General features: G+C 40.4%; 2 protein-coding genes across 3 annotated transcripts; one reads left to right on the forward strand and one right to left on the reverse strand.

Moving 5' to 3' along the window:
* Positions 1–3,458: 3,458 nt before the first annotated feature.
* TSPAN19 (tetraspanin 19) lies at positions 3,459–18,502 on the reverse strand. Its single transcript, XM_035128503.2, has 9 exons — positions 18,394–18,502; positions 16,703–16,791; positions 16,536–16,608; positions 12,866–12,996; positions 10,538–10,612; positions 7,194–7,304; positions 6,556–6,699; positions 5,604–5,687; positions 3,459–4,827 (listed from the first exon to the last, which is right to left on the reverse strand). Exons 2-9 carry the CDS (start codon positions 16,778–16,780, stop codon positions 4,756–4,758), a joined length of 768 nt encoding a protein of 255 aa, XP_034984394.1. The 5' UTR covers positions 16,781–16,791; positions 18,394–18,502; the 3' UTR covers positions 3,459–4,755.
* Positions 18,503–20,854: 2,352 nt separating this feature from the next.
* On the forward strand, positions 20,855–117,692 carry LRRIQ1 (leucine rich repeats and IQ motif containing 1). Of its 2 annotated transcripts, XM_035127677.2 has the most exons (28): positions 20,855–20,909; positions 22,043–22,185; positions 22,579–22,690; positions 23,290–23,384; positions 25,488–25,608; positions 25,953–26,182; positions 26,831–26,905; positions 27,537–28,880; positions 29,477–29,629; positions 30,755–30,905; positions 36,187–36,380; positions 37,613–37,740; positions 43,430–43,503; positions 45,464–45,557; positions 49,624–49,806; positions 53,786–54,253; positions 57,474–57,675; positions 60,320–60,439; positions 68,211–68,300; positions 70,922–71,043; positions 71,491–71,583; positions 72,305–72,384; positions 77,233–77,334; positions 97,327–97,450; positions 101,574–101,634; positions 105,287–105,407; positions 106,268–106,333; positions 116,885–117,692. In XM_035127677.2, the coding sequence occupies exons 2-28, from the start codon at positions 22,045–22,047 to the stop codon at positions 117,016–117,018; spliced, it is 4,878 nt and encodes a 1,625-aa protein (XP_034983568.2). In that variant the 5' UTR covers positions 20,855–20,909; positions 22,043–22,044; the 3' UTR covers positions 117,019–117,692. The 2 variants fall into 2 exon arrangements, with proteins under 2 accessions (XP_034983568.2, XP_034983570.2); XM_035127679.2 differs by lacking the exons at positions 20,855–20,909; positions 22,043–22,185; positions 22,579–22,690; positions 23,290–23,384; positions 25,488–25,608 and having other exon boundaries at positions 26,034–26,163.
* The last annotated feature ends 20,617 nt before the right edge of the window (positions 117,693–138,309 follow it).

The following is a 138,309-nucleotide window of genomic DNA, read 5'->3' on the forward strand; positions in this document are numbered from 1 at the left end:
CCGCTCCTCCACATGCAGCTGCTGGGTGACCTTGGGCTAGTCACACTTCTCTGAAGTCTCTCAGCCCCACCCACCTCACAGGGTGTCTGTTGTGGGGGGGGAGGGGAAAGGAGATTGTTAGCCGCTTTGAGACTCCTTCGGGTAGTGATAAAGCGGGATATCAAATCCAAACTCTTCTTCTTCTCAGGGAAGGCTTATATGTGTATATATGTTTCCAGTGAACACCAGTTAGCCCAAAACACTTACATATGCTCTTCTTTCACCTCCATTTTGAGACAAAGGTTTTATTCATTAGCCTGTTCTACTAGATAAAAATGGTTGATGGGTTATAACCATTTGGAGAAATCATCTATTTATACAAATTATCCTTTGTGAGATATGCATATGAGAACCCTCCTGGTTCAGAAGGTAGCTGAGGTTAGAAATGAATGAATCTTGGTTTCAGTGTCTGTATCTTTCTCATTCTTTCCAGACTTAAGTTCAGCTTGCAACAATTTCACATCAGTTTGCTTTTTAAAATAAAAGATAAAAGGGTCCTCATGAAATTCATCAGCATTTCTCCTAATATACAAATTTTTGTATGCAATTTTGCCTAATGTACACATGTCGGCATACACCCCCCCCTTTTCTGTTATTTTCCTACATTACCGGTATTTTCCCTAATTTATGAATCTTTAGGGGCACTTCCCCCTAATACATTCATTTTTGTATACATTTGTTGCCTGGAGAATTACATTGCAAAATTTGGAGAAGTGCAAATTTCAAAGGGTAGTTGCATTTTGGTTCACATGTGGTTTGGGAAAATGTGAACTCCCATGAGGTTCACATAGAAATGTGAATGGAACCCCCCCCCCAATTCTTAGCCTAGTGCTATCCTATATAATAAAGTGCAAGTGTCTCTGCGTCCAGTCCCTGTGTCCATGGGATTGCGCTACTGCGCATGTGCCCCACGGACAGCCATTGGGACTTGGAGCGCAGAGACTTTGGACGGGATAAACCAGGACCGTGAGAGAGATTACATGCTTGCATATACACAACCATACACAACCATACAAAAAAAAAGTGTGTGGCTTCCCCTTGCCTCTGCTGCGCTACGGAAGGATCTCTCTCTTTCCTCCTGGTTTCTTCTCCGTTAGAGGGGAAGGAGAAGAGGCAGGCGTGTGCCGGCGAAAGGGAAAGGGGGGTAGGTGGGTGTGGATAGAGAGAGAGCATGGGGGCAGGGAAGGGACTGAGTGAGGGGCTGAGGTGGTGGCGGTGGGTGAGTCACCGGGGGGGGAAACCCCGCTAATTAATTCTAGCACCCGTTAATTTAACGGGCTTCATGATACTAGTAAAGTTATAATAGCCTATCTGGTTAGTCTTTTTTTTTAAAAAAAAATCAGTGTTACAGTTCACATATCATGATCACAGTAATACGCCTATCAGATGTGATTAAAATACAACTGCTTAAAACCCAACCATCAGCATGCGGTGTCCACTCCAATTAGCAATAGCTGATGCTTCTGTCTTCCAGTGGAGAGAAATGAGTTTGTGTGTGGGTCTTTTGTTGAAACATCCAGACAAAAAGCAGACAGCTTCAGACAGCAGATCTATACAAAGATTAGACCCTCAGTAGTAAATCCAGTTTAGAAAGACCCAAGTTTGGATAGCATCTCTGTGTACATTACCAAGGTATTTTCCCGCAGTCCCTCTTTAGGTTTGTATTGTTAAGAGAAAAGCGGGGCTTTGATGACTGATCAAATGGAACCAGCAGCTCTTGATGTTACTGGTGCCTCATATCAATTTAGCTCTGTAATATTAAAATCAGCTCCAAAATGCACTAAAAGGGGCACTGACAATTTCCTGTAAAAATTGTTATTTTCCTTTTAAAAAATGTTTATCATTATTCCTAAAACCCAGTCCCTTTGAATAATGTTATTTTATCCTGAGTAGGTGATGATCAAGACTGGCCTAAAATAGGTTTCTTTTCGAATCTGGTCTCCTAGTAAATATCATTTTTATGCTTTGCACCAGGCAACTAGAAAACAGTGTGGAATGAATAATAATAATAATAATAATAATAATAATAATAATAATATATTTATACTGTCTGGATAATAATATATTTATACCCAGCCATTCTGGGCGGTTTCCAACAGAATATTAAAATAATCTATTAAACATTAAAAGCTTCCCTAAATGAATGAAACAACAACAACAACAACAGACTCTCTTCACCCTTTTAGCAAACTCTACAGCAGGCTTGTCCAACTTCCAAGAGACTGCGATCTATTCCCACTAAACAACAACAACAACTGGCATAGCTGCCAAGTTATCCCTTTTTTAAAGGGATTTTCCCTTATGCTGAATAGGCTTCCTCGCAAGAAAAGGGAAAACTTGGCAGCTATGACAACTGTTGGTGACCTACCCACTGGATTGACCAAAGTTGTTCAGGGTTTTTTTTAGGGGGTGGGAGGGGTCACATGATCTACCATGATCTACCACAGGCACCCCGCGATCTACCAGTAGATCATGATCTACCTGTTGGCCATTCCTGCTCTACAGCATGGGGAAGATGAAAGTTGTATTGCAGCACCATTGGGAGGGCACCACGTTGCCTATGGCTGAGTTACAGGCCCCATACTATTCTCCAACAAATCAAAAAGAATGAATATGCAGTTAAGAGACCACTGTTTTTAACATTGGGAATTGCAATTATGTCTTTAAAACTGTAAAAGCATAACAGGTGAAATTTGGAAAGGGGAAAAAATCCAATTTCCTTCCATGTATATCAGCCTTGACAACCATTGTGAAGCATGGAGAATTGTGTCTATATGTCTTCAGGATCTCATCTGCATAGACTATAATATTATAAAGAAGGGCTGGAGCTCAGTGGCAGAGCATCTTCTTTACATGCAGAACGGTTCAATCCCTGGCATCTTCAGGTAGGGCTGGGAGATACCCCTGTCTGAAACCCTGGAAAGCCATTGCCAGTCAGTGTATAAGACAGTTTCCTCTGTTCTTATGGTCTTTTCCATTTAGCGGCAAGAAAGGGAAAGGGGCTAATCTCTTTGAGACTGCCTGCTTCATCAGCAAAGTCTCTCTTCCTTATCAACACAATTACTTTGGACACTTTGAGGCCAAGCTGGAGATGGATCACCCCATTGTGTTTCCAACTTTTGCAGAGGCAGAGGGCAGCAACTGGGACGAAAACATAAAGCTATTACTCTGAGCCATAACCTTAAAAGTGAAGTTGTGGATAATAATGGAAGATAAATACATGCTCTGTATGAAAATTGAAAGGCAAAATTCACATTGGGCGAACATTGTGTCAGTAGACCAAAAATGATGGGGGTGGGTCGGCTTCCTTAAGTAACCGATTCCTTAAAACAATTGGGTTGCTTTTGTGTTATTTTGAAGCAATTAGAATTGTTTCTCACGGTCAACTTTTTGAATTATGGTTTTTGATGGATAGCATCCCTCATTTTTAAGTGGCAATACTAGGATCCATCACAGGAGGGTGAGAACGAGGCATTGGCATGTAAACCTAGTGGTAAGGAATGTGGTAACATAGGTCAACAGAAATTTTCAAAAAAATATACCTTTCAGCTAGGCAGGGCTGCTGCAAAGCCTTGCTCTTATAGCTACCCAGAATGCTGTGGAGGAAATGGGGGAAAATTGTGAATTATCACTTAATTGGGCGAGTTTTCATCTACTGATGTGTGATGTTGTCTGATCACCTACACAGCTATGGAATGGATACTGCAAAGCTGATTAATTCGCTGGGAATTGCAATGCTACTTTCTGGCTTCTTGAATAGGCTTCTGCTTGCTAAGCTTCTCTACTCCAATGCTGCTATATCAACTGAGAAACTGACTTTGTCTGCTCTGCCTAGCAGTGTGTGCACCTTAGTGGAACTCTCTGGTCCAAGATCATTCTTGATGGGTTGGGAGTTAATGCTGATAGGCACTATAGGCAAGCAGTCTCCTGCAAATCCCATCACTACATTATTCCCAAGAGATGGGGAAAGACCCCAAAACACTTGAATGTATTATGGGGATGGGTTTTAACTTGGCGATGAGCATTTGAAGGCGCACTTGTGTCTGTTCAGAAAGCAGACACAGTGTTCTCAGTGTGGCTTAATTCCAGGTAAGGATGCCTAGGATTGTAGACTCAGCCTGAGAGCAGCCATTGCTGTACTTAATCTACTTATTGCCATGCAGTTCATTTTCCCGAAAACTGCAGTGCTTACAACACAGGCATGCTTTCAGATGAATGCATACCATGTCTGGCCACATGAGGAAGTTGGCATTCTGACTGGAGATGAACTAGGAGAGACCTACTTCATGTTCACAGGGATATACAAATATTTATTTACTTACTTACTTGCTTACTTACTTATTTTCTATACCGCCCTTCATCTGAGAATCACAAGGCAATTTACAATATAAAAACACAAAAATATGTAACATAGTAACAACAACAACAACAACACATAGTTTAAAAGGCTGTAGATTGTTTAATTAGTCAATAATTGCTACCTACTGCAGTTAGATGAATTAATTTTGTAAAACTAGAGAGAAAGAAATATTTGTTTTAAATGTGAGATGTGATGCAAACACAGATCCACCACAACATTACTTCACTTAACATGAAAGATCAATCATTTTACAATATTGTAATTAATGTGTGGACGCATGAAGCTGAAAACTGTATAGTAGAGTACAAGGCGCTTAGGGCTATATGCCAATGTGCAATGATGATGCAGGCCTTTTGCTAATTCCTGGGCAAAACCATATTCTTCCTCATTGTTCTGAAGAGCCAGGCTGCTGCTATGAACTGAAGAACCTAAAAAGGTAGCAAAAATTGGAGAAAATGCCCATGGTGTTATTAATAGTTGTTATCCACTCTGTAACAGCAGGTCCCAGGGCAGGTTACAACAATTGAAAAGTCAGAATTAAGAACACATGAAAGAGATTACATTCACAGGAATAGGGTGGGTCCTGAAAACATACATCTCAGGTGTCAAAGGCCAGGTTAAAGAGGTTTGTATTCAGCATTTGCCAAAAGCTATATAGTGAAGAAGCCAAATGTACCTCTGTGGAGAGTGAATTCCACAACTCCGGGGCTGCCACAGAGAATGCCCAAGGCTGAGGGTGGTGGAACTACCAAGAGAGGCCCCTCTCTAGGGAAGGAGGTATGTAGGGAAGGAGGCCATCTCTCAGATATTTGGGGCCTAAGTCATTTAAGACTTTAAATATTAGCATGAGCACTTTGATTTGGACCCAGAAACAAACTGGCAGTTAATGCAGCTGTTGCGTTTTGGACCAGCTGAAGTTTCTGGGTCATCTTTAAGCCCTATGTTGAGAACAAACCAATGAAGGTTTCTTCACCCTCAGCTTGTTTTAGACTCAGTAAGGAGTCCCAACTCTCTGTAATATGTACCTGTTTCATATACATGACTGGAATTTTTGTCCACATGTGGTGTAATATAATTTTGCACCCACATGTGAAAAATGAAATAAAATAGCCACCATCTATTGTGAAGGTAATGTGTGACACACACCTTACTTAAGTGTCCTGTAAAAAACAAGTCACCGTCATTTAACAAAAAACACCCTTACTTCTACTGTTAACAGTCCAGTATTGATTGAAAGTAATAGCCATGTATTTTCTTCATACCACGTCTTAATATCTTCTTCGCAACCCTGAGGGGAGAAGTGATATTTAAATGAAATTATAGCCGTAGCTCCGAAGTCAAACACCTTGTGAGTCGAACATTTTGGTTCCTGAACACCGCAAACCTGGAAGTGAGTGTTCCGTTTTGCAAATGTTCTTTGAAATCCGAACGTAGGATGCAGCTTCCAATTGGCTACAGGAGCTTCCTGCAACCAATTGGAAGCCGCGCCTTGGTTTCCGAACATTTTGGAAGTTGAAAGGACTTCCGGAATGGATTCCATTTGACTCCTGAGGTATGACTGTAACTCTTTATTTCTCAAGTTACACTCAATTATTATCTTTTACCTAGGGCTCAACAAATTTTTTTTTTGGGGGGGGGAGGCCAAAGAGCAAATGTTTTCTGTCACTTACTAGAGGAATGGAGAATGCTCATGTATAGGGAGAGAATGTGCGTGTCCTGCTTGTGGACTTCTCATAGTCATCTTTTAGGCTGTCATAGGAAACAGGATGCTGGCTAGAATTAGGTAATCTGCTTTTTATTCTTGCTTAACAGTTTTCAAATATGAGCCTTCCCAGATACAGAGCATGGGTGGGAAATCTCCAGCCTGTGGGCCTAATTAGGTTCACCAGGGGTCCCAATGTAGCCAGGGGTCCCAATTTGACCTGCCCTACACTTGACATCATAAGACATCAGCTGTGGGCATGTACAGCTGCAGCTGTAAAGGAACAATCAATATCCTTTCAGGAGATTCCAAGTACAGCCAGCCCCTGCTGCAGGCACTGTTTGCTTTCATCAGAATCAGCAGCTAGCATTCCAAGCACACTGAGATACATAAGAAATATTTCAAATTCTACTGGGAGTACAGAAACATGCCTTGCAATACATTGTACGCTTACCCTAGTATATGTTGCATTTTTCAGTGCATCACAAAACCACTTCTTCATGTTAGATGTTGTGCAAGAACATGGTACCTGATTTGCATGTTCTTTATTCTTATTCCATTTCCAGTCTGTGGAATTGTATCGCCCACAACAGTGGAGCTGCAGAAGGAGAAAAGTCCTCAGTGTTATGAGTAATATAAAGGTAAGTCATGCCAAGCTGCATGATAAAGTAATAAAGTAAAAGCAACAATGAAGCCCTGTTGTTAAAACAGGAGTTTCTCCTTACTTCTCCAAGTGATGAGAAAATCAAAGCACTGCTATAGGGTTTAATAGGAGAGGAGAGGAAGAAACAGAAAAAGGTCGTGCATGCACCCGAAACTTTGCAGGTCCTGTGTAATCTACCGGTATGTCTTTTAAATTTTTACAAACAGCTTATTGGAAGAAAGCAGGTTCCTATAAGGAGGCAGCATAATGGCTAATCTAACTTTAGATTCCCAAAGAATTTCACTGCAGTAATGCTTCAGATTTCAGCTAAAAATTCCATTTGGTAACATATGCTAAATGACCTTTGAAAGGAAGCACTGCAGGATTTAGGCATTTCATCTGATACAGAAAACAATGTGCTTGTTTGGTCTTCTACCACTACGACTTACCATACGCTGAATATCATTCAAAATATTCCACTGATGTTCCTTTGCAGATAGATCTTTATTGCCATAGTTAGAAATAAGCTCATCCATCTGAACTCTCCACAAGTCATTGGCCTGTTTACAAATAGTGTTAATAATTCCATTAGTGTGTCATCATTTTTCTTCACTTTTAAGAAAACTGAAGTCCATCTGCTATGGTCAATCAGTGGCATTCGAAAACATTTAAAGTGGGGTCCATTGTTCATTACATACAGTTAAAAAGAACCTGGGATGGAGCTAGGCTGCCATTGATTTCAATGTTTCTAGCTCCTTAGAAGTATACATGCATACTAAGGCTGAGCAAGCAGCACTTTCAATGCAGTCCTCTTGATATCCTTTGCTCTCGACAAAAGGTGCTCACACACTGAATACTGAGGAGTGGAAGGGATTTAAAAAAACATCCTTCTTCCATAAGGAGTTCACCTGCTGTTTAGAGAATGAGTGCAAAAATGTGCATCTGAACAGGACTCCATTTTCCCCTCACTTACAGAGGAACAGTGTTGCATGGGAATATAGATCCATAATACCTATACCCCAAAGTGGGAGTGCCACTGTGATCCATCTGCTTGGTTTCTTTGGCATGAGCTTCAGGCTGCAACACTTTCTGACTCACCTAAGCTAGGTTGGAAGTCAGTTTGCAGCCTCTCCAAGGAAAGTTCACCACGTGGAAGTTCCTCAAGCGACAACACTGAGCTTACAAGATGCATGGGCTCCTGCTGATGGAAAGCCAACTGTGCACAGCTCTCAGCACACAGAAGGAATATGTTTGTCACATGCCTGAACCACAAAAAAAAATTCAGGTGGTTTTCCGTTGTGGTCAAAGAGCTGAAGCCTGCGCAGTGATGCCAGTGCTCATGACTGGCTCATCAGAGACAGGAAGCAAATATACACAGAGCTCAAGCAGCCACCACTTGCCCTCATGATGGTATGAATCAATGAATATCTAGACAAAGAAGTTTTTGTATGCAGACAGACTTTCAGTTCTACTCATGCTCACTGTATTCAAGGAAAATGAAAATAGACACATATCGAAGAGCGCAGCCATGCATGCAGCTGTTCTAGAATGAGAGTTCCAGAGCTTTCACTTTTTGGAAAACTCCCCCTCTGCTTTCATCTTGTTGTCTAATGTCTGTATATTTTTCACATCCCCTTTTTCTCCTCTAGTCTGCTTCCCCCAAAGGAAGGCTGTGTCTAGGCTGCTGACACCCTTCCTGCCAGCAAGGAGACTACCGAAAAGAAGAAAGCAAAAAAGGGTGGGGGTTAAAATAAAGCGACCCAGTCTCAAAGTAGCCACCAGGCAGGGGAAACAGAATCAACAAAGTGCATGTGACTTGCACGTTGAAAGGCCAAAATTTGAGGGCTGTTAAAATACCTATTTTAAAATAGAAACAGATGACACAGTTTTCTGTAAGCCAGAGTTTGTGTATATACCCTGTGTGCATATACCATAAGAGAAGGGCTAAGCTATTGCACATGTCAGTCTTTATATCTTAACAACAAGCATTCACAAGTGATAGGTACAATCCAGCTAGAGCAGGCATCCCCAAACTGCGGCCCTCCAGATGTTTTGGCCTACAACTCCCATGATCCCTAGCTAACAGGACCAGTGGTCAGGCATGATGGGAATTGTAGTCCAAAACATCTGGAGGGATGAAGTTTGGGGATGCCTGAGCTAGAGCCAAGCCCCTTTTGGGTTACTGTCCCATTAAAGAGGTTTGCTCATGTCGTCAGCCTTCTCTGTGTGTACCTTTGACATCAAATGCTTCTGCTTGCTTAAGATTATTGTGCAAGGAGTTCCACCCCTAAAGGCCCACTGTCAGGTAGAAGCCAGGCAAATATCATGTGGTATCCTTAATTAGTATCTCTCCAGCTGAATGTAAAGCTTAGGCTGGCATATATGAGACAAAGTGATCCCTCAAGGAAGCTGGTCCTAAGCTATTCAGGGTATTATTTTCTTACAGCAAGACCTTGATTTTGACTCGGTAGTATATACTAGGAAGCCAGAGAAGAGGTGCAATACATTGCTGATGAGAAGCCCCATCAGCAGCTGGTCTCTTGCATTCTGTATGAGTTGTTATTCTGGGTCACTGTATAATTTGTTGTCAAACATCTGTCTTGAGATACAATGGAGTGTGCCTCCAGGGGTGAAGTCAAACTGTTGTTGTGTTAGCAGTACTGAAGTGGCCTTCCCAGGGCACAAGCCTGGGCAGTGTTATGGAGGTCCTGGGCTGCCCAGATGAGAAGACCTTCTTCTCCATCTCTCTGATGTGGCCCAAAGGAAAGCAGAGCAATATGTTTGGCACCAACTTGGCTGCAGGAGTTGCCAGAAGGAGGCGTGCAAGGAGCCATGCAACCGGCTTAGGGACTCCACTTCGGATTTGTGTAGGGTTTACTCCTTAGCCTTTTCTTCTCCTGAAGATATCCCACAAGGCCGTGGAGATTTAGGATTGGAATTTTCCTTCTCTTAGATGGGCTACCTTCCTAGGTTGGTGAGCCCCATCTGCATACCCTCCAACATTTCTCTAATGAAAATAGGGACGTTCCATTCCATAATGATAATTTTTACTTTTTATGCCCCACACATCTTGCCCCAGTCTCTCTGCGCAGCTTCCAATGTATATAAAAACAGAATAAAACATTAAACATTAAAAAAATTCCCGGTACAGGATTGCCTTCACATGGCTCGGGGGTCGGTTAGCTCCACACCCTGCAATATTTCTCCAATGAGAACAGGGACGTCCTAAGGAATAGCGGGGCATTCCAGGATCAAATTGGAAACTCAGACAGTTTCTCTAAATCAGGGACGTCCCTGGAAAATGGGACAGTTGGAAGGTCTGCATCTGCCCCTCACTTCCCTCTACAGCACACGCAGAAACCACCTTCTTGACCATTGCACCCACTCTTAGTTGCATCCATTCAATCTTCTAGAGCCTGTCTTTGAGTGCAGGTAAAGGTAAAGGGACCCCTGACCATTAGGTCCAGTTGTGACTGATTCTGGGGTTGCGGTGCTCATCTCGCATTATTGGCCGAGGGAGCCAGTGTACAGCTTTGCCAAAATACAGTGGTATCTTGACATCCGAATGACTCGACTTCCGAAGGTTTCGACTTATGAAGTCGGCAAACTCGGAAGTCTTTTCGCTGCGCGCGCGGTCAACACATGCGCAGAATCGCAAAATCGCGCTTTGCGCATGCGCAAAACGGACACTTCAACAACCAAAGGATTCGACTTATGAAGAGCGCCGTGGAACGGATCACCTTCGTAAGTCGTGGTACCACTGTATACCTTTGGTTAAATAATGGATACATACCATTTCCTTTCCTGTATACAGGACCCCAAGTATTGCCATTTGGATAACAAGGACAAGGACAAGAAGACCCATGTACTGAAAATAAAAATAAACATATTACTAGGAAAGCTGCACAAAATGGCATTAATAAGGTCTGTGTGATTAATATGGAGAGGAATTTCAGTTACTAGAAATGTTGGTACCTGCAAGAATAATTTATGTGTATTATAGGAATGAGTCATCGTTGTAAAACATACCAGCTTTGTAGCTGAGCACCAGCTGCTGGGTGATGAATTGCACTATCATGTTAGGAATGTAGAAAGAACATAGGAAGCTGCCTTATAGTGAGTCAACTCCTTGGTCCATCTAGCTCAGAATTATCTACATCGGCTGGTAGTGCAACATGGAGATGCTGGGAAATGAACCTGAAACTTTCCACATGCTCTACCACTTAGCTATAGCATTTCAATTGGAAATTCAAATTTCAAGATACCATATCCTGTGTACATGCTGAGGGATGCATTTTGCCTTTCCCCAAGCATGTATATATTTATAATGCAATGCAATGCAATGCGTTCATTTGTCAATGAGTGTGTTCTGAACCAAAATCTTAGAAAGAGAATCTTATTCTTGACTGAGTAAATGTTGTGCAGTGAAAAGCAAAGCAGTATTATGAGCATCTCCCTAAGATGCCCTGGCACCTTGGTACATACATTCGTTTCTTTACAGAGATTTTGTAAAGTGTTAAAAATATTTCTACAAAGAAACAATCTTCCCTTCCAGCTAGAAATCTGGGCAGAGCCTTTGTTTTCTAACCAAGCTGTTTAAAGGTCTTCCACTGAACACCCTATTGGACACACATAGTTCCTTGTGTTTTTGTTAGACATGTTGTTGTTTTGTAGGGTCCAAGGCATGACCAGATAGATTGGAACAATAAGTTGCTCTTTTGCTAAATGATCATAATGCAACAATCGTACAGTCATTACTCATTTATTGCACAGGTTCCAGGTGGGTTTTTTCTCACATCTGCTTCAGAGAAATCACATTTCTCTAATGCTCAAATGACAATATTGTGTAGAAAATGTAATCGAGTGAGGAAGTCATTGTGGTTTAGAATGCTGTCACCTAGTTGCATGAATATAATGGACACCCACTGAATAGATCCCATTAAATCACAGGTGACAAGCAATATAACTTTATCGTTACCTTTAAGGGCTACACAGCAGAGACAGATTTAGGGGAGTGTTTTAGCAGTTCAGCTGCATTGGTTGCTGAGCCTCAGGTGTGCCAGGGGATGTCTCAGCTATTATTTAGAATGTAGAGTACGAGAAGCAGGGCAATAATTTTGGCATTGCACAGGGTGCCACTGAAATTTGAGACCCCAAGGTTTGCCACTGTACATAGCCTGGGACCTTATCCCTTACCAACACGTCAACACATTTGCTGCAATACTCTTCAAACACCCTCCTCTGGGTGACCCCGCCCACTTAGTTAAGGAAAGAACCAAGCGTAAGGGCCTTCTCTGTGGTGGCACCCCATTTTGGAAACGCTCTTCCTTAGAAGGCTCATCGGGCTTCTATGTTTCTCTCTTTTTTAATGCCAAATACACTTTTATCATTCCTAGGTTTAAAATATTTATTTAATTATTTGATTAGGATTCTGAATCACTTCTGATTACACACACACACACATCATCCTAATAAACAGGGGGGGAATCATATATACAAAAGATTAACAACAGTTTCATAATGTAAAAATGATTTTAAATCCAAGATAGACTGGAATCAAAAGCTCCACTTAACAGACTTGATGAGATATTTGAAGAGATTTTAGTACTGATCTTAGCATCTCACTTCCCTCCTAACATGTTCAGAATTTACCTAGTGAAGAAGGGACTTGCATTGTTGATGAATATCTGACCAGTTCCAAGACAAAGTGGAAAAAGACTGAACAATTTTACTGCCCCCTGTAGTGAGACTTCTGACTTTGCCTTGAGACTTCAGTGGGAGCTATTGCCAAAATGAAATTGGCAAGCAGTATCTCTAGACTTTGCTCTGAGTCTAATCAGTTTTTCTCCTTTTCTGTACAGTACTCCTCTGCAGGCTAAGCACTCAACCTCTCTGTGCTGGAACACTTGAAATACAGTATTCTATTAAGGATATATCCCTGTGTACCTGTAGTACAAGCAGTAAGATCCCATCAATTATTGTGCATTTTGCACCACTCATTCTGCTTTGGGATGCAGAACTATCTCAAAGGTTAAACCACTTCGAGGATTGTTGTGGGGAAAGCGAAGTGTGTATTGTAAGCAACAACTTTGTGCTAAGGATTTTCACAAGTTATACTTACCACAGCTACTAAACACCTGTTTCCTCGAATGCTTCCTAAGTATCCCAAGAGTCCAATAAAAACAATGATGGATCCAATGGCAAGTAGCATATGAGAAACAGAATCTGCCACTGAATGTCCTCCTGTGGATACTAAAAATAATTTTAAAATGTATTTTATACTTTTAATTTCTTAATATGTGACACTTAACATAAGATGTCTGGAGCCATACATGAATATGTGAAATTGCTTACATGAGACTCTGAAACAAGGCAAATTGCTTACATAGACTGACCCGTGCAAGAACATCCTTTCCTGATATTAGGTTATCCATTCTGGAAATATCTATCCTAGTTTGCTGTCTTGGAGAAAATAAATCTTACCTTCATGAATTCCTGGATTATTATTTTTTTACAGGCCTACATGTTTACTAATAGTAGTCACACTACTGAAACCCTAAACCTACCTGGAGGCAATTCTTGTCTAGGTAAAGGTAAAGGTAAAGGGACCCCTGACCATTAGGTCCAGTCATGACCAACTCTGGGGTTGCAGTGCTCATCTCGCGTTATTGGCCGAGGGAGCCGGCGTATAGCTTCCAGGTCATGTGGCCAGCATGACAAAGCCGCTTCTGGCAAACCAGAGCAGCACACAGAAATGCTGTTTACCTTCCCGCTGTAGTGGTACCTATTTATCTACTTGCACTTTCACGTGCTTTCAAACTGCTAGGTTGGCGGGAGCTGGGACCGAGCACCGGGAGCTCACCCCATCGTGGGGATTCGAACCGCCAACCTTCTGATCGGCAAGCCCTAGGCTCAGTGGTTTAACCCACAGCGCCACCTGCATCTTGTATAGATGAGGGCAAACAAGCTGAAGTTAACTCCAGGCAAGATAATGCTGTGAGTTGGGAGATTCCAGCTCAAGAAGGATTACCGCTATTTCTAGATAGTGCCCCCCCCCCCAATAAAATTCAATATCTGCAGCTTGGAAATGCTCTTGCATTGGTGCTGGTTGGGGAAGCCCAGGTAGCATTAATACTAGGTTTGTGTTTTTCCAGCTTTGGTTGGTATACCAACTGCAGCCACAGTGTTTCATTCTCTAGTTGCATTGAGAGTAGCACTTTATGTAGGACTGCCTTTAAAGGTGGTCCAAACTCCAACTAGTTCAAAATTCAGCTGCCTAAACCCTGAGAGGTAACTATTTCTCTGTGGAGCTGTCAAACTCCACCCTGCTATTAGTTACATGATCACTTATCCTAAGATGAAAGAGAAGTAAATCAAGACTATGTCATCTTGCCAGGCTTCGGAACTGAACTCTCAGTGACCCAATTCATTCTTTGAAGCTGGGAAAAGCAAAACAAAAAAAGCACCAAGGTTGGACAATTCAATGGTAGTTATCCTATGATGATAGCATAAATGTACCCTATACTGTGCAGCAGAGCAGTGTGTCAGCAGCCAGTTCATATGATAAAAGTGTATTTGAAGTCGTGACTCATTGCTACATCAAAACCATCATTTTAAAAGGGTTTGAAAACATCAATAAAGTAAGCAAAACTGTGGTGTCTAAAACAAGCCTAAACTGAATCTATTAAGAACAGAGTTAATAGAGACAGATAGCAAGAATTTGTCCAGAATGTATAATTTATTGTTAGAATGGCATCTGAAAGATGAGCAAACAAAATCGGTTATGATTGATTGGGCCAAGAATTTGGGTCACAATGTAATGATGTCGGACTGGGAAAAATTGCGGAAGAAGGGTATGAAATTTACGGCATGCACGGCGCTGAAAGAGAATTTAATGAAAATGATGTATAGATGGTATTTGACTCCGGTAAAATTAGCGAAAATGTATCACAAAGGTGATAATAAATGCTGGAAATGTAAAGAAGAAGCTGGTTCATTCTATCATATGTGATGGACATGCCCCAAGATAAAAGGCTTCTGGGAAATGATTTATAATGAAATGAAAAAGATATATAAAAATACGTTTTTGAAAAAACCAGAGGCCTTTTTACTTGGAATAGTAGGGGAAGAAATCCCAAAAAAAGATGTCAATCTGTTTATGTATGCCACCACAGCTGCGAGGATTTTAATTGCAAAATATTGGAAAAAAGAGGAATTGCCCTCTTTACAGGAATGGCAAATGAAAATGCTGGACTTTATGGAACTGGCAGAGCTGACAGGAAGACTCCGAGATCAAGCAGGGGAAAGAGTGGAGGAAGACTGGAGAAAGTTTAAAATATATATAGGGAACTACTTTTGAAAGTTGAAAATCTGAATATCTAGGGAAATACAGAAGTTAAGGCAATAGGGAGATAAGAGGAGTTTATAAGGTTGAAAAATTGATATGCAAATATAAAGACGAGATTAAGAGGAACTAAGGTGATTATAGTATGAAGGAAGTAAAAGAGATGAAATAGAAACTGCTACAGTGATATTCAAAATGAAAATCAGATAGTGGGGAGTTGGGGAAGCCAAAAAGACAATGATTTAAAAAGTTGATTAAAGATGATATGTTTATGTTTCTGTTTGTATTGATGTTTTTTTTGTTGTAATGATGTTCTTTGTATTTTTGGTATTTTTTGTATTTTTTGTTTGTTATAAAATGTTTAATAAAAAATATTTTTTTTAAAAAAATAAACTGAATCTATGAAGATTGAGCCACGATAGGGAATCCGTTAGAGGGCAACCATGATACTTACTGGAAAAAGCTGATTGCAAATTGTGTAATCGCAATTATATAATTTTGTAAAAAACAATGTTATATTCCATCTTGCTATAAGGCAAAGTGCAATAAACCACCAGTAGTTGCAATTAACTTACAATATCACACCATCACTCTAAATTAAAAGCCAGGTGTAAAAGAGTGAAGTGCATTTTAGAAGTTATGAATTGTGGTGGAATACACACACACACACACACACACACAAATGAATGTGCCATCTGGGCATCTATTGCGTGGGGAATGTGCCATTCCAGTCCACTTGAGTTTGATATCTCTGCCCTACCCCGTGTATATTAGCTATAATATAACTAGCTATCAAAGAGCCAAAATTTGTCTTTGGCAGAACTCTCTACCATCAGCCCATTACTACTATTTATTATAGCCCGTATAACTGTGTTCTAGATAATACTGGCCCTGCAGTAAGGGTCAGTGTACACGCTATTGCTGCTTTGTGTGGGGCACCATAAATAACACTCTTCTCAATGGCCGCAGTAACACTGAGAAAATTATCTGGTACTTGTGATGAGTTGAGCCAAATAGCTTGCAATATGAAGTGATATAAAACAGCCTCCACACAGTGGCTGTAACATGTGTACCAGTTTGAATGATGGTTTATTTTCCTTTTCAGAATGACTGAATTGATTTCTACCTAAACGCTGGAAAAGCAAGCCATTCACAATGTTGGATGGTTGGTATATTGAAGCCAATAGGGCTAAGTTAGTTCTAAATCCAAGTATTACAGCTTTACAATTCTCTAGTTCAAGCTATCTGCTTTCTTTCAAGTTTGTATAATGAAAGGCATCATAACATGACAACAAGACTGATATTTTGATTCCTGGCTTTGTACAGTAAATGTTCTAAGGCGATGCTGCCATCTTGTGGGAAGTGAACATTTTAATGGTTAAATGGTTAAACACTTTCATTTAAAGGTTAGACTTAGAGAAAGTTATGGGCAGGCGCTTATACTCACACAAAAGTCTGAAAAACCTGTTTCTGTCTAGCGACATCCAAAGGCCAAAAGTCACAAGCAGAAGACCTAACACCTGAAAGCAATACATAATGGCTGTTTGTATCTGAATTATGCTACAGAACTTATAATGTTTAATTCCTGTCTAACGGTACACGAAAACTTCTTACCAAGAAAATTCCATTGAGGATGTTTAAGAAGTATTTTAGTATGAAGAGTTTTTCACTTCTTCTCATTTTGCTCTTCATTTAAATGGCACCTGGAAACAATGGTTGCACATGGTGATATTTATATAAATAGCTACAAACTGAAATGCATATTTCACATTAGTTTTAAATGGATATTGCCAGTAAAATGTATCCATGTTTTCTAAAACAGAAAATATTTAAGGACATTCCGTCTTCTGCTGTCCACTTTTCTGTCTTTCTTACTGACAGGTCAAGCAGAATTAACAGCTGCACATTTCCCCGGTCTCTCTCCCGACACAGGCCATCATACAGGGTGATCAAAGCAGTTTCTGTGCCAAAACAGGACCTAAACCTCAACTGAAATGAATCTAGGCACAGACAGAGGTGTAGGAAGGCTGGGTGGTACCCGGTGTGGAAAATTTCTTGTCACCCCCCTCCCCACATTGATATTTTTTTTGCCTGCAAAAATGGTTTTACGTTATTTCATATTTTCTTTCAAAGGAATGTGGATTCTGGGCCTCTGATAACAAGTAGATACAGATACTTAAATCTACAGGATGGATTGTGTTTTGGCTTCTGTTATATTATTTTTATTTATTGTTTATTTATTTAATGAAATTTATTTTTAAAACCTGCAAAGTGGTTTACCAAAACAAGAAACAAAAAAACAAAAAACAAAAAAACACCACAGCAGCAAGAAATTAACAATCCTACTTTAAAACATACAAAAGCTAAAATATTAAGATTAAAGTTACTTCAACTTCCTAAGTATCTAGGTATGCTTGCCTAAAGAAGAATACTTTTAGCAGGTGCCCGAAAAGAGTCTAGGAAAGGCACATGCTTTGTTGCAATAGGCAGGGAGTTCCAAAGTGCAGGTGTTGTCACAGTAAACAATGCAGTGCAGATATTATGTGGAACCTCTAGTAGTGCTTGAAACTACTGAAGGGGAGGTTTTATTTATTGTGATTTCACCATGCTCTGTATTATCTGAAAAGGAAAACATTTATTTAGAAAACAGGACTGCACAGCAACCATCTAGTCTCATCATGATCAATGGGGCTTATTCCTGGGCCGATGGTACGTAAGATGGGCTGCAAAACTTTGCACCCCTTTCATCCAACAAGAAAGCATGTTCTAGGAGCAAATCAGTTCCAGGATTAAGTCTTTGTGTAAGCTCTTGCAACATTATATAGAGTGGGAAGAGAGGAGCAACTGGGTGTAACAATATATTTGGAATAGCAGATTCTTCCAGTGAGGATCTTAATGACTTTATTTATTTAATGTTACATGCTGTTGGATTGCAAGTGGTTTGCAAAATATAAAATAAACATCAAAATATATTTTAAAAATCCCAACAACAGTTAAAGACAGGTATTGAAAATATTGAAAAGATTAAAATTCAACAGTAAAATTCAAATGGATAAAGCACACGCAACTTCTGCATGTCTGGATAGGATTGGCTTAACAAAAATGTTTTAAGCATGTGCCCCAAAATCAAACTGGGTAGATGCATGAATAATTGTGGATTTTGAGAATTGTATCCTTTTGTATGACACCCAGAGAGTTTGTTCTATAAGACATTTGACAGATATTATTAATAAATAAAACAAATAAGAAACTTCTGGCGCCACTTATCTCATAATACACACAGCACAATATTATTTTCCTCTCACCTCTAAGGAAGCAAACCCACAATATAGTTCTTCGCAGATACTCCAATTTTAATGTTAATTCCAAATCCCACTGTTTAGATTTGCCGCACAGTATGGTGTGTTGATAAGGATTTACTTCCTTGTTACTGAGGTTACTATTTACATGTCTTTGTAAATGACATTGAGGTTGTTTGACACTCACATTACACTTAATTTGCTTTCAAGAATCATTCTCTCTCTTTCTCTCCCTTCTACAATTAAAAAAACAACAACCTTAGAGATGAGTTAAGGTACTTACAAATCCAATGATGTGCCCAAACCATGGAAATGGTAAATTCAGTCACTTGGGCTTAATTTCTACCTCTCGTAAATATATAGAATCCAGATTCTCCCATAGCGCACTCACTTACAACTTACCTTGCATATGAATCCCAACCTCAAAAAACAAACAAAAAAACCCACACTTGTGAGACTCCTATATAGGGGGAAAGTTAAGAAAACAATGTTTATTGGATTCAGTTCAGAAAATCCAATAGTTCTCATATACATAACTTCACACATAATCTCCAAGGCCTCTTAAGAGAGCTTTTTAAAATAATAATAATAATAATAATAATAATAATAATGTTTTATTATTGTACTCTCTGTAAATGTTATCCTTGTCTCTGGAATGTTTTGAAATGGTTACTTTGCTGAAATATAATTTAGGGGAAAAACTTATTAACCCATGGGTGATATTACCTAAGAAATACAGTCATACCTCGGTTTAAGTACACTTCAGGTTGAGTACTTTCGATTTAAGTACTCCACGGACCCGTCTGGAACGGATTAATCCCCTTTCCATTACTTTCAATGGGAAAGTTCGCTTCAGGTTAAATATAGACTTCCAGAACCAATTAAGTACTTAACCTGAGGTACCACTGTATCATGAAACAAGAGCATTCAGTAATGACACACTAGAATAACCTAAGGAAGGGAACAAGAAGGCCTGCCACTTTTTGCCATTTGAACTCTTGGCCATGAAAATCACATAAAACCTCAAAATAAATTATTGCAATTATACCTCTGTGTGAGTGATATTGCTTTGTAAGTGACAAAGCCTTCAGTGCCATTTTAGTTTCTTAATGAGGGCAGATGATTTTGCTCTCACATAGCCTATAAGGAGAATTTCTGAAGTGAGGAGACTTGGATACGCCATGATTTAACACTCTTCCCCAGCATGCCCCCAGAGGTATCCCATGTCTAGAAACAGAGCTTTTAGCTAAAATTAGAGAAGTGCTTAGCATCATGATGTTTACAAGCCTACTGAAATGTAGAATCATAGAATTGTAGAGTTGGAAGGGACCCAAAGGGTCGTGCAGGAATCCAATTCAGGAATCACAGCTACATTCTTCTGTTTAGTTGGAATCTCCTTTATTGTTATTTGAAGCCATTGGTTCAGGTCCTACTCTCCAGAGCAGAAGAAAACAAGCTTGCTCAACCTTCCATGTTAGATATTTAAAGATATCTATTATAGCCCCTCTCCATCTCCTCATATCCAGGCTAAACATACCTAACACCCTCAACCGGCTTGGTTTCCAGACCCTTGAGCATGGGTAGGCAAACTAAGGCCCGGGGGCCGGATCAGGCCCAATCACCTTCTAAATCCGGCCCACAGATGGTCCGGGAATTAGCGTGTTTTTACATGAGTAGAATGTGTGCTTTTATTTCAAATGCATCTCTGGGTTATTTGTGGGGCATAGGAATTCATTCATCCCCCCCCCCAAAAAAAATATAGTCCGGCCCCCCACAAGGTCTGAGGGCCAGTGGACCAGCCCCCTGCTGAAAAAGTTTACTGACCCCTGCCCTTGAGCATCTTGGTCGCCATCCTCTGCCCACCTCCAACTTTTCTGATTCGGTTTGGGGCTTTCCCTGAGGTGTGTGTGACTGAGTCACTTGTAAAGTATTCATTGTATGCCCTTCGAAAGGGTTTTGTTTTCAGACTTTGTGGGAAAGTTTTTTTATTTTGTTTTGTTTTGCTGTTAGAATCTGTAGAAATTGATTGCTTTTTCAGGACTTGTGCTTCATTGTTACCTTTTTGTACCACTTCTATGGCTTCAGGCTGCAAATCTTTTACAGATTTGTTAAAACAAATAAATAGGTTTCATAGCCCTGTATTGCACCACTGTTGCATGTTTGGAGGGAGGAGGTTCCTAAAGGACCAACGAGGCTGCCTAGCACTTTTATTTTTCCCAGGAGCTGTGTCACTAAGAAAAACAAGGCAAAGCGATGAAGAAAGATATCCCTAGCTACAGGGCAGCGTCTCGCCTTTCCACGCATCCTAAGTGCAGCCGGCTCCTCTGCATCCCCGTGCCCTCCTCCGAGAGTGGACAAAAACCCCTTGTTTCCTCCTGGGGCTCCGATTCCAGGTGAATTAATTTCGAACTTTCTCGGCTTCCGTAGCGAGGACGTCCTCCTGCGCTCCGTTCGCGGTTGCCATGGCTACACTTCCTGTAACATTGAGGTTAGCCGCTCTAAGCTCTCGGGTTCTGAAGCAGGTCAGTGCTCAGCGTCGGCGGGATGCGGGAGGGCTGAAACGGTCTTCGGCGCCGAGAGCAGGGACGGATCCCCTCTCCTGACAAGACAGCCAGGGAGGAACCCGTTTCGATCGCTCAGATTGAGCGGGGCGGCCGCTGAGCAAGGGCGATGCCTATAACTACAACTCCCAGCGTGCAACGGGGCGCTGCTCGCTCAATGCTTAATGCTTTGCTTACCCCAATGCACTCTGGGACGTGTAGTCGAAGTGCTCTGAGGGCTTAGCGGGCACGTGTCGCTTGTTAGCTTGAGGCTCTGGCTGCTGTCTATTTCTGTCTTTTTAACGACTTAAATTGCTTCTTTTTGGAGCCAAGACCTGCCAAGTGTCACTCCGTTGCATTAATGCACAGCCAGTGTGCCTCAAACTTGGATATATCCTGAGATTTGTGTGTATTGGGTAGATTTATTATTTGACGGTGTTCTGTGGTTTTATTTTAATTTAATTTTTTTAAAAAAATTCTCTGCAAAATGCCACGTACTTCATTAGGGCTATGTAGAGAAACAACTAATAATCGCCATTAACTGTAAATTGGCCCTGGTAAAAGATTAAGGGCAGTTTTAGAGGTGACACTAAAGTGGGTTTTGTTTTTTGTTTTTTTAAAAACCTCCCTTTTAATATGTGTGTGTGTGTGTGTGTATGTATATGTATATGTATATGTAACAACAATCCCTCAGCGTATATAAATAAATAAAATCAGGCACATTGTATCCCCATTTCTATTGCTCTTGCAAAGTGTTGCTTTTGAAAAGTGGTTGGCCAACAGAAATACATTGGCTACAATTGTTATCAAGCCACAATGGTCTTTATGCATGGGACAAGGAGATGAATCGGTGAGGAGGCAGCACAGTTAATGACAGTGGCAACAACTAGACAAAGGTAGGCAGTGTCTCCACAACCTAAACCTCAGCAGCTGCCTACCTGGCCCTTTCCTCATACTGTCAAGATCACTAGTTATACCCCCACCTTTACTTGAGATGGATGGCATGCCATATTATTTTAGAATGGTCTTAAACAACAAAATGTTAACCGTAGAACTAACAGTTCAGCAGCACATGCATTTCTTTTCTTTTTGCCTTTTCTATGTAACAATAAAAGGAATGGAGGACGATGATGTTGATCGACAAATTGAAGAAGAAATAGAACTTGAATTAAGCAAAATCAGTTTTTCATCCTCTGAAGTAGATGATCCTGATCTTGATCCTGATTTATCAGCAGAGGCTTCAAGTGACAGCGAACCAGTAAGTACTCCACAGGACTTGGTGGCATATGGTGATCTTTCTGCATACTTGACAAACTTAGCGTATACAAAACAAAATTTTAAAAAATTCCTTCCAGTAGCACCTTAGAGACCAACTAAGTGTCATTGGTATGAGCTTTTGTGTGCATGCACAAAACTGTTTCAGATACACTGAAATAGAAGTCACCAGACCCTTATATATAGTGAGAGTTTGGGGAGGGGTATTACTCAGAAGGGTGGTGGGAATGGGTGATTGGCTGATAGGTGTGGTAAACCTGTTGACGACTTGTATTCCAATAGTTCTACCTTACGTAGTTCCATCTAGGGTTGTAACTTAGCTGCAAACAACCCTGATATGAAAATAATGTAGAATTTAATTTAAAATGTATATTAGCTTTCAGATGACCTACCAGAATCAGTTATCCATTATTTGAATTTTGTGAAGAGGAGCAGCCACGATGCAGAAAAGTTCATTTTGCAAGATTGGGAAAACGATGAAATATCAAGTAAGTAAGTGAGTTAGTCAGTTTGTTGTGCTACTGGTCAAGGAGGATGCTTATGTTTTACAAGAGAAATTAAAGCACTCAAACATTTTTAGAATTATTTGTAACTGAAAAGTAAGTTAGCAGTATTCAAAATATTTAAATAGACAAATATTAATACTCACTTTGGGTAGCAGTGGCTGTTAATCACTGTTATGGAGATTTGTTTTGTAAATTTTAACAGGAAAATACCTGGAAGTGCAAATTTAGGAGATTGATAGAAACCCTTGTTTAACATTGGCCCTGCCCTGCCACAAATTATGCTTTGATGATTAAGATATCCTAAGTATAGTTTGTATAAAACACTTACCTATTCCTTTCATTGGAATTTTAATGAGTCTTTTAAAGGTAGAATAAGCAAACCTAAACTTGTATGGAACTTATTTTTAGCATCGGATATATAATGATCCAACCTAAAAAATCCCCTGCTCATTTGGAAAGAAGTACTATCTTATCTATATATAATATATGTGCTAGTAGGATGTCTCACTGAAATGAGTTATTTGAAGCTTTGAACAGTAACTTCTTCTGCAGCATCTAAATTATAGTTTCTTTATTTGCAGGTAATATATACAAGGTAGTTCCTAATAATGCTTCAGAGTACTTGGCTGAGTTGGCTTCTGAATATAATGAAGATCCAGAAGAATTAAAGAAAAGGGTATTCTCTCTATATATATATTTACTAGGGCTACTGCCACTGCTCATTCCACTTGCCAAACATGCCTACAGTCTGTGATATGTTGTGGGATCAGTGGTGTGTTGTTGTCTTGACTTCCATTTATGCAACCAGATGATGTGGACAAGATGTCCCTTCACCGTGGGAGTCAGCAACTTCTGGACCATGTGAAAGAGCTCCACTGGCCAGCTGCTACGGTGTGCAATGCAGGCTGCAAAATGTGCCTTAGTCACCAGCACAGCCTCAGGGTAGGCACAGTTATGTGCACTAACTAATCTTCATCAGGCTTTCTGCATAGCCTCTAGCTCAGGGGTTGGCAAAGTTTTTGTGGCTTGGGCTGGTTCACAGTCCTGCAGACACCGTGGTGGGCCAGAGTACACATGCACACGCATTCACGCACGTGCAAACACTATTTCCAGTGCTCCTTCCAGTGCGGAGGAGGTGTGCACAGCTTCCCATTGGCTGCAAGAGCTTCCGGTTTAGCGCAGTACATGGGAGCCGACTGAGAGGGCAGCGGGTCCCCGAGTGGGTGACGGGGGTCCATGGGCCGGTTAAACAACCCCCATTGGCCGCTTGTGGCCCATGGGGCTTAGGTTGCCGACCCCTGCTCTAGCTCCTCAGAATATCAAGGATCTACTGCACAGTGCTGGAGAGGATGCTCAGAAGCAATTGTGTCAACCTCAAGCCACCAAACTGGCTTCTGTACTGGGTACAAAAAATGGATGCCAGCCCTCTCACTCACCTGCATGAATTTCCTGTTCAGCTATGGCTAACATGCTTATATACATGTTATTTAATAATAATCTGGTTATTATGTATGATAGGTATGGGGAACCTTTGACCCTCTAGGTCAGGCATCCCCAAACTCGGCCCTCCAGATGTTTTGGTACTACAACTCCCATCATCCCTAGCTAACAGGGCCAGTGGTCAGGTATGATGGGAACTGTAGTCCCAAAACATCTGTAGGGCTGAGTTTGGGGATGCCTGCTCTACGTGTTGCTGAACTACAGCTCCCACCAGTCCCAACAAGCATGGATGGCCAAGGGTCAGGAGACTTGTAGGCCAGCAACATCTGAGGGCCAAAGGTTCCCCACACCTGATTTGAGAAAACCTTAGTATTTACCATTCTCTTTTTTAAAAAAAAAATCCAGTTCAAATATGAGGAAATTTTTTAATAGGGTTTTTTTTAAAAATCCACCCTCTCTCTCTCTCTCTCTCTGTGTGTGTGTGTGTGTGTGTGTGTGTGTGTGTGTGTTCTTTTTCTCCCCCCCCCTTGCACTAATACGTAGTTCAAATATATGTTTCCAGAAAAAACTGTTCCTAGTGACATTCTTTTTAGAAACAGGCAGGTTATGACAAAAATAAAATTTCATATGTAGAAAAAAATTCAGGATCTGATTAGATTTTGACAGTAGAGAACAATAACAATAACAATATAGCAGAAAATGTGACATGTAGAGATAAGCTTACATTGATTGTCATAACAGAAATAATTTGATAAGTTTGGTGGTTGCTCTAAACTTCCTTTAAAATTATATTTTGAATATATCTCTGTTAAAATACAAACTGCAATACAAATACAAACCTATTGCTGGGTAGGAAGCTTGTCTCATATTTTGCTTGTGGCAATATGCATGTTGAAGTAGACTTCTATGCAGACATCCCTAATTCAATAAGAAGTCTTAAATGCAAGCTAGTGCTGTATTGCATTCACATTTTCTTTCACCAATCTAGCTGTGGTTGTAAACACAAACCCCCATTCGAAAATCGGTGATATTTCTGATTAGCAGCTTAGGAAGGAAAGTAAAGGAATTTAATTCAGTTCTCCTCCTCATTAAAAAACTGAATAGTAAGATTGCTACTCTTACAACAAGACTCTGCACACACCAAGTTGGATTCTGGCCAATACAAGTGCTCCTAAGCTTTTCATCCATAACAAATAACATCTGTTCATTACCTATATTTCTCCTACTATATCTCCTGCAATTTTAAACGATGGCTAGCATAGAACATAGCTGCTTCTATGTATAGTTTGATAGTTCCAAGCTCAACTACACTATCATGAAAATATTTGTTGCTATTTAGGTATTGTCTGAAATAGAAGATGAAGAACAACAGATGAATGTGACTTCTGATAATACAATAGAGGCCAATGATAATGGAGACATTGCTTCCAGTGAAATTGCTGATAGATGTTCTTTGGCAGGTAAACAATCTTGTAAGATAGTGACTCACAGAAAATCACTCATCTTCATGACTTAGCCCAGGTCTCTGAGATCAATATTGTTTAGCCAGAGACTTCAATTATTTTCCATACCTATGGTATTTTCTACACCTGGATGATATGAGCTATATTGTTGGTGATGTTGAAGATGAAGCAGCAACCTCTAGTGCAGAATGTTAAAATAGATTATCACAGGCAGAAAAAAAATTGTGCACCTTGTATTTATGGTATAGTGCAAATTCTTAAAACCACTAGGAGCTGGCAGCACAGTTCAGGGGGGGGGATAGTATCAGTGATTTCAAGTTCTCATGCCTGTGTTCTTCTAGATGACGGTGGCACAGACCTTAGCTTTACTTTCCAAGAAGTTGAAGAAAGATGCAAGCGAGAATATGAGCTCTGGGAAGAAAAGCAAAATGAACTAGAAAATGAAAGAATAAAACAGTTGACAATTATGAAGTGCATGGAAAAAACGCAAAATGAGGAGGAGGAGAAAAGGAGGCAACTACGGCAGGAGGAACTGGAAGCTGAAAGAATGAAGTTAGAAATGTTCCATGCGGTAATATCTTAATGTAGATAATGGGCATATTTAAGACCTGTGGGTCGTATCTTTTATTTATATCTTGTTTTTAGACTGAAACTAATTTGAATGCATTAAAAAATAAACATCAGAAAAAATAAAATATAAAACATACATTAATGAAATACATTAAATTTAATACATTAAATCATGCAAATATTGCACAATAATTTAAACATAAATGTGCCATGTGTAGCTAACCTAGATACAGCTTAAATAAAAGAACTGATACTTCATAATATGCTAGTCATTGATAAGTTCTGACAAGCTTTTCACTGACATGATATATCTTATAATTCAGATGTTACAGGAAAAGAATTATATTGTAGCAATCAGCTCCTTTAGGGTACAAAGAGGACCTAATTTCTTTTTGGTGCTACACATATTATCTAAGAGTGTGTTCAGAAACGTTGCTTTATTGTTTATTATACCAGCAATCAAAGGACCTGTATGATTTTCTAGACGAACAGAATTTAGTAAATGTTTCAGCTTTTGTCATTTGGTTTTTATAATTTTCCAGCCTTTTCTCTTACTTTTTTACATGCACCTTCTCTGTCAGACATTCTTATATCTAACATTAATAAATGACATTGAAGTGCTAACATTGATGATCTATATTATGTACAGCAACAACAGGCAGTGATGGAAAAGGAGCTGATGAAAGAGGAGAAGTCTTGGGAAGAACAAATGAGACGGCACGAGGTAATTTACATACAAGAATGTTGACATTCTTATATAGGATTGTTCTATTGTAGCTTATGTATAGGAAAATAATCCTCAGCCCACATGTCATGCCCAAACCATCATAGGGTAGACTTATTGTAATTAATGCATCTAAGATAATCATGTCTATTAACTTTAATAAGTCTACCTGTACTTTGATTTTTGGCCTCATGACCATGGGTGCCTGGGGCCGTCGGTGCCATGCAGCGTGAATGCCCTGGCATTGAAATTTAAAGGTGCCTGGCCCGTTCATGGGGAATTTTGTGGGTGCTTGGGCACCCAGGAACCCAGGGAGTTGGCACCTATGATACTAGCATTGAAAACCACCCCAAGTTTATTCTTTCAGGATAGCAACATTCTTTTCCTACACCTGCTAGGATAATTACAAATAGTTCATTTTATATTATTATGAATATAACAGAAATACACTGAACAATAAATGGAAAACAGTTCAATATATATGTTACAAATAGATTGGCATCACCTCCCTCTGACCTGCCTGTTTTAATATGCAACCTATTTAATATACAACCATTAATATCAGCTTCTATTTTATATGATTTGTACATCACAATTTTGGTAAAAAGCTTACTTTTTTGTTTGTGCTTAGGAGTTGATTCATAACTTACAGATACAAATAGAAGAAGAAAAGAAGGCATTTGAAGAACAACAAGCTATGGAAAGACAACACTTGGCAGAACTGCAGAATATGGCTGCTGTAAAAATCCAAGCTACCTTTAGAGCCTTCTTGGTGTACAAAAAATATTCCCCTGTCTTGAAAGAAAGGAAAAAAGAACTAGAAAAGCAAAGAGAATTGCAAGAAGCGATGGAAAGGGAAAGGAAAGAAAAGGAGGAAAGATGGATGAAAAGGGCCCTAGAGAAGAAGGAACAAGAGGAGAAAGAAAGAAAGAGAAGGGAAGAAAAAAAGAGGCAAGAACTTGAGGAAAAGATGAAGAGGCATGAAGAATATGAAAAGAAGAAAGAAATTTTGAGATTTCAGCGAGAACAACTAATATTGGAAGAACTGAAAAGGACAGAAAAAGACCAGCTAGAATTTGTGATAGAAAAGAAAATGGAGTCTGAAAATGTGGATAAAGAAAAACTGCTGGCTAAAAACAGAAAAATAGTTAAAGAAGTCAAAGGAGATGATGAAACTGAAAAATCAGAAAGGCAAATGAAGCTGGACAATATTGATAATGTTACAAAAATAACAAAGAAATTAAAAGCAAAAGAAGAGGTAGAAGAACGAAAGGAAGAAGAAACTCTCACAATAAAAAGGGGAATGGGGCCCCCAAATACAGAGAAGGCTTTAGAAATAGCAAATAAGGAGGAAGAAATCAAAAAGGTAAAAAAACAGGAGGAAGCTAAATATGGAAGAATGAAATTAATTGAGGAAAAGCAACAGAAAAATGAAACACAGGAAAAATGGTATGAGAAAGAGAAACAAGATGAAATACATGAAATGATGCATGTAGGGAATGATGACAGAGACCGTTTTTTGACAACTGTGGAATTTCAGGGAAATGGTAATACAAATGTTGTCAATAATGAAACTATTACAATAGTTAATCAGGAAAACAGCAGGCATAGCAGTTGTATCAGCATGGATGTTCAGCTAGATTCTGGAGGCACTGGACAGACAGATGGATCTTATGCATCTGAAAATATTAAAACAGAGCTTGCTTTAAAAGAAATTCATGAAGAAGTCACTAGTCGGGCCAGACATGAGAATCCAGTCAATTCTTTTGAGCAACCGCTCGTGCTTTCAGATTCTATTGAAAAGAAGAGGTTAGCGTGGATGAAAGGATGTAAATCCTGGTCTAGAATTTATAGGGAACATCAGGGGAAGAAAATAGTTGAAAGAAGCAGGCCACGGAAATGCTCCTCTGGTCTGTTGCCTCCTCTGAGTGCTGCCATGATAATGCAGGCTGGCCCTTGGAATTCTCTGCAACAGGTGAGTAAAAGTTGCAAGTTCAAAACTGTCATACAAGTATCTTGTGAATCCTTTTAGTGCTTATGTATTGCGAGCTATTCGAAGGTTCTTAGTGCTGACATAACATTCCCTTCAGAGGAAGTAAGAAGTGGAATCATAAAGTTTGCCAAAAATGCTTGAATAATTTACTGACTTTTATAGAAACTCTTTCCCACATTCCTTGTTCACTGTGTGCTCTAGTTCTGTTGATGCAAAGGGTTGGGTGGGGACTATGGCAGTATTGTGCAGTTAGGCAACCTGATCACAACCTTCCAAGAGACTTTACACCTCTTACACAGCCTGCAGAGTAGTGAATGCGCAAAACGAGAGTTACAGTAGCGTAGAACAATTGTTGAATTGTTGGCACAAAGAAGTATATCTTTCCATTGTGGTGTGTTGAATGTCATGAATTGTTTTCTACCCCCACCCCCTGATATGATTTTGGATTTTTCCAAACTTTTTTGCTGGCAGCTAGAAACAATATTTCGGATGGTATGAAATCACAGTTTATATAATGCATTGCAAATATATTTCAAATGTTGCAAGAGTATATACTTTTTCTTATTGCATGTGTCTAGGTGACCACAGTTACCTTTCAAGATTTGCCGGGCTGCAGCCTCTCCACGTTGTCACAGTGTTCAAAGCTACAATTTTTGAGTCTCAGACGTTGTGGATTGCTTTCTTTGGAAGGACTCAGCAACTGCAAAGATCTAAAATACATAGATGCAGAGGTACTATGTATTTTTTAGTCTATGCTGAAGTGGAAATTATTTCAAAATGTGCTGTTACACATCCACTCCATATACTATAAGAACGTAAGAGCCCTAGTGGATCAAACCAAAGGTCTAGCTAGTCCAGCATCATATTTTCAAATAGCAACCTTCATATGGATATTGAAGTCACCCAGGACTGTTGTCCTGCAGTCATCTAGCATCTTGCTAGTGACCAGCCTGGTCAGGGAGGCTACTTATCAGCAGGGTGGTGAATACACTGACAGCACCCCAAATCTCTCTATCTAGTCTAACACAGATGCAGCGCCTCTAAGCTCCTCCCCAAATCAATAGGTTTTCTGGTAAAAGATGATATTTCTATGGACAATGCCAACACACACACCTTTGACCATCTAGACTGGTCTGGTGCTGTACCAAGAACCCAGATGTGTGCAACTGAATTACCCCATGCCCACTCAGTTTATGCATGTGAGTCGCAGTAATACATGTAAGGTCATCCCCTTCAAGGTCAAATCAGGGATGAACATAATTTAATTACAGACTGGCCTGGCATTAAGTAATAGCACCAACAAACAGAGGGCTTAGTTGCTAGGCCCATCAACAACTGCTGGAGGAGCTGAAAAGGGCCAAACATCTAGACCTCCACCCCAGGTGGTAGTCAGTTCCTCCATTCAGATTAAATATTCTCTTGCCTACAATGAATGGAATTGAAGCAGTATCACTGTAACTGCCTGCCAAAGGCTCATCCAGACACATCTTAACACCTCCACCCAATAACCCTATGTACAGCACAAAGTTTAGGGCCACAGATGATAAACTAAAGCTCACAAGTAAGTGTTTCCCATGTGGTAGGCAGAAGATAGTAATCCCATAACTACACTCCTTTGCCTCTCACCCAGGGGAACCTACGAAAACCTCCCTCCCTCCCAATTCAGCCTGGCTCGAACTGAATTTTGTACCAGGATCGGAGGCAAGAGCTGCAATCCTAAATACTTACCTGGCAATAAATTGCATTCAATTTATTGAGCATTATGAGTAGACATGAATAGGATTGTACTGTTAATTCTTTTTAGTTCATCCAAAAAATGAAATAAAACTTGAAATATTGTTTTTTTTTGTTTACAGGGAAACAATATTAAGGGGATTAATTGTGAGAATCTAGAAAATCTCTGCATTCTAATTCTGAACAAAAATGACATTTCATCCCTTCATGGTTTATATGGCTGCACTAATCTCTGGAATCTTGAACTTTCCTACAATAAAATCACTCGAATTGGTAAGGGGCTGACTATTTCCATTGATAAATAGTACTGCAACCATTAGTAGGTAAATAAATTTTCTTAATAAGATATTTTTATATGATTAACAATAAACTCCTCTGTTAATTGGTTTGGGTTAGTAGCCTCTGTGGTCTCCTCTTTTTAAAAATATGGTGGTTGTCTCAGCACTGAGAGTCAGGTCAGAGGTGGGCAGTCTTGTAGTTCCTAATTACACTTCAGTACAAGTAAACAACTTTCATTTACCAGGGAAAGTAAATAGGTGCCTATTTGCATATTCCCTGGTGCACTCAGTGTCTGTGGTGGAGAGCAGATTTTATATAAATGGCCAGTCTTGCTGATTAACTTGTTTCAAGGTAAAGTAAACAAGAAAGCTCACAGGAATTTGCGGATACAGTTGAAGGAAGACCTGTCTTCCATTTGGCGCACTGTTGATCCTAATGTCTGCTCTCCTCCTTCACTCTCAGTGCATCTCATGCAGGGCTGTCTTAAGCACCTCTGGCGCCCTGGCGCGTGGTGCGATGGATCCCTCCAGCGCCCCCCCGCCCCGTTTCCCAGTGCGGCGGGTGTGCGCTGCTGCACAGCGGGCGGATGCAGCTGTGCGGCGGAGCGGCCGGCGGGCAGGTGCAGCGCCCCCCTAGCGGGCCGGCGCCGTGGCGCCCTGCGCCACCCAGCCTGGCCATAGGGCCGGCCCTGATCTCATGCTGCAATCTGCTTGGTTGTCTCATAGATTTCAATTCGAGCATTTGAGAATATTTTGCTCTTGTTTTCATAGTTTCACCCAGGGTTCCTTTTGTTGCTCAGGCTAGACAAAGAAACAGAATCCAGGCTGTAGTGTACATGAGTATGGTTAGTAAAATAAGGTATACATCTGATTTGTGGTTCATTTAATGAAGTAACATATTAGGAAACTGGTTTTCAAAACCTGAGGATTCAACTGATGAATCAACAGTGAAACATGCACTTGGCTGAATAAAAGCAAAAACTGTCTTGGCTATCTTACTGTGGTAAAAAATAAAAGTAGCCCCAAAAAGCCCCATGAGCAAATAAGATGTCTGCACATAATAAACAAAGGGGAGTATGAACCAAAGAATGACATTATAATTTATTTTATATTTCCAAAACTGTTGCTATTAGTCTCCTGTTATGCAAAATAGTGTCAAGGTAGCTGAATGAATGCTTCTTTCCAGTAAAGCCTCTTTAAATGATGTCATACCAAAGTTTCTGCACACACACCCCAAAAAAGTTACAACATTGAAAGTGAAAGGTTAAGAAACTATTTTACTTCTAGTATATAAATCTTGTATATAAATATTAATTTCAATGTGAACATTTATAATGTCAATGCACCCAATCCAGTTGGTTATGTTTTAGATTGCTAAATTTTCTATATTAAAGTGACAGATTTCTTAGGCACAAGCTTCTGCTTGGAATAGTGACTGTTGGTGTTCATTAAATCTCAAAGATCAGTAATCCAAGGTAAACCAACAAGGTGGACTGATTGGTAGCAGAAATGCTGGAATCTGTGTTCAATCTGTCTTCGGTGCCAGTAGTACTGTAAAGGATTACTTGTTTCAGATGGATTTCCTGAGGTAGAATATCAGAAAGATTAATGTGAGAGTGACATAATATGAATTGATGAGTCTTGGATATGAAGACTACAGGGCCAATGGGGCAAAAGCCTCCTGTCCTGTCTGTATATACAATGAAAGCACTGTGCTTACCCATAAATGAGATGAGTTTGAATGAGAAAGTAGATGTTCAAGAAAACCACTTGGAGCCTGCTTTTCTGTCCTCATCAACTGCTTGGGGGAGGTCTGGTTTGTAAGCTGCATTTCATGTTACACAATCACATATTGATAGGTTTTTTTTAATCACCTTATGGAATTACACAAAGATAGGCTTGTGTTTTTAAAGAGTTTCCCCTCCTTTTCCATCTTTGAGTCCTGTAGAGTTTCCCTGGGTAGATTTGGAAGTTGCAGTGCAACAACCCCACCCCAGTCCTTATTACATTCCGTTCAAATGATTCTGTGGCTGTTTCTTTAAAATGAGGCTTAAATTGCTGTCACTTACCTGGTAGTAAGTTCCTTGAATATAGTAGGACTTCCTTTTGCGTAAATATGCAGTGAATTGCACTGTCTGTACTGTATATAACATTTTCGTCCTTAGTGCCCCTTTTGTTTTCCACATTATGTAAAACTAAATGCAGATAGAGTACATAGTTTAAACTCAGTTGATAAAATAAGGTTGTTGTGTTTTTTTAAAGTATTGCATTATATGAATACTGACTGTTGATTTATCAGAATAATTTAAACTAGTTTCGGATTTACAAATATGCCTTTATTTGGATATATTCTGATTTTTTGTTACTCTTCCTCCGTCTTCATGATTGTATAATAATTTGAAAACTAACAAAAATAAACTAAAAAGAAAGAAAGTCTAGGTTATTGGTAATTTTGACATCAGAAACATATTCCGTTTGGAACCAGCTTTAGTTAGTAAATATGAAGCTTTGTTACCTTCCGAGTTATGCAGAACCCTTAAAACAAAGCATCACATATTATTGTACCAATGGAGACAACCTATTAAAGAAGTTGTGGGCTTTACTAGATTTAATAACATCTTAACAAATCAAAGGTAGCTCAAAGATAATCTCAGGGTCAATCCCCACATTGGCCAAAGGATTCCTGCATGGCGTGGGGTAGATGATCCACATGGTCCTTTCCAACCCTACAGGGGATCAGAAACAGAAAGGTATGCTATTTTATTTTTTTGAAGTGTTAGTAATTCCACACCTTCTTCAGTACCTGCCAACCATGCCCCTAACCATGCCTCCCAAAAAGACCAGGCCAAACTACACATGACACAAAATGTATACTGTACCGTAATTGGGAAACTTGTCAGATGCTCTTTTTTAAATTAATAGCAGCCAAGGAGCCCGTGGGAAGGAAATGTTTAACTCTCCCCTCCCCACTGTTACTTTTGACACACATACACCAATTATTAGCCCTATCACATCACTGTGATGTGATTACTAATAGCACATGGGAGTGGGTGGGGAAGCATTGCTACCACTTACCAGGACAGTGGTGTAGCAGGAGAACCAAATCCAATATTTCCTTTGGTGTGCCCACACAGTCCTAATGCTTTCCACCCCCCTGTATCACCTGACACCATTCCAATAAACAGCAGCAACCCCAATATTAGGATGGTAGTAGAGCACCACCACAACAGCCACTCCTGATGAAATATTTACCGGTAGTTTAACCCTTACAATGCGATTTGGGTGATCCCAAAATTTATTTTTAAAATTAACAGATAATGCACCAAGCAAGAGTTCAACCTGTTATTAGATATACTGTTATTATCAGTCCGCTGCTTTATGCCAGCAGGAGGGGATGATAACTGGACTTTCCTAAGGAAAAAAATTAATCCAAAGTGACAAGTCTAAATAACTCTCTTATATTCCATAAATCCACTAGGTGGTGCAGGTTAGCTTTCCAAATTATTTAACAACAGATTCCAAACCGCTGACTTGCAATGTTGCATTTAAATTTAGAAGTATATTTGAAATTATTTTTTAGTAATTGAGGAATGGTACCCAAATCCATCCTAGTGGAAATATATTTTAACTAGTAGTCTGATTCTTAGTTTTAAAAAATCTGAGAAAACTTAGTTAATGTAATGCAGAACTTGTGACATTTTAGCAATACAGTCTTATGGGTATCTGTTGAATTCAATGCAATTTACTTTCAAGTAAGTAAGTAAAGGATTGGTACTCAGTGCAGAGGCATTTGGTTATAGATAGTAGGATATTTTCTGCTGATTGCTATATTAATATTAGAAGTATTTTTTCATGTCAGCAGAAATATTTGTCGGTATTTTAAACTGAGATTCAAGGCATAGTTCCTGGTTTGAAACTTGGACCTCAGTCCAAATAAGCTTTCAGTAAACTTTTCATCCTTGCAATTCCCAGAGCTGATGAGCCTATTTGTAGTTCAAGTTTAAGAACATCTTGTGACTTGGCAGTAGAAACAGCTATAGTAAAAGCAAGAAGTCTCCGCTGCACGCAGAGTTCTCTGCTACACATGCAAATTTCTTCATTAGATCATGTCCCTAATTCTAACAAAAAAATAATTTTGAAGAATGGACAATCAAAGTGTTATATGGGACCATATGTTGCAACATTTGTATTAGAGCATATTGCAAGCATGCACTGTGCATTTTCCAGTTCATAAAACAGTTGGAATTCAAATAAGAGAAAGTTTAGCATACTGACTTTTAGTTTCTTTCTCTATCTCCATCAGTGTTTTGCAGACAAAAAAGCAAGCAGCGAGCACATATGCCATGTCACAAAACGTTGTTTTCCTTTCAAAACAAGAAAATCGGGAAAGCATCACTCAACATCACACACCACTTCGTACGTTGTAGCTAGGGTTGCCATACACCCGGAATTTCCCAGACATAGCCAGGATTCGGTCGTTGGAAACAGTGCCCAGGTGGAAATTGCTGAAACGTCCAGGAAAATCTGGATGTATGGCAAGCAATGTTTGCCATAAATAAAAATTTAAATTTTTAAAAATATAAACACACAACAAATATCAATTCAGAATCCAAATACTGAGATTACTCTGAATCTCCTGACTTCCCCCCATCCCTTCCATGTGTCCCAATAAAAATAATTACAACTGCATATCAATATTTGGCTTAGCACTTTTCTTAATGTCACTCCAGCACTAGGCAAAGACCATTCTATTTTATCAGTCCTGATTTTATTTTCATTTTTTGTCATTTGATTGTCATGCGATTGTATGCTGCTCTTGTATAGTTTATTGTTAATATGTCTTTTTATGTAGTCTAGATGTATTTTTGACCATGCAAGCTTCCTTGAGAATTTGTTGAATGGAAATACAACATAAATATTCAGTAAAGAAATAAATCCACTTCCCTTCGAACAGAGAATCTGGGGTGTTTATGAATGGTTTATGAATGCTACATGGTTTTAACAAATGGAGAATAAAATACAAAATGTGCTGATAGGAAGCTATTATTACTTATTACTGATTTCAGAAAGAAGTAAGAGTTTGATAAACAATCATATTATGGACTAGGTATGTCCTTCTCATGCTTAGTAACTATTTAGTATGATGATGGAAACAGAGGCAACATACTCGTTTTTTATGTATATAATATATGCCTGTTGTACTTCTGATTCCGTAAGTCAAAACCAATGTATTTTTCTATTTCAATGCTTTGAAAGATTGTAACTTTACTTTTTAGGTGGATTGGAGTCATTGAAAAATCTTCAACGACTTGTTGTTGATCACAATCAATTGATCAGCACCAAAGGACTATCTCATACTCCTACTCTAGTGTATATAGATTGTTCCTTTAATCATCTTACTCATATTGATGGCATTGAAAATTGTGGCCTTCTTCAAATTCTGAAGTTACAAGGGAATAACCTCAATGAGGTAAAAAACAACAACAACACCCTGGCTGTTATCCAATTAAAGCAGCAATTCTAGGCGTGGGGGAAAGTCTGTGGTAGAGAAATTGTTGTTTTCTAGGCTCATGCCAGGCACCCCGATTTTCTCCTTTCCGCTTTTTCATTTTTCTCTTTCCATTGCTTTAAATGAGAAGAAGAATAGCTGTGCCAATTTTAAGTTTGGTGTAGTTTTTTAAAAAAACTTAAGAAGACCCATTCAGGGATCAGGCCAAAGACACAGTCGTATTCTTACAGTACCCAACCAGATAACTACTGTACATGTTCTTCTGAGGAGAATCTGCTGGATTGTTACTTGGTAGCAATGCAACAGTGAGCTTTCTCCGTGATAGCAGTCACCCCTAAATATACTGTGCACTGTTCCCGAGACATCTCTGGCAGCAGATCTCCTCCACCCATGGATTGCTCTATCCACTTGGTGGAAGGTCTGAAGCACCCAACCACACTTTGCAGGGAGCTTAAGATTGCTTCTTCATATGAGTTTTAGTCTATCTGTTGATTATATTTGCAGATGAGAAAAACCAGTGGTTCTGAATAAAAAGCACACTTTGGGGTTTCTAAAGATGTATTTATGTGCCACAGCATACATTGTTTTACATAATACATTCCTTCATGTTCAATAGAGAAGGTGCAGTGCCTCTTCTAAGATGACACTTGGAGTGTCCCATTCTTATCAATGCATAAGGTTTTGTTTGATCATCCTGAGAGGGAATCACATAGCGTCACCACTTACCTGTTTTATAAGACTTCAAATTTAATCTTATTTCTGAAATAATGTGTTGGGAAAGGAGTGTTGGGCAGATCCACACACACACACATGTGTATGCACATGCATGACACACAGAATCATATCCCCCATTGCTGCTGTTGAATGGTCACTATATACATTATTGAGTATACATTTCAGTTTTTCAAAGGAACGTCACAGACTGAACCTCCTGTCTTTTATTTTGGTCCCATTTATATATATATTTTTCTCTACCTGTGTGTGTAACTTCATCAATTGTTGATTTGCATGCCATTTCCCCACAAAATTATGCTCAAAGTGGTTCACAGCATATTAAATGAACAATAATATTTCAAAAACCTATTAAGAACCTATGTTGCAGTAACTGCAAATAGGGTTGCAGCCTTAGTCGTTTTAGTATGATATGCAGTGTGCTATAATAATATGTTAATATGCTATTGATTTATGCTTAGTTCCCCAGCCTGGAAAATCATGTTTTGCTAAGAGAATTATACTTGGAAGACAACAGCATTTCAACTTTGGGAAAGCTTTCTACATATTGGCTGCCTTTGCTACAGATACTTTTTATCTCACAAAACAGGTAAAACTAATAACATTATATATTTTTGAGGGGGTGGATTATAAAGTTCAGACCCTTTTAAAACTGGAAATACAAGGAATCAAGTCTGGGTCCTTCTACAAACAAAGCATACAGCCCATAGCTGCCAAGTTTTCCCTTTTCTCGCGAGGAAGCCTATTCAGCATAAGGGAAAATCTCTTTAAAAAAGGGATAACTTGGCAGCTATGATACAGCCATGGGCCTTTCATACATATTGAACCCTGTTGTGTGACTTCTCTCTTTCCCCTCCCTTTGCTGCAGTATATTGCAGTCGACAGCTGGTGAAGTGCTTCCTGTTGTGTGGAAGGAAGCACTCTGTCATAATAGCTGAGCGGATATTTGGCTGACATTTCTAGCAGGAAAAGCTTCCCGTACCTCTGCTGTATGTGTCAACATCTTTAACATAAATCGTTTGGGCAAAAGTGAGAATGAAGATGAAGTGGATAGGCATGACAATAAATATAGCTGGAATGGATGACAATATCAGCAGAATGGATGATTAAAGCAGTAAAAAATGTAGTAGTTCAGTAGTTGATATTTGTAGTTTCTTTACCAATGTGGCCATGTTCTAAGCAGCTCCATATGCTTTTGCTATGGCATAAGTGATTGGATGTTCTGTACAGAAGGATTGAATGTAATGAAGTAAGCTGTTGAAAGAAAAGCTGTTCCTTTGCTTTTATCCTGCAGCTGATGCAGTTGTATGATTTCTTCTTAAGAGTGTGCAGTGAGTGTCATTTCCTTTTTGTTGACTGCTGGAAGCCCCTATGAATGTTAGGATTGTGAATCCATATATTCCTTAAGAATAAAGCTCCAGTAGGAAAGTCTAATTTGCAACTAATAGATGATAACAGTCTTCATCTTTAGCTTATAATAGGAATAATTAATTTTTGAAGGTATACATGGATGCCTAATAAAGTTTTAGCAGATGAAATACTGGTAGGTGACTCATAATATTTTTTAAAGCATTGCACACATTAAAAATTTGAACAGTATGTTTATCTGGATAACCGCCCCTGTTAAAAGAATGAAGTACATTATATCTGCATGATGTGAGAAGAACACATTTTCATATTTTAAAGCTGTCCTCATTTATCTGTGCCTTAAGTCCATATCAGGGGAAAAGATGGGATAAAAATATATAATAACAATACTAATATTTCCGTATGTACCATATATTTATTCAGCAGAATACCTTCCCCCTTTTCAAAGTAATTGTCCATTAAGTTTTATAAGTTGTATCATGTAGGAATTTCCGTGCTTAAGAGAGCAATAGCACCCCTCTCCTGTTCTTTCGTTCTTGGGCTTTCAAAACTTTCCCCTACCCTTCTATTTCAGCACCAACCATGGTTAGCTCAGGAGAGGCAGCTTTAAAATAAGCATTTGAAACCTGATTCTAACTATGATTTCAAACTCTGTTTCATCTAATGCTGAAAAGAGGAATAATTAGAAGAGGGACCAAGGAGCATATGAGGTTGAGAAGGGAAGGAAGTGTGCAAGTCTGAGGGGTCCTCCAGATCTCTGAACCATTGTTAAGAGATTGGGGAGCATTCTTCTTCTTTTGTGATCATTCATAGCCGAGAAAGATTGCCTTTCATGACCACAGTTTTAACAGTGAGTCCATAAGTGACCGTGGAGGCCAATTCTGGATCCACACGTCCTTCCACAGCGGGGACATAGGTTTCTGGGGAGGAGTTGATCACGGTGAGGTTTTCCAAATTTGCCTTCCTCTTAGCATGTATCTCCCTTTCGTCCTGAGTTTGAGCATCTTCAAAGCCCATGACACCTTTGGTAAAGGCTGTTCTCCAATTGGAGCACTTGCAGGCCAGTGTTTCCCAGTTGTTGGTGTTTATACTACTTTTTTTTCAGATTTGCCTTGAGAGAGTCTTTAAACCTCTTTTGTTGACCACCAGCATTACGCTTTCCATTTTTAAGTTCGGAATAGAATAGGCCTAGTTGCTCTGGAAGACGATAATCAGGCATCCACAAAACATGGGCATTGCAACAAAGTTGATGTTGAAGAATCATTGCTTTGGCATTGGTAATCTTTGCTTCTTCCAGTACACTGGCATTAGTTCACCTGCCTTCCCAAGTGATGTGTAAAAATTTTCAGAGACACCGTTGATGGAATCTTTCGAGGAGTTGGAGATGGTGTTTATAAGTGGTCCATCTCTGAACCATCTACCATACTTTTCCAGCCCCCGTATATAATACACTCCCTATATTGGGGGACTCAAATTTCAGGAAATTGCCAAAAGTTGTTGAGCTTTTTGGGGGTAGGATTGGAGTTGTTGAGCTTTTGGGGGAGGTGCCGTAAATCCCTAACCCGACGGTTACAATCGCTCTCACTGCTCACTGAAAATAGTTCGTGTATGCCTGATAGCCAACAGCGAAAGTAAATAGCAATCACTATTGCCACAGTGGTAGCCAATCCTCAGCAGCCCTTGATGCAGCAACGAATCACATACCCATTTACTGCAGACAATCTGCAGCTCGCGGCTGCAACCAGTCACTCATCACTCCTACCCACTACCCATGTATAAGATGCCCCCAGTTTTCAAAACTTATTTTAGAGTAAAAAAACAAACCTTGTATTCTACACAGAAAAGTACAGTACATATACAAACATATATACAGATACATATACAAACAAAATAAGCCATATCATAGAATTGTAAAGTTGCAAGAGAGCCCAAGGGTCATCTAGTCAAACCCCCTGCAATGCATGAACAACAGCTAAAGAATCCCTGACAGATGTTCATCCAATCTCTGCTTTAAAATATCCAATGGAGAGTCTACCACCTTCCAAGGTAGTCCGTTCCACTGTCGAACAGCTCTAGCACTATTGAGTGTTCCAGCTTGTCAACACTCTTCTTAAACTGTGGTGCCCAGAACTGGGCACTGTATTCCAGATGTGGTCTGACCAATGTAGAATAGAGTTGTACCATTACTTCCCTTGATCTGGACACTATTGTTGTTGTTGTTGTTGTTACTGATTTATTTTTCAGCTTCTAAACAACTGTCTCGATGTGATTTATGCATCAGATAATTAAAAACAGTTTAAAAACACAAGCTATAGCAAATGATTAAAACAAGACTAAACCCTAACAAAGTAGACATACATGTGAAAGACCCATTTATCCAGCTGGGAAAGTCTGACAGTACAAAAATGTCTCCAGTTGTTTCCAGAAAATGCAGATAGTGGGCACCTGTTGTATACAGTAAGGCTATTTCACAGAACAGGGGAAACCATAATAAAAGTCCTGCTCTGAGTTACTGTGGAGTTGGCTTCTGAAATCTTTGGAAGTTGCAGAAGAAAGTCCCCTGCAGACCACAGCAATCTATTGGTTGTATATGGGATAAGATGGTCTCTCAAGTAACCTGGCCTGAGCTTCATAGTGCCTTATATTTTAGTACCCACACCTTGAACTTGGCCTGACAACAGATTGGCAGCTAGTGCAAATCCCCCAAGCAGGGTGTTATAAACTGGTGGTAGTTTGCCCCCATAAGCAACCTAGCTGCTACATTCTGCACCAGCTGCAACCTCTGGATCACTCCTAAGACTTGCCTCTTTTAAGTACCATTGATTGTTTAAGAAATATACAGTGGAATCCTATATATGTTTACTCAAAAATAAGACCCATTGAGTTTAACGGGACATATTCCCAAGTAAGTGGGCATGGGATCACAGCCTCAAACATATGTTTAAACTTCTCCTAGAATTTTTACTTAATTGCCTTTGATTTGTCTGAATCATGACCCAAACAAATATTTTACAAGATGCACTTTGTAATGATCAAGTATCATTTTATTTTATTACCGGTACTTTTTATCAGTATGAAGTGTTGCCTTTTTCTTTTAACACTTGTGCATCTTTAATTCAGCAAAAGTTGCTATTTTATTTTGAAAAATAAACAAGATAATACAGAAGAAAAGTCTGTGAGCATCCATAAAAAACTATCTGCATTGCAGAGAAGAGCAATAAATGGATTTTGACAAAATGTGTATTTAGTGTACATATTTTGGAGTATACACTTCAGCACTTTGCTGCTTCTCCTCCCCAACCCCCACTACCACATGCATTTAACTTTCAAGTTTGTTTCAGTTTTGCTTTCTTCATATAAGTCTCCCAGACTGTCTTTGTCCTGCCTTTGCGACTATTTGTCTTTAAATGATACCAGAAAAAGGAAGCTATTGGACTTTTAAAAAAATATCTTTTACTTCTGTGTCGTCTTTGTAATTTATATCCTTTTAATGCCCAGGGCTAGTGGGACAAGGTCAAGTGGTATTAAGTTTTCTGTAATGTCCTTTGTCTTTCTGGTTTGAATTTTCTAAAAAGAAAAAGGAAAAAAAAGACAAAGACCGCCAGTGAAAAGGAAGCTATAGAATGACAGACTGGAAAAAAAGGATTTGCCTTGTATAGTACAGGACAAGAATTTTAGATCTGAATGGCAAGTAAGACATCCAGTTCTCAAAATTATGACACCCTAAATGCCATCATTAACAAGCAACATAAGATGTATTACATACAGAGTTCTTCTACATCTATGATTTTACTGTGTGCTCTGTTCTCAGTCTGTCAGAGCATTTCAAAAGTTAGCAGTATACTGGACAGAGATTTGGTGGGGTTTCCAATTCAGAGTAGATTCATTAAAGTTAAAGGACATGACTATATTTGTCAACTCTGCGTTCCGGAAAATGTTTAGCTGTTGCTTTGACCCATTACTGTGAAACTTCCACCTAAAATTGCAAAGCTGCCTACTTACAGCCTTCAATTCTAAATACCATGGTCAATAATGCTCCTTCTGTTAGTATAACAAGAAAGCCTTTCTCTCATGCAATAATGAGACAAATAGAAGAAAGGCAATATGTACCTTTTTTTTTAAATGGAATAACATCTTGGAAATTTAATGGCTGCAAGGTTATGTTGTCATGCATTTAAGAACCTTTTGCATGGGAAGCAGTTTCTGAGAACTTCAGGTGTCGCTTGAGTTAAATATACTATAAAACAAACAGATGGTGCAAGGCGCAATATGTCTACAATTACAAATCTCTTTGGGTAGAGTTCTTTCTTTTTAATACCAAGCTTTCTTTAAGGCAGTAAATAACTGTATGAGTAGGTTCAGAGTATCTCTAAGCTACAAAGGTGGTTGTTGTTGCTTTTATATTTAGCTGTGGGGTGGAGGAAGGAATCTTAAGAAAAAAGTATGAATAGGTGTGCCAAATAGATTGCATATAATCAATGTATGCATCATTTATTTCTCATTCTAATAATTAAGATAAGAGTGCAGTATCTCCACTGCACTGATTGGAAGAGATCACCTTTGTTCTGTCCCAAAAGTAGCATCCACTAAAGGGGATTATGTGGAAACTAAGCCTTCCACAGAATTGCTTGTTCTTCTCTAAGGAAGGTCATTTCATTAGTTTTGAAAACCATAGTTCTTATGGTATTTCCTGAAGCCTGATCAATGTTATCCGTTATTACATGGAAAACTGTTACAATTTCCTTCTAGCACCTTGGATAGCTAACAGGCAGTTTGCTACCAAATGATACAAAAAATATTTGGGTTTTGAAGGTATAGTTCTGCAATACCTGTTCCATCTTTTTCACTCCCATGGTTAAGATAGTTTTTGCATTGACTTTCTATTAAAATGTTGGTTGTTTTTCTTTCAGTTTGACTGAACTTGCACCTCTTTTTTCGTGTGTGTCTTTGGAAAAGCTAGATATCAGTAACAACTGCTTATTAGGTGAGTTTAAAAGATAAATGGGAGGGACATTTGTTGTCATGAGTTTCAGATGCTGCATTGTAAAATATAAGTGAGCCCGATTGCGTGGACAGGCGGAGTCCCCCCAAACCCCCGGCAACCCCTGAGCGGAATAATGACTCAAAAGAACTTGCTATGGGATTAAAATTGGCCACAACTTTATTAAGATTCAGATGTAGGGAGACCTTGGCTCAGGCATTGGGCATTCTCCATCCCAGTCCCCAGCCAGGGATCTGGGAGACTTCAGGGTTATCCAGAATGTGTGGGGATTGGGCTGGCTCTGGAGAACATATGCTCAAGCAGAGAGCCCACCCCCCATTCGCCGCCGCTGGAGGGGAGAGCAATGACAACCTCTTGGTGTATGGACAATGCCTCCCCTCAAGACCCCTTTAACAGGGAACCCCGTTATCGCCGCCGCAAAGGGGGGGCGTGGACATCGTTCCATGCCCCCCCCCATTTAGGAAGATAGACTAGGATTCCGCCCAAATCCTGAAACTGCTGAAGTTGTGACGTATTGCTATGGGAAAGGTGAAACCTGCCAATGCAGGGAAATTCCTTTCTGGCCCTTCAACAGCAACCCTGACGTAGCAGCGCCCGTGTACCTGTGGAAAAGAGGTTAACCTGTGAAAGAAGACTTAAATGAGGGTGTGGAGGGTGGGAGAAGCTCTGGAGCCAACTACAACTTCCTAGGTAAGATTCACTTTCTATTGTGTGGGCTGTGTGGTCCTTCCCCTTACCTGGCCAATCCCCCTGGCAGGATTGGCCGATTGGCTGAGGTAGGCGAAGAACCCAGGTATCCAGCCTGGGGAGGATGCCAGTCCGAACTACCAGGGGTCACTCTGGGATCCAGGGGGCTGCATGCGACCGCGCAAACATCGCCCCCCGTTTGATGTGGCGAGCGGTCATTGTTGACACATATACAGAGGGAACTATAAAATGCTTATATTGTTTGTTGCACTGTTCTTAAGCATGGAGTTTAGAGCTGGTATACAAATTTTCTGTACTCCCAGAATCACATTATCTCTTCACCAACACAAATCTTTGCTATGCTTAACCATGGCTGAGGCTGCGATGCTGAGCAGTGCTGAGAGTTTGCTCTTGTGCAGGATTGAAACCCAGATATAACCCTGGTTAAGAGTAAATCTTGCTTAGCTTGAATAATACTGACAGAAGCCTTTACATGGTTAATGACAATGGAAAAGTAGTGAGCAAGTGGACAATTCCAAGGTCTTCTCCTCAACCATCAATCATAGATAAAGGACAGTTTATCTAAGTAATACTTAAATACATATTACTACATAATAGACAACAGTTCAAATTAAAACACCATGAGTTATTGTTTTTTAATAGCATCTACAACTTATGTGTGTTTCTAATTCAAGTTATTCATTCTGATTTAGAGTCTTACTGTGATAAGGAAATCAAAATTACTTTGTATCCTTATATTGCTATATTGCTGTAATTATATATTTTTACTTTATATTAAGCCTTGGTTAGTTTAGTTTCTATGCCTTCATGTAGTAGCCAAGGGATTTTGAATTTGATGAGTAACAACTGTCCTTAGCCAAGAAAAAAGACTGGCCCAGGCATCTACCAATATAACAAAGATAAACAGCATACCAAATAGCATTCACGCAAATCCAGTGAATCAAAAGAAAAGAGAGCAAAAGTTTCATGGAGTGATTAAATGAACAAACGAAATTTGTCCAAATTAGCACCCTATAACAATCCAATATGGTGAACATAATCTGGCCATATATCTATGTTGCAATGATTAGGAGGGGCGAAATGGGTTGGCATTTCATAATCTCTGGAAGGATGAACTTGATTTAATTAGTTTTCTTCAAATTTGACAATTATTTGAAAATAATTTGTTGTGATCCCAACAGCAATAAAAGAATTATTCCATTTATTTTATTTGTACTTTTCTTAACAAATGCAGATCTTAACAGTGTCATTCAGTGGCTTTATGGTTGTGATAGCCTAAGAGAATTATCCTTGCAAGGAAATCCACTTCTTCAAGAGGAGAACTGGAGGTAACCAGATAAGAGTAAGAGATTGTGACAAGTGCTAAGTATCAATATGGTAGCTGAGATTTTGTTCTTTTTTCTTTCTCTAGGGTGGCCAGCTATGCCTTTAACCAAATAATAGTGAAATGTACTTTTGGGGAGCTGTTTCACTTCCTCTCTCCTTTTCTCCCTTCTTCCCAAGATTTTATAGAAGCAACATACATCACAGATGAAAGGGAATGTGAAAACAGAACCATGATTGTATCTTGTTCTGAAAAAAAGATTTGCCAATACTTTTGATTACAATAATTATTTGCACAGAAAAGAAGTCAAGTTAATTACCTTTAATTCCTAGTGCTTTCTGTGGTTCTTGATTAACTTGTTCCACTGACAGGGCCGTCTTAAGCACCTCTGGCGCCGTGGTGCAACGGATCCCTCCGGCGCCCCCCCCCCGCCCCGTTTCCCAGTGTGACGGGCGGACGGGCAGGCGCAGGGAGGCTGCCAAGGGCGCTGCTGCGCGACGGGCGGGCAGGCTCAGCGTGCAGCTACTGCCGAGGGCGCTGCTGTGCGGAAGAGCGGCCGGCGGGCGGGCGGGCGGGCGCAGCTGCGATGCGCCCCCCCGGCGGGCCGGCGCCGTGGCTCCCTGCCCACCCAGCCTGGCCGTAGGGCCGGCCCTGTCCACTGATTTCAACAGTGGAGTTCAACTCACTTAGGCTGCAAGCCTATGCAGACTTTACACAACTCAGCTAGTCAGGATCCTTTAGTGCCAAGAAGTATACTGCGTCTGAAACTGGAGGTATTACATAGTGAGGATGGCTATTAGTCTTATCCTCCATGAATTTGCCTAAGCCACCTTTGTAGTCATCCAATATGGTGGTCTCCTCTTTCTCCAGTCAGTGGTGGACTTTGGGCTCTAAATTTTCAGTGTTGCCCTATGCAACACTGCCTAAAATTCGGCACCCCCTGCCTCTCAAACTTGGTTCTACATTGTTGTTGCAGCACCCAATGCAGCTCGGCATCCGGTGCGGCCAAACTGCTCACACTACCCTAAAACTACCTCTGCTCCAGTTCACCAAGTGGCGAAACTAAAACAAACCCTGCACATAATAACAGCACTGACAGGGTAGATCAGCATCTCATTAGGAAGCATCTTCTGAGTATCCTATCTCCTCAAAATCAATGCTATTAAAACTATATCAACTTCAAACATCCATTTAATTTAATTTATTTGCTTCTCCCTGGTCTCCTCCCCCCAAAAAAAGTCATGTTCATTTTGGACTTCAAGTGGCTCAACAAATACATCCGTAAAAGGGTATTTCCTGTTTCTTGGAAGTACAACTGCTGTTGTATCATGATGGTAGCACTTTCTCCAATGCTGATACTTGTTTACGTAGACTAGCAATTGCTAGGTGATTCCCAGTCTAATTTAAAACGCCTATCAAATTGTGTTCATGTGGAAGCAAACAATGATAACTAGGCTATACTGTTGTCCATTTCCATTCTTTGTAATGATTTGTATTTCATTCTACCTTGTAGAAAAGTTTCTTTTGGTTTTCAAATAATTATAAGATATCTCTAAAGCTAGATTGGCCTCCTTCCCTTTTTCACATTCCTTTCTATGCTTGCTTTGGTTATGCTTTCAGATTCTTTTCTGTCATCTCTTTTTCCACATGGAACTTGGCTGACTCACTTTGGAAAACCCATTTTTCTAAATTTCAGCTCAGCCGAAAGTCATATTACAATATATGCAAGCGCGCACACACAGGAACTTCATTCCCTACAAAGTTGGAGACCCACAAAAATTTGGATCATGCTAGAAGTGTTTAGATCAGAGGATCAGGGAGATCCAACTTTCGAATAAACACAATATATCAGTTCAGCTATTAACTGTTGTATGTAATTAGGGAACAGGCAAGGAGGGTACCATGAACCCGAGAGCCATTCCTGATCTTACCATGAGTACTGGTTCCAAAGAGTCATACCAATTGAGCAGACCCTTGTTCTAAACATGTTTTATATGACAGGTGCAGATGAGGCAACATATATGCAGAAAAATGTAGAAATTGACTAGCACAGCATTACTTGTGAATATGTATCTATATTATTGCATGATGAAGATAACTGGTACTGTAATTGTAAAAGACAAAATAATTTTCCTAAAGCAGTGCATGTTATATGACGACATAACTGTCTTACCATTTGTAGTTATATTGTTTTTAATGGTTGATATTACATATAATTAAGTGTTGCTCCATGCAAGCCCAGTTTAAAAAATCCTTGAAATTCCTGAGCCATCAAGGTCCTCCTACATTATTTGACCAACTGAGCTTTCATAATTGGACAAGAGATTAATTTATCTAATGGGATACTATAAAGTATGGGTTTGTTGAATTCAGCATTCACTATAACTTCAGGCAATATGTTTCAGTGAACTTTACATAACCCCTTGATACCAACAAAGGAATTAGTTGTAAAATTTCCCAATAGGTTTCCTACTTTCATGTCCAGCCAGTGATAACACTGAGGAAGCTGAAGTACTAAGAAATCACTTTTTAGAAATTAAACCCTGGGATCAGTTTGAGCACTCCTAGGGGGAAAGTGTTTCATTGCAGTAATGATTAATAGAACCTCTTAAGTGACAGAATATTCACCAGGAAGTTTTCACTAAATGAAATATTGATTCAGCCGCCACTAGGAGAAACCCAGCTGGAAAAACTAGTGTTAAGATCCCATGGCTCTAACAAACTTTACTTTCCAACATTAATCAACTTGATATGGCATCTTTTCAATATATCATTATTCAACATTGTTTCTAATAGCCCTGCACATGTAGTGTGGACTTATCAGTTTAGTGCTATCACCTAATACTATTGCACACACACACAAAAACAAGAAACATTTTGTTGCTATTGTAGCTATGATGTTATTTATAGAAGTAAGGAATATGAGCCAGCCAAAATTAAGTTGTTTTAGTTCATTGTTTTTCCTTGGGCATCTGTCCATCAGATTGATGGTATATTTCAGTTCAGAAAGTGTCCAACATATACTTAACTTTTCCACTGAAATCCAGGGAACTTAAAAGTGCTTATCCTTGGCTAGATTGAGTCTAAATTTGGTGATATTGTAATTGTTTATAAAGAAAATGGCTTGAATAGCTATTATTTGTAGTTACTTTTATGCTGGCCTGGGGGATCCTATATAAGTTTGTCCCCACCATAAAATTACTGTGCTTCCAGAATTCCTGATCTGGAATCCCCAGTGCATATAAGGAGCTCCCAAACAAGCAAGGGCTTCTTTATTTGCCTTAGTTCATCATGGGCATACCATCCAACATGTCAAGGTGAAAAACCGGGACAGTTATTCCAGGGCCATGCTCCTGCACAAGTCAAGTGACCTGCACGAGATCACAGCCCCCCCCCCCAAAAAAAGTGCTTTTTTGGGATGAAATTGCAGTGCCAAAAATGACTGCCATGCTCTCCCATAAAACAAATATAAAATTCCAGCCCATGTGAAAGAAAAAAGGTAGCCATGTACCTGTTGTCCCTTCCTCTCAGTTGACCTTCTTGAAACTATACAGAGGGGCAATTTCAATTAGGGAAGTATCATAGCAGGGAAGCAGCCCACAAGAGAAAGAAAAAGATAGGGAATCGCATATATTTTTCTCCCCTCAGTTGGGTTTTTTGAAGCTTCAAGGGTGAAATTTCCATTGAGGACGCAGTAAGGGGGAAGTAGGAGAGTTTAATACCCCCTTTTCCCAGTATCACCACCCAATCCAACTTGGGCAACCCCATAGCTACTTTTCTAGTTGTTGTTGTTTTAAATGTCAGGAGACTCAAACTTATTTCTCCCACATCTATTCCCTTGTATTGAACTACTGCCTGGTTTGGATCAGAACTTTATATATATGGTTCAATAATCAAATGAAGTGCATTCTTTCATCTTTAAAGAATCACAAAATGTTTTATTGTCTTTCAAGTAAATAGTTATGTAGTTAAACAAGAAAATGCATCTTCCTAACCATCTTCCTTACAGCAGAGATGATAATAAACTGTGTTTATTCTAGCACTAACATAGCTTTTTCTCATTTTAAAAGGCGGTTTTTACTTAAAGTTCTTCCCAGTTTGAATGTGCTTAATGATGAAAACATAAAGTCTGATGCAGAAAATGCAGATGAAAGAATGATAAACAAACCACAGCCAGGAAGCTTTGCAGCATTTTGTCAAGCTCAGATTCAAAAAATTGATTTAGTCAGCAAAAAAGCCACAACTAGGTTAATGTAAGTATATTCAGCATTTTGATATGTCTTTCTGTGCTCCCAAATATGAGAATATGAATACATCAGAATCACATTAAGGTGAAAAGTTGCTAAAATATCTATTTCAGTTTTTCTTTTACTTAATTAATTCATTCCTTGTGATACCTTTTAAAAAACAACAGTCTCAAAATGTACCAGATGGATTTAGCTCTTCCTCAAGGTTTCATAAAACAAAGCCACTAGTAAGGTTTTTAAATTAACCACATGCTTTACTCTTCCATTAAACTAATGGGCCTTAATTGTGGCTGGATTGCACTCACTGTGTTTAAGACTCTATTAGTTGTTTCATGACATTGCTTTGCATTGCAAGGATGCTATCTACCATTGTAGACATATATGCATGAGGAAATTAGTACTGTATTATCAAAGACCGTGTCTTTACTTAAGTAGTCTTCTGTAGGTGTGAAGTGCCCATCTGCTCTTACCATGTGTGCGGTGTAACTCCTTTCCTTGCATGCCTCACCCCATGGATTAAGTGTCTGAACAGAGCCTAAAGTGTTCACCGCACTCAGGAGAAGCACACGAGTTCTTATTTGAAGTGCTGTAAAACAAATTGGGAAAGTGTTTGCTTAGAAGACTTGAGACACATTTGCTAAATCTCTGCTTTCCTGCACTAGACTTATTGTAAAGAAAAGGTAATGGCAGAATTTCAGTTGTGTGATGTTGTCGGCAAGGGTAATCTGGAGAACAGCATACAATTCTAAGGTGATGAGGTAAAATTCTGACTGAAACAAAATGGGTGTGATTTATAATGGAAAGGGGAAGCTGTCTGGTTAAGATAGACCAGTTGTGTCTTTTCTATCAGTTAGCTGTTCTTTTACATTATGAAAAATGTTAAAACACATTTTAATTTCTGAAATGGGCCAGCATTATTTATTTAGTTTTCATATGTGTGCCCAATGCTTCTGAAAAGAATCCACAGAGACTAACAAAACTGAATAGACATGCATGGGACTGCACTGTAAAACAATCAAAACAACAATAATGAGAACCATAATAAAAATAGTGCCATTCCACAAAGAAAATGGAATCCATAGAAAGCTGCCATTATAATGAGTTAGACTACTTGACCATCTAGCTCAGTATTGATGACCTGTCACTTTCTAGAGTTTCAGGCAGCATTCTTCCTCACCTCTACCTGCAGATTCCAAGAATTGAACTTGGAACACTTTACATGAAAAACATGTGCTTTGCTACTGAGTTCTCATATTTCTCTAATTTCCTGATGGTGTGGTATATATTTTTTAAAATATGGAAAACAAAATTCATATAATAAAATCACACATGACCCCCCCTTCTATGTGTGCCTGAAGCCATCTCCATTTCATGTAAATTAAGTGTCATGTAGCATGATCCTATGTTTAATTGAAATAAGCCCTCAGGTTGTGCAGCAGGGCTTGCTCCCAGATAAGAGTGCATAAGATTGCAGCCTTAATGCAACATGCCTAATGAACAGCATAAAAACTAAGCAAGCTTCTTGTCTGTTTGACATCTCACTAAGTTATGAGGCCCTGTAGGTATGACCTCAAGTATGTAAACTGCCAAAGGTAATCATAGCTAGGTTTCCTAATCCATGTTTCATACACCAGAGCTGCTCAATTAAATTGTGTTGTTCCTGCTTTCAAATTCACTAGGCCTTGCCTACCCATGTTTAAGAATTATGTGCTCTAAAAAAATTAATTACTCTGTCTGTCAGTTAATCTTTTCACACTTAGTTGTAAGTAGCTATGCTAAAATGCACTTCCGTTTCAGTGTTTTGACTTTCAACAGGCTCTTGTACAGATGCCTGGAAATAAAAGACACTAATGGAAGTTGAAACCCTTTTAAACAGTTATAGTTTAAACAGATGAAAATGGCATAAAAGCTTATAAAAGGAAATATAGCTGAAGAAATATAAACATTAAAATTCTTTATGGAGTTAAAGGCATTTTGCAAGCTAGATTGGAACAATAATGATATTAAAGTATATGTCAATTTATACAGCATTACTTGATGCTTCTTTGAATATGTACTTGTCACATCTTTTATTTTTCTTTATACAATGCATATTATCTTTTTTTAAAAAAAACAAATCCAAAATGCTTTTGTTTGTGAAGCATGATAATATCTCACCATCTTTCAAGTAAAAAAGCACAACATAGTAAACAATATCCAACTTTAAAGTTTGTCAGAATTTCCATAGGTATAATAAAAAAATATCAAGTTCACTTAAAGTAATATTGCTTCTTTACATAATGATATAATTAATGTTGAATAATATGTATATTAAGCTGAAATGTTAGAGTCCAGCATCACCTCTTGTCTTATTCTTGAATGGTGATGCGAATCATTCTCTAAAACTATTTCGTATGGCAAAATTACCTGAAAGCTATATCCGGTCCTCAAGAGGTTTGGTTCTTTGCAATCCTAGACATTATAAAAACTGAACTTGGGATACTTTACATTAGAAATAACTAAAACTAGGCTTGTAATTCTAGAGATTCACTTGAGTGAAACCAGCTTTACAGTCTCTACATTACTGTATCACTCAGTAATGTATTCTGCAATACATTGAGAAGTAGAGAAGGCAGCAGAAGTGCTCCCTAGATAAGAAAAGATTGATTGATGAAATATTCTGTGTCAAAGCATCTTCTGTCACATTTGGGATGTTTTCAGTTGAGATTGCATCACTTAATATGTTTTCTAATATACTTTCTAGTGAATTTTACAACTTTAATGCAAACTGGCTTTCATTTCAAACTAACTAATGTCTGGCCCCTTATAGAGTTCTTCTGTTTGACAGAAAAACCTACTCCCTTTTCTCTAGTCTTAGAAGGCAGAGATAAGTGGAGTAATACCATATCCTATTAACTGTTTATGAAAATCTGTATACTACCATAGACTTTGTTTGCAACAGTGTTGCAAAAATAATAATACAGTAATACCGAATTGTTTCGGTTGATCTTGACAAAATAAATGAATAAATCACTGCTCCATGTTTTCCAAAGGCAGAGTCTTTTTGGTTGTACCACAGCCTTTACGGAATTCTCTCCTAAAGGTAGCCCGACTGGCCCAATCTTTTATCACTGTTTGGCAGACATTTGGAAGCTAGCTTTGCAGGAAAGCTTTGGAAATCTAAAGTTGCTATTGATTTTGCTTTGCATATGAAGGAGATATTAAAATGCTTTTAGTTTATTCTTGTCTGCTGATTTTATATAATTTATGTGATTCTCAAGTGTCTTTTCCTGGTTATTTTAGTTTTTAATATTTGTGTTTCTTATTTGTAAGCCACCACATTGGCTCCTTCAGACAGAAAGGGAAAGGTACATAAATAACTAATTCACAGGTATGCTATTTTTTGAGGGGAGGGATAAACAGGCACAGTGACACATTATACCCTATTAAGACCAACCCAAGATTACATGCCATTAATTTGACATGTAAAAATGAGAAGAGTAATATTTTAGCCGCTTTGGTGAAATAGCTCTATATGCACATTTAAATCCTACAATTTCAAAATCAAAGTATATGTTTTATAGTTTTATAGAATAGGTGCTACCCTGTATATTAGAATATTTCACATATTTCTATCAGGAAGCTTAATTCTGTGAAATTTCTCATGTCTTCAGATGTTTCTTTTTAAGGCTGTAATCTCTAACTAAAGGAGAATTTGTATCTATTCATTGAGGGTCTCAGCTGGTTATATGTCCAGCTTGGAAAGAAATTGTTCCAAACTGGCATTTGTGCCTGATATTGTTGAAACCTTGGGGTCTTTTGCTCTCCCCAGGGAGGCTCTTTCCCTGACCTTTGGCTAATTAAACAATCTCTGGTCTTTTAAATTGCAGAGAGGCTATTATTTTTGTTTCTTACGGGGCAGCGTAACTAAAACTTAGATGGGGAAAGTTTGATGAGTTATTATTCTAAAACTAATAGATGCTTTTTAACTCCCCCCCTCCCGAAGTGAATTCTCTACAGATGCTGTACAGCTCCAGAGTTGGTATCTTAAGAAGCTGATGAAGCTAAGTAGTGAGCACCGTTACGCACATGAATATGGACTTCTAAATGCTACTGAAGGAGAGGAACCAGGAAAACGGACAGATACTTTGAACCAAGAAGCCATTAACATCACAGAGCAAAATAACTTATGTATAACTGGTGTAAAACAAAATAATCAGGACTCATTCATTATGGCTGAAAGACGGAGTGCTCTTGGCCACACTCAGGCTATGTCCGTTAACTCTTTCGTGACAGTGTCTGGAATGGGGAAGAACGAAGAACACAGACAAGAGGACATTATTCAACATTCCCTTAATCACAACGAGGAAAGCAAAGATAACGTATTAATCAGTCTACAGAGAAACACATCCAGCAAGCAAATCATGGAAAGCAATGGAGGAAATTATCTTCAACATTTTGACAGTTCACAAAAGTAAGATTCAAAGGTCAAAACACTTTCTTATGGAAACATAACCATATCACTGTGTAATCTTAATGCGGATAAGGGCATGACTGATTCCATGTACCAGATGATCTTTCAGAAATAATCATAATTCTATAAAGTGATTGTCAAAACTTATTTTCCCCTCAGTTTATATATTTTCCCCTCAATAGATAATAAGAATACTTTTGCTCCAGTATTCAGCAAATAATTAGGAAAGGTTGTTATGTCTATTTTACCAGCACAACATCATGATCTGAAAGCACAGAAGGAACGACCCTGAGCTAGGGCATCACTTCAGGGCCCTTGCTTCTACACAGGACACAGCCATCTTCTTCTTCTTCTTTTTTGGCTGTAGATAGTCATTTCAGAAAGTGACTGAAAATCCCAAAGGTGGATATGTGTGCATGTGTCACTGCTGGTAGTGTCTCCTTCAAAAGCTGTGCTAAAGGTTTTGCAGAAATATGGGGCTTAGAAATCAGTGGACTTTGAAATGGGTTAGGGATAGGCAGTACTATGGTTGCAATAAGTCTTCCCAAGGCTTTTCTCTGAGTTTACACAGACCTGTGTTGTTGCCATGTGGTAACTCATCTATAAACGATTTTTTGTGTGGGAGGGAAAGCAGGGAGCCTTGGTTCCTTTATGTTGGGTAAAATTACAGACCCACTTACCATGTTATGGCTGCTTTAAAATTTCCCATTCTGTGGCTCTCACCATATATATATCTGAACACATGATGAACAGACAATTGTCATGTCCCATAGGAACCTGCAAATTTAGAGAGAAAGATGTGTGGGTCTGCTTGGGTCACCCTGTGGCTAGACAGTGCAGACAAATGTCCATGCATGCAATTAGATCTGCCATACACACAGTTTAGAGTAGGCATGACAAGTGTTTTCATTATGTTACCTATAATAAAATATCAGTTTTTGAACTAACTTGTTAAAGTCTAGTTTTTAAGACTAAAAGATTAAATTTACACACCCAGAAGGATATAAGGGCTTGTGATATCAAAAACTTTATATTTGATTAGGCTTGCCATACATCAGGAAAATTCCTGACATGTCCTGGTTTTTGGATGTAAAAATGGCATCAGCGAGGAATTGGCAAAATGCCTGGAAAACCCAGATGTATGCCAAAGAGATGAGAAAAGCAGTGAAAGCTCAAAAAGCTGTTTTAGGTGGAGGTTTCCCCAAGAAAGCTCAACAATTTGGGTTTATTCCCCCCAAAAAAGCTGAACAATTTTGCGATCTTCCTAACAAAAGCTTAACCTATACCCTATATTTCAAAAATAATTTGATGCAACTGATGGCATGAACTCTCAGTCTTTTGTGCTTAATTGTCATTTATTGCTTTAAATATTATTATTGGAAAAATACAAAAAAATATTAAAGCTTGTCTAATTCTGTGATTCTGCACTGTACACTTAGATTTCCTACATGCGCAAGGCCTTGATGATGATTATTTGTTTTTATGAGTTGCCTCTAATAATAAATTCTTTAGGCACTTTTACAAAACAAATAAGTATAAAATATAGTAGGAATCATAGAACTGTAGAGTTGGAAGCTATCCCAAAGGTCATCTAGTCTAACCTCATGCAATGCAGGAATTATGAATTTCACCACATGGTCTTCCATCCAGTTTGAAACCTTACTGGACTAGCAGTTTTATTGCTGTATCACTAATAATAAAAACATACTACAGTTAAAATAATCTGATAGGTTTACAAGACAAACCATCATAAAAACCAAATCAGGCAGTTCCATTTCTATGATTCTGTTAATATTTTGTCAGTAGTTTCTACCTAGCATTGGATGTTTTGTCCAAAACAAAAATATGTATTCTCAGGCTGTACCACAACCCTCACAGGATGTGTGTGTGTGTGTGTGTGTGTGTGGTAAATTTCTGCAGATGCCACAAATCTTGCCAATTTTTCTAAAAAGCAGTTATTTTTAGCAGGTTTAAGATGTATAACATAATAAGAGTTCTGTAGTATCATGTAGTCATTCTCCTTCTCAACCTGAAGACCTCTGCTTGTCTTCATGACTGCTTTCTTTGTTGCTTTTCTAGTCACACCTCATACTTTTATGGTGAGCTATATGGTCTTACTGTATCAGTAATCTCTATATGCTTGATAATACAAAACTACCAGACTTGAACTGGCTGGTGAAATTTCATTCCTTGGCAAAGAGAAGTCGTCATTGTGCTTCTTTTTTCCATCTAACTGAACATTGATATATTTGCATTAAGTGATACATGAATAATTTGTTGTTGTTGTTGTTAGGACCGAATAGTGCCATAGAAAAACATCATTCTACGCCCCCCCCAACATTGTGATAATGTGTCTCCAACAAACCCAAGCCAACATACATGATATAATTCCCTCCCTTTCCACTCCCCTGAAATTTTGTATGAGTAATTCAGTATGTGCATGTGAAATATAATAGAACAGAATTTCATGTGCCAAATCAGACATAATATCCACCATGCTGACAGGCACATAGCCCAAGAGACTTAAATGTGGCTATTTCTGGTAGAAACAAAATGCTATGTGCACAGAAAGTCCAGTTTTCCATGTGCAAATCTGCAGTTGCAGCCATATGACTGTGGGTATATATTCCTAATTGTGAAATAATTTTCATTTACAATATCTGACATCACGTAGATTTCCACTCTAATTATAATAAATTAAATAGAAACCTCATGAAATAAGTGTGGATCATATTATGGGTCTGAACAAAATAATATTAAAATAGAATGCCTTTGGAATAATCTGGCCATTTTGCCTCATCCGCCCTTTTCGCTCCTGCTGCTCTGCATGAAGAAATCCTCAGCCACCAAATTTCTTTTTCATCCCCACCCCACTCCCAATTTAGAAATAGTTTTGCTCACAGCAGGAAGTGCATAGGACTGGGCTAAATATTTCCCTTTTTATGTTAGTCCTTAGTTATTTTGTCAGTCATTGTATCATCTTCAGCTGTTGTTCTTTAATACTCCAGTTTTCCTAATAATAATAACAACCATAACAACAATAATAAACAACCATAATTCTCCATATTGTAGTGGTTTATCCATCAGTCTTCCTCTGCATTCTGTGTTGCATGTAAATGGTGGGTGGTGAAACAATTTTTAAAACTTCCAAAATCATTTGCTGTTGTTGGCACTGGTCACAACTGCTGAGTACAGTATGTTATTTTTCTGATATTTCCAGCTTGGCAGCCACAGTTATCCAATCACACTGGCGAAGCTACTGTGTTCGTAAAAAGATAAATTTCCATACGTGGCAACATCTGGCTGCAACTGTGATCCAGTCTTATTGGCGAAGCTACTGTACCAGAAAAAAGATTGTCAACCGAAAGAAGGAAGATCACCATGATTCCATGGCCAAGCATAAAGCTGCTACCAAGCTTCAGGTTAGTCTGCAGTCTTTGATAATGGATGCCTAACTCTCTCACATAAGCTTGGACCACCACACAACCTGAAAAAACATAAAGGCAAACAGAATCAAGCACTGGACATTACCTCACAGAGTCAATCCACCAAGCAAACTTTCTTTGGTTCTAAAATGCCTGCCACTAAAAGATGCAATTTTACTTTAAAATATACAACAAAACTAAAAGATACAATAAAATTTAAAGATGCAATTTCATCATATATGTGTGCACATCAGTGGGTGGGGGAGCCCTCTCCTATTGCCTACTTGTTGTTTAGTCATTTAGTCGTGTCCGACTCTTCATGACCCCATGGACCCAGAGCACGCCAGGGACTCCTGTCTTCCACTGCCTCCCGCAGTTTGGTCAGACTCATGTTCGTAGCTTCGAAAACACTGTCCAGCCATCTCTGTCGTCCCCTTTTCCTTGTGCCCTCAGTCTTTCCCAACATCAGGGTCTTTTCCAGGGAGTCTTCTTTTCTCATGATGTGGCCAAAGTATTGGAGCCTCAGCTTCAGGATCTGTCCTTCCAGTGAGCCCTCAGGGCTGATTTCCTTAAGAATGGATAGGTTTGATCTTGCAGTCCATGGGATCAATATAATGGATCAATAAAGCCCAGATTGGGTGCTCCTCGGTAGTTCTCCATGGGAGCAACCTGACTTAAGACTAGACACCACTCTCATAGAGAAACACAAAAACAGAAGGAAGTCTTGTAGTCCTTTAATGAGTAAAGTCCTATTCAGGCATATTATACCTGTCTTGCTTTCCTCCAACAGGGCTAATATAGCAACTCCGTTATCCCTGATGATTGGTTATGCTGGCTAGGACTGCTGGGAAACGGAGCCCTGTAGAATCTGGAGAGCCAGACCCATGAGTTGCCCATTCCTTCTGTAGGGCTTGCTTTTGAAAAGTTGTTTCCATTACATGAAGGGTGGTGGGACTCAAAATAGTGACTGGGAGCCACATGCCTGATAACTAAATGGTAACTTCATATTCAGTGCTACATGCTGGGGAGAGACAGGGCTAGCCTTGTGGCTGATCTAGGGAAGGGGGGCATAACTCAGTGGTAGAACACATGCTTTGCACACAAAAGGTCTCATGCCCTCTAGCATCTCCAGTTAGGAACAGGAAAGGTTCCAGTATAAAACACTGGAGAACTGATGCCAGTCAGTATGCACAAGAAAGCTAGATGGGCCAATGTGTCTGTACAAGGCCAATGTGTGGTACAAAGCAGTTTCTTTTTAAGTTTGCAATTGGGAGATCAAATCATGGTTTGTTCAGCTGTTGTTGGACTCCAATTTCCAGAAGCCCTATAACTCAAAGATAGTGGGAGCTGTAGTCACATCTGGAAGGTCACTTCTTATCCACCCCTGCTTTAGACAATCAAGTTTGCATTACTGGTTACTGGCACTATATGATTAAAAGGCCTACTTGCACAGATTTAGTTCCACTGAATTTCAGTGACATTTCACTAGTGTAAAGAGTTTTGTGAATCATTACCTTATGGTGCTAATAAAAATGCCACCCTGCCTTCTAGCCTTAAAACAACCTTTTGAGTATGCTAAGACTTCTTTTAATCTTTTTCTTGGGGGGGGGGGATAAATTAATGTTGAAAGAAGAATTTCAAAATATCTAAAACCCAGAATGTGTGTGATGGAAATTCCACCCGGGTTCCAAAAGTGAAGGAGAGATTTGAGTCCTTTTTTATATTTCCCCCTGGATTCTGAATGTGAACTTTCAGAAGGACCAAAATCAAATGCACGACCCCAAACATAGTAAAGCACTACAGCGAAGCAGGACAACAGAATTTCTACTTAAGGGTTTCATTGTTAGTACTGTTTAACAATATGTCATGCTACAATTAATATGCCCAAACAGATAAAGTATCATTATTTATGTGCTATTTTTATACAGATTTAGGGAGGAGGCAACGGTAGTGCCTATTTTCAGTTACGCAAATAGAATGTTCTCAAATTCAGTGCCACATAATGTGGTTTTATGTTATCTCCTTTATTACAAGCCATTATTTGTTCTCTTATTAGTGGTTCTCTTCATGCCTTTCCTCCCTTTCAATTTTTTTGTGGGTTTGTTTTGTTCTTTGTCCTTTCCCCTTCTCATAACTTTCTCCCATAAATTAAAATCTTCCTTTAAAAAAAATAGTCTAGAGATTGCTAGTGAAGGTGAAAATGATTGGCCTAAGTTAATTGCTGATATGTCTGCATACGTTGTCAGGTGTAATCAGTAGAAATTTTTATTTAAGTGTGTTTTTATTTTTTGTGAAAGTTAACACTTAATTCTTTTTCGTATATCTTCTTCCCCTAAGCTTATAGTAGGTCCTGAAGGGATTGTCAAATAATTAATTAGTTGACCTTGGTTTGTAGTTGAGAGGGTTTTAGGATTCCATTCTGCTTACTCGAGGCAAACCTCCAGAGTATTCTGAGCTCTAGACATATGCTGATATTTAATTTGTCTTGTAGTTTTAAATGTCACATAAAGTTCAAAAAACAGATCATTGAGCTATTACAGAAAAAGAACTACAATGTTTTATCTTCCTAATGGGATAACAGAGAATCTGGATTTGGATTTGATCTATGGCCTCATATAACATGCTTTACATTTTTGTTTAGGCACTCTGGAAAGGTTTCCGTCTGCGAAAGAAACTGGCCAGTGCTTTGGCAGCTGTTAAAACTGATGAAGCTGATGATGACTATAGCGGAATAGATGTGGATGCCTTTATGTTTGATGAAGTAAGTAGAGTTGTTTAATATTTAATTTATAAAGTTATTTAATTGGTGCTAAATTGGTGCAGGTGCTAAAAATATTATTTAAATGTAAGAAGAAATGAATTGGTTTTAAAGTTTTGTCTTTTGGCAAATAACGAGAACAAAGCAGATTCCATCTATTTGTTTTAATTTACTTTTCATTTTCTTTATTTTTATTTGCAAAATGTATACTCGGCTTTTGACAAAATCTTTCAAAAAGTGGTTTACATAATTTTAAAATACAAACCTGTTGGTAATTTTTGTGCTATATTAGTTTCTTTCCCTATAAACTGTTCTATTGCCAATCGTGCTAATATTGCGACTCTTTTCGTGGAATGCTGAGCAGGTCAGCAGAATACCCATGTGTAAATAGGTACATATAGAAAAGCTGCTATTTTTATCATAAAAATATTTTTAGCATCTCAGTACTTCAGTTTTGCATGTATACATTCACTGCAGTTTTGAAATTTTAATATTTGGGGTGAGGAGTGCTTCTGTAGATGGATGGCTCTGATACAGCCCCTTTTGTTTATTATTCCATTTTTAGCATATAATTATTTAGTTGCTTTGGGATGAACCCTCAGAAAGCAACTCCCAAACCACTTCTGTAATATCTAAAGGGTGGCTAAGATATTAACTAATTTATTATAATCCCTGCTAAGAGTTTGTGATAACTTGTGCTTCAATTTTATTTCCTTTTCGTACCTCATGATTTCAGCCTCTGAGAAAGGGCCAGTAAAATGTGCTCTTCTTAAGTTTCTCCGTCCTGTTGTCTGCCATCAATTACAGAGCATTTAACCCTATTGTAAATCCATCATAACGTATACCCTTTTTTAAAAAAAGCATGACATTTATGATGTCTTTATACACAATATGAGGTAAACTGGGACCTAGTTAATCTTTTACAGCACACAGCCTTCAGGCTTTATTTTAGCCACTTCCAAAGAATTAGGAACTTGGAGAGTCATTTTCTCACTAAAGTGCTTGGACAGCCATGTGCCAAGAATGCGTTAATTCTGTCAGCATTGACTTCCAAAGTGCTTTCTTTGTGAATAGGAGCCATCAGTGCAGCTGAGATCATACCTGACACATCTATCAATCCCTTTCAAAAGACCAGTGCAGGGAGTGATGTGTTGATTTTCACTTTACTTCTTGTGTAGGAGAAACGTTATTTGAAATACATAAGGGTCTTTTATTCTGTTTTAATATTAAAATTCAGAAAAGCAGTACTAAAAATAAACTAGGGGTTTTTTGGTAGTAAAAAGCAGAAGAAAGGCAAATGCATGTTTCCCACCAATTTCATATTTGTGCCTTCTGACCGCCTAAACAATTCAGAAGCATATTGAATGCCATCTAAAGCTGCAATCATAAGCCCACTGTCTGAATAGGCATTGATAGAATTGTGTTGTAAATGTTACCCGATTACTTTCTGTTTGTTTGTTTTTTGCATCTGGTTAATGAAAGAATATGTAAGATCTAATAGGTCTTATTGGGAAGACTGGGATGATGCCATTTTCCCAGATATATACTGCAAAGGGAAAACACAGCATTTATTCGCATTACACACACACACACACACACACACATCATAAGAGCCCTGCAGGATCATACCTCTAGATCAGGCATCCCCAAACTGCGGCCCTCCAGATGTTTTGGCCTACAACTCCCATGATCCCTAGCTAACAGGACCAGTGGTCAGGGAAGATGGGAATTGTTAGTCCAAAACATCTGGAGGGCCGAAGTTTGGGGATGCCTGCTCTAGATGATCAGATGCCTATGGGAAGCCTAAAAGCATTGATATGATGAAAGAAAACGCTATTGGTTGTGCTTTCAGTTCTTTTTTATTAAATAAAATACCCTGCACACATAGGCAGATGAATATAGACATTCCCCTGCTTCTTGGGAACTTCTGTGAGTTTCCAGCAACTCTACATACACTGCCTATAGACTGCAGTCATCAGATCACTTCATAGCTTTAAATTAGAGAGAATTGAGATGACATAGGGACAGTTCAGTTGCCCTTGAACACGGGATACATGAAGCTTCTGCTTGTTTGAACCAGAGACTATATTTCTTTTTGCAGGCAGGAACTGCCTTCTCCATGCTAAGAAGGGGAAAGGCCTATTTACCCAGGTTGCTGCAGTTTGACAAGGCAATCAATATGCCTCTGAATTCCAGTTGCTCAGAATTACTAGCAGGAAGAGTGTTACCCTCAGGTCCTGCTTCTCAGGCCCAGATTATGAGACTCTTAGAACATAAAATATTTTGGTGCCCCCATATATATCTAATTCAAAATAGAGACAATAATGAACTGTTTATATATATGTGTGTGTGTGTGTATCAAAACGAAACGAAAGCTACAGTAAGATGAAAAATAATGTTTATTTTTGTATATTTACAGAAATAGTGTTTATTTTTGTTCAGCTACACCATATCGTTTATGGTAAATCCAGCAATGGAAAATTTCTGTGATGCCCTCCTTCCCTTGATGCCCTAAGCACATTCTTATTTTGCTTAATGGTTAATCCAGCCCTGCTGCTTCTGCGATTCCTGTAGGCATTTGGCTGAACACTATAAGAACAGGATGCTGGACTAGATGAGCCATTGCATGATCCATCAAGTCTATTCTTATGTTCAAATAAGAGGTGCACTCCTCATTAGTATTGTGTGTACTTCTGATTCTATAGATTTTAAGAATGTTTCATTCTGTTTTAATTATTGCTTTTTCTGTTTTAACTATGAGCCACCCTATCAGGGAAAAAGTGGGATATAAAAAGTGGGATATAAATAAATACAGTACCATAATCATAATTCAAGTATTTTCTTCTACATTTTTAGTGTATGTATGTTTTTAGCTCTGTGTACCATATTGTTTTCTTATTTTTGATATAAATCACCCTCCACTGGAAGGAGTCTAGGGTGATAAACAACTAAATAAATAAATGTAAAGATAGTGTCAGCAAATTGGTGAGGTTTTCCCCACTCCTGTCATCAGGAAAATGAGGAATTGGTTCTTCTCTTCAGGTTTATAAGAAACCTTTACCTGAGCAACAAGTTCTCTACACTTGCATTCTCACCTTTTCTATATTGATCATGAGTATCTGAAGGAGAATTGTCTTCACTGAGTACCTAACTCGGCTTTTTATCGCACAAGAAATAGATTTGTCCACAGTTTGGTATCTTAGCTCAAGAGTAGCATGAAGATGATGAAGTAAGATTATGAACCAGATCAAAAATTCATTTAAGAATGAAGGGAGTACAGTGGCAGAGCTCCTTGGCTGGATAGGTGTATTCAAGAAAGTATGCAATTTATATTACACACAATACTCCTCTCTCCTCCATGGAGCTCAGAGGAGCATATAGGGGGGATATTATTTGTCTAAGACCACCCAGTGAGTTTTATAGGCATAAAAGCAGGGATTGGACTTCAGACATCTTACATCCTCATCCAACTTATTCTAGCCACACGCAACACTGGCTTTGAGGTTTAGAGTTTGTGAACATCTAATTGTGAAGAACAGAGCTATGCTTATGTGCTTGACATTTGCAAATTTCAGGTTTGGTGTTTTTGTACCCAAATAGAAAAGGTATATATGCTGGGAGGGCACCTGTGGAAATGTGTGTGTATATGTGTGTGTACATGTACACATGGATATATGGCTAGCTAAGCAAGAACTTGTCATAGTTCCCTAAGGATCATCTAGTCTAACAACAACAACAACAACAACAACAACAACAACAACAACTTATTATTTATACCCCGTCCATCCGGCTGGGTTTCCCCAGCCACTCTGGGCAGCTTCCAACAGAGATTAAAATACATTAAAATAGCACACATTAAAAACTTCCCTAAACAGGGCTGCCTTCAGATGTTTTCTGAATGTCAGATAGTTTTTTATCTCTTTAGCATCTGATGGGAGGGCATTCCACAGGGTGGGCGCCACTACTGAGAAGGCCCTCTGCCTGGTTCCCTGTAGCTTTGCTTCTCGCAGTGAGGGAACTGCCAGAAAGCCCTCGCCGCTGGACCTCAGAGTCCAGGCAGAATGATGGGGGAGGAGATGCTCCTTCAGGTAACTCCCTTCGATACAGGAACCACAGTAAAATAATCTCTAACAGATGGCCGTCAAACTTCTGTTTGAAAACCTCCAATGACAGACCACCATATTCAAATGTAATCCATTCCACTGTCAAACAACACATACTCGGCTCCCTCAACCATTCCTCATAAGATGTGGTTTCAAGACCCTTTATCATCTTGGTTGCCCTCCTCTGCACATGTTCCAGCTTGTCAATATCCTTCTTAAACTATGGTTCCTAGACCTGGATTGAGTATTCCAGGTAGAGTCTGACTAACACAGAATAGACTAGTACCCTTGATCTGGACACTGTACTTAGAATCATAGAATCATAGAGTTGGAAGAGACCACAAGGGCCATCCAGTCCAACCCCCTGCCAAGCAGGAAACACCATCAAAGCATTCTTGACATATGCCTGTCAAGCCTCTGCTTAAATACCTCCAAAGAAGGAGACTCCACCACACTCCAAATTCCACTGCCGAACAGCTCTTACTGTCAGGAAGTTCTTCCTAATGTTTAGGTGGAATCTTCTTTCTTGTAGCTTGAATCCATTGCTTCGTGTCCGCTTCTCTGGAGCAGCAGAAAACAACCTTTCTCCCTCCTCTATATGACATCCTTTTATATATTTGAGCATGGCTATCATGTTCTTCTCTTGATGCAGCCTACAATTGCATTAGCTTTTTTCTTTCGCTGGTACATCACACTGCTGGCTCGTGTTAAGCTTATGGTCTACTAAGACCCATAGATCGCGAAATACTTTTGATAGTTTTGATCCAGTTCTTCAATCCATTAATGTCATCTTGAATTGTGCATCTATATTCTGAGGTATTAGCAACCCCTCTCAGTTTCCTATTTAAAGCTTAAATCTCTTTATCTTTGCTATTGCCTAGCTTGCATCATGAACTGAACTAGAGAAAACCCATATTTTGTTGAAGGAAATCCTTATCAACTATACTGCAGGGAAGCCCTGTGAGTCTGCTCTCCAAAATTGCATGGAAAGGGACTCTGTGCAATCAGCATTCATGTAGAAGCCCCAGCATATGTGGAGGCTTATATGTATATATAGAGGAGAAGGATTTAAACTGCTCCTTCATTGTGCTATTTCCACACTGGCTCCTAGTCACCGAGAGCCATGTTTTTCAGGATGCATTAAACACACTGACTGACTAAAAAGCTAAGGGGTTTCTGAACTGAGAGGCTAATGTGGGAGTGGAGAATAATTAAGAGGGCTGTTGTAAATCTACTATGTATTGCCTGACTTGATATGCTTGCTTCTGTGTTTTCATAATACTTAATCCATCTGTATATTGTAGCCCAACATTGTTACATACGTCTCCAGTGTTCTCCTGAAGTCAAATATCCTACTGCATAGAGAAGGAAGCATGTGAAACTGCAAAATAACAACAACAATATATTCTGGTGTCTCAGCACATTTTTCCTTCTGAATTGTGTTCAACAAGGGAAATATTGATCATGCTATGAAACTGAAAATGAAGAAAAAAAGCACACACACAACTTTAGGGGAAGTTGAACCGTTCCTGTCTAGGATTTTTTTTAAAAGATTAGTCAATCCAAATCTTCCCCCACTTCCAGAACCAATCTTTGTAATATTCACAATTGTAAATCTCAAGGAGTAAGGCTTGAGAAATCCTAATTTTAAAAAATACTAGTGGCTTCAGAATAACGTGGAACCGTATAGCTAAGACTGATGCTCCAAAATGTAGCTTTTGTTAAAATATGAGCAGTTCTAAAAATCAGTTTAGTTTTTGACCAGCATCCAAAATGTAATGTTTTTCAAAATAGGTGAAATATGACTCTGTCCCTTTACTTTTCATTAAGGGGGAAGTAACCTAGTAGTCCCCCTTTTCACCAACATGGGTTGTTCTGAAATAGGTCGATATAGAATTTCGGTAATCTTATCTTCTGGTATCCAAAAGCTTGGATAATCATCTCAGAGAAATAAATGCAACCTAGCAGTAGTGCATAAATGGGTGCAAGATGTTGTAGCCACACCATTTAGAGGCTTTATATGTGGGAGGGAAAGGTGTTAAATCAAAATGAAACATCAAAATTTTGCTGACATAGAAACAGCCTCAGCTCCTAAGGGCAGGTACACACGCTCTATGCAGCATACCCATTTTTTGTGGATACACTGGTGTTTCCCACAGCACATGCCTAAAGTGTTTAAAATTCCAAGTCTCTCTCTCTACCCCCGTCCCCAGGTGAAGGAAGTAACAATATGTTGTTTTGGCATTTTTCATACAGTTGCTGCTAATATTTCCATATGTATGCTCCTTCTCAAACCCACCCATCTCACATGTCTTGCTACCAAAAGTGGGGGGGGGGGGGAGTGGGTCCACAGCATGATATTTTGTGTAAATATTGAGGGAGAAAAACCAAAGGGGGGGGAATAATGGTGATAATGATAATCATCATCATAATAATACTATATAGGAAAAGGAAAATTCAAAATAGATAAATTCTCTGAAACTTTCAATGAACAAAGCACAGTTAATTCCGTGCAATGATAGACTACCTGTACTTTTTCTCTCCTTTTTTCAGGTGATCTTAGTCTGTAATTGATTTTATAATCACTATTAGTTTTTAAATACTTTTTGATGCAGTGAATACCTATAGTAATTCAAGCAGAGGAGAAACGGGTTACAGGGAGGAGAATGACAATCTCCATTCTTCCCTTTCTCCCCATGTGCCTGTACTATTCTGTGCCTGCCCATGTGCCTGTGTACATCCTACTCTGAGCTGCCTCACTAAAAGGTTACTGCTTGAGAGAAGCAGCACATTCCTAGGATGCTACAAGTCCTTTCAGCCTCGGAATCCCCCAGATTAAGTGTGTTTACACCATGATCTAGCCCCATTGCCTTCCTCCTTCGTGTAGAAGTTGGTCCTCAGACCACCTCCTTGGGGACTTGCTGAATATGTTTTGGAAGCAGAAGATATTTAAGGGAAGAGAAAAGATGTGGTGAAGAGAAGAGGCAAGGAGTCAAGGGAAGGGAAGTGAGCTGGATTACTTAGGAGACCTAGGAAAAGGAAAGTGGTTTGGAGGCAGCAGGGACTTGAAGAAATGGGACAGAGAAGACTACAGACAGAGGCAAGGGAGCTAAGAAGGAAGCAAAGGAAGAAAAGGGTGGTTGGGCAAATGCATCCAGAAACATTTCTGTACAAATTTTCAGCATTTGTCTGGCATGTTTCTATAATGGCAATTACAAAAAGTAAGAGGACGTTCTGTATGCTTCAATAGTGTGTTTGGTGGTGCAACAGCAACCTTTTGCAGGCAGAGTTTGGCTGCCAGTTGGAAAGATTAGCTCTGCAATTCCAGATGTTGCAAAAATTCCATTTGCATTTAAAAATCAAATGTGCAGAAGGCAGCTTTCTGGGTTTAATTCTGACTCTTCTGAATAGCACTTTGAAACAATTTAGTGCAGATTATTCCCATTGGAATTATTATGGAGGAAATAAAATGATATAAATTAATCCAAAACTTCTTTTTAGCTTCATCGTGGCTCCCCTACAGGTGACTATTATATTAGAATAGAATGGCCCAGAATCACTGAAAGCAGCATGCAGCATGGTCAAAATGGTACTTCATAGAAGTTATCAAAACGAAACTGATATTATCCCTGCACTATTGACTTCATTGGTTTGTTGTTGTTTTAAACCAGGCTGTCATAGAAAAAGAATGGCCAGCTTTGGATTCCACCCGCTTCCTTTCACAAACACTGCTATTCTCAGACCAATTGCCCTCGCCAAAGGTAACATGTCATGAAAACTTTCTTTGTATTTGGCCTTTGTTCATTCCTTAAGGATCTCACTACCCTTGGTGTGATTAATATTGCAATTTATTGACTGAAAAAACATAATTACTTTTAGAAGCCTCTGACTTCCTCCTCATCCCCAGATGTAATTTTTCATGTTGCTTTTCTTTCATTTGCTTAATTCCCCCCCCTTTATTTTTGGATATCTTTCAACACTTTACTTCACAGTAGCAATATATATATATATATATATATGATGATGTGCCTCAGCTGCACATTTGGCAGTGGATTAAAAATTGCTAGTTGACACAGCGCTTTCAAAAACACCGAAGCCTGCAATATATGGCAACAGCTGAAGATTTTCAGAGCGGCTAAAGATCATTGAACTGTAATGTCTGTTAGCTATTTGATAAACTTTGAAGTTTCAGCTTTCTTTATGTTATGTTTAATTCTCTTTGTTATATGCAATGTGTTTTCAACAATATTTGTACTAGCAATAAGATAGAGAATAGTCATAAATGGCAGGCAGTAGTGCTTAAGCATGTTAATTTTTCACTCATTGGAGTAATTAAATGCAAGCCTTACACTCTAGTCCTAAGCATGCTTCCTTCGGAGTGATTTCACTGATTTCAAGTAGGATTCCTCTCCAATTAAATGTGTTTAAGTTCAGGGTGCCAGCCATGCTTTCAGGAATGTAGTTTTAATTTGAATTTCAAACTGCTTCCAGATCATAACCTGCTCACGTCTTAGGTACATTGAGGTGGTTAAGTGCATTCCAGATTATTGCAAAATGACTGGATCTTGTTAAAGTCTGTGGCTGTGATCCAACTAAACAAAATGTGTGCATGGGGGAGAGCTGTGCACACAGACGACTGTTTCTTTGAAGTTTCCACCAAGGATGCTTATGCTGCAACAAAGACCAGCTTTTTGGTTTAAAATGCATCTTCTCTTTGCAAGATGCAGCTGTGGTTGAAACCTCAAACAAACCTCCGACCTCACAGGGTTCTTTCCTGTGCATATAGCTTACTTGGGCACAGCCTATGAGTGCAGTCTGTGTAAAATAAAAAAGGATGGTCTGCATGTTGCTATTCTCATGGAATGATACTTTTGTTTGCTAATTTTCCTTGTCTGATTATAAGTCAACATGGCTTGTCACATAAGTCTATCATACCATGTAGAGTTCCATTCACCAGCACTAGATATTCATGAAAGCATCACTCATTCACTGAGAAATTTTTAATGTGAAAATTTTCCATTTCTCCATATTTTCTATTTCTATATTCTATTTTCTATTTCTCCATATTTTGCAATGCAGTGTACTCCTAGGCCAAATCAAAGGTGCTGGATTTATCTTTTGAAAGCACTTCATGGCATGAGAGCCATATATTTCAGAAGTCATCTCTCCCTATAGCTGCACTCATGCAAATTATATTTCTCAGATCAGCCCCTGCATTGTAATTTTTTCTGTGGGGAGTGAGAAACTGTGCTTGAAGCAAAGACTTGACAACAATTGTTCAAAAATCTGAGTTGTCTCAGAAAAAGTATCAAGGCTCTTATTTTGGTTGCCAGATTTTATGACTTGCATCTGTCAAATTCTGAAAGCAAGTAGAAGTTGTTTTCTTCAATCATGTTTTTCTTTGTTTTAGGCCACTTCTAGACTGTTGCTGTTATGTGGATTGGATCCAATTGCATGCTAGCAAATTTAGGTTGCACAATTAAAGTAGATTAAAGTAGAATCCTGCCCCATTTCACCACCTGAGGTGAAATGGAGAAGTCCTGACTCCCACCCATGCTGAAGCCTTGCTTACTGGGGTTGCAAAGCTGTGACTTCTGGATTCCAGTGAGATCTCACCAGAACCCAGAAGTTGCAACTGCTTCTCCTTGTTCATCTGGTGGCAGCATGGGGGGCCAACTGGGCACCCACCCCCATGCCACCATGACAGAAGTGAGGAGGAGAAGCAGCAGCAAGATCTTGCGAGAGCTCCACGAGATCCCATGAGATTTTGCCAGAAGCTGCTGCTGCCTCACTTCTCATCTCCTCACTTCTCTTGTGGCAGCAGCAGGGGGGAGATGTGCCCACAAGGGCACTGCCCCTAGGGATTACACCACCTGAGACAGCTGCCTCAGTCCACCTCATGGGAGGGCTGGCCCTGCTCTTGCACAGCACTTCCCTACCACCACCACCACCAAAAAGGTGAGAATTTTTGCAGTATGGAAAGTGATAGGAAATTGCACTAGCAAGTGAGATAACAATTGCTTGATGTGACATCATATAACCTCCCCACAAGCTACCAGAATGAATGTGGATGCTGTATAACTTCCCTGCAAATTTTGTGCAAACAAATCAGGATAAACGTTCAATGAGCAGGTTGTTAGAAAACAATCTTAGTGTTTTATTACGCATTGAGCATTTATTATTTTTCTTGTAGACTGCATTGATGCTAAAGAAAACTCTCCTATAAATGTTGATGGCTCTGATTATATAGCACGTGCCTTACTTCCGAGTAAGCATGTATACTATTGCTTTATAAATGTGTAAACTAGCCCTTTTTATGTTATTATCCAAGCAGAAGTAAGAGAACTATTTGTTTAAATATTTTTCTTCCTCTCCTTAAAAGTATAATGAACCTACAGGATGTGGAGACAATTCACATCATTTAAAGTTGCTTCCACATAAAACTCGGCAGCTTAAGGAAAGACCCAAATCATTCTTGTCAGAAAGCAGTCAGAATAGTAACAGGTAAGTAAATAAATAGCTTTTAATGTTGCTTTCTGTAACTAACCAGTTTAATAATCACTCTTTAATGAGCCAGTGTTTGCCATTAAATTTTTTAAAAAGCATAAAATCAAAGTGCTATAAACTGAAGTCATAAAATAAAAAAGTAAAGTATGAATTAGACATTAAAATGCAGATATTTGCTAGATAAGAGCAGAAGGATTTCTTACAGCTCTGCATTCCTTTGTAGAAAAATCTTGAAACACACTTTGAGTAATTGGAGTGTAAACATTTCATGCGGAAGTCTGACTTTTATTACTCTCCAAGATAAAGTTCCTGGTATATTAAAATACCATAGGTTTTATTTCTGGGTTTCAGAAGGCTTAGGTGCTTGGTAGCACTATAAAAAATTGTGGGGACTTACTTCTGTTACTGGGCTAACTTTCAAGAACTTTTGCTTGTCTTCCTCAGGTCAGAGAACACTCTCTCACAGCTCTCTGACCTGAAACTCCCCCAAAGGTCATCACAAAGATCAGAAAAAGAAGAAAAAATTTCAGAAGAATGGTATGTTCAGTTTATCATACTTCTACTTTTAATGGTAACTGTATTTATCAGGACTTGCTCATTTAGGTGAAAGCTGTGTTAGTGGCTGTCACAGCTAATCTGAAACATTTGTGCTGGTGTGTCCTGTAACTTTGTATACCATTCTTGGATCATGATGGACACCATGTTAGATTTTCTGAGACTGAATCAGCATAAGTGATGGTAATAAGAACATAATGTGCAGTTGTTGGCAATAAGAATGATTCTATTGAATCAAGTTGGTCCATAGTAATACATTTATGAAATATGGTTTGTGTATCCCGGAGATCAGTTGCCCGTTCAGCAGTCAGTGTTGAATGTAATCTTGAGCAATTCTGCATGCACTTTTCTTGTTAATTTTAGTGGGCTAACATTAGTGGAACCATATAGAGGACTACAGCCCATGCCAAGCTCTGCGCAGATACTTTATTTGTAATATGTGCTTTGCTATTGTGTTATATAGAATCCAAACAGCCCTGCATGTGGTCTGCACATGTAATGCAACATTTTAGGTCCATCCCTTTCTCACATGTCCTTTGCTGTCCCTGAATTCACCCCTCAGTGTCAAAATGCCCTCAAAGACCAATATTCAATGTGATGCGAGGGCTGCAATGTGATATGAGGAAAACTGACAACTCTTCTGGGTATATCAGTAAATGCATATTTCTTGTTGCCTGATGACTAAAAATCACCTTTCTTTTAGGGGTTTTAAAGACATTTCTACGGCACAGTTGATGCTAAAGAGAGCACATAAAATGAAAGCAAAGAAATCTAATAAGTTTGGTAAGTAAACATTCCTGTTGAATTATGTGATAGAACAGGCGTCCCCAAACTGCAGCCCTCCAGATGTTTTGGCCTACAACTTCCATGATCCCTAGCTAACAGGACCAGTGGTCAGGGATGATGGGAATTGTAGTCCAAAACATCTGGAGGGCCGAAGTTTGGGGATGCCTGTGATAGAAGTTACATGTCAAAAATAAATCTGGTCTATTGATCTACATCTGGAAAGAGGCCCAGCATTGAAGTGTAGTGAGAGGTTGACACACCCAAAACTGATTGATGTTCATGGGATTGCTACTTAAGTGTCATTGATTTCAAAGTAACTTGCACTTCTAAGCACTTTTGTGTCAGGTAACAGAATTATTTTGATTTTATCAGCCTTATTTTTTTATAATGTAGACATATTCATTTTATATCATCTGGAAATATATGTGGACAATGGTTGCTCTAGATTGTTTATTTAATAAGGCAATTCTCGATTTTGTGAATTTTTTTAAAAAAAAACAATTTGAAAACATTGAAATGCCCAGTAATGTTGACTTCTAATTTCAAGTTATTAATGATGCCAGTTTGATATTTTGAAAGCTATTTGAAACTCCCTTTCAGATGTTTTGATGTATCATCAGTGCTGAATTTTGTGTGGCAAAATCAAGTGTGCCTTTAAGAAATGCAATTTAAAATCTTAAGCATGTGAATGTGACAAAGGAAAAGAAAATGGAGAGAGCCCCCAAAGAGTACATGCAAGTCCAGGGATTCTCATGGCCTCCCACCCTGTTCTATCAAAATATCCAGAATATCTGGTGTCCAGCTGAATTTTTCACATACATACATCTTGGTGGCCTACATATCATTTGTAATTAATGGAACCCATTAGAGTGTATCATCTTTTCTCCATATGTGGTCTGCTTTATGTTACTTATGATTAATCCATTCCTAAATGGCTGTTTCTTAAAGCATATCAAAGTCTGCTGTCCATTCGTTAGTTGTATATAAAGGACTTCTTGATGTTCTAATATTAACAAGGTTGGGGAAATGAGTGTTTGTACATTTGCTTTCTAAAAAGTGTTAATTTCACAACTAACTGAGAATATAATCAGTATATAAACAGAGGACTGATCTGGTATAATGGTTAAGAGCAACAGCATTCCTGACAGATGCCAAGTTCCCAAGAAATGCATGTGCATTAAGATAAATGCATGTGCATTAAGATAAACGCATGTGCAATACATATAATACTCAGAGTTTTCCCATTGCTAGTAAAAAGGGTTGAGTAACAGCTCCACCAGGTGGTCAAAGGCAGGGTGAAATTGAAGGAATTAGGCAGCTCCCACAATTCAGTTTGCTCCTGCCTTCATCAAAGAAATCAGTCCTCCTTTTTTTTCTCCACAGGCTAGCTTTTTGCCTGTTTTCCCCTAACCCCCCCCCCCTCTGACTCTGATTGCTCTGGTAATTTTTCACTTTGCCTTTTAGTGACCCTATTTCTTCCTTAGCGCAGCTTTGCTGTCCTCCCCCCCCCCTCAGCTCTTTTCTCATGGCCTCCACCCTTTTCTCATGACCACCACCCTTTTCCTTATTGGAAATCTTCCCACCTGTTTTCTTTTCCCGTTTACTCTGTTCTTTCTATTAAAAAAGAAAGAAAAATAAAAAAGCCCTTTCCTCTCCCTTCTGTTGTCTCCTCTCCTTCCCTCCCCATATTCTGGCCGACTATTTTGGCATCAGAGGGTGGATAGTAGCGGGAAGCCTTCTCTTAGCTTATTCGGTAAGAAGCCCTTTAAGATACTTCACATCCACCTTCTTAGTAGGCATGTGTGTTGTACACTGCTTCAATGTCTGTAGCCTTTGTACCAGGAGGGGATGGCATCCAACAGCCCTCCTAGTGTGGCCTCTGGCAGCTCTGGCTGTATTGCTATATTGACTTCCCCCATGTTTCTCTCTGCCCGTTGCCCTGGACCATAGACTATGTAGTGATAGGCTGCTCAGTAACTCTGCTGTCCATATTCTATGGCTCAAAGCAGCACAATCAGAGAGAAAGGAAAGAGCAGGTGATGACTATTGTCATCTTACCCTGATTGTGAGCTTTTCTGGGGCATATGTAGAAAACAGAATGTTGGACTTAATGGAATTCCTTCAGTAGCACCTTAAAGACCAACTAAGTTTTTATTTTGGTATGAGCTTTCGTGTGCATGCACACTTCTTCAGACTTAATGGACTTAATGGGTCTTTGGAATAATTCAGATTCTTATGCAAAGTATAATGTTTGGGTATGAAGGGACTGCTAAATTCTCCATTTTCTGCAGTCCACCAAATTTGCCTACCAGTTTAAAGCCCCACAGACCCAAATTATAACTGAATCATACCCCAGGTTTGCTGACATCTGCTATATATTCTCTTTGAAAAGCATTTCCCCATTTCCAGCACAATATGGAGTCGTCGTCTAGGTACATAGTGAGCACTATCCTGAACTCAGATTAGAAAGAAGGCGACCCAGGCTATTTGCATGTTTGTATTCTTTTACGAAGTCTGTCTGTGTTGATGTCTGAAAGTTTGCATGAAGGGAAATTAGGTTCTGGCAAGTACCCAAGTCTTGTGGCTTTTATCAAAAGAAAGGACTCAGGATTAGCTTTCGATATATGTTGTGCTGTAGACAACTAGTGTCTGAGTACTTTGCTGGACCAGTGCTGTCAGGTAATGGCTCAGAGGGCTGTTCTGCTTTAATCCATTACAGTTATGAATGTTTATTCAAGCAGTTAAATAAGTTGTGGCCACAGTTTAACCATACCAAATGTGTGCTGTGATTTATTCATCTACTGTGTCCACACCAACTACTTTTCTCTAATATGAGATAATCAGAAAAGTGTGGGCAGGATACTAGAACACTTTGCAGCCAAGGAGAACTGGCCAAACGTCAAAAGATTTCTAAGTGTAGAGAATGCACAGTCTTAATTAAGCAGTAGTCCACAATGTATCACTTTGGTTTTAAACACCCATGGTCACAAAGTGTTATTTGCCATGTCTTGACAAGATAGGAACTGTGTTCCTCATTTTACTTTGATTCTTGAAGATGCAATATTTATCCTCTTAAGCCTGTAATCCTGACCCCTGGCCAGCAGTGGCTAGGCATGATGGAGAAGCACAGCAATCAGTGAATCCACAACCCTGCCACTCACGCCACTCAGAGTGGAACATGGGGATTTTTTTAAAGCCCCTTTCCTGCACCAGCACTCAGACGGGTGCTGCAAAGACGCCTAGTTAGAGCCCAGTGCTATCATGTGACTGCAACAAGGCACACTTCATAACTACAGGATCGTGTGTGTTACCCCACACCCTGCCACATTTCAGAGTTTTCCACTGGCTGCTGTCAGTGGAGGGTGGTGAAGCAAGGCTGGGCTGGGCATAGGAACACTTCCTCTCCATCCAAATGCCCGCCAGCACAGCAATTCACAGATTGGATTGGTCTGTAATTCTCAAATAGTCTGTCATACTTCTTCCCCCACAAAAAAAACCTATTTAAACAAACTTTAACCACTTAAAGGTTTCACTAAAATCAAACAATATATAAATTTTGTCAAGGGCTTTTGTCTAATTTTACATTACAGCCTTAAGCACTTTTTTAAGAGCCAAGCCAACTTATCTTTAATGGCACATCATCCAAATAATAGGGTTTAACATCTAGACTAAATCATATGTAATTCCCGTTTCTGTTACCAGTGCATAATATAATAAAATACTGTAGACATTTGCTCCACAAGAGTAAACCATAGAAATAAAGGCATAGATATTTCAGTACAGTTCTGCTTATTTCAATGCCCTACAGGTATTGATCGAGTGGGAAAGGTCCATACAGTTGGCCCCACAAACGTAACTATTATTCACAAACATGTAGTTCTGAACAATGGTGGAGACTTTTCCACACCATCCGGGTTTGTGTGTGTGAAGGGAGCTTAATATGTTTAAATGGAGACGCACCATGGGCATTATCCAGGTGTCCTTGACCATAGGAGTGTGATACATGTACAGTGTTGTGTCTGGAAATCTCCCATTTCCAGATGACTGGCTGAGATTTCTGCATTGCTGGGGGTTGAACTAGATGACCCTTGGGTTCCTTCCAACTCTACGATTCTATGATATATTTGATAGCACTGATCATCTATTGAGATGGGAGGCAGTAAGTGGAATCAGCCACCTTCCCCCTGAGTAGCCCACAAGCAGCAGATAGCACCCACCATCTGTTTGATACTTCCCACACTTCAGGTACTGGATGTAGTGGAAGTTACGTATGGGCAAGGGGATGTAGAATTATGATAAATGTATGGAAGCCTGTTTTCATCGGGTGGATTTGACAAGTAACACGCTTTATGCTACACATTACTTGAAAATATTTATTATAGGTCTTCTATAAAGTTAGTACCAGATAATAGGATGCTTATAATTTCCAATTTTGAAATAGACACCATTATTCAACATCCTCGGCAGTCTCAACTGGTTGTTCTAGTTATAGAATATGTAGGCTGGGCCTACTCAACAGAAAGTGCAGCTTCCAGCTAGAAGAATCAAATATTATTTTAAATATACAGATTTTAATTGGCATTTTGCTTTACCATGGAACCTGGCCCAGAGAATAATTGGGCCATGGAATAATTGTTTAAGATATGTCACATAAATCAAAGTGATTTCCTTTCTCCTTTCTTTTTAACTTTATAATGTTAGGAATGGTATATTTTCCCTTGATAATGTAAAACCTACATATAGATCTCCCCCCCCCTTAATAAATGGCTAAAAGGCGAATACTTCTTTTAGGGAATGAGTGAGCAAGATCTGACCTTTTGATTTTAACTTGTTCTTGTCGTCTAGACCCAGCTGTGCGCCTGGCGTTGTTCAAAAACAATGAAAATAAACATCCCCCTGTGAAACCACCAAAGAAGGCACAGACTGCAAAAACTGGTTACTTTGAAGGTATGCAAAGGAGTTTCATTTTATGTTTGACTTTTTTCTCAGATCTTTCAAAATTATGAAAGTCATTCAGATGTATGGATCAATTTCCTTAAAGTACTTCTTTTTAGGTTTATAATGGCAAACACTTTAATTCAGATAATGCAAATCTGCTGTCCACCCCCCCCTCTCTTGAACACACACACACACACACACACACACAGAGAGAGAGAGAGAGAGAGAGAGAGAGAGAGTACCCAGGTGGAAATTTTAAACTTCAGTTTATCAGAGAGCCTAACAAAGTGATATCTTCATAGAAAATATATTTCCTTTATTTCTTGAATGTTTGGAATCACAGGAGGCAGAGTGGAATTTAACATCGGGCAGCAAGTACACATATGTTATCTGTTAGAAGGGTTGCTAGTTTTGAAAGGGGATGCCCTAGGAAGTGAAACAATTAGAACACTTTTTCATTTTTGTTAAACTGGAATATATCACAGTAGTGAAAAAGTATAAGAAATGAGACTACCAAATACATAGTATGTTTCTTGACTGTTTCTTCTCATTTTGACTTAATTTTCAGTGTTAAAATAAATCCTGACACAATAAGGAAGAAAAATAATATATACAAAATTGTATCTGGCTTCTAGATATGCAAGGGTTTTGGTTTTTTACTGTATTCATAATCATATGTGGCTAACTTGTTTTGTTATTTTCATATTGCACACATTTGTATTTCATATTTTAGGAATTAAATATTCTTCTTCTAGTAACAGATAGAAATTGTAGTGGGGAAACATTTACCTAGTACCCGTACTAAAAAGTCCAGTGAATGGATCAGACTAAAACTAATTTTAACTTAGATTTATAATATGCCAAAATAATTATTTTGAGCTGACATCCAGTTCTTGCCTTGCTTCAATTTTTTCATACTTTAGGTTTTGTAGGATGATAGCAGCAAAACTCAGTAGGAGAATAGAGACAGCTGGGCAGGCATATTTATCCTGAAGAGTTTAAACAGTGTGATTTATTTATTTATTTATTGTCTTCCATAAATATTGCATTTTTCTTACTTTAAGCTGAAATAAATTTCCGAAGAAGTAATTGAAAATTTGTTTCCTTTAAAGCCTACTCAAAACTTCATGAAAAACTATTTATTATTGTTTTCCACATATTTACCCTTATTTTTCAGATTCTGTGCACGTTTATGCCCTGTTGCAAAGCAGGATAGCATGAATTCATTGCTTTGTTTCTTTAAGACAATGCTTGTTTTTCTAGATTCTAGAAAATAGTATAGTGCACAAACTTCTAACTGGTGAATTGACACAACAGGGAAGTATAGAAGCAAATGATTTCCTTAGGTATCTTTCTCTGACAAGGACATAAGAAAGAAAGTGATGCAGGTGGTATCCATGGTTTAAATCCACATAGTTCCTGTGCACGTGCAGACTTTTGAGTATGCAGAAATAGCAATAGAAGTCAATGCAGCAACCTCAATATAAACTTGTTATACTGTATGGAACAGTATCCTTTTGTCTGGGAGATGCCATTACCATGGCCATTTTTTTCACATGTTATGCAGTTTAGTTCAGCATATACATCTTCTTATAGTAAGCAAGCATCATACCCATAAAATGCATTGTTATTTAATGATGGGGAAATGATGGAGGAAAAGACATCTCTGGTGTTTGTTTTTAATGTATTGTCCAATTAGTGAATTATGAAACATTTTTATAATGGATAAAGGATGTTGTAACCCAGTTTTTTTAGATAGATAGGTAATTTATTACGGTCGGAGACCAGCATAGTAACCCAGTATATTGGGTCAATGAGATCCCACTTTAATAATAGGTTGTATTGTTTAGATACCGGTCTGATTTACACACAACACTAAGCGAAACCATGGCTTATTATGAAAGAGTGAGTGTGTGAGTACTCAGATTCAAAAGCATTACTCCTTCACTCCTCCCCAAGTCATGCTGCTGTCATGCTGCCTGGAGCTAAACCATGGTTTGGCTTAGCATTATGTCTGAACATGGGCTTCTGGTTTCTATCACCCTAATCAAACCATGAGTTGTAATTCTTGATTTACCATTTGTATTCTGCCTGGGGGAGACAAGACAAATGGTGAGCCTAGGTTTGGTGAGCCTAGGTTTGGTTGTCACTACGGTGAACTATAGCTGCCATCCAGTAATCATGGCAGTAAGCATGGCAGCAGCAGAAGTAGCAGCAATTTTTCCACTGTTCATTCATTCACAATTCACCATAATTTGGCCTACTTTTAAGTGTAAACTGGCCCATTGTATTCTTTATGCAAGAAAATAGAATTTTAATTTCCAAAGTACTTCTCTTCCTCCTCCTTTTATTTCAAATGTGAGGTCAGTGGTGTTGACCAGAGATGAGGCCTTTTCCATTGTCTCTCTTTGGAATCTCTGGTTCTGCATCTATATCTTGTTGGTGGCAGATGAAGACTTTTTTACTCACCCAGGCATTCTTGATCAGTGATCTATCTTAACTTTTATATTTTATTCCTTTAACTTGTATGTAGACCACTGGTTGTTCTGTTTTTTTAGAAGCTGAATATAAATATTTAAAATAAACATAATTATTTAAAAGCTTATTCTGGATAGGCAAGATTGAAACACAATGGAAGGATTAACTCCTTTATTGTTGGAGAATATATGGAGTATGAAATGGCAGAAGTGAAGAGAAAAGGTTTTATAACTTTTGTATAGTCCTATGGGGTCAGTAGTGACCCCCATCAGCAAAAGAGGGCTAATTTTTGGGGTGGGGGTGGGGAATACTTATTCAGTATATAATGTCAATTACATGTATGAGATCCTACTGTTTAACTAATAACTATGTGTATACATATGCATTATATACGTAATCAGACTTTGATGTTGCTGGATATGAAAATGCACCACAAATATGTCATGTACTGCATCTTTTTTACATTTGTTTGAATAGGGTAGGATAATCATCATAATGAGAAGCACATTGCAACCAACAGTTATAGAAATGAATTTTTTCTGTGAAGATCTACACAAAGAATTTCTGACAAATCCCAGCCATCTACTGTAACAGCACAGATAGTACTTGAAACAATGCACCAGTGGCTCACTAACAGCTAGAGATAGATGCCAAGTCATACTTTTGCAGTCTTGACCTCACATTGATTCAGCTAAAGCTGTTTCAATGTGTATGGTAAGCCAGCAAAACTGCCATATGGGGTGTAGTGCAAAATGTTGCGCAGATAATATTCATTATGGGAAAGGCATGCTTTTACCAGAATACCAGGTTCGTACTGATCTCATATGATGGAACATCACAGTTTACCATTTCACCAGCACTGTTACTGCCCCATCTGATATTTAGCTCCATTCCTTGCCAGTACAAGATCCACAGCTAAACTTGGTATCATTGACACATGACACAAATATAAAGACATAAAAGCCACTGAATATTTTATATCTCTCTAGGTGATGTACAATATAAAAACAAACCATATCATAAAAATAAATGTACAGTCTAAAATCAATAAAGTAGCAGTATAAAAACATGCAAAAAGGGGGGGGGGGAATTCAGGTGATTCAAGTTCACAGACACACAGGGGGGAAAACAAACTATTTTTTGAATTCCATTTCTGGCCTGGTTTTGAACTGAAACAGCTTTGGTTGCCTTGGTAGACAATCCAACCTGGGAACTTAAGAGGGGGAATAAGTCCTGGTAGGTTCTCCTGCTCTCATTCGAGACCACTCACCGTGATATCCTTCTGGACTGACTGGCAGAGATGTTTTGCAGTGATTCTGGTCTCCCCCCCCCCAGAAGGTACTGTGGGAGGATTCTTGTTCAGTGTGTCATTGGTGTATGGTGTCCCTCAAGGATCAGTTTTGTCCCCCATGTTGTTCATTGTCTACATGGAACCACTGGGAGAGGTATTCCAAAGATTTGGAGTATATTGTCATCAATATGTAAATGACACACAATTCTATTTTTCCTTTCATCTAATATGAAGCAGGCTGTTATGGTTCTGAACCCATGATGGGGTGGTATTGGGCTGGATGAGGACTAACAAATTGAAGCTCACTTCATATAATGGATGTGCTTCTGGTCAGGACAGAACTACCCTGGAGTATGGATTCAACCTGCCTTAGATGGCTTAAAAAATCAGGTTTGTTGCTCGAGCAAGCTCCTGGATTCAGCTTTACATCTGAATTACCAGTTGGTAGTTGGGCCAGAAGAGCCTTTACTCAGCTTAGGCTGACATACCAGCTATGCCAGTTCTTGAGGAAATCAAACCTGGCTTAAGATGAAAAACCATGCTTTATACTCTGAGCTCCATGGAAGAAGGGAAGGATAAAATGGTAATAAATAAACAAGTTGATGTTTTGATAGTTGTATGCTATGCAGATATTTTAATCTCTCTTGCTTTTAAGTTGAACTATGCAAATATTTAGCCTCCTGATCAGAAAATATAATCATTTTCCTGGGGGACCACAGTTTGCTTGGTATTCTAAGAATTTCAACATTCGTATTTTCAAAACATCTAACCTGTTAATGACTGCACTGTCTTCCACAGGCAGACTTCTGCTTACATGTGGTTTTTAGGATTACATCTGCAGCAGCACTGCATTGCTCTAACAAAGTATTTGCTTGTTTGTTTTTGTTTTTCACATCTGAGCTTTTAAGAACAACAGATCTGTCCTGCTGGATCAGGCCAAAGGATAGGCTATGTGTCCATTCCCAAACATTTAGCTGACCTTGAATTTAGTTTACTTACTTATACTAGCCTCCTGCCAACTGGCACCCTCCAGATGTTTTGGCCTGCAGCTCCTGTCAGCCCCTGGCATCTAGAGAGCACCTGGTTGGCAAAGGTTGGCTTATACTGCACGTTCTTGTTAAGACAATCACAGTGCCTTAGGTTCAAGATACAACAGAACAAAAGAGCAAGAACCCCATTTGCTTTGTTTGCAGTTTGACAGTGAAACAGACTCCCTCAGAAGGTGTTGGGCACTCCTTCTTTAGAGGTTTTTCAATAGAGCTTGGATGACCATCTGCCAGGCATTCTTTAGCTGTGATTCCTGCACTGCAGGGGGTTGGACAAGATGACCCTTGGGAACCATTCCATCTCCAAAATCCTGCAAATCTAGGATAACTCCTTGGCAAGACATGAGTCTTGCTCTTTAGACAGAAATACCAACAACTGCCCATATTGCCAATGAGAAGAAGTTACTTAAAAATTAAAAAAGAGTAGAATCCATAGTACATTTGCACCCAGTGATCTTAAGCACAACAAGATAGGGATTGAAGACTTGAAGCAGATCTGAGCCTAGGATTTCTTATAGTGATCAACTCAGGACAGTGGGCATGTACATCCTAGAACTTTCTCCAAAAACTGAAGGGATTAGAGCAGTGGTTCCAGAACTTTCCCCCCACATGGACCACTTGAAGATTGCTGAGGGTTTTGGAAGACCATTTACTTATCTATCTATTTACTTACTTACTTACTTACTTACTTACGCTACTTACTTACTTACTGTTGTAGTAATTGCTTTTTAAAATATTTATATTTTATTGAAAATTTCTGTACAGAAATAAGGTGAAAAGGGTGAAGTTAAAACAAAAGGAAAAGAAAGAAAAGTGCTTGAAACTGGTACAATACAATATCTGGGTATATAGGTAGTATGATTGTTCTAATGAGTATAAACTGTTGTAGCAATTGTAATATGTGTGCTAGATGTTATTTTTATTGCTTCTTTTATTTCCTATATTGTATTTTATAGTACAACAATTTGAATTCCGTAGAATATAATTTAAGATCATTATAAGAAATAAAAGAAGCAATAACAATACAATTAAAAATCAATATGAATATTTAATATGGACTCAGACTAGCTGAATGAATCTCTTGGTGGTTTGCAGACCACAATTTGGGGAACCCCTGCATTGGACTGGCAAGATAAGAATACCAGTACTATCAAAGTCATGACTTTTTGTTTTGCCTGAACCTTCTGCCTGATTAATATGATGGCATCTTCTAAATGTAGACCATTGGAATGAGACCATTCTCATGTTTTACTAATTCTCTAAATCAAATGAAAGGAGCTTGTGCCCTTTAAAATATTCTTGGATATGTTGTAACATCTTAAAGGAGCTAGGCCGCTGTTTTCAGCATGTTTTCTGTGCTATTTATTTGAGCTACAGCTTTCTGGGCCTGTGTTAGTGCCAAAGTCAGCCCTGCAACATGCTAAAGCTCAGATAAACTTTCTTATACCTCTAAGGAAGCAAAACCAACCCCCACATGTCTGAGATTAGTACGGTTCACCCTTTCTTTTCATGAAACAGTTTGAGTTTTTCTTGAATTTAGGGCTCCAATCTACCTTCTCTCTTTCTAATAACATTGGCTGGGGCTAGAATTCTAACCACTCTTGTTTTTATGCATTTATGATCAACACCTGGGGTTGGATTTACAATATAAATATTAGTATCTCTGGACTTTTTTCAAAGAATGATATGGTTGATTTTTTTAAAATATGGAAAGACAAAAAGTATCACTAGTCTAGATTTTACATTATCTTTGGATGTTAGTTTTTTGTTTCATTTTGTTTTTTTAGAGCACTTATTCAGGTGATTTGGAAGTAATATTTAGCCATATTGGTTTGTGTCTTTTATAAATCAATATGCATCATTTTATAAAAGTATAATTGGTATCACTTCAAAGAGCAAATAAAGATATTAGGTTGTATCCAACAAAGTTCTACTCAGGGAAGACCCATTGAAATCAATGAACCTATGTTAGTTATGTCTGTTAGCTTCAAGTATGTCTGGCATTGGATATAACACATTATGGCTACTTTCAGCTATTGTTTTCAGATATAAATAACTAGACTTCCTAAACTATTATATTATCTCCTCCAAAAGCAGAACTTGTTTTTGAATCTTCAAAATCTAATTTTACTTAGAGATGGTTCACAAAATCTATAACGTACAATTAGCTACTGGAAACGGCAAGAAATGTATTCTTTGTTGATTCCAGATCTGTGTGCCAAATTGCATGAAACTGCCCATTTCTAATATTGCAGTGGCAGCATTTCTATAAGGTTTAAGATCTGTGCCTTGGAATGTGATGAAAAGCATTTTAAAGAAACCTTCCAAGACAGAAGGGAATCTTTTACTCAAGAATCACAGTCCTGTAGCTTTGTTTCTTATTATCTAGTGTGAGCTCACACAACAGAGCCCTGCACATTGAAATATTTTCTCATTTTAAGGAATTAATGGCTCTCCACCAGCCCTTTAACATGTAAAATGAGTAGACTACTTGTGTCCAGTACATCCAAAAAGAGCCAGGATAAAATAAACATAAGGAGTTAGATATCTTGGAAAAAATCTGTCATGGGTTTGGGTTAATCATCTCCAGAAGAAATTCAACTTGATGCCTGAAATGTAAGACTTCTTGGAGAACGCAGCAAAGCCTGAGGCAGTGTTGATCTGAAGGAGTGCTCTCCATGGGTCAGAGCTGCTTTGCTGGCAGAGTGCAAACCCAGTTCACAACAGCAGTGCTCTCAAAAGTTGTAAGACAGCAGGGTCCACACAGTGCACACACTGGAGCTTCAGTTACATAGTTGAAGTTGTCTGCTTTCTCATTGTTTAAACCAAAATTTAAAAATAAAATCTGTGCCTGATTTTCTAATCTGGCCGTGAATAATAAATATATATTCAGATAGATATTATGAGAGAATAAAACAGAAGTGTAGCTTAAGCACCAAGTTCAAAGTGAAGTAATAAAATATCATCATGGTATGCTAGCAGTAATAGTATAAAACTGTATTGTGGTTTGAGGAAAAAGTTATTTTAATCAGTGCTCTAATACAATGGTTCCCAACTTTTAGGAGAATGAGGACCCCTTTTTAACCCCAAAAATGTTTGTGGAGCCCTACATGCTAATTCTTGTAATTTACGGCTCTCTGTTTTGGAGTCTCACACATTTGTCTATAAAACAGGTAGTTGTGCCTGGTTGTTTAAAAGTTTATGGGACCATTTATTATCTTTGCAGTTAGTGATCTTAGTACTGCAGCCTTAGGATTACTACCGGTAGGTTTCTTGCAACAACAGCATTTTCATTCTTAAACACCCCCCCCCCTCTGATCAGCTCAGTGAAGCTTATAGACTCCTGTGTGTTGTTAGGTGCCTGTGGACCTCACTGACCTTTGCACTTTGTTGCTCTCATGGGCAGGATCCACTTTCCTCAAAGAGGGGAGGACAACTAAATGTCTTAGGCTGTGCAGCACCTCTAACCTGCCCATAAGAGAAATGAAGTCATAAGTCATAAAAAAAAGTCTGTTACAGTGTGTCAGGGGTGAAACTTGGGCAAAAGGTAAATATGGGGGAGAGAAAGGGCTGACTCAAGACTCTCAAAGTACTGTGGAGGCTAATGAAAGACCAAGAAGAAAGGGTGACTGCAACAAATATAGGGAGTAGAGGTTGCAGTTTGACTGGATTGAGCCTGCAAAAACAATGCTAATACAGATGTAGACTGGGAAAGATATCTGCTTAAAAGGCTTGTTGGAAATGGAATGTCTTCCTATGCAGAAAGATTAGATGATTAGATAGATAGATAGATAGATAGATAGATAGATAGATAGATAGATAGATAGATAGACAGACATGCTATAGTTGGACGATGAATTGGTTGATTCTTCATTGTTAGTATTATGACATTTAGCTTTTAAATTTAAAACAAAAATAAATTTTCCTGCTATGGTTCTTTCCTATGTTACTGGCTAGTGACACAGAAGTACTTCCATGTTTGAGAATAAGGGATGGCACATGCAGCCTAATTGTTTTCATATTTACGGGAATATATAAATTTAGTGGGTCTTATTCTCTCAGCAGTCTACATGAAAATACATCAAAGAAGTCACAGTATTGTTCACATGTACCTTTCTACATTACATTTTCAGATATCAGTCTTGGAGAATGCTCCCATACCTCTTATTTTATAATGTGGTACTTGATTTTCAGATGCATGAGTAGTATAAAGATGGTACCTCTCATTGTCCCAGGATCGACTTGCAAAATTGTGTCTGGGAGGATTCATAAGATTAGTTAAATCAGATTATCTATCTTAATTATACAGTAGTAGCATATCAGTCAAGCTAAGACAAAGACTGCTTTCAGGTGTAGTAATGTCCACTGAGTGAGCACTTCTATCAGCACTGAAAGACCAGCATGCATACTTCTGCATTTTGCAATGGCTCTGCCATCAAATGCAAGATTGGGCATGCTTACTCAGAAGTAAATCCAGTGTTGCCATTCCACTTGCAGAATGTTCTTTGATCCAGCAGAAGTGCCTACAAGGGAAGGCAGTTTTTGTCAATTTCTAGTGCAGCCCTCTATACTATTCTATTGTGTTCCAGACAGTTTCCCCATTGTCTGGAGCTTATTTTCAAGTGTGTGGAGGAGACTGTAGCAGAAAGCAGAAAGCTTTCTCATATGCTAGTACCGGTAGATGTCTACTGGATCAAACAGAATGGCAGCATTTGATGTCACCCACTAGGTCCAGTGGAACTTACTCTCTTAAACAGTCACCTGCAATCCTAAGTATACTTAAGCCAGATGCTGCATTTTAAAAAATGAATCATATTTTTTATTTTTCAGTAAACAAGCTGCTATGTTCATTGATAGGAGTGTATGTGGTTTTTCCAGCCACTACAGATCACAATTTTAAAATTTAAACAAATATTGTAGATCAGGCAATACGAAAGATTTGATTTTGATTGTTTTGAATGTACTTCCTTTTTTCACCAATTTGTTCCTCATGGTATGAAGTTCAGTGATTTTTCCATACCCCCACACAAAGAATAGATGGAAGGGAAGGGAAAATGTTAAAATATTTTATACTCCATAAGGCAGTCATTTGGAGAAATAAATCGCTGAGTGCTGAAGCATTTCAAATCCTTTTCATGTGACCAGTCGGTGACCTGATAACTATTTCCTGCCCCTAAATAAGGTTGTGACCTAGGTCTTAGAGTGCAAAAGACAGATAATTTTAGTAACAACTTAAATTCAAATAGGTTTGGCTCAGGGGAGAATGTGCAGGGGACAGATGAGGAAGGATAGGGTGTTTGGCAAGAAAGATTGAATAAAGTATTATAATGCTTGGACTTCTTAAATACAAATTCTTAAATTATTCTTAAATAAAAATGTCACTGTATTTTTCCTCAGCTCATCCATGGTCTTTCTTCCTACACTCTGCACAGTCTCAATGAATGAAGAAATGTTTTGATTAGTTATTTTAAGTCCTTTCCCCCCACATAAAGGTCAGTTATGGAAACTCCACCTAGAAAACAGAGGGCCAAAGTAGACGGGACATCATTCATGCAGTTAGTAATTCTTTGAATGGTGATGCACAGTTCCTAATCCAGAGCATCATCCTATTGCATGGAATGAGGGTGCTTAACCCCTTTGCCTTACTCTGATCCTAGTCTGGATTGGAAACCTGTGCCTGATATTTGTATTAGAAGAAAAAGCTCCTGTTTGTGGTAATTGTTGTTGTTTAGTCATTTAGTCATGTCCGACTCTTCATGACCCCATGGACCAGAGCACGCCAGGCACTCCTGTCTTCCACTGCCTCTCACAGTTTGGTCAAACTCATGTTGGTAGCTTTGAGAACACTGTCCAACGATCATTTGTGTCATAATAGGACACAAATAGCAGACATGTAGGGCCCATGGATGGGACTGTAGCAGGAGCAATGGGTTAAATTCTCATTACCACCCACACCAGCACATGGGGGTGAGGTCATGTCTGCTATTTACTTTTTTATACTTTTCACACCCAGTTGCTATTTATGTGAATGGTGTCTTGTCAAGTTTGGCCCCAAATATACATTCATATTTAAGAAAGACATATAGTTCCCAATAGTATATTGGTAACCCTAGCGTTCATATTAACTATTATTTGACATTCATAAAGAAGGTAGCTAAACAGTAGTTTAAAAGTGGAACTTCCCACACTCTTTTAATCTGCACTGTGTGAAGCATGGTTGTGTGGAATGAGAATTTTAATCTGCATTGGAGATTGTGGATATAGAACTATGATGTGGATGCTGCACTAAATCAATCTAGAATGGAAAGCTATATTCTTGTGTGTAAACCTTAATTCTTTCACGTAGAAAGTGTTGGCAGATGGACAGCATATAAATGATGAAAATATATTTAGCAAACATATGTTGGTGTGTACAAATTCTCAAACAGTTCATATATTATTGAGATCTTATTGCTGCCATTGACATGTTGCTGCTGCTGAGATTGTGTCATTTATCATCCGACTGTCTTGGTCTGTGGTCTGTTTTAGATACACTTACCCTGCTACCATGTAGCACAGAAAGAAATGTCTGCCTCCCACTTAAGAACACTTAACTTCCTCCAACTTGACACATCCTTGCATTTTGCATAAACTGAAACATCTTTGTATTCAGCAGTGATCAAACATGATCAGCATTGTCTTCTTTCCTAGTGCTAATCATCTGGTCACACACGTATGTACAGTGAATGGTCAGCTGACCATCTGTCAGGGAATGCATCCAGTGTGGCTCATGTTTGGGTACTCGATGCCGTGTCTTTACATGACCCAATCCTGATCTCTTTTGCTAGAAAAATCCTCCTATGTTACCGCTTAATATGCTCCTGCCTTAGTACCTACAATAACGTTAAGTGAATGGATTAGGACATGGACAATCCTTATATGGGCATATCATAATGTGATTGACTGCAAGTTTTATGGGGGTGGATCTGACTTTTCTATCCCCTGGATGGTAACTATGGCATTATGAAGGACTGATTGTCCTAATGAGTTCAGAGAGCTACAGCATTCCCAAAAGGTTGTTTGCTTTTGACATAGTTTTTAATATTGAACACAAGCTAATTCTCTTTCTTTTTCTTTTTGTAACTAATAAAGTTGTGGAACACTCACATATTATAATTCCTTTTGATGATGTGTTATTTTAAACAAAACACTGTGAGAAGACTGCAAAATTGAAGCCTAGATATTGAAAATGTGGTGCTGTTAAATAAAAGGAACAAAGTCATATACCTTTTACACTTTTCAGTTAATCTGCACAAATAGAAAGTAAGTACACTAGATTTAGAAACTTTTATGAGAAATTGTAGGCCTGGTTACAAATGATTCAGATATTTAATATTGAGATTGTACAGCAGTATAACCCCTTGACATTTCTCTAATAAGTGCTAGTGCATGTATTATATCTAACGTATGCTTCCCGAATTTAAATTCTTCACATTGGAAACTATTAACATGTGCGGTCAGCAAACTACTAGCAAGTCATGCCAAATCAACTAGTTCATTTGCACTTGAACAACTTTTATGTCCACTATCTACAGATCTTCAACATAATAATATGCACATAAAAGGTGTAACCTCTGCTGCTGAACCTTTTTTATTGATTGGCTGTTATAATTTAATTGCAGTTTAACATAATTGTTGTTGTAATTTTTATACTGATCTAAGGTCCTTTAGGGTCAATATAAGGGCAATCTAAAAGCAAAAAAAAGAGATAAATAACAACAAACAAACCCCAAACAAACAAGGGAACTAGCAAGGTCAGCTTTGACATCCTTCACATGTTTAAGGGTGGGAAGGATAAGGAAGACCTGAACTGACTTTGCCTCTCCAATCTGGTGATAAGCACTTTCAACCCTTAGTGTGTACTATCCATTTCTTACAGCAGGGATGGGGAACTTGTGGCCCTCTTAGATGTTTTTGGAATCCGTCTCCTGTCAGCCATAGCCAGCATGGCCAATGGTTACAGAGGGCCACAAGTTTCCCATCCCTGTGTTGGGAGATGCACACATGGACCCTGATCCAACATGAATCATCTTATGGCAGAGTTTAACCTGTCTAGCACAGCTTTCCAAATATGACGGTATCTGACCCCAGATGCAGAGTATCAGATCCAGTTCTGTGTGCAGAACCCTGCTTCCATATGTGGATTGTTTGTGCTGCATTAGGCCAACTTTCAATGAGGTTCGTTGCAAAATATATTGAATATCAACCGTGTTTATTGTCCTTTATCCTCCACATCACTAACCTTAACTGCAGATGCACATTTCTTTTTAAATAGTTGCCTAACAGTTATGCAGATGGTGAACCGTCCATTATAGCAAGGAAATATTTCTCACTGAAGTGAATAAATTAATCACAAATTCATATACCGTATTTGGAATTGTCAGCTTGTGTCAAAGTGGAAACAAAGAATATTTATTTTAAAATGTATGGTGCAGGTAAGAAAATTAAAAAGGAATTGAAGAGAATATATGGTTTATGCTGTCAGCAAAGGTTTCTTGTTTAACCTACAGATGACCTGGCCTTGTTTGTTCAGATGACAGCTCTAAAAGTGTACAGGGAATATTCTCTTGTAATACAATGATTTGCCGCAAGCCCTGACCTCAGTGACTGTCAGGGAGCAGGTCTGAATTGGCCCTTTCTCTGATATCGTGACACTGCTTCTGTTGCCTCGATTGTGACCTCTGATTGAAAGATACCCCTGGGACTTCTATATAATAAGCATGACTCCTGACTCTTAGCCAGGTCTGCTTTCTTAGATTTTTGTCAGACTTTCCTCGTAGTCCAGGCTATATATGCTACAATTTACTTGAGCTGTCACGGTGCTCTGTAACCGGTGCACTCTTTGAAATTGAGGAGGTTTTTAAATCTGCATTTTGCAAATGGAAATATAGTAATGTAATATATAAACAACTTTCTTGTTAGGTATCCATTGCAAAATGCATATTAAGATTTTAATGTGTGTGTTTGTTTGTTTTTACTTTTTCCTCAAATTCTGCATAGAACGCAATATCTGTACCTTTAACAGCAGTCATCCAAGTATTATAGTTCAAATGTTGCTAAATGCATCTCTTTTTCTGCACCCATCCCCTCTGGTGCCATGCAAATTATCCAACTTACTCCACTGTCCGTTGTAAATCTTTGAGTATAGTATAGCTAACCACATTGCCTAAGTGCAAATTACAATGTTTTAGCTACACTGCTACTCATTCATTGTTTAACCTTGTATCATAAAGTGCTTCTTTCTTGCATAATGAAAATGGTTCCATTATGATTTTCTGCAACTTTTTCTCATCATGATTCCTTCTACTTCCACCATATGCGCTCCAGTTTCACACTCCCTTTGGCTCTTCCACCACAACAGCCAAAGAATGCCAGGCATAGACAATACAAATATGGATGCTCTCGTGGCTCTTAGTATCTGCTGTTGTTACAAATCATAAAACTGGCATGTAAGTGTCATTGGGCCAGTTCAGACATGCATTCCCTTCTTGCTAGACCATTGCATACCCCATCCCTTTGCCTCCTGTGGTCTAATGTCTGTTCACTAACCAGAACCATAAATCTATTCAAACCATAGTAAAGTGACACTAAACCACAGTTCCCTCTTACATAAAGGAAAACTGTAGTTTAAACCAAACAGAATTGGCATGCCAGTGAGGGGAGGAAGAGGGGGGAGCCCATGTTTCTAGTGATTACGCACAACTTTCTAGGTCATGATTTATCAAGCTGCACTGCGGTCAGTTTGGCATGAATGCTTTCTTTATCAAAGAAATTATATTTAATAAACAGTTATATTTTAGTCAAGTCTTTATGCTTTTCAACTGGTTCACTTATGCTTTGGCTGTTTCTGCAGGTACAGGAGTCTTTCTGAGCCTTTGGGATGGGTACACCACAACACGGGCATTGTTATGTGTAAAGAAGCAGCTCCCATATTTTTCTGCTTGAATAAGACCCATGATCTCTGAAATTTCAACATGAATATCCAAGATCAGGGATCTATCCACAGATAATATTCATAAGTTCCCTTGCAAGCACACTGCATTTTTATTGTTTACTCAGAAACGGGTGACTCCTGAAAGTGCAAAAATGTGCACCGTTCCAAAACCATTTGCACTACATGCTTTGTACATGAGGTATCCACAATTTTGTTTCAACTTGTGGGTGGCTAACATGTGGCCCTTCAGATGCTTTGAATTCTAGCTCCTAGAATTGATCGGGGATGGTAACAGGTTAGCTATTCCTGGTTTAATTATACATTAACATATATTGGAGTAATGTGAGTAGCTGTTTGTAATAAGCATAAATGATGTGCATATTTATACCTTATTGTAATTGTCCCTATTTCACAGTATGTCTCATTGACCCTGAAAAATTACCGTATTTTTCCATCTATAAGATGCCCCCATGTATATTTGGGGGGACTCAAATTTAAGAAAATGGGGGGTGTATCCGCGCATAAGATGCCCCCAAATTTTTGACATTATTTTTAGGGGGGAAACCCTAGTCTTATACACAGAAAAATATGGTGATTTAGAAAGTAAAGGTACAATAGAAGAAATATACTGAGTCAATCTGATTTTACTTTTTATATAAGTACTTTCCTTAATGTATGCTTTGTTTTCTAAGACTTCAGCCTGGTGCAAATCACTATGATCAAAGTATAAGCCACTTACCTTTTTAAGTAAAAATCCAAATTACTATGCATTGCTTTCAGACCACAAATAAGATTGCCATGATACCTGTCTTCCACTTTTCTTAATGCAACCTCAAGCCGGTTTAAACAAAAAACAAAAAAACGAACATTAGATCTGAATGCTGGCACAGTGTTAGAGAGATCTGAAATTCATCCAGGATGCATGGACTGAATGACTACTTTCTTTATTAATCTTACCCTGGCAGCAGTAGTACTGATGCTTTGTGTGGGAGGTGAATTATACTTATAAATCAGAAAAGTTAAACAGTAGTTGAATTTTTTAGCATTTGTTCAGTCTCTAGCACATGTGCCCATTTTACTCAACCCTTTTTCCACAGTCACATTATTTGGTCATTTTATTAACTACTTAAGTTCCAGAAAATATTTTTACTGCTATAGATTCATATGAGTGTCCTATGTCACAAAGTACCAGTACGGTGAAACCTCAGGTTACAAGCACCTCGGGTTACAAACACTTCAGGTTACAGACTCCACTAACCCAGAAGTAGTACCTCGGGTTAAGAGCTTTACCTCAGGATGAGAACAGAAATCGCGCTCTGGCAGCGGGAGGCCCCATTAGCTAAAGTGGTACCTCAAGTTAAGAACGGTTTCAGGTTAAGAACAGACCTCCGGAACGAATTAAGTTTGTAACCAGAGGTACCACTGTAGTTAGAATGGTGTTGAACAATGTTTTTCAACCTATATGCTGGAAGAGTTAATTTCATGATAGAGGCAGCAAAAAGGCCCTCTTCACTGCCATCATAAGTAGGGATACATGCGCTAAATCAGCTGCACTTTTATTTGTGAACTGGTTGGTTTTTCCATACACAGTTCCCCAGTATGCCAGGGGGCTGAATGTGCTTCATACCGTAGCATCAGAGGGGATGCTATGGGGCAATTGTGTTGCTAGCCCTCTGCATTTCAGCACCATACAGTGAGACAGGGGCCTTGACAGGATCGCCAGCTCTGTCCACTGGAAAATTTACGGAAAATTAAAGAATCCATTGAAATCCATAAGACTCTTGGGAGAGTCTATCTTAATTGGTCTCCCACCCCTGCATGGGGAAATTGATAGAGTTGCCCTAAAGTTCAACAGGAAGTGGTCTGACCATGACAGTGGAGTCGTAGAGCCATCACCACCCCAATTCCAGACCAGCAAATCCAGGGACTGTCCTGCCCTGTGGGTCAGGCCAATGACCACATGAGACATCACTTCGTTATACTGCATTTTTTTGTGAAACTGCAGTTTGTACATATTTAAATAGAATGAATGAATAAATAAATAAATAAATAAATAATGAAGTCTCAAGCTGGATCAGGGGAAAGTAGCCTTGCAAAAGCATGGGCAATGGTCCTAGTGTACTCCAGCACCATGCCAGAGACTGCCTCTGCCAGTTCAGCGCGGAAGGCTACTGGTCAGCTGGTTGTGCAGAACAGAAACGGCACCCCCAATCTCTTTTGGTCTGGCACCAGTTACAAACTCCAAAGGCCAGCTCCCAGATGGAGAGGTCTCCCAGTGAGTCACTGTAAGAACGTCATTTGATCATTTAGTTTTTGAGATGTAAAACCACATGGAAAGACTTATGATTTGGTTTGAAATCTAGATGATCTGGTGTACAGTGTGGTCATGGTCACATCTTAAAATACTAAATTAAAGCAAATGTTCCAAGGGTTTGCCTGTTTAGATACATTCATTTAGGGCTGTTGTCACCAATGAGCTGTTTAAAACACAGCATGATAGGAAACTATATTGCTAAATAATTGATATGGTGACAACTATTGACTAACGATTCTGAAGAAGTGTGCATGCACAATGCACATGAAAGCTTATACCAAGAACAAACTTAGTTGGTCTCTAAGGTGCTACTGGACAATTTTTATATATATATTTCTACTGTGTCAGACCAACACGGCTACCTACCTGAATAGCGATTCTTTAGTTAGATAGATTTGGTGGTTAATACCCCAGAATAGTCAGCTGATTGGAGCAAATGGTTATGAGATAGTTGGGAATACTTTTGATTGGGATACCAACTAAGAGGAGGGGGCAGAGGGGTGTGTGTGTCTGTGTGTTTGTGTTTGTGTGAGCTGGCATCTCTGCAAATCTGATGTAGGTTACCAGATCAGCTTTGCCTCCACTTAGGGTTTATTTGTATATTTGTAAATAATTATTTGTAAATAAAGCCAACATCATAATGATACAATAAGTCTAGGCACTCTCATCCAAAGTAAACCATTGCCTATGCAACTTTTCACCACTGGGGAAGTGGGGAACACAATACAAGATGACTAATATTTAAGCCTGCACATGGGGTATATTATACTTCTAAGCTTGCTAGTTTTCTTCTTTTGTAAATACAACCCAATCCTGTGTATGTTTCCTCAGAAGTAAGCTATTCTAGAGCGTCATTCTAAGTAAGAGTGCATGTGATTGCTGCCTTAAATGCCTGTGTATTTTGTTACTCTGTTAACAAAATGGCTGGGAACGTTCCCAAAATGTCTTGAGACAGAACAATCATTGCTATGAAAATGTTTTTGCTGATGGCAAGAGAGGGGAAAAAATTAAGAGCAGGTTAAAGTACAAAGAATATGGTTTCTTTTTGCTCTAGAGAATCAAAATGATCGCAAAGGGTACTTTCCCGTGGCACATAATCATCCCAAGGGATTAAATGCTCCAACAGATCATCCTGATAATACATAGATTTTAGGAAACAGGTGCTGGAGATATGACTTGATTACATTCAGTGCTCCAAGTTCACAGTATGAAAAATCAGGAATGAATTTGGAAGTTCATTCCACCACCTTACACTAAGTGTTTCTACACATCACAAAATCAGCCAGAAGAGTCGGGCTTTTCTGGTCTGAAAAGGCCAGAAACAAGAGGCCTGCACTACATATAGAGATCTTTAACATATAATATCACATATTCCAATGTGAATTTCTTCTTTCTAAGTTGACTTCTACCAGCTGCTGTGAGTTGGTAAAGTAACTTTTTGAGTGTCTGCTGCATTTCTGAAGCAATGTCTGCACAGGAGATTACCTCACTTCTGTCTGGTACTGTATTTGGTTCACACATGTTTAGATGTGATGCTCTTTTCTTTCTGTTCCTTCTGTATTGCAGAGTCATCTTTTTTTTGTACATGTACTGAGTTTGACCAGGATTTAGTTTCTGATATCAGAAGCTATCCCCGTCTCCCTCCACATATTTTTTTTTACATCTTCGTAGAACTGCAATTACAACACCTTCTAAATAAGCTCTGTCACTGCAGTCCATCATCTACAGCCTAAATCCCAAGCCACCCCAATGCAGAGTCCATCTTATTTAGCCATGGCCCAGGTGCACATGAAAAGTAGAAACGATGTCGCTCAAGGGGACAAACATAAAATAGGAAGAAGCAGAACAGAGTAAGGTCCTGGATCCCTTGAGAACAGGAGAGGATCGGGAGATAAAAGCTCACCAGTATAGTAAGGTTGGTGGGTAAAAGTTAAAGGTAAATGACCCTGGATGGTTAGATCCAGTCAACGGTGCCTGGAAAGAAGAGGCAGGGGGCCAGGTCTGAGTGCTAACCACACCTTGGAACCAGCTAAGGCTCCTAGAATAAAACTGATCAATAAAAATGGCAGAAATGGCACAGTGGGCATATAAGGAGGCAGCAATTCCTTTCCCCTCCAGTGTTCATTGCAATCAGTGCTTTCTGTTCTGTTACAGTTAGGCTCCTGTTAAAACCTGGGTTCTTTGTCTTCCTACCCGCTATGGCTGAAAGCCTGAAACAAACATAATTACGTGCAATTAATTGTGCAATTAACTTCAATGCATTTCAGTGAAAAGGAAACACAAAAACTATGCAGAAAATAATGTGATAATTTGTGTAATGTTTGTGGATTTAAAAAGAAAGCAGCAAAAAGTAATGCCGCTCATATTTGCTTGCTTCATTTCCATTCTGGACTTCAGGCGAGCATGAGAATTGTGGCAATCCTCTGCCATCCCTAGGCTGAAGACAGAGTTAAACCCCAGCTATTTAGTGCCCCCACTAGGATGGGACCTGCCCTTTGGAATGTTTTTAGGGGGCAAATCTTGTATGGTTATAATGAAAGGGAAGGCAATTAAAGAAGCTTATTTACATACCTGTTTACTTAACTGGTCTTTTCTAGTAGCCCCACTAACCTTCCACAGACACATTTTGTACTTTCTGTTTCTATATGGAGCCTTATTTTGCAAATATTCTGTGTGCTACAAAGTACAGAGAAAGGAAGTAAGGGAGAAAATACAGGCTCTGACTTTTTTCTGTTTTTACTTAACACCAATTCTATGAATATTTATTAAGAAGTCTTGTTGAGGCCATTTTGTCTCACTGCCACATAAACCTGCATAGCATTCTGCTGTAAATCAGTGCTGTTTGTTTGGCATTTGTCACAACAAAAAGTTAGAACTTGAAAATATCTCTCATCCACAGGTAAGGAAGAAGCATTTGCTTATAGTTCCGCAGAGAAGATGGAAAGGAGCAAAGAACGTACATACCACTGGCTTCATACACAGGTTTGGGATTTTGAAGCAACTAGCCCCACAAATGAAAAATGGTGAGATCATTGCCTTTAAATTAGATTTTTGGATTGTAATAACACATCATGTAACATGAAACCCATCTTAATTGTCCTAAAACAAATATGCTATTTTTTTGCCAAAGGCCAGATTGCCAAGTTTCAAACACACTCCCGTTGAGAATTAATTTAATAAATTCTGCATCTCATTCTGCCACAAACCTTAGTGAATTGCTATGACATGCCAGCATGCAATATCACTTCATAATATCCATGAATATTTTTCCTGTCAGAAACCCAAATAGTTGTATTTATGAAAAATGCAGGAAAACATGTATTTTTCTTGTATTCTTCAAGTTACAGAATGCATTCAAAACCATTGTAATTTAATAGCTAACCAGGTACACTAAATAGTGCACCGTAATGCTGAAACATGGCAGATGGTATTTTGAACTAGGCATGGGCTAGAGTGGGCAATATATCTTACAGAAATGCACAAGGAAAAAGGGAGCAGAAATAATACAAAGCTTTTGATTGTTATTTTTTTTAAAAAAAACACGAAATTTCAGGTCTGTACATTTGAGGAAATGCTTCCCTTTAAACTTCAATGATTTATCTTTGTGTAAGCGGTGGTTCTTCAGAAGTCAAAAGAGAGTTTCTCTGAGGATAGTTATCAAGGCTGTCAGGCAAATGACACCTGCAGATGTGAGGCAATTCTGCCCTCAGATCAGAAAACAACAACACTCCTCAGAGTTTTCTTGTCAGTGGGGGGGGACAACTGAATGACAAAAAGCTTACAGGTGGGCTTTTATAAAACATTGTCACAATTAATAAAGATGCTAAAGTGCAAGAGACAGGATCCAATTGGTGGAATATCAGAGGAACTAGTACACATAATTGCCATCAGCCCATAGCACACACAATTCTGCCCCAGGAAGCAGGTGCGCACTATAATCCAACACTACTGTCACGCGGGTGGCGCTGTGGGTTAAACCACAGAGCCTAGGGCTTGCTGATCAGAAGTTTGGCAGTTCGAATCCCCGCGACGGGGTGAGCTCCCAATGCTCGGTCCCTGCTCCTGCCAACCTAGCAGTTCGAAAGCACGTCAAAGTGCAAGTAGATAAATAGATACCACTAGAGTGGGAAGGTAAACGGCGTTTCCGTGTGCTGCTCTGGTTTGCCAGAAGTGGCTTTGTCATGCTGGCCACATAACCCAGAAGCTGTACGCCAGCTCCCTCGGCCAATAAAGCAAGATGAGCACCACAACCCCAGAATCGTCCGCGACTGGACCTAACGGTCAGGGGTCCCTTTACCTTTTTACTGTCACGCAGCATGTTGTCCATAGGCAGCCTGGCAGTCCACAGTTATCTGTGCCTCCCAGTTTTGATTTATTGTTATTTAACATCCTTTATATACCACTTACTTGCAATAGCTCTAAACAGATCCCTCCCTTCCCTTACTTGCAAGCTGTTTGTGTTGAGGTCAATGGTGCAGTAGACCGAGGGACAAAGTGCCACAATTGATTTCTCAGTAGGGATGTTAATGGCATGATTTTGTAGGGTGTTATCTGCCAATCCCATGCCAAATTGAATTATACATTGTGAGCAGCTCTGGGAGGAAGACCTTTCATTGTCTACAGACAACCACCCAATCTTAAACAACTCCTCACCCACAATAATACAACCACCAGACTTAACATGGACACTGGTACCAGAGCCTGCAATAAACCCAGATGCCAACTTTGCTGCCACATACACCCGGACAACACCATTACTGGCCCCAACAACATCAAACATACCATCTCAGGACTATTTAATTGCTCATCTTCCAACATTGTGTATGCCATCAAATGCCAACAGTGCCCTTCAGCTCTCTATATTGGAAAAACAGGCCAAACCCTACGCCAAAGGATAAATGGACATAAATGTGACATCAGGAATCACAAGACAGAGAAACCAATAGAAATAGACTGGAAAGAGAAGTTGCTGAATTGCAACTTATTACCTAACTTAAAACCATGGAGAGACCTGGTCTGAATAGAGACATTGGATTCTTATCTCATTATACATGATAAAGCTATTTTTAGCCATCTCACCCCTTGCTTTTTCCTGTAAGACCAATTGCAGTCGTTAACAGTCGTCAACAGGTTTACCACACCAATCAGCCAATCACCCATTCCCACCACCCTTCTGAGTAATACCTCTCCCCAGCCTCTCACTATATATAAGGGTCTGGTGACTTCTGTTTCAGTGTATCTGAAGAAGTGTGCATGCACACGAAAGCTCATACCAATGATAAACTTAGTTGGTCTCTAAGGTGCTACTGGAAGGAATTTTTTTATTGTGAGCAGCTGCTTACCTAACAGCAATGGTAACCATATCAAGTGGAAGTCAGTGTCAACAGATACTCCCCAAAATATTCTTATTTGGAACAAAATTGTATATTTCAATTAATTATGTTTAGGACTGAGATGCCAGACAATGTTAGAACATCTTAGAAATGAATTTCACTTATATTGAATATTATTTAAAGCAACAATCCTCAAGTAATCATAGAATCACAGAATGATTTGTAGAGTTGGAAGGGACCCTGGAGATCATCTAGTCCAACCTCCTGCAATGCAGGAATATGCAGCTGTCCCATACAGGAATCAAACCTGCAGTCTTGGTGTTATCAGCACTGCACTCCAACCAACAGAGCTATCCAGGCTCTCATGATAGTCTTCAGAAAAAGATAGTTCAATTCATAGTTTAACCTTTTAAATAATATTTTATATAATGATGAGGTTTTTATATATATATAAAATTACAGGAGTACCATACTTACCCTTGAAAAATATGTGTTTTTTAAAACCAGGTTGAAAGATAAAACCATAAACTATAGTATTTTTTAATCCTTATCTTTAGTTCTGTAAGTTAGCAGAGGGGCCCAGATATTACAATTTATTCATTTATTTATTTATTCATTCATTCATTCCCTGGTTTTGATTTTCATAAAAGCATTTAGAGAAGATAAATACAAGAGTTTTTTAGAATTAAGATCAAATGTCATTTATGCAATCTCAGTTGTTTCTAACAACACACTCCTATATATATGCCTACTCTGAAGTAAGTCATAGAGTTCAATTGGGCTTATTTCCAGATAAGTAGGTATACTATTGCAGTCTAAATCATATTAAATCTCTGTAGATGTGTGTGGCACATTCATGTTAATAGCATTTGTTAGGATAATTTAGGTATTATGACTGATCCTACTTACCCTCAACTTGATGGCAAAACATCAACTGGAAATGAATCAGAAGCCATGTGGTCAAATAACTGATAGACTTATCTAACCAAAACCAAGATTACTGCTCTATAATAGACTGCTTGAATAAGATTGGATAATGATAGGTGTAATTTATACTCCTTCAATACACTAGTAAATTCGATAAATTTCTAGCTATTAAAGAACTTGCATTTTGAGAATTTTATCTTAAACTTTCTGGCAATGAATGACTTCCTTATCTGTTTGAGCCAGATTGTTAAAAATAATATTTCTTAAACCCACTGAAAATCAGAGCCAAAATTCTTAATGATATTTAGCTAAGCATTTGACGACCTGCAGCTTCTAAGCAGTAGGTGTCATACAGCCCGATGCTAAATATCACAGAATCATGGAATTGTAGAATTGGAAGGATATGTTTATCTGGAAGTCCCATTGATTACAGTTAAACTCGCCAACAGGTAAATATGTACACTTAAGGATAGGATCCAGTAATTGCCTTAAGCGTTTATTTTGTATTGTTCTCAAACTGATATTTAGTTGGGTTTTTTATACCATTAAAATACTTTTGGCTGTGTTTATGGTATTCATATATTGCCATGAGACAAATGTAAAATGCTCTCCCTAAATTGTTTAATAGTAATATTTATGTGTGCTGAAGCAGGCTTAAGTTTGTCATACAAGACCCCACTTGACATGCCTAGTAAACCACTTTTGAAATAGGGAGAAGCAGTGTGTTGTGTGGTTTAAATCTGTTGCTCAAAGATAAGGCAAACTTCTCACTGGGTATACCAAAGTCCTTGGAGCAATTCAAATAGTTCAGTGGATACTAGCTTTAGTATTCTGACACATTTTATTCTGTAACTGGCATATTTGTCATTTCCCATTCACTGTTTAGCAAGCATTTCCTACCTGAGATAGATCCAGAAGTTATCAAGGGAGGAAGAGTTCAACTTGTGGTAAGATGTTTTTTCTTTACCATGGTAATTGGGTTTTTAAAATCTGGACATTGTTGTTGTTGTTGTTGTTAAATTTATATGCCACCCTTTATCAAAAGATCCCAGGGCAGTGTACAACATTAAAAAAATATTACAATTGCAATCCCATGTATTCTTACCTGGCAGTGAGCCCCACTGAACACAATGTAACTTACTTCTGGATAAATATGCATATGATTGTCCTATAAATGCTTCTGCGATCAGGGTAAGACCTTTCTTTGAATGCTACAGCTGTGTATAATCAAATCTGCATATATACATAATTCATAAGCCCTTTGCATTTGTCATCTGTCGCTCAATTGTGGGTTATCCACTTGCATGTGTCATTACAAGTCTGCCAGGAGCTGCACTGGTTTTTGATAAACTGTCGAGTACAATGTAAGGTGTTGATTTCAAAAGCCCAGAATGACTAGGAACACAAATACTTAAAGGAGCACCTCTGCAATGCTGCTCATGCTTTTAGATCAGCGGGGAGGCCTTACTTTTAGTCCCACTGGCAGATATTGCCTCTTGTGTGGTGACACAAAGCAAGGCCTTCTTTGTGATGGCACCCCACCTGTGGGAAATTACAATGAACCCCCTCAGTAACTCTTTTTGGGCACCAGCTTGATTTATTCATTAAGACTTTTTGAAGATAAGGGAGATGGCATGAACATTCAAATTCTTACTACAGTAAATTACTGGAAGTATTCTATTGTGGGAAATGTTTTAGCTGCGATTTTAGTTTTTCATTATATTTTATGTGATTGCTTTGTAAACCAGCCTGTGATCTATATAGGTAAAGGGCTGTTTTGCACACTGACTTTCAGCAGTACCTCAGATTTCGAGGTGCAGGGAGAATAGACAATGTATTAGGGTGGGTGCTGAATCCAGTTGTGTGAACAACAGAGTACCGCTCAAAAATAATTACTTATGTATGAATAGCAAACTGACTTTACTCAGATGTATGCTACATCCCCTCTGACGAACAACATAATACACTAACAAAATATGTGGGTGGGTTTTGTTCACAGTATAATACTGATTTATCTCTGAATTTTGTTTGAGGAATGAATTTTACCCCCAGTCTAGTAACCTAGATTACTTATTTGTATCAGCCCACAAAGAGATCAAGCTACTTCTTTAAGACCTGTTTGATGCAGCCAGGCATATTAATTGGTAGCTTCTGCCTCCTGGATATTTTATATTACTTTCAAAACATTTATTGAAAGCTTGAGATGACTCCTAGCAGAATAAAAGAATAAAAACCAGCAATAAATAACAGTCAATACAATAGACTCTGCAGCAGCAGGAATGCAGCACCACAATGTCCACTTTGTGGCCGTAAGCATTCTGCCAGAGGTATGTTTTAGTGCTTAAGCACAGACTAGGACTGGGAGAACTCAGGTTTCAAACACTATTATGCCATAAGCCTCACTGAATGACCTTGGGCAGGTCATGCAAACGCAGTCTAACCTAGTTCACATAGTTGTGGTGAGGACTAAATTATCCCACTTTTGAGGTCCATGGAAGAAAGGCAGGATGTAAATGTTGCAAATAAAATAAATAAATAGGACACGAGGCCAAAGTATCTCATCAAAGAGGTTGTTCTTGGGTTCATCATCATGGCATCCATGGCCAACAGTATGCCCACTAGGACCCCATCTGGTGCAATGAAATATTTCCTCAAAAGTCCACAATAATGTTTTTCTCTTTCTGCTCAGTCCCTGTCTGCACTGTCTTGGCCTCTCCTATGCACCCTCCTACGGTGGCAGCCATTTTGTGAGTGGTGCCCACAGCACTTTCCCAAAATTCCAGATTTTCCCACTGGTCCCAAAAGACTCCTGTTCTACAGCCTCAAAATCATTAAGATAAAAGTATGTCTTCAGTGCACATGGAGTAGGAACAGCCTTGCATAGCTAGGGCAATAACTCGGCTAATCTAGGGAGAGGTGAACTTTAAGAAACCTGTAGGTGCCAGACTATAAAGGGATTTTAAAAGAGCCGCCTTAAATTAAGTCCAGAAGGTGTCTAGTCTTTGCAAAGTGGGATGAATATATTCCCAAATGTAAGCCTCTTCCAAGAGATGGGCAACAGAATTCTGCACTAGTTGAAGTTTCTGGTTTATCTTCATGGACAGCCTTCAATGAAGCACACTTCAGCAATACATTTTAGAGATTACAAAATCATGGATCGGCATGGCAAAACCTCTCTTCTCCAAAAAGGGGGAGAGATTATATCGCAGATGAAGTGTATAAAACAGATGTTTGTCTAACAGATTGGGAGAACTTATATCAGGGTCAACTCATAGATTTCTGGCAATTAATAGTTGATCAGCAAAGGTCTCTTATTTTTGTTAGGAACAACAGCACCATAATTACTTTTTTCTAGCTAGATTAGGCTGCTGAAATGTGTCCACTAAGTTCATAGGCTCAGAGTGTGCTCAGAGGCCCCCTGTTCTTTAATTCCAACTGTCTTCTGCACATGGTTCCAGTTTGTAGGTCTTGGGGTTCTATTAAAAAACAAAACCAAACTAGATCCAAGAAACCTGAAGTCTACTCCAGTCTCTAAGAGTGGACAAACACTGAATGACTGCATTAATTTGTTCTGCCAAGATCTTGGAATCACCACAGTCATTACAGATACAATTCAGAAGCTGAGAGCACTTAGTCCATTGAAATAATTGAGAAATAAAGACTGTACTGTATTCTTAGGTCCTCCCTCAATGAGATGTAAATATATTTTACATTAGATGCACTACTAATTTCACTAAAAATGGTAGTACATTTATGAATTGTAATTTATTTATGTTTTTAACCTTAAATACAGCATTGCATTCACAAATAACACATTTTTAAGCTCAGCAAAATCAAATTCGTATGTACATTTCAGTTTCATAGGATGTGATCCATACATGGAAATAAATCTAAACATAAATAGTCTTATTTACAAGGATTTATGGTTGAATGACCAGTATTTGTAATGTACAGATATGTGCATTGCTGAAACCATTGAATTAATTTCTCTATTCAATCTCCATTCTAAATCTAAAAACATACTGACATGAAAGAACATTTTTTTCTGTTCTATTCTTTTAAATCCATCAATATGTTACATTTTAATATAATTATCTTATGCAAGCTGCACATAAAAACTCTTCTGAAAGTTTGGTTAGGTAGCAAAGATGAAATTACTCACTCAGTGTTTGATTGATAGAACTGATACTTGCTCTGGATTAAGCACAAATATGGTAAAAAAATAATCAAATGTAACATTTCTGGCTTTCAACTCTGACTTTAAATTATAGACTGCTCCGTAAATGATCTTAAGCTGTTTAAGGTTTCATCAGTTGTCTGCAAGATTTATTTTCTTCAAAATTACTGTACTAAAATGTTGTCTTTTGTTGCTGCACTGATTCTGATCACAAACCACAATTTTAAGATCGCCTCCTATTTACAAAAATGCTTTGACATAGTGCATTTGTTCAGACTGGGCAGCAATAAAGGATTGTGGGATCATTCTGAAGAAGATTGTTTGACAGAGCCGGCTTGTTTATTTGAGAGTAATGTGAGCTGCATTCAGAAAATGTCATATTTTGTTTCTTGATTGTGTACATTCTCTTTCACTGCTTCCAGACAAGCCCTGTAAGGAGAGAAGACACGGATTTAGAGCTTGTTTCCATGACCAGTGGAAGTACTTTGACTCAGAACAAAGAAAAAAATAATCAGCCACACAGACACTCTGCAGGACCTTCAAGTAAGTTGTACTTTCCTTTTAATAATCAGCTAGATAAATCTTGAATCACCTGACAGGGCTTAGCATCAAATGACACATTCTTACCAGGACAGTGATGGTTTAGTCTCTACTTCTGCCCTTATTTTGAAATTTTATGTGAATATAAAATGTATGCCTATAGATAGATTGAAATGTTAATGTATGCATGTGGATAGCATAGAACTACATAAGTGTGTGTGTGTGTGTGTGTGTGTGTGTGTGTGTGTCCGGCATATCCAGAGCGAGAGATAAGTATGTATGTATATACATATACATATACATATACATACATACATACAGTGCTTTTTTCTGGGGGTACACAAGGGTAGGCATAGCCCGAAACATTTTGTGAATCTAAGTTTGGCCTCATTGAGGGGCAGTATTTCAATATGAGTAGGAAAATGAGAGTACCCCTAAACATTTGGGGGGGGGGAATCACTGCAGACATATATCTCTAGATGTGTATGTATGGGAGAGTGATTGACAAATTGATTTAAAGAGAGTGTGTATGATAATGTGTGTGCCAAAAACCACATGGAAAATTAGAATCATCAGAGATTTTGTTTAACTAAAACCTATAATTTAGTTACTTATTCCTCTAGGTCCTACCAAACCCTCTGATGTTTCCTGAAGATGGGCATTTGTCTGCCACTTAAGCCCTAATCCTGAAACCACTTGCTCATTGGTAGCTTTCACTGAGACGAATGGCATGGTTTCATTCACTTTAGTAGTACAGCTTTGATTTAAAGTGAGAGTCTTCTGTCTTTTTAATTGTTTAATCCATAAGTATTAAATCAGTAATTTGACATGATCAGTTTAGTGTACTTTTTTTTTTTTTACAGAAATTGAAGGCAAAAAAGAGTATAGTATGCAATTAATCCACAAACAGCAGTTAAGCACATACTGCGGTAAGTCTAACACTAAGATTTGCTTTGGTACCATAGAAGTTGCAAAGTTTGGGCATACCAAAACTAAACCAGTAAAGGATCACGCTACTTGATGTTATGATTCCTCCATAGAAAATGTCTGGTGGAGTTGGCACAAATGCTTAGGATGAAACTGTATGTTGAATACAAGAACCAGGCAGCCTTTATTCAGAAGCCCATATTTAAATAGCGCTTTTATAAAGAATTGGGGGACAGGTAGAAATACGTGGTTTACCAGAAAAAGTAATCAGAAATATTTTAGTATTTAAAAACTATAAGAAAAATAAGATTGAGACATAATAATGTTTCAAAGGTACTTATTAGTGAATAAAGCTGAGGTCTATTGCATTACTATGTTCATTTATAGTCTAATTTTTCTAAGAAATCTGGAGAATCAATTTTCAAGCTTAGTGTAATTTTGGTTTAGAGAGTCAATTAGCTGCTTTTGGCACTGAAGAGTTTGTATGCCCCAGTGATTTTGGCTAATATTTTTAATTTTATTCCAAAGATGAATGCTTTTATGAAACTCCTCTTAGTTTCAAAAGAGATTTCTTGCATGGCAACTCTTGACTTCCTTTGTTTTTGTTTTTGGTCTCACATTCTAAAAAGTCTAAGAGTGCAGTCCTCTGCATACTCCCTGGGAAAGCCCAACAGTGGTGCTTGCTTCTGAATAAACATGAGTAAGATTGCAACACGTGCAACAGTCATGCTCTGAAACACTTTTTCATAATAATATAAAGGACTACAACACTTTTACATTTTTTCCTACCATGGCAAAATAAATAATTGCAATAATAAGTAAATCTATTTGTAAATATCATTCATTGACTTGGACCTGGAGAAAGACACACTCTGCAAACTGAATTGAAAGAAATGCATACGGTAGATTAGAAATCCAATGAGGTCCATTATTTGCTTTTTAAAAAGATACGGTAGATTAGAAATCCAATGAGGTCCATTATTTGCTTTTTTTAAAGATACTGCATTTTCCTGCATATAAGACGACTTTTTAACCCAGGAAAATCTTCTCGAAAGTTGGGGGTCGTCTTATACGCTGCCGCAGAAGCGATTTCTGGTGCTGCAAACATTTTGGAAATGGGCAGCGCGGCACCAGAAATCGCTTCTGCACATGTCCAGATGTGATTTTTGGCTTCCGGACATGCGCAGAAGCGATTTCTGGCACCGCAGACATTTTGGATATGGGCAGCGTGGGCATGTCTGACCCACGGACGATCGTAGGAAGAGGGGTAGTCTTATACGGCTAGTATATCCCAAACTCTATATTTTAACTGGAAAAGTTAGGGGTCGTCTTATACGCCGGAAAATATGGGCAAATTGTGCATCCTTCTCGATAAAAGTTTCCCTTTGCCAGTGAGGGGGGACAGTTTTTCATTCACTAAAAGATTATGAGGCCTATGCTTCCCTTCACCCTAATCCTCTCCTGTGATTATTTCTCTCTCTCTCTGTACGTGTGTGTGTGTGTACATGTCATGTTAACAGGCTTACAGTTGTTGATCGTACATTATCTTTAAAAAAGCTTTCACCAATTATCATTGTATGCACATATGATTTAAATATTTAAATAAATGATTTCAGTGCAGACCCAAGAAACGTTTAAAGAATAAAAATAACTTCAACCCCAACCTGCTAAATTCTACTTATTTCATAGAACTTCAAACTGATGTAAACATTTTGCAGCAAAAGATTTGTTCTGGTCACTGTTGTTAAATAGCTGATTTCCACCCACACACAATCCTGCTGTATTTGCTGCTAAGTAAAACAATATGGTAAAGGATTTTGCTAAATTATTAAATACGTCACACAGTTCTAGATAGACTGGTGAAAATTCTATGACGTCTTAGCAGACTTTATGGTATGCCGATACACTGATTTGCAAAGTCTCTATTTTTCTTTCTTCCTGCCCCCTCCAATAAAAATTCCAAATATTTCCTATACTACATTACTTATCAAAACAGAGTTGTGTGTCAACTTTGACATCTGTTAAAGAATAGAGGATTTAGTTGGGGGGGGGGGCGGAGAGAGAGAGAGAGAGAGAGAGAGAGAGAGAGAGAGAGAGAGAGAGAGAGAGAGAGAGAGAGAACAGAACAAATCATTAGCAAAGAAAATAGATTAAAGAGAAGAGAACTTAATACCTGGGGGAAATGAGCATTTATTCAAATTTAATAAGTCTTTTCAGCACGCATTTAATTCTGCAGGTTTTTTTGTACATGCAAGCACCTTAAAATCTGTCTCAAAATATTATTGAAATTTTGAATAGCTGGGTACAAATAATTTAAATTACCTGAGTGTCTAGCAAACACTTTTTTCATTGTAACGGTCACACAATTTTACATTGTAATACTAAACACACATGCAGTTTGCCAAGTGCTATAGATTATAAAGGATGGTTCCACCCCAACCCCAAATACCTTGGACTTCCCAATTCAGGTAGAAGTATTTCAAGAGCTGACTCAGGTTATTTCACGCCAGCTCTGGGGAATGCATAGGACACAGATGTAGAGCAGCCTGGGTACATTTTGAGGGCACCCTTTTCTATACTGTAAGGCCTCTGCTATTGCATCTGACTGTGCTCTTACTGCAACAGAGTCCTCAAAGCATGCAAGGCTCCCACATTACATGCCTGAAGCTTCTGATCTGCTAAAGGGATAATAATATCATTGACCTCCTGTTGCACCAGAAGCCTCAGAACCTTTGCTAGGTCCACCATGTATGCAATTTCTTGAATGGTGCTTCAAGAACATGGTGCTTCTGTTCCAGGAATTCAGCTTCCATGGTTATGGCTTGCTGCTCCTGTGAAAACGTATCAAGGCAGTAATGGTTTATATGCACAAAACATGACGTAGTACTAGGTTGAACTGGGGAAAAAATTCTGCATTTATCTGTTATTGTAATTGTGGTTTTATAAAGAGTAGCTTTTGTGTATGAATGTGTGGTTGTTGTGGCATTAGTTTGACAAGAACAGGGCTTGTGATCTCAGAAACATTACAATGAAATATCGGCCCTCTGGTAACAATCATAAGCAGAGAACTCTGTTCTTTTTTTGTTTCCTTTTGTCTCCTCCTAACACATTTGTTGACTTTGAAATTAAGGGTTATCCTACGTGAAGAACTCTCAACACAAACTAGAGATGGGAAGGTTGAGGGCTGTACCAATATGTCTGGTACTGTAAACATAGCTGAAATGCATGAGAGCCATGCAGCAAGTTGTGATTTGTAGAATGTTATAGTGTGAAGTGTCCAAGCCAGCCAGTCATTCCTTATTCCTGGGTACTATATTCCACTTTCCTTTTTCATCACCCCATCAATTGTGAAGCTTATATATTATTGGGCTATTTTGGAGTTTTACCCCATAGAGGGTTTTTTCTTGTTTTTCATCCCTACAAACCTCAGTGCTACACCAAGAATGTTGGTATCTCTCTTTTGTTTCCCAGTGGCCCAGTTAAGCTACATAGACATCAGCACTCAGCACTTAAGATTGCTGTTTGATGAAGTAGTGATATGGCTCTGCTGCAGCAAAATTATTGTGTGTTTCTATGGAGTTCACACAGGAGAATTTACTGGTTGGTTTTTTCCAGAGTTCTTCGACTTTCTGTTAACAATGATGTATCAGATAGGAGGATAAAGATCACTAGAAATCATTATTCTCTTGCTACACCTATTTACACCCATATTATGCTTGGTACACAACATACATTTTCTAAATGGCAGAAAGGAATAAGACAATGATTCCAGAAGCCATAACTGTCCACTTAAGAATGTCCTCTCTCTTCTCCACCAAAAATATATTTATAAAAGCAATGCAATAAGAAGTTGTCCAGCACCTGAATAATACTGCTGAAGTTATGAGAGGTAATGCTACATCATATATACAGTGAAATTTGTTTTTCAAATGCGGGAACTTATGTAGCCAAAATAACACCACAGAGAGGGGAGAAAAATCTTTAAAAGATGGCAAAATGAAGTCCAGTGACTACTGGTGTTTAGTGGGCACCCAGCACTAGCTGATGGGTGAAGCAGGGGCACAGAAAACCAGGGTATAAGGGGAATGGAGGAATGTGTGTCTGAAACCTGAACAGGAGCACCCCAGGCCGCAACATTATATTGCAAGTCACACTTGCACTTCCCCGTGTAGTTCTGTGTGGGATTTTGAAGCTACAGGATACACTGTGACTTTTAACATCAAATTTAATAATGCAGGTTCCTTTACTGAGGATACGGTTTATGAAATAAATAAGAAGATTAGTGGGTATCTTTTAGAAAAGGTAATGGTCAAAGCATTATTAAATAGAAGTAAAAATTTTATTTTATTTATCAAATGAAAATCACATTTTGAACCTCAAGTCCCTAATACAAAGTTTTAGATACAGCCCAGCAGGGGCGTACCCAGGATCAAAATTAGGGGGGGGCAAGGGGCGGGGGCAAGGGGCGGGAGGGGAGGGGCCACAGTGGGAATATGGGCGGGGCTACGTGGCCTGCGTCCTCCCAGCTCTTCTGAGGAGGAAGCCCCAGGCTCTTGTTCCCGGCGCGAAGCTCCAGAGGCGCGCGGGGAACGCAAGCCTGGGGCTGCCTCCTCCGCACCTCCCAGGTCTTCCGAGGAGGCGGCCCCAAGCTCCCGTTCCCGGCGCGAAGCTCCAGAGGTGCGCGGGGAACGCGAGCCTGTGGCTGCCTCCTCCACTTACACTCCCCGCTCCCGCTTAGCGCTCCTCCGCTTACGCTCCCCTCGCGCCTCTGGAGCTTTGCGCTGGGAGCCGGAGCCTGGGGCTGCCACGCTGCGCCCCTTAGCCTTTTGCTTCTGGGGGGGGGCAATTGCCCCCTCCTGCCCCCCTGCCCACGGCACTGGTCGCCCCTCTGGGCAGCTCGCCCCATCCCCCGGGTGCGCTGTTTCCCTCCGTCTCTTACGTTTACACCCCACCGCTTTTGCAGCTCGATAGTGGGAGGGGGAGAGGAGAAAGTGCGATGGGTTATGGAAAGGGGAAAGGGGGGAGGGCTGGTCTGTTTCTTTCTGGCTGGGGCCGCGCACCCCACTTTTTGCATTGAGATTTCTTTCTTTTTAGCTTGGGGGGGGCGGGCAGCTGGCTTCTAGAGTAGGGCAGCTGCCCTAACTTGCCCCGTGGTGGGTACGCCCTTGCAGCCCAGCAGGAATCTTTTTGTGGTTGTTGTTCTTACCCAAGCCATATTAGAATGAAAGGAAGCTTAGAGCACAGTTGCACTCTTGCACAATTCTCATTCCTTTCCACAGTCTTTTTGGAAGAGATGCCCAGGATAGATTGCATCCTATTGCTATTTAAGTGGTAGTCTTGTAACACTTTTCACCAAATCTCTTGAAGTGCCAAACCACTTCAGAACAATATTTTTTATAAATGAAAACAGACCCAGAGATACAAAGGCTGGGTAGGAAGTAAGGAAGATAAGAAAACAGATTTCATAAGGATAGACAAAGAAATAGTTCATACCCTCATAACATTTATAAGAGGCAGCAACCTATAATGACAATTATTGGATCAAGGATGTCATACCAAAACAATAGCCCTGAGCACTTTCTTCAGTCTAAACACAAAATGAGGGATTGACTCTTTCACAAGAAAATTACAGTTTCAAAAACTCTAACGCTGTTCCTCCCACCTACCTTTTTCCTCATCACAATTTTCCAACCTTAAAGTTACGCCTCCAGTTAAGGAAGCAGACAAACTCAATAATGTTGCTTTCTCACTTGGCTTAATTAGAAAGCTCACCAAAGGCATAACTGGATTAACATCAGTGTTGCTCTTAGAACAGAGTTCCTTATCTGGTTCTTATAATTTTAATGGGGAAAGTTCACTATAAGTCCAAAGTTATTAACCAAACAGCGTGGGTTGAATCCAGGCTTGCCTGAAGAAGAGTCTCACTAATTGGGGGCTTCCAAGGGTGAAAGGGGAGGAGACAATTTTCAGCAATTCCTTCTTACTTCTTCAGCCCTCTGCTCCATAGGGACAGGGGGGGACGGGACTCCGGAACAGTAGGCAGTGGCACAGGAGGCTGCCTCCTGCAGGAGCATCCAGTGAGTGGAAGCATCCACTGGATTAAAGTACCATTTGTACAAGAAGGAATCCTTCCATTCACATAGGGAATTGTCTGGATGCAACTCAGTCACATAAGATGAATGACATCTTTTTTTCTTTCTTAATACTGCTGTTCTAATCTTAAGTGCAACTTCTTGAAATTGGTATAAGTTCTGGTGAAAGCTGTTAAAGAAGCAGGGTTACAGAGTTTACACACACAAATCTAGTTTACCTACATCTAAGCGCCAGAGGATTGAAGCAAAGACTGGGACACAGATAAAGTTAATTGTGACTAAGGCTCAAACTAGACACGATATGTGATCAGCATCTTACAGTGAGGGCATTTTCTTAAGCATTAAATGCAGCCCCAGAGGTATGACTCAACCCACAGCCTGGTGTTTGGAGTGCAACTTTTAAACCCTTTTCTCACAACAGTTTGAATCTCACACACTCCCCAAGGTTGCTGTTTGCTTTGTGACTATGTTTTCTTTCATGGGATAATTCGCACCTTAGGGCAAGAATGAATTAGAAAAACCAAGTTGGGTGGGGGGGGAGTTAACTGCCTCCCTGCTTTCACCCTTATTTCCACATCTCATCTCTGTTGCATCTCCCTCCCTCCCCCCACCCCACCCCACCCCCGCATGCTTTTAACTTATGGGGAAATGATGTTCCTGGTAGCAGATTTATTCATTGTGCCATTGAAAGTGATGGAATTGAAAGTGATGGGATTGGGGCTAAAGTATTACAATGGCAACTGCTGGGAATTGCAAATGGTTAAATTGCTTTTGTGTGTGGTCTTTTTTGTGGAGCCTGCTTCCCAGAGGCCACTGGATGTTGGACTAGATATCCACTAGATGTTGGACTAGATAGATCAATGGACTGATCCAGAGGTTTTTCAACCTTTTTGAGTCCATGGCTCCCTTGACCCACTACATTCTTTCTGCAGCACCCCTGTGGGGCTCAGGAGCACAGTTATGTCACCTCTTGCCTGCAGAGCTGGCAGCCTCTCACGCTTTTGCAAACACCCTCCCTTGTGGGGTGTTCCCCCAGTCTCCTTTCCTCTCCCCTCTTCTTGGGAGTCCTCTGGGCAGCCACAGCTGCTCCCCTCCCCAGTCTCTGAGCTGCCCACCCCACCCCAAAGAGAGGTGCCTTCTCACACTTCCCCACAGGCGCCTGGGAAGCACCCCCTGGCCAGCCCCGGAGGCACCATTTGCCTGGGAAGCTTGTAGCCAGGGCTGCTATAACAAACATCCATGCAAGGCTTTGGGAGGCAAAGGCGTGAGAGGGCATCAGAGGAGGGAGGGAAGGAAAGGGGGACAGAGACCAGTGTTGGCCACGGCACCCCTGACCATCATTCAAAGCACCCCAGTGTGCCATGGCACACTGGTTGAAAACAACTGGACTCTTCTTAATATTTTTAAAGTCACTGAATTACCTTCATTTATTGGAAGAAGGCATATCAGAGGCTTTGGATGATTTTGACTATAAACACATCCATCTAGAGGCTATATCCACTTTTAGGAGCTGTGTTGTATACACTGCAAATGTATAAACAAAATGCATACTGTGAAATATACTTGCAAAAGACTTATGCATCTCAAGGAACTGAAGTTGGCATCAGCTGGTGTGTACTCAAATGGAAAGATGCATATTTTCCTAATTTAATATGTGGAATTACATTAAAATTACACATTCCTTCTAATAGTGAACCTAAGTAGGCAAGTGTCTATTTGTTTGAAAACAAAATGAGACCACCTAAGAGCAAGTGGCTGTATCTAACATAGACTCACTAAGAGTGACCAGACATTAATTTTAATGGCTCTACTCTGAGTTGAACTTACTTGGATACAACCCAGGATACTGGTTTTCACATACTTGTGAATTAGGTATGCAAAAGTTTATGTGAAAGATTTTTGTATAAAAGGGGGGGTTGTGAGTTTCCATGACCTGTAGAATGTCGAAAGAATAGTGATGAGAAAAATATGAGTAAGACTTCTAATTGCCTGGAGAGGGAATTTTGGGCTCACGTTTAAAATAAAAGACAGAAACTCCTGTCTTTTGGTTTTGGGGGAGGGTGCAGTGCCCCTTAATCACAACTATGCTATAATGACTCATTTCTGCATTGTTTTCAATGTGCACTTTCACTTCCAATTTGGGAAGTGCTGAATGTCTGCACGAACCAGAAACTGGGGACACTGTGTGAAATGCACAATTAGGCGATGTTCACACATAGCCTTTGAAACGCACGGGGTCATTTTTCCGTAGAGCACTTTTGTAGACACTGCTTTTTAATTGTACACCTCTTCACATCATTATAATATTAGGCAAAGCAGCCGCCACTGTCCATGTTATTTGTACACGCAGGTGGGTATGTATACCAACTAGTACATGTACACCAACACATTGGTGTTATCTACTCCCCTAAATTTGGGTTCCCACACCCCCTGGTTGTGGGCAGAAATGATGTAATGCCACACTGCAGCTGAGCACATGTTGTTCCATAGTACTTTTTTGAAATTATTTTTGGTCATTCAAAATGCTAGCTGTCCCTAAAAAGAGAGCATAAAAACTGATGTGCTGATTTATCAATATACAGTCTGTTCCATGGGTGTAGCCAAGGGAGGGTAAGGGGGCAGCTGCCCCCCATCAATCTGAATCAATACAAATCTGAGGTTCTGCCCCCACCCCCAAACAAAAAAAATCCTGGCTAAACCCATAGTCTGTTCCCTGCTTTTCCTGGTGCATGTAGCTAGACTGGAAAATGTGAATTGGCACAGGTCTTGCAATGTCAGAAAGTCCACCCCAATAGGAGATGATATCATCATCATCATCAACTTTATTGCACTAGCCAAAGGCCATGGCATCATTCACAAAGGGAACAAAAAGAAAAGCAACAATAACCATAAAAACATCAGGCACTGCAGATACAATAAACCATGATCACGTCTGCTAAAAATTATTTGTTGCATATGCAAGGGGTTCTCAGGTAGAATGTACCAGCTTAAATGTCCGAGTCACCTGAGATAACATGAAAAAGCGCTCTCTGTGTACACAGGGAGATAGAAAGCACTTGAGAAGTTCATTCTCGGCACAAAATGGAATATAACCATTCCAGCAGGGTGACCTTTATATCTATGAATGGTGCGGGACAGGAATGATACCGTATGTGTGTGCAGCACCCCAAAAATGTACCTGCATCCAACAGAATGCACGTTATCACAGTGTGGTTGGGGGCAGATGGACTGTGGAATTACGAAGGTATCAGCTGAAGCAGATGAAAATGGAAGAAGAAGCTGGAGGAATTAGTCAAATTAAGCTAAGCTGGAGGCCAGGAACATTTTGTGAGAAGGGACACACACACACACACACACACACACACACACACACACACACACACAGAGTGCTTTATTCAACCACCGACAGTAGCAGTTATAAAGCAATGAAGCACTCAGGTTCAGGATGGGCAGCCAGCCCTCATCCTGAACCCATTACCATGATCACTATATTGTATAGTGGAAGAAAGTGATAAAACTACTGTACATCTGATAAGCCCCAGAGAGTGCTTTATGGCTCCTGTTTGAGGCTGATTGGAGCCCTAAGTAGTAGTCAGAAATTTCTGAAGGTGTTCTTGACAGCTACATAGTTACCATTGAAGACTTAAGATTTGAATAAAAATTCAATATTTATGTCAGCTTTCCCCATTTCTGATTCAGTGGAGTAAATGGTGACTTCCTCTGTATTTCCCTTGGTGGAAGTCTGGCTAGCGTATGTTGGGCTGAGAAATTAAAATAGTAACCCGTTGGCCCTATAAATCATCTGGAATTTTCTTCATGTGGTTAAAAAATGCCAGAATCCATAAAAAAGATATCTCTGTGCCATTTGTGTGTTCATGGAATATGTGCAGATGACGACGAAATAATTGGACACAAATAGGAAACAATTAATATGTAAATTATATGTCTGGGTTTTTGTCAATTTTATTTTATACCGTTCCTGCCCATGCTTTTTACAAATCTCAGTTGCGTGATAACATGTAAATGTGAATGATTTATCAACGCAATTTGTGAATGTGTTAACTATATGTTTAAAATGTATATGCTTAATCAGAGGCATTCCCTTGTGAAATAGTATTCAGTGCTGATCACATTGTTGTCACTCTGCACATCTCTTATTTCCGCCAATATGGTTAGTGTGATTTCCCGGCCAATGGATGTTTTATCTGCATTTATTCAAAAGAAACATGTGTGTGAGAGAGCACACACATATTAAATATCCACAAATTGCCATTGAGATCAAAGTTTTTAATCAGCTAAAGGCTTAAAATTAGCTTAGATTTTCTGCTAAAACTTTTTGTATTAGGAACTAAGTAACAAAATTAGGCATGACGAGAGGCTGCTGTTTTGTTGTTATTATTATTTTTAAAAGATGACTTTATTTGAGCAACAGCATTTTCATACCAATTTCTGCTTGTGCAGAAAAGGATGCTCCTGTGCCTGAAAGATCACTTTTGGGGCCCTCGCATAAAGAGCGGATATCATTTCGAGACCATCCAGTTCAGCTCAGCGGTGGATGGGGAAGTGGCAAAAAGAAGGCAAAAGCTTTGAAATAGTCATTGGACCTTCAGCATTTAAAACATATGGTGAGCCTGTGCATTGTCATTCTTTTTGGATTCTGCAGATGGAAAGTTCCTCAGCTCCATGTATGCTGTATTTTATTTTATGCTGCATGATTTCCCACCTTTTCTTCTTCTTCTTCTTCTTTGGCTAAGTTCTTTTATAAATGTCAGAGAAATTACAATATTTGTATCTGAAATTTATTTTTGCAGTATGGTTTAAAAGCATGTATGGAATTATTATAAAGCGGCTGGTATGATCCGGTGAACAAATGGATGTATACATACAATAATGGTTTGTGATTACGCAGTGGTATGTGACTGAGATAGCCTGCTCCACAGTTGGACTCAAGTACATGTGTTTAAACTCGTTTACTGCACCTCTCAATCAAGCAAAACAAATCAAAATCAATTTGGCTCAAATCTAGGTATTTTGCTTCTTTGCTTTGTAGATTGGAATATGTATCTGTTAAAAAGTAAAATGTGGAATGTCCATCTTATTCCAAACATATTAATGATGTAAATCTGTTTTGTGTAAAAATGCATCAAATTCTCCCCAGCAGTTGCACATCCCAGTGGGGTGAATGAATGCACATTCACAGCACGTTAAAATTCGGTAATGTGATATTAAGATCTGTTTCATAATTCCAAATTCCAAATTTCATCACACAACAATTTTGTCCTAGCCTATTACTTCAGTATCGGTCAGAACCTACCCTTTTGTAGCCTTATGATGGGTCCGTCCCCTTCCATGCCACTGATACTAATGTTGTTTGCATTACTTCAGTGCATGTGTGCTTTTCTTACTGAAGCAATGTTTCGGTGAGTGTGGTACAAATTGCTGACAGAATCTGGAGAAACAATTCTTTGGTTTTATACTCTTCTATTTACTTTGGTGTCATTACATGCCACTGGAGCCTTGACCCACTCAGAAACACTGCTGAAACAGAAAAGCTAAGACAGAACTCAAGGCTTCAGTCAATAATAAAAAAAGATGTATTAATATGTTGTGGCTGTGTTTAGAATATATTATACATTCCCTGACACAGTAAAGTTCCTATCATGTTGTTTGTTTTCATTAATGTCATCAAGTTAATATGGTTTGGAAATGTTTCTCTTTGTCTAAGACCACTGTAGGGAAAACCAAAGCAGTATGGACATCTAATATATTTTATGGCTGGGTTTGTGATAAATAGAAAATTGCATATTCATCTTGCCAGCTATTTACTGCACACAAAGATTTGGGTATTGAATTACAATCTGTATTTTAATGTCTCATGTCATAATTCATTTTTTAAAATGAAAATGCCGTTAAACAGATGGTTTCAGCTTTCAGACTTACCTGCCCAACACTTGGATTTAAGAAGATGCAGTCCAAAACCCTAAGCACACCCACTTGGAATTAAAGTGCAGTGAAAATCAGTTGTGCAAAGTAGCTAGGTGTAAATTAACTGATGTCAAAGTATTATCATCTTAAGACCTTTCAGAATTTAGCTGCCCAGGTTAAAATCTCAGCAGTGGAATTCTGTTCAGGAGGAATGCCATTTCTACTCTGAAAAGTTTCCCATTTCCGGTGTGTGACTTGTCACATCCACACCATATGTTTAAAGCAGTCTTATACCACTTTAACAGTTATGGCTTCTCCCCCAAAAGCCTGGAATCTGTAGTTTGTTAAGGGTCTCCAATGATTCTCAGCACACTTAACAAACTATATTTCCCAAGATTCTTTGGGGGAAGCTGCAACTATTTAAGTTGTATGGGATGTGGATCTGGATGTGACCTTAGAATGTGGAGCCTTGGCAACAAAGCATACAGGATGGCCACAGTCCACTTGCTCAACCTAACCTACCTTCCAGGGATGGAGTTAAAAGAAGAGAGGGAGCTATATACAATATGCCAGGCATCCCCAAACTTCGACCCTCCAGATGTTTTGGACTACAATTCCCATCATCCCTGACCACTGGTCCTCTTAGCTAGGGATCATGGGAGTTGTAGGCCAAAACATCTGGAGGGCCGCAGTTTGGGGATTCCTGCAATACTGTATGCTGTTTTGAAGTCCTTGGGGAAAGTGTGGAATGCAAATCTGATAGATGTCCATCAACACAAGTGCCCATGAAGAAGCTACTAAATTAAAATGGTGGATACCAATAGCCCTCTTTCAGACATTGTTGTTGTTGTTTAGTCATTTAGTCGTGTCCGACTCTTCGTGACCCCATGGACCAGAGCACGCCAGGCACTCCTGTCTTCCACTGCCTCCCGCAGTTTGGTCAAACATGTTTGTAGCTTCGAGAACACTGTCCAACCATCTAATCCTCTGTCGTCCCCTTCTCCTAGTGCCCTCAATCTTTCCCAACATCAGGGTCTTTTCCAGGGAGTCTTCTCTTCTCATGAGGTGGCTTTCAGACATTACTTGCTTGAAAGGGGAAAGACAGTGAATGTTTAACCCCATTCAACATGCTTCCCTGCTTCACACGAGTAACGCCTGAAGAGAGCTTCAATGAAGCTGCAATCCTAGACGCACTTAACTGAGAGTAAGGCCCACTGAATTCAATGGGATTTACTGTTGAGTAGACCATGTTTAGGATTGCAGTGCATTATTGCCATACCTTGATCCGGACCCCATTTTGGCTGTAAGCCTAAGTATGCTTCTAAGTATGAAAACTGAGCATCATGTAGGCTGGGACGTTGAAAGTCTGTGTCTTTGACTCCAGGTAAAGTTACTGTACTTCCAATAGGTTGTTAATTGTATATTGTGTGCCTGTTTCATGAGTGATTACAGTTCGACATGTTTGCTCCTCTGCAGCCTATTTATGGCAATGGCCTTGATTCCCAGTGCAATCCAAACAAAACACAGCTGTGGGAAGAGGGATAACAGCGGCAGGCAAGCACTTCCCATATGCACAGGCATTTGTATAGTCATGCTAGCGCCCTGTGTTGTGGAACTTTGAATCCCTGGACTTCAGACCGTGTTTGTGTCAAAGCAGGTTTCTAGTCCTCATAAGCAAAATTCTACAGAAACCTATACGAATTGTGAACCACAGAAAGCAAATCACAGCCAAGAAATTATTTCTGGCTGGTTGATAGGGGATCAAATACTTATTTCACTCATTTATAATGCATATCAATCTCTGACTTTTGTCTTCTGGGTTTCTGGGTTTTTTTTCTGTTGTTATACCGTCTCTGACAGCTACAATAAACCTACCATTAAAATTATGGACTGGCCATTTCTTTGTCAGAGGGCAAACGGGCAAATTTAGCAGGGGATCAAATACTTTTTTCCCCTCACTGTACATCAGAAAAAACAACTGAACGGAAATATCTTGCTGCCAGAATTGTACCCAATGATCTGTTGCAGAAACATCCTAGACTGGAATCCTCAGCATATGCACTGTGGGGTAGGGAGAAGCAGGTGCTGGCTTCAAGTTTTGCCCTGACTCTGCTACTGGTGGGTGAGATGAGCCATCAGTATCCTTGCATATAAAACAGTGTTTTGTTTGTTACTATGTTATGCATTTTTGTGGTTTTATATTTAAACCGCCCTGTGATCCTCAGATGAAAGGCAGTATAGACATTGTCACCCAGAACACATTTTAAGTAGTGCTAAAAGCAGTCGCTCATTCACGTGAAAGTGATCCAAATGGGGTTGTCCATTACCTTCCATTGCAATTTATTTCCCAATCCAATACAGTTTTGGATGCTTGGCTATTTTCTAGTTATAAAATCTATTAGTTCACTGCATCTCTGGGAGGAGAAGGGCTGGAAATCGTGTGAGGAAGTTGCCACTGACCTCAGTAATGGCAGGATACAGTGTAGACACGCACACAATAACCCTTTTAATATGCATTCCACTCGTGGCAAAGGGCGTTGTTTTCTTTGACCTGCAAAACTGCAAAACTAGCAGTAGTACAAAGATTCCGTTTCTAACACCTCAGGGGCTACAATGCTGGAAGTGGCTGAACTGCCGTTCAGGTTAGGTTCTTGATATTCTCTGCAAATCAGGATTGCTGATCCCAAATCCAATCTTTTGTCGAGCACTGTTTTATGGGCCTGGCTGGTCTCCGATTTGGCCCCAGGTGGATCGGAGTGGACGGCTTCGTCCAATAGCTGCGTGTTCGTGTTTCTAAGGCTCCCTCCCTCCCTCTCTCTCTCTCTCTCTCTCTCTCTCTCTCTCACACACACACACACACACACACGTTATTTGTACCTCGTGTACTGTGAATGTTGACAAACAATATGGTCTCTTGAACAGGATCCGGCTGAGTCCATTTTAAAGAGGATGGAGATACCAAAACAGGTTCTCATCTGTGTTGATCTATGAAAGCAGATCTAGGCAGCGCTATAAACTTTGTTCGGTTAAATCAGGCATCCCCAAACTGCGGCCCTCCAGATGTTTTGGCCTACAACTCCCATGATCCCTAGCTAACAGGACCAGTGGCCAGGGAAAATGGGAATTGTAGTCCAAAACATCTGGAGGGCCGAAGTTTGGGGATGCCTGGGTTAAATCGTTGGGATTCATTCATTGATGAATCTATGTGGCGGTCAATTTTAACCAATAGGAGCAGTTTGTAACTTAGACGTGAGATTTAAGACTCACCATTATAGTGAGAAATTCCTTTAGCATCTCAAACCAGGAGAACTTACAAATAATAAGGTTTGGGGATTATGCAAAGTGATATAGGCCCACCCAATACATTCAAAGCACATTTAAAGCACGACCTCCTCCCAAAGATTCCCGGGAACTGTAGTTTTTTAAGGCTACTGGGAATTGTAGCTTTGTAAGACGAAGCTACTTGTTTGGTGGCTCCTCTAATCATACAATGAATGCATCCTTCCCGTTTTGTTTTTCAAAATTATCCTCATCGTGATAAAGCCTCGAATGACAAAGATCCACATCTAAAAAACAAGACCTATGACTATGGGCCCCTTCCCAGGAGCCTGATGCTGAAGCTGAAACGACTGGGCCTTCTTCCCAAGGAAATTGGCTTGGAGATCGGAAGCTGAAAGAGCCCTCAAGCATCCACCCCGTCCCACTCCCTGGAGCTAATAAACTAAATCTGGGCTGCTTGAAATCCGTTACAAACCTCTGTCCCGCAGCAAATGCCCCTTTCAGTTCCAAGACACAGGCGTCTCTGGAAGCGAAGGATTCTCCAGCTCTGATTTCTAAGGGCACGTGCTTCGGATCACGCCGCTTCCAATTACATGTAGTATATATCCTGACCTGAAGACATCAAAAAGAAATAGCTCCTTCACCGTCTGAGGGGGTGGGGGGTCTAATATTGGGAGTACGGTATTTGTTTTATTTATTTATTGTTAACTTATCTGGCCCGCCTGCCGAAGCCCAGAGAACTATGCCAAACATACAGCACTGATACGACTATGCCCAAAATACAGCCCAGATGTCCAAAAACAACTACAATGAAAGCCAATTAAAATTACCATCAAATCAGGGCAGAAGAGAGGATCGGGCCCCAGATCTTAAGCGCACTGGGTGGAAATAAACGCAAGATTCTCCCTGCGTTGAAATCGGGGCTCCGATCTACCGCAAGCCAGTTACTGTGGAGGAGCTTGTCAGTGAGAAATCCTTTGCCCTAACAGGTCAAACCTCAGTCATAGGGTCGTGGAGCTTCGAAACCGCCCCGGTCTGCTTTCCATGCCTTGCGTGGAAACTAACCCAGTAACTTTCCCTCCCCCGCTTTGGAGAGCTGAAACCGACACGAGTGAGACCTCGGCTGCTTTGAAACGGACGATTGAGGAACAGTGCCTGCCCGCTGACGAACAGGCCTTTTGATACCACAACAAATCTGAGAGTTTGGGGAGCCACAGGATTGCTTGTTGGGTTTTGCTGCCCCCAAATCAGCATGGTTGCAACTTGCATCCCTCTGGCAGTCTGCCGCGCGAGGAAGAGCGAGAGCTGCGCGCGATGCACCCTAGGATGGATGTCTTCTTGTCCCATTGAACTGAATGGTTGTGGGTTATGACTTTCCATCACGGGGAGGGGTAACTGCCTGTTCATGTCGATGCGCTCAATAGGACTTGCTCCCAAGTAAGTATGCATAGGCTTATAGAACACAAATCTCCAACGAGGTTTCTTTCCCCTGCGGGTGCTTCGCTAACTTGAATGAGAGCTGAAACAAAACAGAGACATACAGCAGAATGGGATGGCTTTTCAACCTGAATAACTAAAATTCCAAGCAAGCCATATTTTTAAAAGGATAAACAAAACACCGATCCTAAACATCCGGCTACTCCACCTCAGTTTTCCTATACGCTTCTTTATTTGGAAGCAAAGAGGACGATCTTTTTTTAATACGTGTATAAGGACCTGGTCGTGTGAAGCCTGAGGCTGATCAACCTTGCGCAGCTCTCCTTCAAGTCCATCGAGCTTGCACAGGGGGGAAAAAAAACTTCCATAGGATTGGACCTACGCAGTGCAATGTTTACTTAGGAAAAGTAATCCCAGGTAAACGTGTATAGGATTGCAGCGTATGTGGATGCCCCTTTTAATTAAGTTTTAATAGTATGCATGGTGACAAGTCGGACCCTTTGCAATAAAACTCAGCTCGACATATGAAGTCTCCAGTCAACAATGGAATCCGGGAAGCGCCAATGGTCAGAGAGTCTATCTCGGGTTAGGGAGATAGAGCATCTACTTCCGTCGGTAGAATTCACTGGCTCATCCGCAATTGGGAAAAAACAACAACACACTGACCCGATTTCAAAACGGGGCGTCATTTGTTTCTCTTGCGCTTAGAAAGGAGTCTGAACATTTGGTGCCTGGCTGAGAATATGCTAATGGCCCAGTCGAAACGGACTGCATTCATAAAGCACGCTGTCTGGGAACTGGGGAATCCGTTCCATTGAAACCAGGGGCGGCGTGGATGTGGGATGGGTGACAGCAAAGTATTCGGCTTTATTGGGTGAAGCTGAGAGCGGGAGCCAGTGCGCCACTGCTAGCCAGCCCAGCCGACTTTGATCGCAATGGAACTGGCGTCCGAGGGAGCCTGTTTAGGATCTGGGTGTACCTTTCGGACACCTGACTCCCTGGATGGAGGGGGGGGGAGCTTTGCTTTTGATCAAGGGCTCGAAGCAGTGATAGTATAAACGAGCAGAGAGGGAAAAAATTCTCTCCTACTGAGCTCGCCCTTTTCCGCACTGGAGGCGATCTACAGCGAAGAAAAAACGACCTTGCCAGACAAACGAAAATATGATCACATCTGGTACCCCACCTTATTCCTAACACGTTTCCCATGTGATCCAACTTTCCTGTCAATTACGGTTAGAACTGAACGGCCAGACCTGCGCAGACTGTGTGGATTTATTAAGAAATAAGTTCCAGGAAGATGGTGGGCATGACAAAAGGAACCTGTTCTGTTCCTTTAAATTTTGCGCCGCGCCTAATGCATTTTATATTAAACTATATTGTATTTTATGTCATCATTATTGGCATTCCCTGTTCGACAGGCTCACAATCTATAATAAATAACCCTAGTATATGGGGAGGGGCATACTTCCAGCAACTCAGTCCGATCCTGGGCATAGTTCATCTGAAACACGTCTCCCCAAGTTCAAAAGGATGTATTCACTGCACTGCACTGCATTCTATTGTATTGTGATTTAGGGCTAAAGTTGCAGTCCTATGCACACTTAATTTGGAGTAAGTCCCGTCGAAATCAGTTGGCCCCTGAAACAGGAATTCTCAGCAGCGCCGGGTCCCCTCTCTACCAGTAAAACTGCAACACATTAAATAACTAACAATTTACTGCGCTTTTATGACACTCAAAATCAGAGGCAGTCGCTTTACTTTTGCTAATGATAGGGCCGGCGCTACCACACCCACTCCATAAAATCTGTTAAAGTCTTCTCCGCGCCACGGCAACAAACTAACGGGGTTCAACAAGTTGTCACTTTCTAGTAAGTGTGAACAGGATCGCAACCTTGAATGAAACACACGGCTGCCTTGCAGATTTTAACGCCCCTTCCAAAACTTATGTTCCCTGCAAAATATTGGGATAGTGTTAACTATCCTCTCTCCTGCTTCTAGGGTCCTATCTCACCTAACTGGATTCTGTCCCTGGGCAGTTTTATTTTAGGATAAAACAGCACGCTCGCCTTCAGTGCTAAAGAGGCCGCTTTGTTGCCACCTCCGCAGAGCGCTAATTTCGGGGTCTCCCCTCGGAGACGTGTGATTCCACTACAGCCAGTGGCGCAGCTTCGCGGCCGAAACCCTTTCCAAACAGCGGCGGCTGCAGCGCACAAAGGCCGCTCTTGTTGGGCTGGGGACAGGCTGAGATGAATTCGTTCAGGTTCTTTTGAAGCAGAAAACCTCCGATTCCGCGTTGCTAGGCTTTGGCCATTTCAAATGCAGCGAAGCGGGCTTTGAAACAGTGCGTGCGCAGGCAGGGCACTCCAAAGCTTCGCGTCAATCCGAATTGATTGTGGAATTAGAATCGCAACCGAGGGCGCGTGGATGTCTAAGGCGGGTCCAGGCTGGGGAATGGCGATCTGATCAGCTTCTATGCTCTTCACTGGCATGTCAACATCTCCTCTCTGACCTCTCCCACCCCTCATCTCTAGGTATGCAGAGTTCCTCCCCAAAGCACTAACACGGAACTTTCCAGACCCAACAAAGGTTGAGTCAGTCGTGCTGCGACCCTAAAACTTACTCGGCTGAAATCTAAGGAGCTTCCTAGTAAATAAATCGGGAACTCACCAAATACACACCCCGGCCTTTGAATTAACCAACGTGATGCACTGCACCACTCAGGGTTTGGACACAGACCGCAATGGGTGCGGGTCTCTTACAGAAAAAGAAAAGAAAACACAATTGTTTCCTATACAATGCATGTCTACTAGTCCCATGGTCCTCCTCCCAGAGCAGGTTTTGTTCCTCTGTGATGAGGAAACACTGCAGGAAGCGAGGAGGGCGAGCTCTGGAGCAGTCCTCGTGAAAGACACGCTTTACAGAGCGATCTTCTAACTAGGGCTGCATTCACACGACATTTTAAGTCCGTTTCCGTCCCTTTCCCCTAACTGTTAATTTCTGCGCTATATTTGAGTTTTCACGCTATGTAAAAGCTACTTCTGAAACTATAGTGGAACACAGTGCGACTTTAGCGCTCGTTTCCGTGTTATTTGCTTCCAGGGTAAAAACGCGTTTTCAAATAAAATGGAAATGAGCACTCAACTAGCGCTACATTCCACTACTGCTCAGTGGCTTTCACCTCGTGTGAGAGCTCAACTATAATGCGGAGGAAATGTCCTGAAAATGGAATAAAGTGCCACGTGTGTGCAGAGTGTCGAACTAGAACCTGGGAGTTCAAATCCCCACTCAACTACGAAACTCAGTGGGTGACTTTCGATGGGCTAGTCACTCAACCTACCTCACAGGATTGTTCTGAGGATAAACTGGGGAAGCGGGGAACTATGTATGCCGCCTTGAGCTCCTTGGAGGAAAGGCGCACTATAAATGTAAAACAAAAACAAAAATCACGAGTTAAGCCCCATTTAGTTTAATGGATCTTACTCCCAGAAAAGTAGGCATATGAATGCAGTCTTATACTGATACTGGGTTTAGCTTCGCTTGCTTAATCCTCCAGTTCTCATCCATTGACTCCTTCGTGTGGATGTGCGAGAGAGAGAGACAGGGTTCACTGTATGGATGAACTACGGGACCCGATCATGTTGTTGTTTAGTCGTTTAGTCGTGTCCGACTCTTCGTGACCCCATGGACCCGATCATGCTGCAGTCTTAACGCCATCCTAAGCAGTGTGCTTAGAAACGTAGCCAGGCGGTCTAATGGGCACGTTAAGGACTAATCCCACTGAGACCTGGTTGTCACTGTACTACTGGTCTGTGTCTGGCATGCTCCACAACAGACCGCAGGTAGGTGCTCACACGTCTGAAAGACCATTTATTCCATACATTTTCAAATGAAATAAAATAAATTCCTCCAAACTGGGGGTGGAAGGTTGGACATCTCTAGGGAAAGTCTATGTTAGAGCCCTGCTTTTGGTCATGGTGTTAGGTGGAGAGATTTCACCCCACACAAATACCCTGCCGCCCCCAAGCATTGTGCAGTGGCACAGTCCAGAAGCAAGTTTGCCGCAGTGGTATTTCTTCGCTTTGCCAGAGGCCGCAACCCATGCTTATGCGGAAGTAAGTCCCATTCAACTGGCACTGAAGTAAACCTGGTTAAGAACACATCAGATATGCCGTTTGCCCTTTTTAGCATGTTTGTTGCACAGTTTCTTGGATTTCAGCAGGTTCAGGATCTAGATGGAAGTGGTAGCCAGGCTGAGTCCCATTCCCTTGGGGCCTCTTCTCAATTCGCTTATAAAATGGGAGGGGGTGTTTTGAAAAAGGCTCACGTCGCTTTCCTAACAACAACAACAACTATCACTGTGCGCTCTGCCGCAGAAGAAGTCCACAGGCTCTTGCTGGTACCTCGAAGGCAGCCATAGCTGCCAAGTTTTCCCTTTTCTCACGAGGAAGCCTATTCAGCATAAGGGAATTTCCCTTAAAAAAAGGGATAACTTGGCAGCTATGAAGGCAGCCTGCATGTTCGACTCCGCGGGAAGCGAAAGGAGGCACGCTTGCTCAAATATTATGAGCAGACCTGATGACCGCAAAGTCCCTTTTCAGCATTCAGCTCGTCGCTTAGGGTGTATTTTCAAAGGGCAGGCTACGTTTGAAGGGGGGCGGAGGGAGAGAGAGAGAGCCAAGAATAGGCACGAAACCGACGGGTTGAAACTGACCAGGATCCCTCCGCTGGAACACACGCGCCCCACGCCGCAGGTACAGAAGCCCACCCCAAGCGCACCATGGCGCGCACGCCCCGCAGAACTGCGCCAGACGCTTTTAGCAACAGGAATATCACGTTCCCCTCAGCCTGAGACTGGTTTACTCGCGAGTCAGGGCACTTAAGCTCGCAGCCAGCAGACCTGTCCCTACTACATTGCATCATTTTCTTAAAACCAAAGGTTAGGCGGTGTGTGTGTGTGTGTGTGTGTGTGAAAGAGCAAATATTTCTCTCATTTTTAGCAAGAGACAGCCAGAATTTCAACTCAATAAAGTTCTCTCTTTCTTTCTCTCTCCCCTTCCCGCTCTTCCTCTCTTCCTCTCTCTCCCGTTTGACTTTCTCTTGCTGTAGAACCTTAGCATAAGTTGGACGATCGTTGTACCTTAATCCTAAACATGATGGAAAAACTAGGCAAAAAACCTTTTGCAGCACGACCTCCCGTCTGGTTGACAGTGAACTTCGCTGCACACAGCATATCGAAGCATTTAAACTCAAAGGCAACTCCTATTTACAACAACAACAACAGTGTTCAGTATTCATGCTGTCATTCTTAGAGTTTATTCCAACTTTCCAAGGAATTTTAATGATACTGGATATTTCAGTGGGAAAGTGAATCGTGTGCTTTTCTTCCATTGAAATGAAGAGAACTTACAAATGCTGAACTGGATGTTATCAGTCCTTGGGGTTTAGCACTGAGAATCGATCTAGGTATTGTAGTACTGTACTGTATTAAAATTCTGGGCTCAAATCCAGTCCCATGCAGTTTCAGTCGGAAGTAACTCGCATTGTTTTAGCATTGTAGTCATAGAATCATAGGGAAGGGACCCTGGAGATCATCTAGTCCAACCCCCTGCAACACAGGAATATGCAGTCAAGGGATCGAACCTTGGCGTTATCAGCACCACATTCTAATCAATCGTTCTGTGGGTTTTACTCTGGAGAGACGTAACACCTGAATACGATCAGGCTGCGCAGCACCATCAGACCTAGCAAATGAGCTTCAGTGTGCTCAAGATGGGATGCATAGCATCAAAGAGAAGAGGAACCGGACATGGAAAGGGCAAATAGGCCGGGAGATGGCTCAACCAGTCCTGCGCCACATTTGAATAGATCGGCCTTTGAGAGAACTTTGTCCAACTTTGCTAAACTCAGAGTAGACCTATTGAAATCAAAGGGTCTAAATTCGTCCATCCGTTAATTTCAGTGGGTCTGCTCTGAGTAGGACGAACATTAGACAGGACCAGGTGGGAAGAGGTAGCGCTTAGCTGCTCCACGTAGCCTCAGGGCTATGATTCCTCTAGGAAATATTCCTTCAGCCATCATGGGGCAGCTTAGGGATGGGTCCACTCCAAACTCCAGTGGAGCTAGAATCCAAATCCACTCCGAGGTAAGTTTCTATTCACGAAGCTGCCTCTTCCCAGCACCTGTCCCACTGTTTCCATACTAAAACAGCAATCGTGGCAACAAGCCCATTGAATTCAGTGGGAATTACTTCTGAGTTCACTTGCACAGTTTTGCAGTGTCCTGACCCCACGTGCATTTTATTGGAAGGTTAAAGATATCCGGGCTTACTTCCGAATAAGCTTCAACCGCATGCACGATGATTTGGGAGTAAGACAAACTGAAGGCAAGGCTTTCTTGGAGTAAACCTGCATAGGCAGCATGACTTCCATATGCATACCGGTACTTGTTGTTGTTTAGTCGTTTAGTCGTGTCCGACTCTTCGTGACCCCACGGACCATAGCACGCCAGGCACTCCTGTCTTGCACTGCCTCCCGCAGTTTGGTCAACGGTACTTACTGAAGAGTAATTCCCATTGCACTCCGGGGAACTTTATTTTGGGTAAACTCCTGCTGCGTAAAGGGAGATTACGCCTCTGGCACTTATTTTTTGGGTGCCACTTGTGAAGGCTCTCGATGCGGGATAAATCAAATCGAGTGGGCTTTATTTCCGGGGTTGCCATTGTAATCGTGTTGGTTGCAGAGTCCAAAGCATGGGGCGCGGGGCCTGATTATGTTGACCTTCAACTCCTGAGGGTTGACGGGAGTCGTAGTAGTTCATCAGTATCTACAGGGCCACAGACTCCCCATCTCTGCAATGTAGACACAGGCCAGGTTGAAGCCTCAGGTGTGAAGCGGGATTGAAAGGTGAAGCCCCAAGCCCCCCACCGTGCACACCAACTTCCAGGATCTTGGGGTCTCTGCCTTAGTTTGCTCTTTCTTTTTGAAAATATGCAGGAAAGCCGTTCCTTCTTATGTCCCTTTCATCAAGATAAGCGCAGATCTCGCGGGGAGCAAAGATTGAATCCACACGAGGAATATTAGCTCATCTCTCTCTGTTTGGAGAGCGACCTTAGATCCTCGCGCAAATCCGCATCCCGGGGAGGAAGTCATCAAAAAGCCGAACGTGCTATGAAATCAACTCGGCTTTTTGCAGGAGGCGAAAGCAGGAAAGCGACCGCTGCCAGGCACACTCCCTATTTCCCCTCGTAATCTCTCTCCTGGACGCGACATTGACAGGTTTATGGCGCTCCGCGTTAAAGTCGGCCTCAAACCGCTTTGCACGCCGAGAAGCCTACAGAGCGGCGCGTAATCGCCCTCGTAATCAACGGATCATCTAGAGAAGCCTTTGCCATGGTTTTAAAAAGAAACATTCTCTGTTTTCTAGGCATGTGTCATGAATGGCAGCTGAGCCAAGCAGCCCCTATGATTATGGCTGGGCGAGTCAGTCGCGGAAATAAAGCGATTGTTGACACCAGGCTGGAGAGCCAAGGCAGGCTGGGAGCCTCAGCCATGGTCTCGCATTCCTCTCTCCAAATCTGGCACCCCTATATCACGCGCAATGGTGCTGAGAGGCGGCCTTCGTTTTCTCTCGCTCAGATGCGTAAGAGCGCAATGTTGCAATGCTGGGAGTAAGTCAAGGGGACCTGCTTGTTGCTGCTGTGTAAACGGGATCGGGATGCACGTGGTCCAGCCTGGGCTGGGTCGTGCCTCAAATATTTAAAATCTAGCTTCCCATTGGTAACGTGGATTACCTCAAGTGCTCAGAGGTTTTCCACGAAAATGAAAATGGTATATTAGCAGCTTAAAGGGTGCAGGGTGAAAGGAATACGCAGCTAGGTCAATTGGGATCGAAGGGGGAAACACTCGAAAACTCACTATTTCCTAAGAAACCACAGAATAGGTTTAGGCTGGGTAGGAATTGTTGCTAACGTCGTGTATGCAACGCTTCCAAAGCCAGGGGTGGCGGCAGCGCAGTGAAGGCAGCAGAGCAAACGACGTTTCGGCTGCCGTGTTTTGCCGCTTGTCAGGGAGTAAGTCCCACTGAATTCGCTGGGACTTCGGCGCCCTTTCTGGCATGCCCTCTTGGTTCGTTCCATGTCTTCCATGATCAAAGAGCTCGGGCGATAGTAGCAATCAGCTGAAAAAGGTTTTAGATAAGTGATTGCAAAGTCTACCAACACCTACACAATGGAACATCCATGTACAGCCGCAGTATACCCGATTGGAGGTGGGCAATCGGGAGGGGTTCGTGCCCTTCTTGTGACCTTCGCGGCGCATCTGCCGGACTGCTGTTTGAGCCGGAGTGCTGGAGGAGGTCTCCAACCCTATGCACGCTTCCCTCGGAGTAAGTCCCATTGAACCCCACTGGGAGACTTGTTCCTGGGCGAATTGGCCACAGGGTTGGCCTGCGGAACGCATATAGGGGTGCATAAATGCCATGGATCTTTTTTTGAGGTAGCCTAAGCATCGATGCCTATCCGGGATGTATTTTCTAGGCGGGGGCAGGGAAGGTGTGGACAGTTTCACCTTTTCTTCATTTGACACTCATCTTTTCAGACTCACAATTAGGAGTCGGGCAGTGGCTGAATGCTGGAACCATGATGATGATAGGTCCCTTTTGACTTTATTACAGATCCGACGCACGGGGCTGGGGCGGGGGGAGGAGGGTTCTAGAGAGAAACGGTTCGTGCTGGGCAGAGGCTGTCGAGAAAACGGCAGGAGCCTTTTGGACTGGTGAAGCAGTCAGTCAGCGCCCCCGCTTCCGCATCGGGCCCAAGTAACGCGCTTACTCTCGGCTTCTTTTGCACGGCTGGAGAGCGTTCAAGCTTTGCTGAGCTGGTCTTTCTCAGCCCGCTTCCCCGACCTGGGAAAGCGACCTTGCCTTGGAGACTAGACTTCAGAGGCCGATTTCCCCCACCCGGGCAAAGGCGGAGGCTTTGGTCACCCTTTCCCAGAGTTAGTCCCGTACTCTGCACCTGGACAACAGCGTTGCCACCTAGAAAACCTGGATCCATCAAGATTGGGACTTTTGCCAGGTGGGGCAAGCCGCCTGGGGAGCCTCGATCTCTTGAGATCCCTTGACTGCTGCACTTCCAAAGACTCGGCGAAGTCGCATCTGGGCTCCAGGTGATTTTTTTGATTTATTTATTTTTTTGTCGTTTGTTGTTGTAGTAAATTAACAAAAAGGAGGCATCGTGAAATTGGCCGTCCTGAAAAGGAGCTTTGTTAGGGAACCGTGACATTTCAGGATCTTGGCCCAGAGGGAGAATGTTGTGCTCGCCTCCCAAGAGGCTGCGAGGAGCTCCCACATTCCTCCAATGCGACTCGGACCAATGAGGAGCGCCGCCCTGGCTCTGCTGGCGGAGATCCTAAACCGCTGGCTTGGGAACAAGCTCCAAGCTGATTTCAATGGAATTTATTTCCAAGTCCGTGTTTTTATTTCCGATCGGGGTGTTCCTGTTGCATATCCAAGACAGGAACACTTCATGCCCATTAGCTATCCCGTAACACGTTTTAAGCAGCCGTCCATGCTCGCAACTACTGGGTTTTTCTAGACGTCGCCAATGCGTGGCAAAGGGGCGGGATGAGGATTCCAATCCGCCTTAAAGGCTTTGACTACGGAGCCCCACAGTGTTATTTATGCACAACAAATTAACACCCGAAATAAACCTCTGTGTTTGAAATCAACGTCTTCCAGGAATTAGATTTGTGCCTAGAAATTCTAGAAAATAAGACAGTCGGATGTGCCACTTATATGCCCCCAAACACAAACAATTATTATTGCCAGTGGGATTTATATTTTACAGAAAAGTTTTCAAGGCTGAAGTACGCAGACTAACTGAAATGATGCTGAACTCACTTACTTGGAAGTAAGATCTTTTCAAAGCAGTTGAGCTTCCTTGCAAGTAAACCTGCGTATGGTTAGATATATGCCCACTGAAGTCGAGGATAGAGACTCTCTTTAAATCCCTGGAGATTTAACAGTTTAAGTGTGCTGTGGAAGGAATCGGGAAAAGTGGATCGCAGCGGCCTTTGCCGTTTTTGGCAACGGGATCCTGCGCCTCTTTTATTCGTTTGAGTTTAGGATCAAAACAACGTCTATTCTGGCAAAGCAGACCGACAAATCCAGTTACATGCGCCATATATAGCCATAAATACATATACCAGATGAACAAATCAATAAATGCGTTCAAATATATTTTATACCACCAACAAAATTTAATAACTTACAATTCATTGGAATTTAGTATTTCAGGAAGTACTTTTTCTCGCTAAGCGAACTTGATCACATTTCCTCAGAGACGCCCCCCCCTCCACTGGGTTCAATAGCAAATGTATTTAAGATTGCAGCCTAAATTATCCCCTCAGTACATTTCGCGACCACAGCTTTATACACAACCTAGTTCAGTCAGTTTTGAACTCTAAACATCCAAATATTTCGGCTTAATCCATGAATGTCCCGTTTGTGCCTCAGGCCTCCTTGTTCCCACAATGTCCTTTGGGTTTGAAGAATCCTGTATTGTTTGAATGACAGGGGTGTTGTTGTTGTTATTGTTGTTTAAATCCGTTTTAATATTGTAATAAAAGGAGTAAACTCTGTAGTGGAACCGAAACAAGCGGAGACGGAGCTAAGCCACCTGAAACATGCTGTTTAATTGTAGAAGCGTTTTTGTCATTGTTTGGACAAGTCGATCAAGTTCAACGACAGATTGGCTGCTGACTTCCACGCCTAATTCGCTGGCTTATTTCGGGACCCGTTTGGAAAAGGAGCATTTAAAAATATCCACCCGTCTTCCTTGGTCAGGCTCAGTTCCTTCTCCGTGGATAATCGCAGGCTTACGTTCTAGCAAACCGGCGGTAGCAAGAAATGCGCGCTTTCCCCGGAGTTCGCCTTCAATGAAACAAGAAAAGAGGAGAGCTGTACGCGCGCCTTTTCAGTTCCATAAATACTCGCGCCACCCTGGAAAGGGAAGGCAATAAAACCAGTTCCTTGTCTGTAAGGAATAAGTCGAGGGGAAGGAGATGCTAAGCACGCAGGGCCAAACCAAAACTATAGCCAGAATGCTAATCAGGATGGTACCCTGGCTGCTCTGGGGAAACAAGGAAAGAAAAGAGTCGTTGAAAAAGAAAAGGGAGGAGGGCGCTGGCTAGGAACGCATTTTAGGAAATAGACACCAAAGAGTGCCTGGGAAAGGCACCTTGTCAGTTTCATACAAAGCATAGCCACAGAACACCGTAACAGCTAGAAACTATAGACTTTTCTTTAAAGCTGCAAGCTTGCAAGGAATTGCTCCTAAAGGCAGGAGAATGTTCTAAGACAGCGAAGCTGCGTGAATATGGAGGAGGGGCGGATAACGGTTGACCCTAAAAAAACGGTATGATCCTCCCCATATGTACTCATCCTGTTCTGATCAAGACGTCTTGCCCTTGAAATTTTCAACTATATCTGGTGGTGGGAGGAAATTCGGTGCAATAATAATAATAATAATAATAATAATAATAATAATAATAATAATATCTAGAGCTACGTTGCTGATCAGGCGATTCTCCCTGGGAAGCTCAGCTGCTGAGAAGACGACTCGTAGGGAGCATATGCTACAGAGAGAGGCAGTGACTTCCTTCCGACAACAACTTTTGCCGACCTGGAAAAGAGGTCCCTATGGGACGCAAGCCCCCTAGGCTGCCAGGTTGCCAGGCTGCCTTGCCCTCCCTCCCTCCTCCTTGCTTCCTGTTCCGTTTCCCTCTCACGCGCAGTGCGGATCTTTCGCCCTTTCTTTCAAACAACCTTTTCTCTAGCCCGCTTTGTCGCCTGGGCCTGTAAGAGTCCGCCGCCTTCCCTTCTCCACCTGCCCCCCGCTCCCCCGGCGCGAGGGTCCTTTCTTTTCCCTCCTGCAGAGCACTAGCTCCGTCGATGGCCATCTTCGAGGGCGCCTAATCGAGGCGGACCTGCGAGCTGAAGGGCTGACGACGCAGCGCAGCAGCTGCGCTTTTCAGCGCACTCGGATCCAAGCCCGAGCCCTCCGCCGGCCTCGGGAGCAGAGGAGGCCCTTTGCCCGGGAAGTCTCTCTCTCTCTCTCTCTCTCTCTCTCTCTCTCTCTCTCTCTCTCTCTCTCTCTCTCTCTCTCTCTCTCTCTCTCTCTCTCTCTCTCTCTCTCTCTCTTTTCCCCCCTCTCTTTCGGGGTTATCTCAGGGGACTGTCTCCCTCCCCTCGCGCACACGCTCCCCCTGGCCAAAAGCCGTCTTGCGATCGAGCCGACACCCTCTCGCAGCCGGTTCAGGGAAGGCACCATCTCGCGAAACACAGAGAGACATCTGCAGCCCGGCCCGTATAAAAAAAAGAGAAAAAATGCGCGCGGGGTTGGGTTGGGTTGGGTTGGGTGGGGGTCTGGCTGGTTGCCTGTCGTAGCCGCGGGAATCCGTCCTGAAGAAAGCAGCTTTTCAGAGCGATCTCACCTCCTCCATCCTCCTCTCGGAAAAGGAAGCGGCCCCGGCTCGCCTCTCTTTGCAAGAGATCTTCGGACCCCGCTTTGCGCATCTCCAGGCTGCGAGAAATGGACATCAGTGGCCTCCGCTTGCCTGCTGGGACCCTTTGGGGACATAGATGGAGCAAAGCCAGAGAAAAAAGAAAATAAATGTGGGGTGGGTTTTTTTTGGAGGGTGGGGGGCAAGCAGCTTAGGTCTCGGGCTGATCCGTCCATCCCAATACAGCCAGAGGATATTTCCCCCCTTTCCTTCGTAGCTCCCCCTCTCCCTGGTGTAGAGGATCTTGTTTCTGCGCTGCAAAGTCTCCCTTCCCGGCTGTACACCCGCGCGGCCCGATCTTATCAATAGCCGAGGCCTATAAATCAGGGGAGCTCGTCTGGTGATGGTGGGGGCGCGGGGAGAGCTTTCCAGCCTCAGATCCAGGGCAAAGCACAAACTGGGAACGATAGGGGGGGGGCTCAAACACGCGTGCAGGAGGGCGGAAAGGGGCGACCAGCCAAGGGAAACTGACCAGAGGGAGCCTTGTATCCGTTCTGTTTTTGACTGGGGGACGCGAAAGGGAAATCCCATCCGGGAAGCAGAGCGCGCAGAGCGCAGGCCGCGGAGAGCCGAAGAAGAGCCCCGAGGCCGCCCCTGGGCCCAGGCAGGGGTATCCTTAGGAGGCCCCGTTTGAACCACGTCCTCTCGCTCGTCCCGGCGGTCCCGGGGAGCCTATATTGTGTGGTGGCGCTGAAAGCTGAGGCTGAAGGCTGATTCCTCCCCTCTCTCCACCGCCCCCCGCCCTGCGCAATCCCCTTTCCTTCCTCCCCTGCAGTTTTAGCTAGCTGACTGCCTTGTATTGGGAGAAGGGGCACGCCGCAACTGCAGCAGACCTGCACGTGGCTTTCATTTAGGAGACACCGAGCGAGCCAGCAACTCGCCGCGCCGAGCGCGCTTTCTCTCGGATACCTTCTCCAAGCTCCCTGGGAAGGCGAGGCCGAGGGGCCCCAAGGATAGCCGAAGGGCCGGGGATCTTCAAGACGAGGGAGAAAGAGGAGGAGGAGTCCAGCAAAGGCCGATTGGAGCTCCCGACTCGGCGTAAGATCAACGCCTCCAAAACAAAACAAAAAAAACACCCACACTATTATTTTGTGCGCCGTGTGTGGCTTTCTTGCTGCAGTCCCAACTGCTAGATCTCTTTCATATCTGATTCTCTCTCTCTCTCCCCCCCTTCTCGATCAGGACTTTTCACAGTGGAAGAAGGCATTCTTCAACCTCACCTCTCCTAAACACGCCGATTTGGAATGAAGCCACCACCACCCGGGTTCCCCGGTTGCAATTATTTATCTCCTGCACACGGAAGCAGCTAGCTTCTGGTCGTAAACCGGACTAGGTGTGTAGAAAGGGTTGGGCTTTGGGAAGTCAAGCATTGCCAGCGGCTGGGACACAGATATAGATCTGCACACCATTCAAAGTGGTGGTGTAAAATGGCGTGTGTGTTTGTGCGCGCGCGCACACACACCACACCCCCAGTGAAAACCTCCGTTGGAGAACATCCAATACAGACACTAGCAGGAGCCGACGGGCTAATGCCCGGGCCGCCTCGCACCTTGAACCAATGGCAACGTTACCATTTGCTGGAATAGACCTCGAAATCCTGGAAGAATCTCTGGGAAACGGCAATTGTTTATAGTGTCATAAAATATTTATTATTATTATTATTATTATTAAAACAACGCACGCAAATCTGGGCTAAAATCCACCTCCTGCGCGAAATCCACCTCCTGCGCGAAGAATTATTTATAGGCTGATTGTGGCCATTTCTGCTGGTGGATCATAATGATCCCCTAATGCGGGTCTCATCATATTGGTTTATATTGGTCATTTCATTAGTATGGTGTAACAAAAGCAAAGCAAAACACAAGCAAACCTGCCCTGAGGACTTTACAATGTTGATTCCCCCCCCCTAATTTTAAGTACATTACCTTGGATTTCTATTCTCAGTCTCGTTTAGTCCAGGGGACACCCCAACCTAGGAAATCCCGCCCCCTTCTTTAAATTGTCTGTGACATTCGTTGTTAGGCCCAGTGAAATTAATTGCGCTTTTTAAACGAACATAACTAAGTTAGGCCTATTCATTTCAATGTCTACTCCGAGTAAAAATCTTAGCTAAATATCGCCCTTAGAACTGATGAAAATACAAAGGGTCTTTTGTGCGTAAAACTTAGTTGAATACAAATGATGGTGATGATGATTATATACCCGGTAAAGAAGAAGAAAGGTGTTAGATGAAGGCTGGGTTTTGAAACGACTAGCAAAATGATTGGCGAATCGATTTGTGCCTCAGGCAGGCCAGGGGCTTCCTCCCCACCCCTCAGCAAAATCCTGATCGCCCGTGTATCCCTTCTGACGTCCTCCACACAACAGCTGTTCCCAGAAGCCTCTTCTATACATATCGACTTCGTCGCAAAGTGCGAGGAAGCTTGTGATGGACTTAATCAGTGCCACCGACCCGCAAGCGTTTCTGATGCCCGCTTAAAACGAAGCAAAGAAAATACAGTACTCCAGCGACTTCCAATGAGGAAAGCAGCCTCGGTTATTTATGTAAACCCAGTCCCCATGAAAGAGGGCGGGGGAGAAAGGCAGAGACACAGAGATCTCGGCACGTCGAACCCATCGATTCTGTGCTTCAAGAAACGTTCCAGACAAGAGTCGAGGCTGCTAAGAAAGGCCGCAAGGAGACGA

The sequence above is a fragment of the Zootoca vivipara genome, chromosome 10, assembly GCF_963506605.1.
Source record: "Zootoca vivipara chromosome 10, rZooViv1.1, whole genome shotgun sequence".
Classification (NCBI taxonomy): Eukaryota; Metazoa; Chordata; class Lepidosauria; order Squamata; family Lacertidae; genus Zootoca; species Zootoca vivipara.

Coding starts and splice junctions, on each gene's coding strand:
- TSPAN19 (XM_035128503.2), bottom strand. CDS start 16,780: ATGAAGAGCAAAATGAGAAGAAGTGAAAAACTCTTCATACTAAAATAC. Junction 16,609..16,702: donor TCCTCAATGGAATTTTCTTG/GTAAGAAGTTTT, acceptor TATTGCTTTCAG/GTGTTAGGTCTTCTGCTTGT. Junction 6,700..7,193: donor TGAATGATATTCAGCGTATG/GTAAGTCGTAGT, acceptor CTCCTTCTGCAG/CTCCACTGTTGTGGGCGATA.
- LRRIQ1 (XM_035127677.2), top strand. CDS start 22,045: ATGGAGGACGATGATGTTGATCGACAAATTGAAGAAGAAATAGAACTT. Junction 22,186..22,578: donor CTTCAAGTGACAGCGAACCA/GTAAGTACTCCA, acceptor AATGTATATTAG/CTTTCAGATGACCTACCAGA. Junction 54,254..57,473: donor CATTTTGACAGTTCACAAAA/GTAAGATTCAAA, acceptor TGATATTTCCAG/CTTGGCAGCCACAGTTATCC.